Consider the following 144179-nt stretch of genomic DNA (forward strand, 5'->3'; position numbering starts at 1 on the left):
ATAGATTTTAACCGACGGTACCTCAACCTTTGCAGTAATAATTACCCCTGTGTAACAACAACAACAACAACAACAACAACAACGAACAGTCAAGATCTGCGCTTTGTTAATGTTGATATGAACACTTATTCAGTTATCTTTTCTTTACTATAGCTTTCCATCGTTCATTTTTTTTGGAAGGGCACGCCATCCATTATTTTCGACATTGTTGGGGTTATTTTCCTCTCATTCGTTTTTTTTATCGCCGTGTAACCCCATAGCGATGTGATCGTGACTCGAGCTGGCTCACAGGGTTGCTGCACTATTTCGACTGCGAACAAACAACTTCATAAAACGCGTAATAGTTTGACAAATAGGTGATATCGATAATTCCAAATTTACAATTCCATTCTGTGTGCTTTTTTTTTTTTTATATTATATCCATCCCCAAAGGAATTTTTATGTTTCGTGACTTTCTTATAAATGTGACCGTGCGTTTTTTGTCCTCCTGCTTTTGCGATGGAAGGAAAACAGTTTGAACTCAGGGTTTGCACTCTGGTGCATCAGTAAAATTTTATTGGAAAGAGTTTTTTTCTGTAATTATTTATTTTAAAAAAGATTTACTGGTTCACCCAGTCAAACGCGGATTATTGTTGTTAGTCGAGATAGTATTATGTTTTCAAATTAAATTGGTTCTGTCGACATGTATGCAACTTGAATAACTGGAAATGAGTTACTCAAATAATCCTTTTACACTGCTTAGGAGGGATTAATTCGGTAAAATAACAATTATAGACAACACAATAATAAACATAGGTGATTAAAGTGCCCAACGCAATGTGATTTAATGCAATACATGAAACTGTACCTTTGTGTTACATTTAACATCACTTTCAATTATCGCTTTGCCATTTGCAAGTGTATTTTGGTGCCTTTTTGGTTTTTGCACTAATGCCAATTTCCATATTCATGAGTAAACGTGTGATGTCTTTCATGCAGAAACTTCAATGTTACAGTTATTTCAGCACCAAAAGTTGTCGTGAAATGTTCTTATCTCTGGTATTCGTTGTTGTATTATAGTACATGGCATGCGGTAGGCGTGATTTTTAGACGAAGTTTTCAAGTTTGCGAAAGTTTAACCAGAAAGACAGAAATAAACGATCAAATTTACTGTTGTTGATCTTCGGCAAAGTGTACATGTGTTGTGAACGGCACTCAACTATTACACGGCAGAGCATGTCACAATAGTATTTGGATTCGTGGATACCTCATTCCCCCCTCTGGTTGATTCACTTAGGCCTAACCGTTATTCCCAACACTGAGAGACGTATAGCATAATACTTTATGTGTTCAGTTATTAACTTGGTGCGTAATTCCACATCTCCTGATGAATATTGTGCTACTTCTGTTAATGAACCATATCAAAAACCATAAACCATTATACCACCGCACTTTCATAATGGACCAAATTAAAAGCCATAAACCATACAGCACCTGCGCGGCACTGAACTTTTAATAAATAAAAAACACACCACCGCCGATGAGACAAAAGCTTGAATATCCTATCACACTAGGCCTACGGCGGTTTTTACCCCATATCTGCTAAAATCCATTTTCAATAACTGTCGGCACAGTTTACGGCCCGTCGTTAATTCCACGGGCGTAAATGGGCCGATATTTTATGCGCTCAATTTGCCTGCATTTTGTCGCGGCCGTAATGCGAACCGCACGGTAAATTCAACAGGCGAGATGAGTAATGGCTGAACCACGTGTGGGCGAAAACACACCTCAAGTTTACCAAAACGCTTCTAAAGTTGTTCTCTGGTCCTTGTTTTTGCCGGACAAAAAAGGTGTCTGATCTTTCATTTAAAAAGCAGATTGGGGAGATGCTATGTCATCAGTACGACTACTGAAGATGAGTAATAGAAGTATCACACATCTTACCTATATACCTTGCATGGCAACATAATAACTATAGGTAACATGAGCAGCAATTGACTTACAGCAAAGGTATAACATTCTCACAAGAGATCCATTGAATCCACGCTGCAGGGCACTAAGGCAATGTTCCCCTAGATCACCTCGACAACTAATATACCACTCCTTAGCTCTTAGTGTATCACATGACTTGTCCTGATGTATATTTCCTTTAGAGATGCCATCATTTTGTGTATAATTTCTGTACTTCAACATTGAGAGTTCACATAGAACGAGATAGAGATAACATATGTTTGGAAAAAATATGTTAAAGCTATGAACATGACAGATTGAAGCATAGTTCTATAGATAGTTTCAAGTGTACAAAAACATGATCATGTATTATAAATTTGTGCCAGCACCACTTTGATTGAAAGTTCTGGCCGGCAATTATAGAGAATTGATTTCGACTTTTGACGCAAATCCTTTCTCTGAAATCCATCGGCTATAGCATAAATCGTCGGTGTAACGACTTGCATTCAGGCCGTTTATCGCCGTGCAACCCTCCGTGTGCCCCTGCCGCCCGCGGAAGCGCTCTTACAAATAAGGCATTATTATTTATGACTTCGATAAAAGGGGTATTAATCGCTCCAGCCCCGAGAGACTGTACTTAATTTTCTCCCTCCATTTTTTTGATTGCGGTAGGGCCCAATTGTCCCGAACTTAATTGGTTTTTAATTGAGTGTCATTTGCATTTTATTTGGCCGGTCTCCCCTTTGAATTCATCCGTGTAGCGCTGATGTCATGATACGGAGCCGGGGCGTTTAATTTGTCTCGAAACAGATAAACTACCTTCTAATTATGTTTTGATTCCACTTCTTTTCGTCGAGCGGCAGACGGCTGATTCGGTTAAGTTTTTGTCAGTGTTTTATAGGTGGAAAGAATTTCCGGCAGAAGATTACTTTGGTGGAGTTTTGCATACTATCGTCAGGTCCCTAATGGGGAAAGTGTAATTGTTTGTGTTTCATGGCTAAGGTGTTTTTACGAAGACGGTTGATTATCATTAAACCAGCGTCGGATGATGTATTATTTAACAATCGTGTTTTTGTACGAGAACCGTAAACCACGCGTCTTATAGCAATCTTGAAGTAGAGCTAAAATTCTACATTTACGCGAACATTTCACACTTTGGATCGCGACCATATTTTTGGGAAAAATGAGTGGTTTTTCTCAAATGATTATCAGTTCTCCAAAGTTGTGGTCCACCGTCGGTTTTCAGGGAGAATTGTGTTATCCAAAAGTAATTCGAATCAAAAGTGCGTTGTCTTGTCAGTTGGCACGAATGTTTTCATACTCCAAGCTTGAAACTTTCCCAACTACAGTAATTCAAATTGGCCGAGATTTTAAGGATGGCCGAGGCAGAGTCTATTTTGCAACAACAGCAATGTGAACACATTTCCAACCGCTGTACCTTGCCGAAGTTTCACAAACGGGACCAAACTTCCAACTTCAGAATGACATGCAAAATGATGCACGCAACTACATGCAGCGACACCACGGCACCGCATCAGGCTGAAATCACTACCTCCATTAACTCACACAAATCGCTTGTTTCGGGGAGCACTTTGCTAAAAGGCAGTTGGTGCGCTTGTAAAAAGCAAAGCAAGAACGGCAGAGGAAGAGGAGAAAATCAACGCTTTCAGCGATATAGCCGACAATTGCACAGCTTCATTGTCGGTGCCTTTGCTGGGAATTAAACCTGCTGGGAATGCAATTACGTGCAGCCATTGGATAGGAACGGCGTAGTTTATTGATGCAGATTAAAGGCACAGTTTCCTCGGTTTCATAATTGATTTTATATAACAAATGACTGCATAACTACGTCGTGGCTGATCCATAATAACAATCTTACTCTTCGATTTGAGTTGTTGTATGTTACTTTTGGAGTTTATAATTATTGTGCAGTAGTTGTAGCGTAATTATCGGGCGAAACAAACCATGGACGATTTAAGCCATGCAACTTTTTCATGCATATCTATTTAACCTTGTTTGCGATGGGGTTATCTGGGTAAGATTTGGCACCGACCCTGAAACTCACTTGCCAAGTCTACGATATAGATTTCTCCTCAACCGGCAAGGCGAGACTGCCGCTTTAACGGTTTGGTCCCGCGAAATGATCATCACTTTCGCGCCTTTTTGGAACGAAATTGGCCTCCGAGCAGAAAAGTGGCGGGCTTTTGGCTCGCTGCACCGCGGCGCAGGAAGCTCATTAAAAACCAGTTTAGAGTTTATTTTCCGGAGTTTTATGACTAGCCTTTCGACATGCCGACGATATTTCGCCATTTAATCATCGGTAATTTTCGTCAGATTGCCTGATATTGAACCAGACAGCTATGTATCTTAGCAGAACGTTTACAATTCCATCAAGACGATTCTGCAGGCAAAACAGCAATCTCCCAGATCAATATTTACCGCTGAATCACAAAGAAATTATATCCAATAAATTAGACTATACCTAAGAACTCAGTGAAAAAAACTCGGTTTGCCGGGTGTATTTGGTTTTTTTTCCCAAACTAATTATGAGCCCAAACTACAAATTGCTGCCAACGTGTATCGGCTGACGAATCCAAGAAAGATTCGATTAATGACAGGTAATGGACACAAACAGACGTTCGAACGTTTTCTATTCTGTCGAAAGTTCCAATGATCAATGGCGGATTTTTAAGATTTAAAAGTAGATCATCCACTGTCGGATCAATGTGGTAGATGATGATATCCCCATTAAAATAAGCCATCTTTTTAATTACTAATCAGTCAGAGGAGTGAAGACGACTCTTTTCCCACCCATTGGTTTACTCCACGCATCCCTATTCCCTCCATAGATTCGTTCAATATCGATAGAAAGATGGCGCCCCGAACGATGGAGATGATTTTGTGATGACCACGCAAGCTTGTCTTTTTTTCGAAGAACTTTGCCGTCAATTTCACTGAGGAATGAGATGAAGAGACACTGACAGACACACATGCATGTAAGTTGGCCTACACTTGGAGAACCAATGTGAACTAGACCTGTCTGTACTCCATTTTACTTGCTATTTGAATTGTCGTTCGTCCCCATACCCGAGGGCGATGGTGACCGCTCATCCCTTTCGCCAACATTTGTGAAGGAAACGCAGACGTTGCAGTGCATTGTGGGAAGTTCACTTGCCATTCTCAATGCGCGAAATATTCATGCGCATGTGTCATGCGCAGGCGGAAGCGTTGACCCCGGGGTCACTGCACGGGCAAAGAAATCCCTCCAGTGAGAACCCAAGTAAAAAAAAGTCACTATCACTCGCACCCAGGGGAACGGGCAAACAGGAATACGTGCACAACTTACATTTTGACCACGCCGCGATCTGCTTCAATTTCAAACTCGGTATTGCTTCACCGTGCTCGTTCAGTCTCATGTTTATCAGTGGCACTTCATTCTCATCATTCTCATGCGGGGCGAGATTTCACGAGATGTCATGTATGGAAACAAGCCTTCGTACTGAAGAAGTATTGTCCTTGCGGAACATCAGGCTACAATGTCATTAAAACAACGAACGCCTGTATGATCACATGCTCAAACGCGCATAATAAAAACAGAAAGGCGGCTTCGTTCAAAATCCATTTGTTTTTCTTCTTCTTCTTCTTATTATTAACGGTGAAATGTCCCCATTCATATGAAAAATATTTAAATTGTAATAAAAGTCAGACGCCCCCAACGTTAGCTTTCTCCGAGAGGGGGTGAGTGACAGCACTCTCCAGTCTTTTGGGGGAATTATGGGATTGTTTTCGTACCGTCAATAAGTGTGACAGACCTTTTTAAGAAATTACTGGGAATAATTTGTGTATATCGCATGAAATGCACGAGCAGTAAGAGATGAATTTACAAGGATAAATACCACTCTTTGTTGTTTTAGTGGTATTGTAATTGCGAAGTTCCACCGCCAAGGATCGGCCTGGCTACCGCGCTAGTCCCAAGAGACCTTATATCCCCGTAAAGCCGCGCGCGAAATTGAGGTCTAACACCAAAATCTCGAATTTCCACGCCGCGCTAAGCCTTCTGTTATGTCCCGACACTTGCAAACACGCTGACGGGCATGACTTGCCATCCTCGCCCGCTCTTTCTCAGGGTGTTATTGTTACAATTCTAATTTGGTGTTTATCCTCGGTACGGGAGAACGGCCCGCGAGGGGGGACGGTAGTGTGATGATACCTTGATGACAGGCCGGCAAATACCAACCGTATAGAGAGGGAGACTTCAGCGGTGCTTTACCGTCTATCTCCCAACGGGGATACCTTGCGTAGCCTGGGGGCTTGTTCCGCTGAAAGCTCCCCCGTCCTAATCCCACGATTTCGCCCTATCACCGCGCGGTGCACAATCGCTATAATTACTCCGCAGTTACCAAGGTAATCATGTTTCGATTGCTTAAGACACACATTGATATTGGAGCGGTTCGGGTAAGGCAGACCATAATCCATTATTAAATGTTTTGCTGACTGGCGAGGGAACCTCATTACAAGGGAGATCAGTGGATTTTGTCCCAGTCAGTTGGAGCGTAAGCCCCCCTTCTCTCTCCCGTATCCCCTGCCTCGTCAGACGGGCTTAATAGGCAAACTGATTGGCAATGTGACCAGTCCATTAAATTTGATGCGCTTCAGAATCCTCTGTCCGTTTCATTAGTGAGTTATCAATCTCCCTTTGCCCCAGTGGACCCGTGTCAACACGATACTCGCCCGGGTGTGAGATCGTACCAGGCTTTTACGTCGCTCCTCTGGCTAGCCGAATCAAGCTGATCCCGTCCCCGGCAGTTGAGTCACTCCAACATCGGCGCAGGGTTTTTTCCCCCTCTCTTGTCAACGTTTTGACACAACAGGAGAGCCAGCTAGCTGTTGACTCAGCCAGGAGCGGATGGAGAGCTAAGACAACCCACAACAGTTTCGATAATGACTCGAGACAACCGCGTCAATCAACGCTCACTTAATTGGCCTTTTGTTCTACATAATGATGAACGTCCTTATGTAAATAATCGCCTTGCATTATTTTCCGAAACTCATCATATCCGTAGGCGTATTATCACAGCGTATATAGTGTATGAATTCGTTGTATACAAGACGGAGTGATATAGAGTATACAGCCTATTGTTTGTTGAGTTTGTTGATCTGTTGGGTTTTTAAGCATACAAACAAGCAGACAGATAGTGGTTTATCGATTTTATTATTTTTTTTCTTGACAAACAAAAGTGTCCTGTTCGTGACATAATTAAGAGTAAACGTTACGTAATCACGATGCGCGGTTCAGTGCTTGGTTTCAGCGTGGTTGCAGTGTTTAAGTTAATGAAATAGCAGTGATATTGTCAAACGATGTGACAAATATGTTTATATGAAAAGAGGCCGAGTTTTCAACCCTTTGTCTTTGGTAAAATAGATAAAGCATCTTTCCAATTGGTGGACGTAATTTCGTAAACCAAGGAAACACGGGAGGAACAACTTTTAACCTTCTGCTCATGATAGTAAATCCGAAACAGACTAACCAAAGTTTACGCCAGAATAAAATGTTATTGGCGTAATGTTGGCGCATGTGTCGTTGTGACCACTTCAATATTGCAAACCACGTATATCAAGTTGAGTTCTGTTAAAATTCTCGGCTTCATTTGAGAACCTAGGTCACGACCCCTCCGCACAAAAAGGCTCAGAAAAAGCGACGACAAATGGTGCAAAATTAAGTCACCACTCGACTATCCACAAAAGCCCCCATCAAAATTGCATACAAACAAAGCCATGGGAGCTACAACAAGTTTTCTTTTGCGGTACTATAAAGAACAACGTGTTGTGTAGTAATTATGAAGTTCACCACTTCACGCGAGATGACGGACTGAAGTGGGCGGCGGCTCGTGTTTCAACGGGGAAGAACCCGCCGCGCAGTCTGCATGAAAGCCGAAACGCTCCCGCTTCGGACAACACCACTCCTTCCCCACTGCGCCTCCCCGTAAATTGCCTCTCTTTAAAATTACAGATAGATTATTTATCCAACCAAGGGAAAACTTTGACAGAAAGACGACTTGAACTCAAGATACAATTACATGGTTTTTTTTGGAAATGTTACCAAGAAAGCAATAAAGACACATTTTTTTTAGTAAGACACGTTCACATACATTACCAGTCGGGCCTCATTGGCTTACTATTCACGGCAATTCGTTTTACACGATAGGATATACTTTGCAATGTGTTTATAGACAGAAAGTGGTATCAAAAAATCAGTCGTGTCAGTGTCAGTGTCGGGCCTATCATTTCACGCTGTCGGATTTAGGTGCGTAATCTATTAACATGTCAAAAATTGCTGAAATGTTGACTTGTAATTAACTCGAAACCTCTTCCATTTACCAACAGGTGCATAAATACTTTCTTTCTTTTTGCAGTCAACAATCCACTTTCTTTTATTTTCCCTCAAAATACCCCCAAAATTCAAACATTACAAGTATTTTCACCAAAAGAAATTGATTCGTGCGAAACAGCACAAAATGAAGGTACCTCTTATTTTACATAATTATCTGAACTCTTCAAAATGTTGTTAATTATCTGTGAGGCTTACCACCTGCCTCAAAACACGGCATATCGACGCGTATAGACCCTTTGCAGACGACAAATTGGCAGCAACAAGTGTCATGCACCTCCAAGATGTCATCAGTGTAAAGAGTCTGTAAAGAATAAGGGCGTTGATAATGGCACGGATTCAAGACATTGCCTTTAAAATAAAACTAGAATCAAAGAGTTTGCTAGTTCCAAAAAACGTGCCTATGTTGCTAAGAAAAACATTAAAAGATGAAAACCACGGAGAACTCGATTGTTTTTAACCAGCAATGAAAACACACTGAATAGTCAGGCGTGTTGTTTTCCAACAATAGATTTGAAGCCATGGTAATTTGTACATCGTCTATAATATACGGGTGGTTTATGTGGTGACAAAATGGTTGATCATTTAGCACGTGTAATCCTGCTGTCTGGGCCGCTAGACACATGCAAATTAAATCAAAGTGATAAACGACATTCATCAATTTAATCCCATCCATTCGGGCCTTTCTCTCTGATTAAACACATGCAGATTGCAATCATCACAGACGGCGTGCATGCATAATGCTTCTCCCAGTAAAAGAGATCAGACGGGAATTCTCGAGTCGGGCGTTATGCATGACATCGTCTGCGGACTCTTTAGTAATCAGGCCTGTGTGCATACATACCTTGGTAACAGTTTGATATACTTGACTGTCTGTCACTTGATAGACATGGCTTTTTGTTTGACCGTGAAATGCTTTCTTGCTTAATTCACGAAACCTCACAGCTCTTGCGAAGCGAGCGGCGCCTGAATATCAGTTGGTACATCACTTGCTTACGAGCGTTGGATTTTGGGCTGCAGGCTTAAGTATTCCTCTCCTGCCATGCCTTTTACACAGGCTAGTCACCAACAGTCAGATCATATTTCAAGCAAGCACTGTGACTAGTCAAATTCAGTCAACAGACAAAAGCAGGCACTGTGGTAGGCAGAGCTGGCTTATCAGGCGCCTACAGCAAAATCATAACTGTGTCAAGTTACATAAACGGTCACAGCCAGTCAATCCTGCTTTATGTGGGCTGGGAGCTCTTAACGGTTGAACAGAGTCACTTGGGTCAGCTTTGACTGAAATGACAACTTGGCACAGAGTGTGTGTTTGCATATTATAGGAGGGTCGCTCATAATATTTGTACCTTATCAGCTCTAACCCTTTCTTGATTCATTTGATTCATAAATCAACGAACATAATGGTGCAAAATCAGTTCTAACCCCCTATAGATCTAAACTGTGGAAGCTCTAAATTGACTAACGTACGCGAGTACTGGACAATTTGATCATGCATTGTGAATAAAAGGTAATCCAAAATACACCATGAAAAAAAAGAAGTTATAAACTTAATTACCGACAGAGTGTGTGGTTGCATCATAAATGGTGATTCGTCTTTCCCCATATACTGCTTGATTCCCTGTACCTTTTACCAATTTGGCCGTATTTCGTGGTGGGGTGAGCGATCTAAACAATGCGCCGTCACACTGGACTGTGTTGTTGAATGGCGTGCAAATTCAACATTTGTTCCACAAGACGAGCCATGTTACCATCCCGAAAACAGTTTATCTCTATATAGATACATGTATATCTCTACAGTAGATAGCATAAGTTATGACAGATATACCAATCAACATCATCGCAACCGTTGAAGTAATTGGTCAAGGTCTTGTGTTTTTTCCCCGCGTATTTCGGGTATAACGAGGAATGCAATACAAAAGGTAAACGATCAAGCAACGCTTGGTAGAAAACGTGTCACAGGGAATTCTGAACGCGTAAAAAAGCAATTGCCACAAACTGCAACAACTCGCTTCAGAGACAATTTAATGGCGCACAACAATCACTCAGTGAATCTCTGGAGCTTTTACTGCCACACGCTGAAGGCAGGAAGGAAATTGCCAAAAAAAATATAGAGAGAGAGAAGCCTACACGACTTGTGATCGTGTTTGCTTGTCGTGACACCATTCAACCAGAAGCTAACACCATCAGTGATGTTACAAACTAAACGAGTGACCTTAAAACACAATCCGTCCCGCACCGTGTTACTTCCCCCACATCCACCCATCCGCACACAAGACTTGTCTCCGCCGTGCGGAGCAAATTCCCCTGTCCAATCAATATCAGCAGCTACAGATAAATAAAAAGAGAAGACAGACCCTGCTGCTGCCCGTGAAATCAATACGCCATCGATTGTTGGCACCGTGTATATCTTGATTTAATTGCCCGTGTATAACTGCCTGCCTTTCCGGGCCTGGCTGTGGTATTAAGCCTAATTGAGTTCTGTGCGATTTACGACTTAATTCGCCGCTCGCGGCAATCATTTCCCGCCTGCGGGTTTTTTCCCCCACCTCTATCTGCCTCCTCTTTTTATATGCCCATCTTGCATCTCCCCCCCCCCCCACCGAACTGTAGCGTTTCGCTCAGCTCAGTGAACACGGTAAAAATGAAGACTGGCGCGATTCTGGCAACTTTAATAGCCGAGGATGAGTTATATATGACTCACACACAACAGAGAGCACGCCTGATTTGAGCTGACTGATTTTTGATGATAACATTACAGGCAACTCTGGCGACCCATAAAAAAAGGCGGCAATCATAGCCAGAAAGGGTCTGCTTTTCGATATATTTCACTTCTGACTTTTTTGACATCTTTGTAGAATTTGTAGTTTGGAGATTGAGACATATATCAATCAAGAGTCCACGATTAATCATTATTTTACCAACATTTTAAAACCAAATTCATGAAAAAAATGTTATAATTTGTCCACTTAGCCAAGAAACTAATTGCAGCATTTTGTTCTAGTTTAGATGTGGGTGGTTCTGTGGGTTGGTGAGTGCCATGACTTGTTTCACAGCATGGGGTTAAAGGTGAAGTTGACCATGGCCAACTTCATGTTTATTGTTAAGATATTCTGGCTTCATAAAGGCCTGCGGAAGTTTTAATATTTACATTGTCCCTTCTAAGAAAATGATAAGTGAAAAAAAGTAACTGGAACTCGGGAATTACTCGCGAAGTAGAGGAGGGACATCCCAACAGGGAATAACTGAAATGTAACAAGAAATTGGCTATCACCGCCCAATAATTATTATTTTCCTATTATATTGAAACGCCGCTATAATGAACACCGATGTGACAAACATTTGGCTATTACGAACATTTTCTATCAAGACTTTGTACTTTCATTCAAACATTCCCAAAGAACTGTCCTTAAAATGTGCTAATTTGCTAATGAATAAATATTTTGATTTCGAACAACCTTTCGATTAGCAGTAAATTACTCATTTGGTTATAAATTGGATTAAAACCTTAGAAACCTTCGTTTTCTGACTCTGTCACTGTCGGATTCTGAACAATGGGGGCGCTATCTAATCCGTCATTGAAAGGATCACCCCTAACTGTTTTTGATGACTGGCATTGGTGGAGGTTTTCATACATAATAAGTAACCCATTTCATAATAATCCAGAACTTTTAGGTGACGCATAGGGCTTCTGGTGTTCACTTCAACTCATTTTTGTATAATCATCAGAAAAAATCCCCTTCCTTCATTAATTTGGTTATAATTTGGTATCTCTGAAACTTCCAAACTCTGGATAAGAAAAATGTATAATTGTTTAGTCTCCAAAATTATCCCCGAAACAAGTTAGTTTGAGAAACTGTGAATAGCAAGTTGCCCACAATCGGCTCTGACATCACCGCGTCTGGTCTCAGCCCACCTTGCCGTCTTGAGCGAGGTTCCTCCCGTGCAACCATCGCTTTCCATTCACGCTTCAGATGTCCAGTCGTATTCTGATGTGTCTGTGTGTGTTGATGGAGTGGGGAAGGGCCCAAAGCCGTTAATAATGAAAGTATACAACTGAAAAATTCCTGTGAGCTTTTAAATAATCTCATGGTCAAGTTCGTCTTCGTGGTAAACTTGTTTCAAACAAACTGAGAGCGGTTGATTGGCGTAAATCTTAGACTGTTTTAGTCCCTTGACGGCCGGCAAAGATCACTGAAATATAACAACTGATGAGAAACACTATAGGCCCTGTGTCACGGATAGTTCACCATGCATCTCCTTTTGGCAACGGATTCCTAACGCTATAGGCCTAAATGGATAACTCGAAAAATACCCGTAATAGTGTATAAAAGTGTGCTCACAAACCGCGTTATTGACATTATTTCGACTGTTTACCATTGATGTATTATTATGTTTATTCCCGAATATGATGCCAAAAGTAATGACACCTTCTGAAACGGGCCATGCTCTCACGTGGACGGCAATCTCCCATCTCTTGTAGGTCCAGCAGCTGGCCAAGGGCTACAGGAACCACCATTTGTCTGAACATACGTGATACTTTATAACATGGCGCTTCATCTTGTTGAATTTTAGGGTGCATCCTGGCTCGGGACACAACTGGAGCTTTTTTGGATGGTTTATTATACCACATGAGTATTCAACATGCTATCGGTCCAGTCACTACAACTTGCAGGGTTGTTGTTTTGTTTTGATATTTACGTTATTATAAGCGGCAGTGCAGGCAAAGCTGGCGGACATAGGCCGGTCTATGTCCCCTGTTGACAGGTTGTTAATTTACCGAATTGATCGTCTCTTTCACGGCGTTTCAAAGCGGATATCATACAGCTCTCACCCGCAACAAAAGTAGCTTTCTTTGGCCGGTGTTAAGACCACTTTGTCCGGCCGGGGTTTTGCCCCCCTCCACAAGGCAGACTTGTCAGTAATCGAGGCGTAGGGCCTTTTGTGGGGCTTAGTCCGGGGTATAAGACTTAAAGTGAGCATCGCACCGATCGATCCAGTGTCTATTCTCTTTCCCCAAACCCATTTAATTTGTTAAATAGTTGTTTGTCCGTGGGATAGTCTCCCTACGGGGTAAAAGCTTGCGAACAAAACAAGACAGTTTAGCGCTGACCAATACCTTAATTCAAGCGGGCACTGAGGTTGAAAAATTGCCTCATAACAGGTGTATTGATAGAATTGAAAACGGTGTACAGGGAAAACTTACATTGATCAATGAAGGGAAAGGGAAGGGGTTGAGAAGGAAATTTGAAATAAACAAACATGCCGAGTTGAATTTGTCATTACCAAGAGGGCTTAATCATCTTATTTTGGAGAAATGCACTTTCTCAAAATAGAGAAACATTCTACATGCTTGAGGAGTAAGTTTTTGTTCTTGCTTTGGTACTGCGCAGGTTCTCTGCAGGGAAGTTTTAACAGGAGGCTTTAACTATTAACTTGGGTATAGGCCCTATGTGCACCCTTCTTCATCTGCGTCCTTTTCTACATCTTGATAGGTTAATCTTGGTTTCTAGGCCTTTGCAATGTTCTTCCGAATCGGTTTCTGTAGGTCTAAAGTATTCAAGGATTTTCTGTATACGTCTCATTCGTGGTGAAACTGTAACCATCCCCTTTTATTGATTCCCGACCAATCAAAATGCTCGGACACTTAATAGCTCATCAGTGATCGATACCAATAATCATCGAGAAAATTGCTGGGATGATTTCCCCTTGCGTGGCCTCCCATTAACACCATCTCACTGAAGGCTACTCTTCGATTGGATATTTTTTTATGAGCAGCGCTCCTAATGGAACTTCGGGTTACGAGAATGCGCGGGGAAAGTACAAAGGGTTATGACGCCAGTGTTGCCATCATAATAATCTAAATCTATATTTGGAAAACCTTGTTGCTAAGGCCACGCGCGCGTAATAAATGACGCGCTAATTGGTCATCGCGAATCAATCAAAACAGGGCAATTTAAAAGTTAATCCGCTTTTAATGCAACAAAAGACATTAATCAGGATGTACATTAAGTCGTGTCATGGCGGGCATTATTATGACCGATTTCAGGACCCGACCACCCCAAATCCCCTCTGATCAATCCCGGGCATCACATAATTGAAGCCGAGTCCCTTTCCGTTATGATGCCATGTCATTACTAAAGAAGACCTTGATACATGTTATATTACCAGAATGAACTTTTAAAATAACACCCGGGTGGCCAAATATAATGGCTTTACACGGGATTTCGGTGTTTTGAAAAAAAAAAAGGTTTAATGTTCTCCGTGATGGAAATGTTAAAACTGCCGGACGCTTAGAGAAACAATTTATGATCTGAAGCGATAACTTTCTCGGGGTAATAGGTTTTTGTCGGGACCTCAAAGGGCCCTCTACCCGTTCACAATCCTTGATACTTGGGGGTCTTCCCTGGCAAATCCAGGTGGGCTTTTGTGCAGAAAGACAAAAACTGTGGAAAGTTTTGTTCCTTTGGAGCGAGGCGATTGTTGTTAATTTCCCATGCCATTTCACAGCCGCGTTGCCTTCCATACAATACGGGCCTGCTTATACCGCCAGTAAGATCAAGGTATTGACAACCATGTCAACCCTGATTACCATGTTAATTGGGTCGTAGCGGCATGCTTAAGGGAACTGACACCCCCTCCACACAAAAACTTTACCAAACCTCTTTTGATGATACTCACCCGGGTTTTTATTTATCGCCCCCTTGGCTTCGCCGAATAGGGGTGACATCAAAAGAGACAATTTGTGTACTTTGCTACCAATTGTGGGGGTGAGAAGTATAGAAAGCGGCGTTTCAGAGGAGATTATCGGCGATTTGCCTCACAAAGACCCCGTGACGATTCCCCGTGATCCCTGACCCCAATAACTCCCCTACCCACCGCCGGCTGCCCCTTGCCTAATAACATGCCCCAGTACCGCTGCTGAACCCAGGTGAAGTGAAACTTTTTTGGGGGTGGGGGGGGGGGTCTGGAGCGTACTTTATTCGATTTTTATTTTAAGTGAAGTAAAAAAAAAAATCGTAGTTAGTTTCCTGGTGAAATTACACGCATCAAAACTGACAATTTACCGCTGTTCATTAGGTGCGGCCCACACCACACTACTTGCTTTGTCCTGTGAATTGATTTCGATTTTCAAGTCAAATGCCAGCCCCCGTATTAATCGAATTATTGAAATCTCGCGCAGCCTGTCGGGAATGATTAATGAGACAGGTCGTTTATTGACGTGCTACATCTCCGACACCAAAAAGGTGTTGTTACTTTTATCACTCACGTCAGGCAAATATCACAGAACAAAAATATGTTTAAAACTTTCGTTTGTATTTTTAGTCGGTTGGAACCACGCTCCTTCATTTTCCCTTTGAATGCACTGCAAAAACTACAGTGTTAAATTTACACCATTGGTATCTATATAGGACCATCTGGTGTTAAATTTTACTGGTGTTGTCCTATATAGATACCGAATGGTGTTAAATTAACACTACGGTTTTTGCAGTGTGGTATTCGTGGTATCTTATTTTAAAAATGTTTTGTTTAATTTTCGTTAGTATTGAGTGAAGCTCAGCATAACACTTACCCATGAAATGTGTTTAATGCAATCCTTGAAAAAGCACCTTCGTGTCCCAATTAACTTTTAACATCTTGGTTTTTTATGGAAATGCAAATTTCCATATTCTTGAGCAAAACTGTGGTGTCATTCCAGGCAGAAACTTCAATGTTACAGCTATTTCAGCAAAAGTTGCCAGACTTTGGCCTACATTTTCTTTTCTTTGGTGATTCATTGTTGTGTCAGTATACATGGCAGTAAGCCAACGAGCAAATTTTCTCACAAACGTTTTCAATCATTAAAAAATTGGGTTCACAAGTTGAACAGAAGACCCTTCAGTGGCCGACATCATATTGAAAAAAAAATTAGGTAACACTATATTGAAGAAATTAAACTAGAGTTGCAGATACGATTGGCAGGCTTATACCGGTACAGTGTTTCAAGGTGTATATTTCACTGCTTAGATGACTGGTTGGCGTGTACAAGACCAGTGACAACACGGACTTGGCTTTATCCGATCCAACACTCCTATATATATTTTTTCTCTTCACTCTGAGTATGGTTTTCATTTAGGCATAATCCCAGCGAGTCCGTAACATGGAAACAACAGCACCATTCAAGACACCGTCCGCTAAATTGTCTAAGAAAAAAATGAAGGTATTTTTAAACGCACGGAGCGGAAGAAAATTGAGAGAGTAGTGCAGAAAGCCGCCACGGAACTTAATGGTAGCATCAGCATGGTATAGATTACGCTCCCAAGGCATAGGCGGTATCCATTTATGATCCTAGGAGGAGTATAGACACCGTTGGAGCAGCCATCAGTTGCGGCCCCATAAGAGCTCACAATGTCATTGCCAATCTATCGCTGGGAGATGTGCCCCATTGGGGCGCGCCGAACTCCTCGCTTCACCGAACGATTACCGAATCCCTGGGTATTTCACTCCGTCAGGGATGCTTCCAATATTCATCAGCTTTCTCTCCCCCTTCTCGGTAACCAATTAAAGCGATATGTTTTAATGGGCTTGCTTTTAGAGGAGGCCAGGACGGGTGTTCTCTTGCCCGTCATCAGGCGAATTGCTCCCGGTGGCAAATCAATCAGAAAGCACGGTGCTCAGTATAACGGACCGCAAAAAAAGCGTATTGTCTCCGGATAATGATCCGTTACGTTTCGCCTTCAAAATATCAAATACCCCAATGATGTGCATGACAGATTCATCAACTTATGAGAGTGGACGCAAATTGCCATAAATGCCCGCTGTCGGATCTATAGCAAGTGGACGGCTTGAGAGACTTCGAAATCGGCTTTGAAAAACAAGTTGTTTTGAGGGCTGCAAATGGATTTTGCAGTTTCTCTTTGCGATTGACTGAATTTGATATGGCTGATCCAAAAAGCTTTCAAACTAATAGCCCATAAGTTGGTGACGATTCAGCTCGTTGAGAACATCGTGTTGAAGTATAGCTGACAAGAAGAAAACTATTTATTTTAAGTAAGTAAACCAACCGGTGCTGAAATGCAGAAACAAATGGGGCCATGTTGAAATTCAAAACCTTTCTTTCATATTTTTTTGGCATTGCGTGTACCCCAGTTTACCCTCCTTTGCTGCTTTATACCACTCACAGACTTAGGCGTTACTGCTTCACTTCGACCAATCAAAATAATTAGACACTACACCGAGGAACACATTAAGGTTGCACCACATGTGTAATTTTAGCCATTTTAAGTAAAATTGAAACCCTGGAACGTTCGGTCATGGCTGAAGTTTCCCTAAAGAGTCTATAATTAGTCTAAGATATTTTCTGCAGTTTATTAACGGAAAGGATTGGTATTTCTATCTCAAACTTTCTTGACGCCTAAGTACATTAAAACCCAAGTAGTTTAGAAAGCACGAAGTTCACTTTCTTCGATTTATGTTTACGTTTCGCCTTTATTGTTTAACTTCGACGATTTGCTCTCTGTGCTAAAGGAATCGGCACGTTACTATTACATTGTTCCAAAATCTTTGCATCTTTCTTAGAGGATGGGAGTCATAAATACCACAAATTTGTAGGAAATGTAATTTTCAAGTCTTAAGAATGATGATTTCTTTGAAAATAAATTTGGTTGATAGATTTTGCAAATTATTGGCTCATGTTTGTACTTTTTTGTTGTCACGGCAGCCTGTTTGTGTAAGAGAGAAATGTCTCCTCCAATAAACTCTAGGTCAACAACCGACCCAGCAACCCTCTCTTTGTCAAGTTAGCCAAGCTAAACTTTCCACGCACAAACAAGGACAGAAAAAAGTTTAAAAACGCCGAACCGAGACGGCTTTTCCCACTGGAATTCTTTCGATTTTTCGAGGGTCAGCGAGCCGCCGGTCTCGGTGCCCCCGAAGCGTGACGGCCGAGGGGCTCGTGAACGAGCGGTCCTTCCTCCCGGACCGGCCCGGTCCCTGGTATAAAGCCCCGCTAACACGGGGTGCTAGGGCGGTGTGAAACCAGCTACGTGGAGGGTGGTATCCCGCCGAGTTGAAACGGGGTGACACTTTACCGCTTGATCTCAATTTCCCCCTCATTTTACGATTTGGTGAGATCGAAAATTGAAATAAATACATTGTGTCAAGTTGATTTACACACCACTATCTGAGTAAAGAATTGATTTACAGCTTCTAATGCCCCATTGTATGTGAAACTTACGGTGAGCGGAATGACTGAAGATACTGTACACCAAAATGTATCACAAAGAAGGGATCCTTATTCCATCTCTGTAATTGCAGTAATGGTTAGAAGATATTAATGGAAGCATTTGGCGTTTAGAATTCCAGTAAATTTCTAATGCTCACCAACAAGCATGCATGCTTCTGACTGTGGCTATTTATAAAGAATCTTTGATAAATTTGGAAGACAATAAAAAATCTAGGATCTTCCCTGCCTGCTGGCTATTTACTAACAAAAAAAGTATCTATCTTGTGATTTGCTAAAGCCTGAGAAAGATCAATTTATTCAAAACATCAAACATATAGTTAACCAAAACCAATAGAAATATAACAAAAAACGGCTATTTCCACTGCCGATCATGTTCATCATGCAAATGCACAATCTCTTCATTTGAAGCCCCAACCATGCACCAGTGTCTGTATCACCTGCGTCAAGGAGGCCGTGAATGGAAGGCGTCAGTCTAGAGGCTAGGGGGCCATGTCAAAGCCTTAACCCTCCCGAGAGCTGCCGCTAAATTGACGCTTTCGGGCCCTTCTGAAAACCACACCGTGTACGGTGAGGGCAAAAACCTCAGTGTCAGTTGGGAATGGTGTATGTGCTACTTACCTTGAAATTATCAATCTACCAAAGTGGCTTGGACATCAACGATACAGTTAAACTATTCACGCCAAAGTTTTGACAACGCATAGTTGAAAATCTGAATACTTCTACCTTTTGTTTTGAATGTTCGTTCTGACAAGAGATACATGTCGAAAACTCATTGTCGAAAATTCCCTGCAACCGTAACTCAATTTTGCCTTACAAGGAGCCGATGTGAAAACTATCTGAAGATCAACCATGATGGAATGCATTTTGTTGTTGTTTTCTTCTTTCTTTGAATATTGGCGAAATATTAGTTTTAGTGGTTGCCGTTAAATTTCTCAAGGACAACATGTACCTGAAACAATATCATTGGACAGAATAATGTGACTCCGAGTTGTTTATTCAAAACTTAACAAGTGCCATTGTGCATTTTAAACCCCCCATAACAGCGGAACGCTTTTCATATTTTCAACCAAACCTCTTGCACTCGAAGGCCACTTTCATATCTGTCATTATCATTAATCGTCCAGTTGCGCCTTTATGGCAGGCCTCCAATACGAAAGTCAAAACAAAAGGCAACTGTCAACTTTTTATCTTTTTTGGTGACAACACCAAATAGCTAAATCAATTTTCTGCTGACAGCGGTCCGGGTTTCGGCCTTGATGACACTGATCGCATTACATCAGCCCAGGCCCCGGCCCGTAATCAGTAAAAACAACTAGAAGAGGCTAATCAGTCGCGAGTCGTAAATTCTCGCCTATAGTAAGGGGCGCCAGTAATTGGGTCCTGATTTAGCCGGAGCAAATCGGGCTGGGATATGGCCAGATTTACGCTGGTTTGATAAATGACTATTGGGAGGTGATGGGTGACGGTTTTGCGCAGAAAAAAAGAGGATGTTATTATATACGGCATTGAGGAAGAAACGAACTGTAACGGTGAATGGGAAAGTGAGGCTACAGCTAGCAATCACGCATGCTCCCTTATAGAATCGGCTGAATCCACTTCCCACAGACACGTGTGTTACTCCGAGCCGTAGCCAATTGATCGGACGCAGCCAAAGTCAGTTCGACATTTACAACTGCGCATGTGCACATCTAGGTTTGACGGTTTTTGTTTTTTTACATGAAAACAAAGCAGACATAATGTACATGTACATGTAGTATATATACGTCTACGGGAGGAATGATAACGAATCTGCAATTGAAATACTCGGCAAGACATGGCGCTATCTAAAGTTTTGCGAATTTTCATACTTTCATACTTCAGAACAAGCCATTTTCTTTATTTTCGTTGGTACACTCCGTAACTTTGCACGTCCAATTTTATAAAGATACCAGGCAAACAAATATTGCAGACAAAGTTGCGAAAAGTACAAGGGAACCATGCTCAAGCAGTATAAACCCCGTGGCATTTTAGTTGGTAACCTATTCCTTGCTCCATGTGCGAAGTCAGTGAATCCTTACTGACTGACTGCACTGAATATCTGACATCTTATGTAAAGAAACGGCGAATATCAGTCCGAAACATCTGATAGACTTTCCTTAAGTCTCAATTCCATGGCGCTGATGATCTTGGTCATGGAAGAGGATAGACGGAGACATAATGGAGAATTTTACCAGTTATCTTGATTGATAATCAGCCTTACTTCCAGTTGTGGTTGCAACTGACCAAATGTTGGTACCCAACGATTTCGTTTATGCAACTTCCTTTTCTTGGTGGGAGCTTATGCACGAGAACATGGATTTATATCTATTCACACAGTTTCCCTGTCCAAGAGATATACATGTAGTATTGTGTTGCTTGTGTGATTGCATTTGATTGAATCTCCCTTTTGACGTGGGATTCATGCCGCATTCGTGTCGGCAGATTTAACCCACTCTTCACGCTCGCCTGCCCAGTCACTGCTTGTTACCCGTGATGTAATATTCGCGCCTATGACATCTCGCCTTCGTGTTTTTTTTACTCCGTTAAGCAATCACATTTGACACGATCAACAGTCAAAGCGAGCATTTTTTTTCTTCACTCGCTCTTTTTCTCGCTGGTCCAATTTTTTCCCATTTAACAATTACGCCGCATGAGCGGATGCGCAGAGGAAAACATGCCTCTGTAATAGCCGGCGACCGGACGGAAGACTTTTACCACCGGGCTGCGCGATGGGTCGAGTGACTCGGGTCGTAGCTAGCTCGGTGTCATCTGCGATTGGCGCGGTCTGAGCTTCTGGAGGTAACTACTCAACTACCAGATGCAGGTCTGTCATGCGTGCACCGAGTCACCATAGTGGTAAAGAAACCTACCAATACCCAAATATTAATGAATGTGAAGTCACATGCGATACCCGAGGCATCTTTAGTAATTTTCTCCCGTGACGGCTGTGGTTTTCTGCCACAGACTGTGCCGCTCTGGTTTAGGTAGTAGCCCGGTGCTTACACCGAGCATGGCCTCAAGGCAAAAATATGCGGCAGTCGGCATTCTATAAGGCCTGAAAATGTTAGCCTTTATGTATAGCCATCCTACTGTTTTGTACCTTTGCCTAAGAATGGAACAAGTAGGCCTACTTTGTTTTATTTACTTGAGATTAATTTAGGGAATAAATGGTGTCTCTTACTGAAGATTTCTCAAAGAATAGCAGTCGCCCCACTCCAATATACCTGCCCGCACAGTCTACTGTAGCATAGATCAAGGACCTTATTGCTCATTGGTTGTAGTTTACAGTATTTAAAGGCCCATGCAATGTACATGTATTTTCTTTAGCTGTCCTTGAAAATACACCTTTGTATCCCATCTATAGCCTTATTTTCAATTATTGGTTTTTTTTTCATTTTAAAGGATATTTTGATGCCTTTTTGGTTGTTATGCTAATGCAAATTTCCATATTCATGAGCACAAGTGTGATGTCATTTCGGGCAGAATGATAAAGTTATTTCAGCACCAAAAGTTGCCAGAAGTTTGGATACTTTATTGTTGTAAATTTTCTGTTATTCGGTGATTCGTTGTTGTGTCAGCACAAGGCAGTAATCCAGTGAGCAAACTTTTCTCACAGATGTTTTCAGTGAGCAGATTTTTGGGTTCACAAATTGAACAGAAGCCCATTAATTGAACAGTGTCTTCCTGAAATGACATCACAGCAACAGCGCCCTCAGTTGTCCGGAAAAGCATGGACAATTTGAAACGTTTAAAGAAGTGCACTTTTCAATAAAATTTACCCAAAAAGGATGTCAAATAGTTTTCATACTTTGTACAGGAGTAGAAAGTTGCACAAAATATGTTCCTCGGAAAAAATTCATTTCATGAACCCTTTAAACTAAATCCTCAAATACTTGTGAACAAAATCATCATTTTGGAGATTGCTATGTAGCAGAAAAATCCTACGGAGTGAACTAATGCGCATTAAGCGGTAGTATTGAAAGGGTCGACCAAATAGGCCTAAACATGTACCTGTACAATGATCACCAAGCAGTTTCGATAACATGACTCCAGGCGGTTTATTGTAAAGTTACCTTCGACAATGCCACGCCGCTGCACCTCCGCGGTGGTACGAGTCAAGTAACCGTGTCAGTGTCTCTTTTCACCCCGGACAGTCCCCCATGGGCTTAGCCGCTCCACACCGGTCGGCTCGTTTGTGATACAGTATCATTTTTTTAATCAAAGAACAATAGGCTGTCTGCCCAGATTAGCCGACGTATTTAGCACCTGCAACGGCAACATATCATATCACTTCTTTTTTTTTTAGTACTGCGGGATTTTTAACTTCAAGAAAAAATATTTTTGGAATGTGACGGAATCTGGGAGATCGTCCGCGCTGTGCATGTGTAGAAGAAATGATTTGCAGGGTTCTTTTTCCAGACTTCATCATTTCGTCACAATAAATGTTAAGGAATTCTGCTGCGGTTGAATGATTTTTGGAGGAATGAACTGAGACTTTGCAGTTTGGTTTGAAATCAGGGTTGAAATCAGACTGGAGCATGAAAAACTTGGGGATTGCCCGAAAACATCCTCTATCAAAATAAAGAATACATGCAAGCTTGAGCCCACATCTTTGTGCTATTGGAACTGTAAGTTTTGTTTGAAATTAAAAGGTTCGTTTGGTTGGAAATCCACCCTAACCCCCCCCCCCCCAAAAAAAAAACCACCACAAACTAAACACACCAAAAACCCAGTAGGCCTAAACCCTCTCGTCTTTTTTGGAACAAGTATGTCTTAATTTTAGTAGATGATACGCTTTTCAAAATATAAATTCAACCTAATACATGTAGTCTACAAGAAAATAAAAATACAAACAAACAACAAACAACCAATGGAACAAATATTGCTTGCGAGGATCGAATACTTTATGCTCACTTTAATTTGTTCATCCATACAAAAGCTTACATTTGCACGTGTCAGAGGAAGTTTATATACAGTCTGTACAAATTATACAAATATTTACAGGAAATATTAACTGCTAGACGAAAATTCTGGCAATCAAAAATTGAAAATGAGGTGTGGGCGAATTGATTTTTTTGACAAAAGAGATATCCCGCAGGTATCCGCAACAAAAATCATGGGACCTATGTCATACGTTTGAGTAACTCATCTGTAAAAAGACGAAAGCAACATTTGGATCAGTTTTTCTTTGTCAAGTTCGTTAGGTTTGAGGCTTTGCATTGTGAGTACAACTAGGGAGAAAATGAGCAGATATATGCGAAGTGAATGCCTTTAAAACAAATAGCAGTTGTGAGAAGAACCGGTGTTGTTTAACAGTTGTCAATAGCAACTTAACATGACGCATCCATAGTCAGAGTGAGAACAAAAGAAAAGAATATAAAACACACCAATAAGAAAGGCATAGCACAACTAGATTGGTGAATGAATAGAAGATGGCACTTCCAAAGACGGGAGCCAAGATAATTTTTTTACAGATATTAAATACAACGGAGTCTGGGTACTAGGTTTTGAATAAAAACAATCTCATGCACCTTTAGAAAATGTTGGCATTTCTACTTTCATCTTTAAGGTTTTTTTTACGATTTTCTGCTGGAACGAGCTGATAGCTGGACTTTTCACGACCGACATTTTCTAAAAGGCATTCTCAGAGCATTAAATCCCATTGGTGTTGCATGTATTATAGAGAATAATGCAATATTGTTAACGGGAAGAGTTGGTTAGGAAATTGTGATTTATGATGATATCGTCTGATGAAATTCAATCTACTGGCGTCACTGACTATTATCTAGGCCTTCGGAATAGGACCACGTCCACAAATGGTCGACGCGCAGTGTTCACATTGTCCTCCAAAAGTGCAAGGAATTCACAAGACTATGGAAAATGCTTTCTGTATTTTTTTTTCATGAGAAAACACAACACAATGTGGATTTTTTTTGGACTTCGTTACTTTGGTTGTGCAAAACAAATAGAAAGATCGAACAGTGAAAACAGCCTGTAAATCTCCCCATTTGTTATATGCAAATCCTTAAAAAATCATTTTGTTGTTTTTCTAACAATCGTGCATTGAATTTTTGCGTAATTGGGAAGGAAAATGTATTCAAAACAAAATGAAGGTTAAAATACGTTCTCCGTCGGAATAATGGTTGGAAAGATGAGCTTGCTTAAAATATAACAAAATTCCCCTCGTACATGCACATATCACGTATCCGTTACCTTTATAAAACATAGGACATTGAGTGAAAAAATACACAAAGTTCACTTGAAGTTGAATAAACAGTAAGAAGAGTGTACGGCTGTCATTCAAATGAACCCATATGATATTTAAGTCATAATTGTTAAACTATTGCACCTAAAAGTTTCTTTAAAAGTTTGAGAGTTTCATAAAAACCTCTTAATTGACGGATAGAGGAAGACCATGCAATTTACTATAGACTAGTTGGTTCTGGATAGGTTGCTCAGTGTAGGTGATCTCTTTACTTATTTTGATAGATTGTAGCAGTAATTATTTGTAATAATGATCATTAATATTTTACACTTTAATTGTTCATACAATTTCTGTTTACATATGTACATAATCACAAGTAAATCACTTTTTATTAGAGTTTATAAAGTAGGCTACTTGATGCGTTCTGAGACATCAAACATGGCCAAGATGCGAGTAGAAGTGATGGGCGTGAAGAGTAGGATAAGCCGGTGAGCTGACCAGGTAAGGCATAGCCCCCGCGGCCCCGTGCAAGTACGGTAACTGTGAGCCGTACATCAGCCCCGAGTTGTAAGTAGTGTGAAGACCGACGTGGTGTGGCGGCGGCGACTGGGGGTTGTTCGTGGGGGCATTCGGGTCCATCCCCGGGTTCTGCTTCTTCCACTTGGTGCGTCGATTCTGGAACCAGATCTTGACCTGCGTCTCGGTTAAGCTGAGGGACAGAGCCAGGTTGAGCCGCTCACACACGGACAGGTACCGTGTGCTCTTAAACTTGTTCTCTAGGGCGACCAGTTGTTCGTAAGTGAACGCCGTGCGAGCTCGGCGCGGCTTGCCGGCCTTGCCCGGGTCTGAGTCCGATCGCTTACGCTTCTTGCCCGGTGAGCCGTCAGACTTGGCGTCGCTGTCGTCGCTGTCAACCTTGTCTCGATCATCGGATGCCATGTCGTCATCGTCTTCCAAGGATCCGTGCTCCTCCTCGCTGTCCATGCTCTCCCGGTATGAATCATCTTTTGCTGTCTCCCGTTCGCACATGAGATCTCCCGGAGATTGCTCTGATTCTGTGAAGATAAGAAATGTGAACCATATTTCGTTGAGATGATGTATGCCCAAATCGAACCAAATCGACTAACTTTTGGAAGTGCCTCCTTGTTCATGTACTGCCAAGTTTTATTATATTCTTTTTTCAAGAGGCGATCTTGGTTCAATCTAAGACAGCAGATGAATACAGTACAGAAATGCATTCTAAAATTTCCAAACCAAAAAAAAATTAGGAAAGTGACATTTTCCTCATCCGTTTATTTGTTTAACGATGAGAAATATTGACCCTTAAGAAAACTTATGTAAAAACCAGTTTAATCTACATTGCTGTCAAATTCTTTTCGTTATTTGGCCTAAGTTTTAAACCATTTATGTAAATCTGATGATTTAGGGTCAAAGTTATAATGGTTTCCAGGCAGTATGACAAAAATCCAATTGTAAACTTCTTTAAGTAAACAAAATTATGAAACCAACTCAACAATTGAATCGTTCCAAATTTTAACTGCTATACATAAAACTTGAGGGTGGTCCACAGATATTCTGACAGCATTTGTTCCTAGAATAGTAAAACCCCTGATTGCTTGAACAACATCCCGTTGGCGAAATGACTCCTCTTTCCAAGCCCACACAAGCCCGCTATACTAGTCACTAGAATTTTGAGTGTACACCGTAATTGTATGACAAGCAAACGATTGGTCGGATCTGAAGCGTGTGCCGCCGAGCCGGGGTTACCTGAACACACAGCCGCCCGGCGGTATGCCTTTGACGCTACCGCCGCGCTATTAGGTTGTTTTCTTTTAAACAACTTGGCTGAGTCACCGCGTGTTTTTTTTTTTTTTACAATATTATCATCGGGGATCAAAAAGGGACATAAGCATTCCAAAAATGTCACATTGCCATGATAAGTTTCTCCAGTAGCACAAATGGCTGCGATGAACTGCCAATTCATGCAAATCCGATGTAATCTTACTATAAGAAAGTGTTGGCTTCGCTGGAAGCCTGCGTTTATTCAGAGAAATCTTCAGCAAGTTGCACATTGAACTGAAGCTACTACACATCACGTAATTTCTTATTTGTTATCATAACATCTATGGTTAAATTAATTTTAGTTTAATAGGTTGGTTACTGACTGAAAATATAACTGACAATTGGGACGGAAAACAGATATGAATTCGACTTCTCACTGGGACGCTGTCATATTTTCAAAGTAAAACTGCCACTTGATGACAGATAGGCGCCCTTCAAGGAAGTTTCAAATTTCACAATACAGCGAGAAATCATGTCAACGTAGATTTTGGTAATTTGGGAGACTGTTGTGTGTTTGTGTTATTTTCATTCAATTAAAAAGGTGGAATCATAAAAAAATACTATATTGATGTGTTGAGCCGCAAATGTTGTTCAGGCAAGCCATCAGAATGATGCTTACAGATCTCATAAAATGAGCAAGAAATAGTTGTGGAATTAACCTTTTCCAAGGCAAGTTACTTTTGGTCAAACTGAAAAGCGAAAAAAAATCCTAAATCTTGACTTTTTTCCTTCGAGGCGGTCCGTCACCTCAAAATACCATGTCAACAACCCCCTGTACAGAAAGAGGATGTGTCTGAACCCAGCAACAGACCGCCTCTCTAAGGCCGAATTAGGTCGTCAGTCAACGCCTCCCAACGCGTGGAAACGCGCGCTGTGGGATTGTTGGAAGTTTCCATTTGGGCTGTAGCTCAGCCGTGACTTGTGAATCATTAGTTTGAAATCCTATCGGGCTTTATGGCGCTGAGCTTGGCACCGGAGGTTCCGTTCGGATGAGGGAATACGTGGGAGGGGGACCTTTCTTTTTAGCCATTTGGAAGGGGTAAAACCGGGTCCAATGTAAAATACATGTTCAAATTTGGAGACCAGCTCAACATTTAAGAGGAGAGTTTTTCCTGCAAAGTTTTCATTTCGCTCTCTGTCGATGCGTAAAGAGTATTTAGATTATGTCTTACAGACTTTTTGATACCAAATTCAAAGGCGCAAAATATTTAATCTCCACACGACTGAATTTTTTTTTACCATTTTGTCTTTCATTCATTCGGTTAAAATGGTTCGTCTCTATTTATAGCTGCGTCTGAATTTTCTGCCATTAAACACTGGATAACGGTTATATTCTTTTTAAGTCGAGTGACCACACTCGCGATTTTCAAGAGTGACTAAAGTAGTTTTGCAGAGAAAATTGTGCTTTAGTTAATAAATAAGCTCAATACAGAGTAAGCCAAAATATAATCTCAACAATCTTCAATTCACACTAGGAATTTGGTGAGGCAGTAACCGACTAATCTTTTCCTTTCCCAAATTTGCATATGAAAGTTTATTTTGAAATACCTTTTACTTTCAGTATGGACCAAAGTCAACCTAGTTTAAAATATTCTCTATATGGTTCGAATTACTTTGAACCTTTTGGGATACACGGCATTAATAATCGCGTTTGGAAAATGTTTTTTTTTACGCTCGCCCTTCCGTATAAACGACAATCAACCATGCAATCTACTCGGTGTTCAATCGAATCAGGTCGACTGGGGTTAACCGCGGGATCCTTTGATGCCATGCCGGCCATTTCCCCTGATGCCATTAAATCCCCAAGTGCGACAAAGTGCCAATTAAAAAGCCCCTTGCCCCTTGTCTTTTACATCCCACAAAACACCGGTTATCAGAGATGGTGATAATTGGATTTTGGAGGAACAGAAGCTCATCACGGAATGACAACGATCACCAGATGGATTCGCTTGACTGGCAAAATGTGATCGCCAGATGTCCAACATTAATACTATACATTATCATGATCCATCCGACCGGTTATTCTGAAAGCCATAATTAGCTAAAGACATACTAAAAGATCAATCAGAAATTAATAGCGTATGACGAAAACAATCTATTTGTAACAGTATTTTTTTTGGGGGGGGTGGGGGGGTGATTCTCATTTACTCTTTAGCCTTCTCTTTCCTGATGAGTAATCATGACATGATATGAGTTGAAAACGTAAACAGACACAATATTCTCATGAATTGCTAGCATCTGCATGTACGTGTATTCAACTCGTCTGTTTTACATGCATTTTGATGTTCACTACAATTATGAGGGGACATCATTTTGCATATCACACTGGTCCATCATACTCACCAGAATCAACGTTGTTTCTTCCGTTGCACAGTTGTTCCCCACCAATCCAGGACGAGGACCAGGTGTAGTCGTGCGCACTTGGCGGACATGATGTCGGTACAGCGGGGGATGCAGAGCCGGATCGCGGATGACAATGTTCCGAAGAGTCGGTGCGTTCCTCGCCACAATCGCACTGCCGGGGCGACTTGGGGACCGGCCCGTTGAATTTGTTCGGATTGAGAATATCAGCCACGGAAAACGCTGTGAGTTTAACGGGTCTATTGAGCGCTGGAGCCGGGCCCATATTCCTTCCCTGGTGCTGGTGATTTGGAGTCTGGAGATGTTGGTGTTGGTTCGGTGAGGCTGACGAGGACGAAAGTGGACGAACAATCTCGGCCTCAATGTCCGGTGAGTGGAAAGGATTCGCTGGCTTCATCTCCTCCGAGTCTGAGACAGAGTGCACACGCCCTTGATCGGCACCCATGGGTTGACTGGACGGTGTGTGGCTGATGAACAGAGCCATTTGGTCTACCTCTGTTTCATCCATCGTCCCTTGATGTGTCCGAGGGTCCAGGCAAGACGGGGTATCCGCTAACGGAGGAACAGCTTCACCAACCAGCGTCTGAATCATCGCCCTCAGATTGGAGACAACGTTTATAACACTCAGTCTCTTCAACCAATCTCTGATGATTCAATCAGTTGTTCAAATTTCAGTTCCCAGTCGACTTGGCATATGGTTTTATACAAGGGATGACAGACTTGGGATGTGCAGGAGTGGATTCTGTGACAGGCATTAGGTAAGCTCAGTTGTCTTGTACCAAACACGTTGCTGGAGTTCGACACAACGAGACTTACTGTACACGTGCAAAGGATGACCTAGTAGTATTTGGTGAATGTGAGTAGCGCCAACACAGTATGCACGGAGGCCAGCCAAATTAGATTGAGAGCCTAGCCCGCATGCGCAGTGACTCGAGGTGGGCGGAGACTTGCCAAACTCAATGGCTCGCCTCGCATAATTCGGTTTAGTCATTAGCGGCGATCGTTTTAATTGGTCGGCAAATTAAGTGGTGTCACAGGGGAGCTAGTGTTGGCTGTTGACCCCGCTCACCGCTGGCAATTAGCTGGCTAAACACCGCGCTGAAAGACCGCACCGGGTTTTACAATCGCGGACTTTTCCGCTCGATCAATTGCATTTACACAGTTGTTCGTTCCCAAAGCCAGACTTCCGCGCATTTTCCCTCTGTTGCGTTTAATCCTTACACCCTTTTCTCCCCCTAAAAATAATCGAGTCATAAATGTACATTTTTTTTCTTTCTTTGGGTTGGTTTGAGATCAAAAGGTGGATGCCGACAGGCTTATCAGGGAATTGGCAGGCAGCGTTATTGGCAGCATTTCCTCCGTGAAAGACAAGTTGCTTGTGTTTATTGTGCGGCCTTTGAAAAGAGATCTTAAAATGGAATTGGCCATCGGGGAAAAGTAGAAGTTGTGGAACGACGGAAAGACCGAGAGAGCACGATGGTGTTGGGACCGGCACTGGGTTTTTATGGGGAATGTAGCGGTGTTGTGATACGCTGCGGCGAAGCCATTAGATTTTACCACCGTATTACGAGTCAGTGGAGCGTGGGATGGGGCAAAAACACATCTCAGTTTACGATTTTCAGGTTATTTTTTTTTATTTCTTTGCATTAACACTCTGAATCGTGTAGGCGTTGGCTTAAATCTACTACTCTCCTAATGCGCACTATTAAAACATAAAGGCTCCATTCACCACGCATGGACTATCAGAATTCCCGGTAAATCGATATAATTGTTTTCAGAGCGTTTATCCAATTGACTTTCGCCTCGCTTTTAATTTCACGAAAAGCAATTATTCACAGGAGAAAGCATAATTCTTTTGATGGCATCTGCCGAGCCCGTGTTATTTTTTCCCCCAGTGGCGATCAGCAAATCACGCTAAAAGCTCCCCATTCCGGCGGTGAAGGAGCAGGACCGTGCATCGCTCCGGTGATCGCGGCCCGCGATGGCCGGCCGGACGCGAAGGATACATAAATTCATTAAATATTGAAAAAGAGGCAATTACTTTGGAATCAATGCATACGGGGAATTAAGTCAAGGCAGACAATGAGAGGGGAAACCGACCGGCTATCTACAAAGCCAATTGCCTCATGAATACTAATAAGGAAATGAGTGGACGGGGGGGGGGGAGGTGTGCGTGGTGTGTACAGGCTCAGTGAGTGTTATTACAAGGGAGGATTTGGGCTCCAGTAGCTCAGGCCGTGCAAACACACGTGTAATTGATAGTCGTAATCCTATTGAACCCGGCCCTTCTGTGCCACCATGGCACCCTGGTATAGCACCTTGTCTTCACGCACCCGCGCTGTTCAGCACACGCAAGCCAATTATAACAAGCTGATTTTCAAGGGGGGTGATAAAAAGGCATTATCCCCAGATCTGAAAACGCCAATTCGTGGACAAAACAAGCAATATTCCGTCTTAGCCATGATACCACCACATCAGAAGCCGACCTGCCGACGTCTTAAAGTCCGCAACAATTAGCCCTCGAAATTGGCCCCTTTCTTGGCTAAAGACCCCCTGAATCACCCCCCTTGGCCCTCACAGGGGTGCCGCTACATACAGTGTTTGCTCCACTTTCTCTCCCAAGTTTGGGTGTCACCAACAGCCGGACAATTACAAACGGCAACATCAGAGGAATACTAATGACCAGCCAACAATCGACCCTATTTTCCCACTTGCCGGACGCCACAAAACACTTTGCCCAGGAAACACAACAAAGCACGGTGGTTTGCGTCTTGGAAGCGCTGCCACAGAACCGAGGTGTCAATGGGGCTTCCCGGCCCAATTTTAGAGAAGAAAGGACTAATTAAATAGATCGGGCGTCCATTACAAAATGCGCGAAAACGCGCAACTCTCGGCTATTGTGACAGGCAAATCCAAAGGTGAAATCAGCCTAGCGCTTTCATAAAAGTGTTTGCTGGAGTTTTCCTAAACCCTTGTATTTTACCAGGGTGGCATTTTAGTTACACTTATAACAAGTACACACTGCAAAACTGTACGTTTTGATAAACTTGTACGAGTTTAAACTTGCATAAATCGTTGCATTGTGCGGAGGCACAGACATGGCCTTCACAGTTCCCATGCAAGGCTGTAGCCCACAAACTACCGGAAAGCATTTTCTTCAATCATTATCAGTTATCTCACACAACAATCTCATAAAAAATGCGTTTACTAATTAATAAGATTTGAGCGAATATGTGCAGGTTCCAAATTAACAACATCATTATTAAATTCTTGCCTTGGTTAAAAACATTCCGTATTGCAGAGTCAACTGTTTCTGAGTAGACCTCTGCGAATATGCCATTTCCCGACTTAAAAAAGTCATTAAGAACGAAACCAGATATCGCCAAAATCTCAATTTTCTATGTGGCGAGATATCATCCGGACTGTGTAGGCCATAGCTTTATTTTAGCCGCACCCCATCATCGGCATATCATGCACAATATGTCAGCACCAGGTTTTTTTTCAGGTGCTTACCCGGCCCTTTACGGAAACACACTACAGCAGCACACGTGGTAGTCGTTACCTATGTCTCGAGCTGCCGACAATTATCGTGGCGCGAAGCGTTAAGGCGGCGTTGGTCTTGGACCCTTCGCTCGACGAGACTCTCAGTCTCGAATATATAAAAACCAGACCTCTTTCAACTCCTGAAATAATCACCTTGGGGATTCCACGCTTGAGTTTTTAATTTGGATAATGATTTGCAAGTCATGAGACTTCCGACTTGGGAACATTAATGAGTGGTTAACAAGCCTAGCCATTCCAACTTTCTTCTTAAGTTTGGAAAGTTCCAACCCGTCAATAATAGGTTACATTTTTAACACTAACTTTTCATTGAGCTCCAAATGTATTGCAATACCATTAACTCTTTAGAATTGCCAAAAGGTACTCTCAAAATTGAAAGAAACTGTTCAGTCCTTTAATTTTATTTCACAATTCACATTGTTCAGAGTGAAATCAGGATGTTGTTTTTAAAACAAAACTGAGATGCATGTTTATACATTTGCCTATACAACTGCGAAAAATAGATTTCATGAACGACGCAGTTTTCTTACTAGAGGATTTTTAAGATTTGGCCAAAGGCAATTTTGAAGTCCTTAGATTTTTATAAATCAATTTGAATTATGTAAAAACTCATGATTTTAACTGTCTGTCAACTGAATGGGATGAGTGGTTGTCGCTACATGCAAGACTTTGATTTTGTGATTTTAAATTTTCAGCAGAAGCGCCCGTTTACTCTTTAGCCTGGATCTATAAAAATAGTGAAATTTTGCTTCAGTCAAACCAGACGACGGCAAGCTGATTATATGTTTCAGACGAAAAACACATTTTGTTTTGGAAATACAGACAAGAACTCAAGTTCCAAGTTTTCAAATGGAATGAATACTTATTTTTTTGGTGACAGTCATGTGATTTTCATCTTACTTCCTCGGTCTAGTTTTCTATCCACATTCTGGTCAGTGACGTTCAGTGCTCTAAAATCTGACGTTCCCGTCTTTCCATCTTTACAGGAATATGTTTTTACAGAGTCAGATTCTGCCAGATATTTATGCTTCAAGATGACAACATTTAATTGCAACACATCGTTGGCTTTGTAGACATAACATCAGGGATCAGCGTGTAATGTTATTACACTGTCCACTTCTGCGGAATGACAGCTTTTCATTTTCTCCCCTTTCCCACCAATCTTAATTTTGAGGACCGGATATTTCCCTCAGCTTCGGTCATTGACTGCAGACTGCTGACTTATTATCCATTTTTAGTTTACCGACATGCTGATAATGCACTCATGTGAAGATGCACATGCGCCTTAGGAGACTTTCTCGTTTCAAAAAATCTAAATAAACGCTTTAAAGTTTCACAGCCTCGACGGCAAATAATCTCGCCATTGCTGCTTGTATATTTCTCTATAGCATTACACCATTTTCTCAATCGTTAGAACGATAATGCTTGGAATACGTGTCTTGTCCGAGAGTAAATTCATCCCGGTGTAATATGAGCACGCTTTGACTCGCCAACAGCTAATTCGCACCAAGATTGCATTTCAATCAGTATCACTCGACGACATATCACCATTCCCAGATCATTAGCGGGTTCTTATTTGCCCAATTACCCACAGTCAACCTCGTGGTAGTCGGGCCGACAGCCGAAGGTCACTGGATGTGTAAATGAGACCAGTTGCAGACCAGTCGTGTCCAGACTACGATGACCTTAAATAAGGTTAAAGTGTACTCGTCAACAAATTCGATTTCTGAATAATTTTAATCATGTCAAGATTTTACATGCAGTGCTGAGCGTACGATCACTCTCTAAATTCCAAAGAGTGAAAATTCACTCCATTCGAGTGGAGATTCACTCCCACAGTCGGAAACTAGGGACTAGACGTTTTAGAGTGAAATTCCTTCAATCGTAAAGATCGACTTCGACTGAAGTGGTTCTTTTTCAGACTATTCCAATCGAAAATGAGAGTGATTTTCATTCTAAAACGTCTAGTCCCTAATTTCACTGATTGGAATTTAGAGAGCAATTCTTCTTTCAACATCATCTTCTAGTGCTGGCTGAAATATTATTTCGTATTCTTCGAGGCTTCCAGACCGTGTTCTAAATCAGCGATCTTAAAACCACGGTCATGCTTGGACCATCTCTCTAGCGTTTGACAAACCGAGAAATTTGATCTCTCAATCGCACTGCCCAACCAACACACGAACAAGCCAGGTGGATGGCGGAATAAACACCGCCTAGATCTCATTAGTACGAAAGCCCTGAAGTGCCATCAAGTATATATTTCGCCAAGTTCGTTTTTATGAGTTATATATTTCGCCAAGTTCGTTTTTATGAGTTATATATTTCGCCAAGTTCGTTTTTATGAGTTATATATTTCGCCAAGTTCGTTTTTATGAGATACATTTTGTCGAAGTTCGTTTTTATGAGATACATTTTGTCGAAGTTCGTTTTTATGAGTTACATTTTCTAGAAGTTCGTTTTTATGAGTTACATTTTCTCGAAGTTCGTTTTTATGAGATACATTTTGTCGAAGTTCGTTTTTATGAGATATATTTTACGGAGTTACGGAGTTTTCATGAAGTTACGGAGCCCCTAAAGGGACATCCAAAATTATTTTCTTATCTCGTGCGCACGACATAATATCTCGTGCGCACGAGATAATTATCACAGGCGCACGACATATATGACGTGCGAACGACATAATATCTCGTGCGCACGACATAATATCTCGTGCGCACGAGATAATTATCACGTCCGCACGACATATATCTCGTGCGCACGAGATAATTATAAGTATTAACGGAGCTTGCTGCACTTGCAGCGGACGAGTTTGTGTGTAACGAAAGCAGCGTGTCTGGTACGCTGCCCCTAAAGGAACATCCAAAATTATGTTTTTATCTCGTGCGCACGACATACTATCTCGTGCGCACGACATATATCTCGTGCGCACGACATGTGCAAGCTCCGTTAATGCTTATAATTATCTCGTGCGCACGAGATATATCTCGTGCGCACGAGATAATTATAAGTATTAACGGAGCTTGCTGCACTTGCAGCGGACGAGTTTGTGTGTAACGAAAGCAGCGTGTCTGGTACGCTGCCCCTAAAGGAACATCCAAAATTATGTTTTTATCTCGTGCGCACGACATACTATCTCGTGCGCATGACATATATCTCGTGCGCACGACATGTGCAAGCTCCGTTAATGCTTATAATTATCTCGTGCGCACGAGATATATGTCGTGCGCACGAGATATATGTCGTGCGCACGAGATATATGTCGTGCGCACGAGATATATGTGGCGCGCACGTGATAATTATCTCGTGCGCACGAGATATTATGTCGTGCGCACGTGATATATGTCGTGCGCCAGTGATAATTATCTCGTGCGCACGAGATATTATGTCGTGCGCACGAGATAAAAAAATAATTTTGGATGTCCCTTTAGGGGCTCCGTAACTTCATAAAACTCCGTAATTCCGTAAAATATAACTCATAAAAACGAACTTGGCGAAATATATAACTCATAAAAACGAACCTTGCGAAATATATAACTCATAAAAACGAACTTGGCGAAATATATAACTCATAAAAACGAACCTTGCGAAATATATAACTCATAAAAACGAACCTTGCGAAATATATAACTCATAAAAACGAACTTGGCGAAATATATAACTCATAAAAACGAACCTTGCGAAATATATAACTCATAAAAACGAACCTTGCGAAATATATAACTCATAAAAACGAACTTGGCGAAATATATAACTCATAAAAACGAACCTTGCGAAATATATAACTCATAAAAACGAACTTGGCGAAATATATAACTCATAAAAACGAACCTTGCGAAATATATAACTCATAAAAACGAACTTGGCGAAATATATAACTCATAAAAACGAACCTTGCGAAATATATAACTCATAAAAACGAACCTTGCGAAATATATAACTCATAAAAACGAACTTGGCGAAATATATAACTCATAAAAACGAACCTTGCGAAATATATAACTCATAAAAACGAACCTTGCGAAATATATAACTCATAAAAACGAACTTGGCGAAATATATAACTCATAAAAACGAACCTTGCGAAATATATAACTCATAAAAACGAACTTGGCGAAATATATAACTCATAAAAACGAACCTTGCGAAATATATAACTCATAAAAACGAACCTTGCGAAATATATAACTCATAAAAACGAACTTGGCGAAATATATAACTCATAAAAACGAACCTTGCGAAATATATAACTCATAAAAACGAACCTTGCGAAATATATACTTGATGGCACTACAGGGCTTTCGTACATTAGGGCACTTTCCCCGTACAGTTTTAAAACGAGATATCGTTTAGCCCTATATAGATCAAGGAGCTATGGTTTGACAGCCACGCTTTCCACGGGGAAGTAAACAAAGCAAACGCAGCTTGATAATCCAAACCTTTGCCCGTGAGATACTTGAATCCAATTCTCAGCGAAACTTGACTGTGCATCTGGAGTGATGTACAAATTTGCAGCATATAGGGACTTGATTGCACGTCTAAACATTCAAGCTACCGTCTTTACAACGAATGATTTAATAAATTATACACGTCTTAAAACATATAAGGACTTCTATGTCATTCAATTATTTCGAAGGAATAAAACCGGTTATAAACCTTAGCGCATTGATTCAGTCTTTTGAAGGCGTGAACAAATCAAGAAAATTTGGTTTCTAAACTTTTGTTTCTTAAATTGGTCATGTAGTAGGCCTATTATGTCTATTTTTAAAGGGAATGCAAAGACCAAACAATTATGTACTTGCAGCACAAAAGTAAAGTCGTTCTGTTTTCGGCCGCCGACAAATATCAAACTCACTCAGTGTCCAAATCTCCGTCTTTATAAAAAAAAATAATACTCTTGAATATAAAAATCAGCAGTTCGGGAGCAAACTTGTTTAAGCTTGTCTCACATTTCTTTCTCAAGCTTGTCACATTTCAGACAAAGGTAAGGTATATGCCAAGAGTGTCGAATAAAATTAATGTATAATTGATTCTTTTTTATATAGTGAAAGATCGTACCTCTACTAGCAATAATTCATTGGGCTGGTAAATATTGAGTTGTTTTTGCGTTGCAGATTTCGCAAAAATCCCCTTAAAGACAGACAGAACAAAATTACTTTTAGTATACAAATAAATGTTGACTATGCGGCCTTACTATTTGTTTTTACTTATTAATTTTGGACAGATATTGCACTTTTAAACAAAGTGCATCAAACCTACGAATATTGCCCAGAATCCGTGCCTAAATTCGGTAGAAAACCCGCTCTGCCCGCGGCTTAGACTGGTCGGGCCGGTCTGGGGCCGGCGGACCGCCACCTTGTATGCCGCAGTCATCGGGCGGCAAGGCATCCTAAGCCGTTTGATTCAAACACACCTCACCTCGGGCCCTGCAAAGTCGCTCTCTTTGAAAACGACCAACACCCCGCCATGAAGGAACACACCGTGTATACCGGGGCCGTGTGTTTCGCCTCTCTTCCCCCTGTGTAAATAATACGCGTAAAGAACTGGCCGTTTGATTCACCAGTTTCGGTTCATGCCGCCCTGAAGCTTTTCTTCCAGAAGACAAAACTAGGTATCGAGCTGTTGAGAGGCAAATCGTATTACACCGGTACATTTCCACGGGAGCAATCGAGGGTAAAATGCTGAAAATGACTCGGCTATTAGTGCTGATTAAAGGTTCAAAGGCCTACACGGTATACACCGTGTATGTTGAAGTCGAAGTTATAGCCCACAGCTGCCTGTTATGGCATGGTTAGCGATACGGTAAAAACGTATCCAGCCAAGAAGTCCTGAACAAAAAGGGTAAGATTATTTCATTGAGCTCCTTTCACAGAAAGTTGCTATGAGCGCAAACAATTATGTAAAGCAAAATGAGTTTCCAACTAAAATGCCACGCAGTGTATTTTACTTGTAACTGGTTCCCGGTTTATTCATGCTCAGCAAGTAAATTGCTAAGCCTTTTTTGCTTAGCGCGGACCCCAATAAATTTGGGTCCGGATGTCTTGAACTTATCATACCGGTACGAGAGCATCTCTGCAGTTTATATGTCAATTATTCCCCTATCCCAAGTTTAAGCCGAGTTTTGCTGCTTTTATCAAAATATTATTTCATCCAGTTTTCGGTTGCATGTACCCTTTGATAACAATATACAAATTATAAAAAGGTGCAGGAAATATTTTCTAACTCGAAGTTCTGGACCTGCTCAAAAAAATATTTGACGACTGGTCACTATTGAATGCAGACTACGCCTGAGGGAGTTCACAAAGGCGAAATGAGATTAAGACTTCATGGTCACGGCGATAATTATACGGGACAAGGGTCACGATTCATGTCCGTTGGGCCGTGTAATTTGACCAAAACCCAGTAATTACGCCTAGAAATATCACCATTCACGACTCCGGAGGGCTAAACACTTCCCCTGGTTTTTGTTCATCTTCGTTAAACCGTCTCTAATGACTTCCCGTGTATAGCTTGCCGACAAAATCAGACGACGGTGTTTGCATGAAAAATGATTTAGCTACGGGTCAGTGATTAGTACTGTCGCGGTGGCGGCATGGCAAACACAGACACCGCAACAGCTGATTGGGACTCTCTCTCGAATTTGGTCAAAAATAAATTGAATGTCTACCCATTGTCCTCAGAATTGTTTGTTTATTATCAGGAATTAGCAAACCACGTGATCATCGTCTATGTACACAGTCACGTGTGTCATTAGCCGTTCTATACTTCATTACATCGTTTCATCATACATTATTCTATACAGTATAGGGGGCCTACTTCTTCAAAACTGAGCGATGTATTTCGTGGTTCGACCCCAAAATGCAAACGAATTGCAAACTACCCTTTTCATTGATGAAATGTTATCCGGTTTACGGTCTATAGTTAGTAGAAAGTTAATTTGATACACAGCTTGTTTTGTAGCTAACATCCAGTGTTCTTGTATTTTGGTCAGGCCCATGGGTAATTGAACCATGGATCCTGGGCTCGGCACACAATGTCTGAAGGCACTAAGTCTAATTATTGCAATTTAATTAACACATCTTGTCCATTCAACCCCAATCAATGATACCCTAAATTAACTGAACACTGTAAAACCATTGTTCAGCCAACCTTTAATGATAAGTCTTGGCACCAGACACGTGTCCAGTAGCCAATACGTGTCACAGTGACCAGGCGACACGCGTCTCCTTCCGCCACTGGACCAATTCCTGAATCAAATGATTACTCCATCCGCATGCTTGTTGAAAAACATGAAACCAATTAGTATCCCTTACAAAAACAATCAGTTTCTTGTGGCTTGCTCTGCTGTCGACACCTGCCTATAATACGTAAGTGGATTTTGAAAATGTTCATTTGCAACCTTTTGATCTAATTATTATGTAAATAGCGGCTCGAGTTTTGTCCCGCGATACCATGAAAATACAACAATTATAAAATTTATCAGCTGGGGCTAATGTAGCTCCTATAGCTACCAACTACTACTTGTACTAAGCTACCAATCCAAATTTCACACTGTGAAGATTGCTTGTAAGTGCAGCTGAATTTTGTTCAGCAAATACTGAGTTGTTAAGCAGCTTTTGTTCTCAACATCTTCTTGGAATTGGGCCGATGGCTTTTGCTTACAGCAGAAGGGCAACCATTCTTGAGCAACTTTGGTGCCGTATATACTTGGTTGGAACATATCTGCTTTCACGTACTTTTGTTTTAAATTAAGTTTTAAAACTATAAGCAGCTTTTGTTCTGAACATCTTCTTGGAATTGGGCCGATGGTTTCTGCTTACAGCAGAAGGGCAACCATTCTTAAGCAACCTTGGTGCCGTACTTGATTGAAACAAATCTGTTTTACATACTTTTGTTTGTTTTATAACTATTCAAAAACACTTTTTACATTTTATCCTATAGTTCTAGCAAAAGTTGACATAAGATGCAATCAGATTGACTTCAAACTAGGCACAGACAAAGACCCCAAGGTTAAGTTGGCTCTAGACAAGTGATGTCATGATGACGTCATCAACGGGTGATGTCATTTTGTCTTTATAGAACTGTAAGTCCAATTAGGTTGGAACTTGGTATGTATAGACAAGGACGTAATACAGACAAAAGTGGGGTGACGTTATGATGACGTCACTGATGAGACGTCATCTTAAAGGTGCATATTTTAAAGCCATATATCCGGAGAACTAAACAAAAACAGCTTAATAAGTCATGAAACTATGTTCTTGCGTATAATTTTCCTGACTGCATATGGACGAAAACAAAATATAAACTCATAAAAAACACAATGCAGAAAAGCCCTAGGGCCCTATGTGCTGTTCATCGAACAGACATAGATCTAATTTGTTTCTCTTTAATCTTAAAATCTACCCGGGTATTTGAGTTTGTAAGCCCACATTTTCTCAAAAGTGTCTCTGACGTTAAGGAACCTAATCTCAGATAAGAGATTTGACGTACAATTCCCGCAAATGCTTGATACGCCTGTAAGCTACCTTGAGCGATTTTTTTTGCATATCGTTTTCGCGCAATGTGTTCAATGTCACTCATGTGCCAGCAATATGGGCTACCGAAACAGGATCGGGTACCAGTCTAGTAGCACTAACCGCAGAGTCGACATCCCGGGGTCAATGACCGCCAAGGGGGTCAGAGTAAATACGAAAAGAAAAGGTATCAACGAAAAAGAAAAGGAAAAAGAAAAGGTATCAATCTTCAAACCCCTTTGAATTCAAGATACAGGCCTAAGTTAACTAAAACCGATCCAAATTTGTACAATTTAGTCGGGATACAGCATCGGCTTTTAGTGAACAACCATATACGCTCTGTAGCGCACTTTTATGTTCTTCGTTTGTCATGTTAACGTCATTCGAACTCCGGTGGACTTTCAAGACTGTTGTAGTTTTCATTACAAACTTCTCTGATACTTTTACAGGTTGCTTTTCAAGATCACCCTTTTATCAGTGAAAACAAAGCTGGGCGGAAAAGAAGAGTGCCTTTCCATCGAGAAAAACGCCTTGCAGTTTTGCACGTGGAACTTGTCTTTTGCCGCGACATCCCCTCTGCATCGGAGTGAGTTCATCTCCGGTTGTTTTGGACAACTCAAGCGTCCCTTCTAGTCCTGGGTATTATAGTGGGTATGTTACAGCGTTCGACCCCACGAGACTCTCCGTCTGTCACCCTCTAAATGAGGTCGAACAACCAAACCACCTTTAGTGGTAGGATAGAAACCACAGGTGTAGTATTGGTTATCGGGGTGAAGACCAGCGAATACACTGACTCCAATGACAAACACACTCGCTTCAAAAAATCGGGAAAAAATACTGAAAACTCTCAGAGGTGGTCGAGACACACATCAAATTATTGCTCTCTTCTTGCGCTTTATCGTAACCTTTTTTTTGGGGGGGGGGGTTGTTACCCATGACTTTGGAGGACCATCTCTTAAGGTAGTCCTTAACACATCACCGTTCTGAGTAAAGATCACTCCACTCAATTGCAGAATAGACCAAGATTCGGAACCGTCTTCATCCTGACTTTTCTTAGAGACAGGCCTACATGCTCAATTCTGGTTCTGAGATGGGACCCTTATAGTTATACTTGCTAGAAACCCCCACTGGGGGTTTGTAGCAAGTGCCACAAAACTCTACCAGGGCCACAAAACTCTCCATTCAGATAGAAAAAAAAATTGTGATTTGGCTAGCTTGGGCAATTTAAGATCTATTTACTGGTGTGTTACCCACAGTTGTATGGCCAAACCGAATGGAATTGGGACTGTTTTGGGATCCCATGGCCGGCATGCGGCATGGCACGCATGTGCCTGGAGCCACCAGGCCGGCCGCATACAGCGGATCCAGCCGACCAACACGGGGCTGACCGGGACGGGCCTTGCCCGCCATTCGGGGAGTCTCGGCGCTGGGGCTTTGAACACACTTCGTGTCTCCGGGCGTGTTATTTATGCTGGGATGAAATTCCCCGTCGGATTATTGTGGGCGGCTATTTTGGAATCGATCGGAGATGTTATCTGCTCTTTGTCGGTGCCGAGGTGGAAAAATAACAGCTTTATTGGCGTATTAACCTCTTGCAAATGCCCGCTGTACCTCGGCCATAAACCAGGCGCTATAGGGTCCCTATTAACTGGCTGAAATTAATTCATGCACACACCGACCACATCTGGTTTATCGATATCCCAACTGAATTATCGAAGTGTTGTCACCCTGCTCAACGGAACTGTTAAACTTTTTGCAGTGCTGGTAGTTTGATTGTCTACTTGTTATTACATGTACCTGCCTGTCTTTTTTGTTGAATTTTGGGCAATATTTTTCTTTGGCTCATCATATCTGCGCGTTGAAGTTGTTGTGTTATACGCAAATTAAACTAACACTCAGAGTGCAGGTTTGAGTTCTGCACTAGACTAAACCCAAATCGATTGTGACATTATTCATCTTCCCCATCACTCTGTTTGGTTGTGACAACTGTGCTCAGAAGTTCGGGAAAATCCAATTTCTCAAAGCTCGAAACATGAACATGTTCCCATGATGGGTACATCATGTACTCATGATTGATACACGAACATGTAACATGACATTTCGTCCCCACTCCGTCACAGAAACCAAGAATCCAACCGAAAACTGTCCATGGACGCAGAACGTAACGCGATCCAGTGTCAAAACAAAAATCATTTAAAATGTCAACAGTCACTTTTGGTCGGCGGTCCGCGGCTCAAGATGGAATGTAACCCCGATACTGTGCCCGGCGGTATGGCCCGGACCCCCGCTACTGCCAAGTCTCGCTAAATTAAAAAATTGTTACAAGGGGATATGTGTCATATTATGATCAAAACCACTCACTCAAGATTTTATTCATCATTGTTGGAAGCTAAAGTGCAGTGCATTCGCAGAAATTTATGTCATTTAATTGTAAAGTGCATTGATACAAAGTTAATAAAAATAACATTCCAAGCAATGCAGTATCTATGTCATAATGACTTCACTTACTGGAGAAAAGAACAAACACAAGCGAAGTGAGTATCGCCATTTCAATTCTACAACTACTAGGCGTAGTCTGAATCACCCACACTCGCCAAAAAGTTCTATCAGTTAATCAATCCATTAATAAATATTTATTAATCCCTATAGCCAATTAAAAACAATTTCATTTCGCGGACTCTAAAAGTATCAAAATGATAACGCATACGACAAAAATTAAGTTAAGTTTAATTAAAGTTATTTATAATACAAGGTTCTACGAAGTTGCTATTTCTTTGGCTGGAATCAGGCCAAATAAAAAAAAATAAAAAAACAGAACTATTCCAAGGAGTCCACTTTTTCTTTCTAATTTTTTTCCCAATCGCGCGTGGACCAGCACACCGCGAGGTCCACTATCGCACCGCGTCTCTTCGTTCGCACCCCGGCAATCACCGCGTGAGACACGGCAACTGTCTCGGCATTGCGCGGACTCAAAGTACATTTAGCTGCCGATCCGTGGAACTTGCTGTACCCAAAATAAATAAAATGGTCTCGAAAACTTCAATTTATATCTGGAATGTTTCTATATCTATCGTGGGTGAGTACAAAAGAAGATCATCGCTCATGGTGGATATACACCAAGCAGTGTTAGCTGAGACAACTGTTGTATTACAAAGAGTATTATAGTACATTGTACATGTATCTTAAAATGGCGTATATAGGGACGGTATATCTTGGGATCTGAAAAGACTATATGCGTTGATCTCATAAATAAAAGACAGCAGACTTTCACTGCACCCAAGAAAATAATCTCCTCATGCACATGCTCAATCGGTACACGAGTTCTTAAATTCTGCAATCAGCCTCAATACCTAAAAGTTTGACACAATCGTACTTGTTGCTACATCAAGAAATAAAGAGAACATTGGTGTATTGCTTACATGATGTAGAAAGTCACGGTGTTCTACGTTCCGACGAAGGTGATATCCCACTTCTGCAATTTTTTCGTCTCCTAAAACGAAACAAAAATGTTACTACTTCTGATGACGTCATTCTCTTTTTTTGGTTTAACGATGTCGCACTTCACGTCCCTAAGCTTCAGAATCGCGAGCTGTTGATGAACTGCGTACAAACGAAGTTGAAATTGAAGTTAATATAAAATGTAACTATAATATGACCATGTCAATTTATAAATTACCGTTTAAGTTGTTTTCTTCAAAATAATTATGTTCACTGACGGCAGATTGTTAACATTTCATACAAATCATTAAGACTTTGTTTTCACTTTCGAATTTGTTTTAAAAGAGATAATTTTGAGATGTTCCCAAACTGAATATAGGCCTTATCAATCAAAAAAATATTTAATATTTATTTGTTATGAAAGCCCACGGTAATACCCAAATTCGACATGCATATTTACAGTAGAACCAAATGAACCAAATTATAACATCAGAGCGCCCTCAAGCGGTATCTTAAATGCCAATCTGATTATCAAGTGCCAATTTCAGCGATTTCAATCTTGGCGCGAGTCCCGTGGGATTATGACCGAGTGTTGAGGCCAGTAATTGGACGGAAGGGAAAGTGAGGAACGGGCGTCACTAACTGAAAAGTTGGCCACATTGGTTGATAAAGTGGTTCAGTGTGTAATCGTAATAAGTCGGAATCCTCAGGGATGATTTACGGGGGCCAGTTGGGGGGAATGACCGAGAGGGGGTGGTGTAGGGTGCAGACTATTTTGGGAAGTGGGTTCAGTGGTTAGGTATTGGAGTGAGATGGTTGAAACAACTCAAATGTGTCAATAAAGTCGGCCAAATGCACACGGTTTGGTTCGTGATGGTGGTCCTGATTGGACAAACAATCGGCATAAACTAATCGTTTATGGGATTGAGGAGTTTTGTTTGAGATTGTTACCCGTTTGGGTGATATTTTGAGTGCAGTGGAACCTTTTTAACTACGATGACATGATAATGTGGCTATGGATTTTATTTCAGGCAATTATAATTATGATGTCACACCTTGAGAAATCTGTCTTGTAAAAAAACCGAAGCTGTTTTGTTTTGTTCAACTGCGTGATCGGCTGTTAATCGGTTTGTCGGTTGGTCCATTGATTGGTTGAGTGTTTGTTGCCAACTCTGGTGAGCGGTATAGGCTGTGTGGGTGTGACAGTCGAGGCTGTCTGTCCGTCGCGTTGTTTGTTGGTTTGTTGTGTGAGTGGTCGATGGGTTAGCTTGTTGATGATAAATTGACTGACTATTCTTTAAACAATCCTTGCCTGCTGGTGGTCACCAGTTCTCATGGTAACTCCACTTATCTACAGCTCATTGCAAATCGTATTATATACAAATGTACCGCGTATCACACCATGGTATCCCAATTTCCCAATTGTATTGTGTTTCTGTCAACACGATCATGAGTTATTCAGAAGTCTCAAATCTGGTCCCCCCCCCCAAGAAAACCAACTACAAGCCAACTTTATCATCTTTTTCACACAGTATTTGGTGACCAGCCCGTTGTTTTACTCATACTCAGTGTACCCAAACACCCTTCGATCGCGTAGGTCCCGTTTCTCACGTGGACGGCAACGACGCGGGATTCAAGACCACTCTGTCTTCGTACAATTACCCCCTTTTTCTATTTCTTAGGACCGCCAAATGTGCTTAAATTGTCCCATGGTGGTGTTTTCCCCGATACTTTTGCCACTATAATTGCAGCGTCACGCATGCGGTATAGGTATATGTTACCTTCCAGGGTTATTTGTGTAACCTTAGAAATATTTCACTCGTCAAGCGTCAAATCGAATGAAAAAAGTGTCGTCTGTTTGTGGTGGTATAGGGGAAAAGATCATTGGAAATCTTGCAACAAATGGAACATAATGTTTCCAATTGACTGAAGAAGTAGTTTGTCTTACTCTTTCGCATGGGACATATATTTCATAATGCTCTTCCTTGAAGTCATGACTTTTCAAAAAGTATGGGCGTTTAGATGAAATATTGGGATTCGGAATGTTTTTTTTTGCTCACTCAAAGCAAAAAGGTACAAAAAAAAATGTACGGACCAAAGCAGTGAATCGAATACTTCCCGTGATCAATATAAGTCCCAAACTAAAATTGTGAATACTTGACAAAACCAACCAGGGGTCGTGTTTATCCCGATGGATTGCATCAGTTCACGTTGAGATCTCTGTTTTATTTATTTTCATATCAACCTGCGGGTTCAGTTTAGCATAGCTTGACTCTGACCTTCCAGGAATATTTAGGGCTAAGTGCGCGGCATATTTGGAAGGAAAGGCCTCCTGTCGCGCCCTGCCGAAACTGTGTCTTTTTTCTTTCTGGCTCAGTGTCTTGAACCTCGTGGGCTTCCCCGTGGCTGTTTTTCAAGAGACTGTAGAGGGCCTGCCAGGCTAGCTATTAGGCTGCTATTGTGACGCGCGTGATAACCCAGTAAGCGGTTGGCAGGGCATCCCACGGCGCTCAATTAGACGTATTGATGCGCCGATACTCCACCGGTTCGCTTTCCCGTATTGGCCCTATCACGGTAATTGAAAAGTAATATGTCTATTGCTAGCAGCAAGCCAGACAACAGACCAGCCGACAAACTTCTCCTCTGGATCCAAAGTCCGATGATTACCCGTTTGATTCCCTCTTTGCCTCGATTTCATTCGGACCACGCGATTCTTTAATTTGCGCGATATTTGATCAAGGTGGCTCGCCGTAAAACACATTAAAGCAGCCAGCGAATTGAACCTTATTTAGCAGAGGTCCGAGAGCGTTTATACCGACCGTTGACGGCCTGATAACCCAACCGATTGCCATCCAGTGATTTCATCCTGCCAGGAAGGAGCTCGGGCTTTTTTCGTCCTTACTTCTGCGGCTAAATCGGGGGTTCAATTTAGGAAAGTGGAAATGATTACTCTCGCCCCGGGAGACACTCGAAACCCGCTTCGATAATTGAGCGAAAAATTAAATTGTTTCCACACCGAGCCAGGAATGCCTTTGAAGCTTGCGCTCGCCGTGGCTTGATGGAAATAACCTGGGCGTCCGCTGCCTGCTAGACCCCCATAGCGGAGCGGTCGCGCTCCGCTAAACTTGTCCCCCGCTTAGCCGGTTGGAAAACTCGATGGCATTAGCGTTCCCTGACCCTAAACCGAACCTACTATAATTCTGCCTGGAGAAAGCTCACCGAAATGATACAATGCTCCCGCTGTGTCTAAACATGACAGAGGTTTTCTTCATTCTCTCTCCTAGCTGAGCTGAGGGAAGTTTGACAGACGGGGGACGTGATGAGGTCTCTGTGGAAGATATGATTGTCTTGTTCTGTTCGCATCGTGAAATGCAGTAGAGGATCCAAAGTAATACTGAGGGAACTTTACGAATATAAACAAGTGAATGTAAATCAGAACTATTGCGCACTCATGAAAGTGTTAACTTTAATGAAGACAAAACAACTTGGTACTACATCGGAAATGTTATGGGGGTAGGCTAAATGCCGGGGAAGATAACTTATGTGGAAAAATTGTATTTGTTTCATAGCTAAAAAACCAAACGATTCCCAACTGGACTATCTGTGAGAACTGTGCACATGCATAGTCTTTTTCAAAGTCTCTTAATTTAAAATTTCACTCAGCCTCAAAAATCCTTCATGATCGAAAAGTGAAACCCTCAACATTTAAGAATTAAACCATGAGGAATTCAGATTGAACATGGGAAGACTCTTGCCTACCCAGGCGGTGAATAAGGGGAGGGGTATGGACAAAAGAGAATAAGTGGATGGTTTTGACCATATCGCGTACGCGTACGAGCATACGGGCCAAGGTGCAAGGGCAACTACTCGTAAGACGGTGATGGGTCCACAGTAACAGCCGAAAAAGTATTACTGCATGAGCTAAGTATTAAAGTTGTTGAATTTCTGACGACAAAATGAGACAGAGAATGTTAACTCCGACTATTTTTTTGCAGACGATCAGCTTTAGTGAACCAGAAGAATGACATTATGATACAGTAAGTCATTGTTTCAGACCTGCCGGACATAATTGGCATTTTATTTAACAAATTAGTCCTTTATAACTGAGAAATAATAAATATTTTGAAACGTTACTACATTATTGCCACAAAAGTATACAAAAATTAGACCTTTTCTTGAAAACAATGCCTAATACTGAAACAATAATGCTTAAATTTTGAAAGTTTAAGATCCACTCTTTACACAAAATGACAGACACTGAGACAAAGAGTCAACAAGTCACTACTTCAGGTTCTGTGTTGTGCCTTTATAGTCCCGTCTGTCGGATTGTCAGCATTGCTAAACCATTAAGTCATTCCTGTCCTAGTTATAACGAGAAGTTATTCTCTCCCTCAGAACAATATCATAATTTCTAGTTGTGAAGTGCATCCCGACCAAAAAGAAAATAATGGATCAACAATTTCCCCTCCATCCCAGGGAGCTATTGAGAGGGAAGATAAATGATATGCAAATGGTGAGCCGGCAGCCCGACACACTAAAGACGTCGGCATTAAAATTTCATGGAGAAAAAATTGCTGGGACAAAACAAAACTATAGCATTAATCAGGTAGCGCATGGCTGGTCCTACGAGTAATCAGGCCCTTAATTTATTGGTCACGGTTTATAAGTGGTCCGCAATCAGGGCAAATTACGACCGTAATGGCACCGTTGAGATTTTGGTAACGAGACCTGATTAGGCGGTCTGATACCGAATTCGCCGGAGATGATGCATGGTGGACGACGTTAACAGTCATAATTTGCGAGACTGGGAGAATGTGAGATGCATAATTCAAAGGCAGCGACCGTGGGGTGAAAACCATGTTTTCTTAGCTTTATAGTTTCCTTCTTTTGCCCACTTCCGATGAAGGGTTTTGGAAAATCTGATTTTCCTGGCATCGCAGTTTTGCTGGTCAAGCCTACAATCACTAGTTTCCCCTTTGTACTGATTGACTGACTGACTGACTAACTCCCCGACAGACTAGACTGTCGCTTGTGAATTAGACTTGCTTTTAAGTCTCACCTTTGCCCAATAGTTTGACTCGGATGACAAGTTGGAAGGATGATGTCAGGTTTTTGAACACATATTTAATAATCTTTACAAACAACAACCTATAAGCCTCTGTACTGATGACGGCACACTTTGTTTACATGTGCACTCTCCTATGGAGCCAGTGGGGGCCCACTTAGCATCATAGGAATGCACACATGTAAACAAAGTGTGACGTCATCAGTACAGAGGCTTATTCTCTGATCCTTTCAAAAGAAAACGACCACAAATAATATCACACGCAAACACTGGTTCTTTTCTTCAGGACGGGAAAGGCCATCCGAGGGCGCTGTCCTCAATAATTGAAGATTGACGGCTATTTCATGGCGCAACCCAAGTGCAACAGAACGGATGAATCGAAAGAAACCAGGGGAAAAGCCCGATTTTAAGAGTAACTGCGGAGCTAAACGCATCAACATTTGACAATTTTTTTAGTTCGGGTGCTGTCAAATGTATGGAGGCAATATAAACCTTATCTGCAAGTTGCAGCTGTTCATGTTTTATAAAGATGAGACATTATACTAGTTCGCACATTAAGCATAAGAATATTACAAGAAATAATGCAGATTTATAAGAATACTATAAGAAATAATGCAGATATATAAGTTTTCAAAATTCAAGAAGAGTTTATCCTTTTTGATGTTGTTTGGATATAGCTAATTGTTTAATCGGGAGGGGAATCGTCACATATTGCTTCATGCGAGAGCAGTGGGCCCATTCTGCCATTAACAACTTTTTTTTGTAACCTTCAATAATAACACATTTACAGGTGATTGTAGGCAGCTTAAAATGGCCATGCAGTACTTTCGTAAATAACAAATAAATGATTCTGTCTGATAGTTCAATACATAATTATTTCATTATTGCAAACTATATATACAGAGGTATTAGGCGTCACTGCTTTAAACTGGTAATAGAAAAATAAAATTGTCGATGATATTTTCTTATTTCATTTACCTCAATAACAGACGCACGCATATAACTGGTGTCCTTTGTCATACAAACTGGTGTCCGGCCTAAAACACTGGTCACTGTTTAGTTGTAGGCGGGGCTGCCCATTTTACTCAAGCCTCGATGATACTTAAGAAGGCCAATCGTGGCACCTCGGCTAACAGGTTTATGCATGCTGAAACATGCAGGAAACTTACACATGACGAGGGGGATACTGGGCGCCCCCATGCGGTCCAACTGCGTTAGTCGACATCCAGGGATGCATGCCGAACCCAGTTGGAAGGTGATGAGGGAATACTGGGACACCGTAGACTGCCTGGGCAGGGTAACAGTTGTCCTGCAGCGAGGGCGCCACCATTCTGTGGTTATAGATAGGAGAGGGCGGTAGCATCGGGTACGTCATTGGCAACTCACTGGACTGTCTTGTGTTACTGGCGACGGCAGAGGGCGTGCTCACACTCGGTGGCGGGGTTGGAACCACAAACTGGTCTGGCTGTGATGCTGTCGGAGGGCATTGCATAGGTCTGACAACCTGGGTACGAGATCGACGTGATGTTGGAGGTTTGGCAGGTGTCAGTTGCTTCTCGGGATGTTGTCGCTTCCAGCGCATGCGTCGGTTTTGGAACCAGGTTTTAACCTGCATAAAAAAATGGAATGAAATATAGAATTGACAACGTTACAATTAGTGTACATAATGCCTCATGTTTGTTTGTTTGTTTGTTTTTAACTTTCTCCTGAAACCAAAGGGAGCTGAAGCTGAGGTTTAGAAAACGCTCTCCTACCTGTGTGTCCTCCAGTGCAAGTTGTTGGGCTAGTTCCCTGCGTTCTCGTACAGTCAGATACATGCTTGTCTGGAAATGAGCCTCCATCATGTCAACTTGCTCCTTGGTGAATGTCGTTCGGCCTTTCCTCCTCTTCAGCTGGGGCCAGTTGACGTTGGGGGCGGGCTCTTCTGATGCTGGTCCTAGAAGTTTTCAGACAAGGGAGTTAGACAGTTATGACACAAAAAAGAAGTGTCTCGGGGAATGATCTACCTGTGTGACCTCTTGGTCAAATTATTGATCGTGGTCCATTTCATAATTGCAATTTAGAATACACAAAGTAATCAGGTATAAATCTACATGGTTACATCCCAAGTCCATCCGATCAAGGTTCAAACTTTGAAAGCAGTTTCGATATCCCCTTTTCTTTTCTTTTATCGCATACCCGTAACATTAAACGCCACAGTACTTTCAGTTTAAATTATACTTTTTCTTTATGTAATAGTTGAAGAATTCTACAAATGTTCTGTACTAACTTTTAATACCGCCGATTTCTCCGTTGGTAATGGGTGCGACGGCCAGAGTTGGACAGCTACTTGGCCGATGACCAGTCATCATGGAATCTTGATAGCCAGGCCCTTGACTACTTGAATACATGGAGGTATACTGTTGGACCTCAGTGGGCGGGCGGTACGGGTGAACCTCTGTGGCAATCTTGAGGAGTCCCCCGCCTTCGGTAGTTGATGCATCTTGAGGATACAGAGGGAAATTGTCGTTTCGGAAGGAGGTGACCACATGGAGAGGGGTCATGAGACGCCTGATTGTAGCCGGGTCCATGGTCTGGCTTATCGGCCAAGACATGAGCTGTGGACTGGTCATTCTGTGGTACACCATCTGGGAACTCTCGGACATGGCTGGAACCGAACCTGGCACCGTCCCAGTCGATATTATCGGTTGCTGGACGGTGGAAGTAGCTTGTCTTTGACAGAGCGAGGAGGGGATACTACACGCAACGATGGAGTGATTGCCGAAGGTGGATCCTTGCTCGGCGAGGTAGTTGCTTCGGTTTGTCAGTGTTGAGACGGCGTCCTGGCTGTTTGTGAACATGTCATCAACCATGGTGTTTTCCATTGTGTTTTGCGTCCTGTAACCTCGTTAAAGGTTAACACCGATGTGTGATCTCTTCTCCAACTCGGCCTAAATACAGGAAGTGACCGCCATCAATGTACGTTAACAGTCCAGGAAGCAGTCTGGACCTCTAATGACATAAGCCTTCAATAGCTGCCTTCCATACCTCGAAATCCGTTGATTATGTCGCTTTTGTTCCTCAAAGAATGCGCACAATTAGGTCAGACCGTTCCACAAGGGACGTTTAGTAACGCTCTCAGTGGAATTAGATGACTGAGCGGTGCTTAGGGTGTTGTCCAGAACTTAATTGTTCTTTTTATGAGCGCGGGGCACAGTTTCTCAGTATTCCTTATGCATTGTATTTGCGTGTAAGTCTTTGATGTTTAAGGCTAATATACACGTAATGAGCTTTCGAGGAAAGGGTCGATTCGCCCGAATTGTCAACAGCAAAAGTCAGTTTCCCGCCATGCTGGGGTTCTATAGACCATCTGACTAAGCGCCAATGGTCTATTCAAGCTTTTCATCTTGATACTTTATAAAAATCCATACAAGAATAAAACTATAAAGTACAATTATTTTGAAGTCGGCATTCCTGTGCGTTTTTGGCACAGCACCGTCATCAATTTAAATTTGGTAGCTAATAACGACGCTATTAATGAGACCAGTCCGCGGAAAGATATCAAAATTATTTCAGCTTTCGCAAGCAGACCGGGTCTAGTCTTTTTGCTTGCATTTCGATTCAGTTTCTTAGTCGTTTAGTCATGTTTCAGGAATGTAAAATTGGCAACAATTAGCCCCCAGATACGAAAATATGATCATTTATTTTCGATTTGAGTTTATGAAAATAATAATAATCAATTATGCTTTTGAAAAAATCGTCCAAAATCGAATATCGTTAAGAATCGGACATAATCATGGACAATCGGACATATCAACGTACAGGCTGTTTTAATATTCTCATGTGGGCATCTCATAATATAGAACGTCTGTCATTTAAAAAAAAAAAGGGAAGGGGCGGGAGACAAAGATTTGGAAGTGGGTGTGCCGTTTTCCCAATGATGTTGCTCTGATATTTTGTGGAACATTTGCTCTTACGTTGTATACGCTCTATCGTTGCACCAGATGCAGCTATTGTTATTTTTTTCTCAAGGAGCATGGTTACACCCAAACAGTGACTACCCAAAGAATATCCCCGCAAACAATTTCAAGAGGGAATAGTTCATGGAAGGCGGGAGAACTAATCTCGGAAGGGTTTGGGTACCGAATGAAATGATGTCCTATCTGTAAACTACGTTACAAATAAAAGTACTGCAGTGTTTTTTATTGTCACATCAAGTTTGTATGGGATTACAATTAATACTGTGCTTGGCCCTTCCCCCCCCCCCCCCTCCCCCTGTATCATTACCCTGCATTGTAGGCAGCGTATTTTTCCCCTTGGAGCCATCTCTGAATGTAGGTCTGCCTCAATTGCCGCTTGAAATCACCGCTCGATAACATTTTATGGGTACTTTATCTGGGGTGTTTTTGTTTTGTTTTGAACTTTTGCCACGTGGGTATTTACACTTAATATGTGGGTTTTGTTCACATAGTGTTGGGTGCTGACGGGCTTACTGACCAACAAACAGATCTCGCGTCAAACCAACATGACCAACAAAACTATTTCGGGAGTGCGCCCTCTTTTGATCTTAGGATGGCAATAATCAAAGTCAGGTGCTCAACAAAACTTGCACAAGCAGCTTGTAATTCCGCATTAAGACGTAGGGTTTAAGACATTCCAACGTGTGAAGGAAGTTTGGCAGTCGTAAGATTATGCGGCACATACAAACTTATCGCGAAAATTCACCTATGCAAATTGGGGTCAACACGCCCCTCATTATGACGTCAACGTTGAGTTCGTGCTTGCGCTCATGCCATCAATTTCAGCCCGACTCACTTCAGTTTTATGAATGAAATCATTATGCATCGGAGAGTGAACATGCCAGAAATTTACAGTAGAAAAGCTCATGATATCTGCTTTCTTTTGCCGAAGAAAGCGTCAAAATCGATGAAATATTGCCTGAGTTTTGACAGTTCAAACATTTTTTAGCGTGTTTTTTTTTAGGAACCAAAACTTCTTATTTTTCGACGGAGTCCATCTTTTTAATCCTAAATTTCTTTCTTCTCGAATTTGGTTGGGGAAAACCTGAATTAGTTCCATATAGAACAGGTTTTCAGCTTTTTAGTGGTGTGGCACATGTGGGTGGTCGGTCTGATACGGCGATGGTCGCGAGCAATATGCATAAAAATTGCTCGCTAGAACTGCCCAAAATTGCGAATGATAGTGAAGTAATCACGTGATATAAACACGTGCAACGTGCATGAGATATATATAGCTCAGTGGAAGACGGTTACGAAGATTAAAGGGATCCCGTTTGATTAAAGGGATCCCGTTTGATGAAATGTGTGTGTGTCTCTTTTTTTCTGTCCCTTTTCCCCTGTATCCCGATGCGACGGGGTTGGGCGGTGGGTTGGGGTGGGGATGGCCCGCGGGTGGGGCGGGGGAGGCCTGCAGGTGGGGTGGGGGCGGGGGGGGAGGGGGAGGGGGAGGGGGAGGGGATGGGGTGGGGGCGGGGGAACAAAGACACAGTGGGTGGAATACGCACATTCTTTGGGTGAAGGGCCATTGCATATATCCAAACACCTTGAGGGGTGGGGTGGGGTCCCCTGGGTGGGGGGAAAGGAACGGGAGGGGGGTACTGAGAACCAGGATAATGGAATATTTCCTGTCTTTCATTTCTAACACCTGCACCATATCAGGACTCCATGGAAGGGGAGTGCACATAAGGGGTTGCCGGTGGAGGGGGGGGGGGCGTGGGGGAGGATGCCTCGTGAGTGTAGAGGGGGTCGGGGGTAGAGTACTCAAAACCAGGAAGCTTAAAATCCGGGGGGGGGGGGCTCAAAAGGAGGAGGGTGGAATTTCACATTTCCTTTTCTTTTTTTCGGTCCTTGCAACATATCCCGACCCTAGTGGCCGGTGGGTGGTGGGGGCCCCCACCAACACAGAAATCTTGATATGCAAATTAGGTAAACAGCGCCGCTCATTATAGCATCATCATGAAATTCTTGCTGACGCGCATGCCATCTACTTCGGCCAATTTTCGGCCAGACTCCTTCAGTTTTATGAATAATATCACTGTAGGCCTACATCGGAGGATGCACCTGCCAGAAATTTACATGCTGAAAGCAACAGAATGATGTCCGCTTCCTTTTGCCGAAGACAGCGTCAAAATGAAAGGGTGAGTTTTGACGATTAAAATATTGTTTTCGCGTTTTCCTTTTTGGAACTCAAACTTCGTATTGTCCAAGGGAGTCCATCTTTTCAATCCTGTTTTTCTTCCTTCCAACATTTTGTTTGAAATCAAATGAATTAATTCCGAGTAGTTGAGTTTTTTAGCTGGTGAATGGTGTGGCCTAAGTGGGTGGTCGGTTTAATAGTGCGATGGTCGCGAGCAAAATGCATGGAAGTTTATCACTGGAACTGCCAAAAATTGCGAATGATTGTCAATTATTGATCACGCCGGCTATATCCGGCCCGCCGGCACCGCGCGCGTTCTAATAAAAACCCAAGATTAATAAAATGATCGGTTACACCTCTATGTTCCGACACCCCTATGTTCCGACTGCACATATTCCTATTCCTAACCCTAACCCTAACCGGGAGTAACACAATCTAGGTTGTCGGAACATAGGGGTGTCGGAACATAGAGCAGTCACCAAATAATCAAGATGTTTTGTTTTCTGATAAATGATGTGACTTTATTATTGGGAATACCACTTTCTTTTTTTCCTTTCCCCTGCCCTGGATACCATATTCCGACCCTGGGGATGGGGCGGTGGGGGGGGGGGGGGGGGGGCGGAGCGTGGTGTTCAAACCACGCCAAGAGGGCTGAAATTGTTTTTTCCAACAAGTGAAGTTTGTCTTTTAATTTGGTGCAATGACGTTCCCGACCAGACTTTCTTTTACTGCGATATCATGGACCGGGCCGGGGTTGAGGCGGGACCGTATCATAAGTCCGACGCCTCATAGGTCCGACGCCTCATAAGTCCGAAATTTCGGACTTATGAGGCGTCGGACTTTATTTATTCCGCCTCATAGATCCGACGCCTCATAAGTCCAACGCCTCAAAAGTCCGACAACGGAAAAACGAGTGTCGGACTTACGAGGCGTCGGAGCTTTGAGGCGTCGACCTATGAGGCGTCGGATTTATTAGGCGTCGGACCTATGAGGCGTCGGACTTATGGGCCTTTATTTGGTTAGGGGATGTGATTTTGTCGGACTTATGAGGCGTCGGACTTATGAGCGGACCCCGTTGAGGCCGGGTAGGGGTTGTGGGGGGGATTTCCCAAAACAAAGAGGGTGGAATGTCCTTTATGTTCTTTTAGTTATTAATCCTAAGACGTGCTGCTCTTGGGGGGAGAGAGGTGGTGGGGCCACATGAGTCGGGGGGGGGGGGGGGGGTTAAGGTACTCCAAACCAGGAGGGTTGAATATCCCGGGGAGCATCAGAAGGGGAGGGCCTGGAATTTCCCAATCTTCTTTTGTTTTCATCATCATCATCATCATCATCATCATCATCAGACGTGGTAGGCTACTGCCCGTTGACGCAACAACCGTCCACTTCTTCTGGGTTGTGTGACTGGTGAAGGGGTGATTTCCTTCGCTGAAGGGTCGCCGCAGTTAGTTTATCCACGCTGAGACCGCTCCATCTGGTGAGGCCGTCGATCCAGCGGAGTTTGGTCATTGCATTATATCCCGACCCTTGGAGACAGAGGGTGGGGGCCCCGACAAACTATTCACAGAAACCTTCGTATGCAACTAGGCGAACAGCTCCGCTCATGATGACGTCATTGTCAAGTTCTTGCTTCATTACGCGCATGACATCGTCTTCGGCCAATCTCACTGGGAGTCCATCTCTTCAATCCTATTTTTCTTCTTTCCAACATTTGGTTCGAATTCAAATGAATTTATTCCAAATAGTTGAGGTTTTCAGCTGTCGAATGGTGTGCCACATGTGGGTGGTCGGTTTGATAGTGCGATGGTCGCGAGCAATATGCATTGGCATTTTTCGATGGAACAGCCAAAAATTGCAAATGATTTTCAATAATTGATCACGCCATCACCGCTTGCGTTCTAATAAAAAAAACAAAATTAATCTAAAAAGCAAGATTTTTTGTTTTCTGATGAATGATGCACCTTTATTACATTATTGGGAGTAGGCCTACCCCTTTCATTTCATTTCCCCTGTCCTGGATATCATATTCAGACCCCCGGGGTGTGGCGGGGGCGGGGTGTGCGGTTCAAGCCATGCCAAGAAAGCTGAAATTATTTTCTTTTCCAACAGTGATTTTTGTCTTTTTACGGTGGTGGTGCAATTACGTTCCCGACCAGACTTTCTTTTTTACTGCGAGAAGGGACTGGGTTGGGGTGGGGGGGGGGGGGGGTTGAGGCCGGGTAGGGGTTGTTGGGGGTCGGGGGATTTTCTTCCAGTGATTCTAAGTTCCAAATCTGCATGCCCAGTGGGTGGGTGTGGGAGTGGGCAGGGCTGGTGGATTTACCAAACAAAGGATTGCATATTCTTCAAGTGATTTTATTCAGACTTGCTTGCCCGTGGGTGGAGGGGGGGGGGGGACGGGTTGGATTTCCCAAAACAAAGAGGATGGAATATCATTCCTGGGAGAGAGAGGGGGAGAGAGAGGTGGAGGGGTTATAGTACTCCGAACCAGGAGGGTTGAATATCCCCGGGAGAGCCGCAGATTGGGAGGGCCTGGAATTTCTCAATCTTCTTTTGATTTGGTCCTTGCATTATAATCCCGATCCTTGGGGCAGAGGGTGGGGGCCACAACAAACTATTCACAGAAACCTTCGTATGCAAATTAGGTGAACAGCGCCGAATTTTATGACGCAATCGTCAAATTCTTGCTTTAAAATACGCGCATGACATCGTCGTCGATCAATTTCGGCCACTCTCGCTAGGAGTAGGAGTCCATCTCTTCAATCCCGTTTGTCTTCTTTCCAGTATTTGGTTCAAATTCAAATGAATTTATTTCGAATAGTTGAGGATTTTAGCTGTCGAATGGTGTGCCACATGTGGGTGGTCGGTTTGATTGTGCGATGGTCGCGAGCAATATGCATGGACATTTTTCGAAGGAAATGCCAAAAATTGCGAATGATCAGTTAGTCTGTATACAGTATACACGTACGTACGTGCAGCAGAGCAGGGGATCTACCCGATGTTCCCCAATACCGATGTTCCCCAATACCGATGTTCCCCCAAATCCATAGGATTAGGGTTAGGGTTAGGGTTAGGGTTATATTGGTAAGGATTTCGAGGAACATCGGTATTAGGGAACATCGGAATTGGGGAACATAGACATGCACCCGTGCAGGAGCTATGGAAGAAGCGTTACAAAGCAAGGATTCCGTTTGTTGATGGCCTTTTTTTTCGTCCCTTACTATCCCAAAGCGACGGGACGGGGTTGAGTGGGTGGGGTGAGGGAGGCCCGCGGGTTGGAGTGCAGGTTGGAAGGGTGGGGAGATAGGGGGCGGTGCACCGGGAACACTCCATGCACATTGTGTATTGACCCTTTTGGCCTTGCCAATTATCCCGACCCCTTGGGGCGGGGCGGGGATAAAATTTCCTTTGTTCCTAATTTTTCCTTTTTTCCGTGCACCATTATCCAGACCCCGGGGAAGGGGGCGTTAGGGACGGGGGGAGGGGCGAATGGGGGATGGGGGCAAATGGGGGATGGGGCCGCGTCCCCACTTCTACGCCTGTGCAATTAAGCGTGCGTGTGTGTGGGTGTGTGTGTGTGTGGGGGGGGGGGGGGGGGGGGAGTTTAGAGTACTCCGAATCAGGAGGTTGGAATATCATGGTTTTTTTTATTCACCCTTTGCGCTGTCCCCTGGCGCGGAATGGAATCGTCACCGACACCACGAAGTAACACCCATCTACATACCAGTAAAAACTGGCAATCGGAGAAAACGGCAACTAAAGTTGAACGCCTTCTAAAACAGCACTTTGCGTCAAAACGACAGAGTATTTTCAGTTGGGTTTCTCGTTCTGGACATTTGATGAATTGAATTTATTAAATTTGCTGTTTTTCACTCGTTTGTGTATTAAATAAACAAGAAATAAGAGAAAAAAGATGAGTGTTAGTTCGTGAAACCAAAAAAGCTGCGAAACTGTAAATTTTCGTTTTCACGAAGTAACGCTCTTCAATGTATTTAACATGAGGAAAGTGCAACTTCAGGTCAGCACGCGCGCGCTCATACAACTTGCTACAAGAAGAGTGTTACTTCGTGAAAACGTTTTTGCTCACTTATGAGCAGAGTGCGCGCCATGCATTGCAATGGAAAATGGAACTTGAGTGTTACTTCGTGAAAACGAAATTGTCACTTTTGCGCAAAAGTTGCCATGGATACTTAGCGTAATTATTAAAGTAAAGCTCTTGAAGCTTTGGAACTTCGTGCAATGGTAGGCCTTGATGAATAATGTTAAAAAATCCAGAAAACTGAAAATCGAAAAAAATATGCTTTAACACGGTAGTGTTACTTCGTGGTGTCGGTGACGGAATATGGGGTGAAAATATCTTATTTTCATGCAATGATGTTTTTGGGTTTTTTTTGGGGGGGGGGGCTTTATACGAAAACTTAAAAACAGTAATCATGAAAAATATAAAATTTAATAAAAATGCAAATTGCAGAAACGAATATCTCATATCTATTTTGTGAAAATGTTGTGGCTCTGAAAAGAGCCGTTTTGGTTTTAGTTTGTTGATTCGATGATTTCTTCGAAGGCTTGGCCGACACTTTCTTCTGCTTGCTCGATGTGTTCTTGCTGGCTGGCTTCTTGGCTGGCTTCTTGGCTGGCTTGGCTGGCATGGCTTGGTGGAGGATTTCTTGACAGATGTATATTTGACTTGGATGGCGTTTTCTTGGCAGCTTTCTTGGGTGACTTCTTCGGCGCGGGTTTCTTGACTTTATTCACCATTTTGGCTTTCTTGGCTTTTCTGCAATCTTGGCTTTCATTTCCCGTTCCTTCTTGGCCTTGATTCTCTCCTTCTCCTTAGCTGCATTAGCCTTGGCCGGCAGCCTTCTCTTTCTCCTCGGTGGTGTCAAACTTGAACGTACCAGCGGCTCCCTTACCTGCCATCCGAGTGAGCCTCCAACTTCATTGATTCATGTTTTATTATTTAAAAGTTTACTCTAGCATGGCTTATTACACAGAAATTCTTAGGGTGGATTATCTGGATCCGCACGTCCGTACCCCCGTGGGCGTACCAAACACCTCCCGCATGCAAAAAAAACCATATCTTTTTTCGCCTCTTTGGCCGACGTTCTGACTTGGTGGGTCCTTTTTCCGCAAGTTCAGAATATTTTCTCTAAAAATTGGTGCAAAATACATGTATTTGAAATGCCTTCCTTTGTCAGAAACCAACAAAATAGAAACTGCATTCTCATGTTTAGACGATACACAATGACATCAGAGGAGAATAACAATCAGTACTGACGAACTATTCGCTCACAAGATGCCTTTGATCACTAGTTCTCCATAATTATTTAGAGTATTTTGTATTCGGAGTATTCATCATTTTCCATCGTTTCTGACCTTTCAATAACATTGGACTTAAAGGGAAATCTTAAGGGCTCCGCTAAGCCTCATATCATGAATTATGTCAGACGCATATAGGCCCCAAGTCCGGCAAAATCTAATATAAGGCCCATAACTGTTATAAAATTCCGACGCCTAGGTCCGACACCTCATCAGTCCGACGCCTAATAATTTGGAAATTTCGGACTTCCGAGGCGTGGCGGGGGTCCAGGTTTATCATCGGAGGAGTCGGACTTGCGATATATAGGCCTAAGGCCCCAACCTTGATAGTATAGCCTCCCATGCAGCTACGGAACAACTCGAAATTTGGTTAATCAGGGTATATATATATTGTTTTATTTCGTAGTACTATGCAGTTTTCTTTGACCATGGAGGGATGGTTTGACTTTCAGGTTTTGAGTTATCAGTGTTGACTTTATCCAGATTTCGCTTATTCCAATTTGTCAGCGTTTTCACGAAGGGGTGAATTTGCCGCAATAGGTGTTGGGGTTTAACGGTTAGGGTTAGGTTTGGGGAACAGGTATAACATAATGCACCCGTTGAACTTGCAGTGGTTGTCAGAAAAGAGGTTTTAAGTTGGTCACGATTTGGAATAAACATTTCGCATACTACTGACTAACTTTTGAAACACAGATGAAACTTCAAAGATGTACCAATTACAGAATAATGGAACAACAATTGCGAGGTACCGGTATCGTAACTAATCCCCATAGATGTTTGTCTGGTCGTGAAAACTAAATCCCACACACTTGTTGTTTTGGCAAATTGCCGATACCCATTCCCCACCCTTTGCACGAATTTGTCTCTTCGTAAAAAATCAAAAGACATTCAGGTGAAGTTTTCTCAACATTGATTGTTATGATTTCGTTGATTTTATCTGATTTTGACCCAGACTTCTTTCCAAAAAATGTTCGTTGCGTGCAATTTCAGCCGGAACAAGAATTTTGAAAAAAGGTATGATTTTTGGATTGATAATTTAGTCCCTCCGTAAAAACGCTGAAAACCTTTTGCAATTTGATTCAAAAATTTCAAAACTATTTTTTAAAAGACTTAAATCTAAACATTAATGTGGCCTGACGTTGCGAACTTAGCAAGTTCTTCTTCAGAGGCTAATAAAACAGAAATGACAGAGGCACATGCATTAACAAGGGGGTGCACACAAACATGCAGGGGTGAAAGAAGAAACACAAAAGGAGGATTAGGTGGGAAAGGTGTGGAAAGATGCAGGGGAGGGTGGATGAGAGAACAAAGAAACAAAGGGAGATGGCAAACCACAAGGGGTCTGGTATGAACAGGGGAGGGACCAGAAAGACTTGTCATGCTTACTGCTTACTGCTTACTTACTCTGATTCGATTTTTAAAGAACGGGTTTTTGACTATGTATTAGCCTGGGGGAGATTATAATCTGGATTGTTTGTTTTGCGTCTGTTCTTTGACGACTCTTCGGAATTGCCCCCATGATCTACCCCTTTCGTGAAGTTGGCATCAAGTGTATTTCCTTTTATTTTCATGCCTTTGTTGTTATAACTTCTCGACATTATTGACAAGTGGTGAACATTCATATTCGTACTTGTATTAGTCATCTAAATTAAAAGCAAACACATTCTTGTCCTGGTGTAAATCAAAGAGTAAAAACAGTAAAAACAGCATGCAAGAACTGACAATAGTAAAACTTACATTTAAATTAACCTATGAATAAAATATGCCTGTAAAACACAATAATTTTTAAAATGATAACATAAAGACTGATAGCAAAAAGACACGATGCCTATCCGCCCTGGGCTAGCACTATGACAATGAAATATAACTTTAAAAATATGCCGGGGAAAAAAGGATAAAGAACTTTAAAAATGTTTCTTTTTTCCATCGTCGTAAAATACTAAAAACCACAGGTGCAGATTTTGAAAAGTTATTAAACGTAAATAAAGTTATTTTGTACTGTGTTTTCCAGTGGCTAATTCACAACAAATGATGTAGAGATCTAAACGGTCTTTCATATTTGCTGTATTATTATGTAACTTTGAATATACATGTAATGCCAAATTGCATTTTGGTCAAAAATAAAATGAAGCAAGCTTCGAGTCGAACTCCGATTTGAAAAAATTGACTTGAAGCTCGCCGATCCATCCAATACATGTACATACACGTATACGTATTTGTATGCAGCATGTATGCATAGTGCCTTGCCGTGGCGTGGGAACGTATCAGATTACATATCGGCCGACCGCAATATCGATCGGTTCAAAAATAGATGGTCCGCGCGGGAATTGACCTGGATTGACCCGCAAACGTTCGGGTTGTCTGTGACGTAGGCAAGTCACCGACATATTTTTCTAAAAATGACTGCAAGTGCGCAGGCGTGCAAATTCCCGCACGATGCATAGGCCAAGTTCGTATGTGTGCGGTGACGAAGTTCTCTGTAAGTCTGTTAAAATTAATCATAAAACTCACAATAAGCTGTTTGTATTTGTAATTAGCGTCAAATATTGTGGTTTAATTGGAATACATATTCAGGAGGTCTTAACAAGTGATCCCTCGGCAAGAATCCGAATTTTCCATTGGTCCATGATCGAATACGTTGCATCCGTTTCGTGAAAATGCCAAATCAGAAGAATGTCGGTCGTTTCGTACCCAAGTCGTTTCGTACCCAGGTTGTTTCGTACCCAGGTCGTTTCGTACCCAGGTCGTTTCGCACCCAGGATTCATGTTTGTCTTCTATATTGTAGCGTGATTTTCTTTGGTTGCTTTTCAGTTTTTCGAATTGTACTTTTTATAATTAGGCCCAAAAAAAGAAAGAATAGTTCTGCTTCCGGTTACCCGACCGACCCTATTTTTAGGCTGCGACCCTAAAAATTGTATCGGCGATTCCAAAAAAAAAAAATTAAAAAATGATTGAATAAATAAAAATAAAAATCTTATGTCTTGTCTGTCTTTACAAAGTACCTCTCAACAACCCTTTTGCATCAAAAAAATGCTTGTATTTATTGTTTTCTTACTTACATTCGCTGTTTTTTCAAAAGAAAACTCCGTTATTTTTACAAATTCACTGCGCGATTCAACTACATGTACTTCGCAATTCGATGTCTATAATCACGTGCATAATAAGCGCAATGCGGCGACGACTGGTTCCCGCCGCGCCGCGCAGGGGCCAATGATGAAATGCGGTAACTAGTCTGTGCACAGCTATGCGATCGATAGCGCTAGCATGGCTATGCAGGCGCAGGCACGTGCTCAGCGCTCTGTCAACTGGTCGGATTCGACATCGTAAAAATGCTGAGAAAGACATCGTAAAAATGCCAAGAAAACACCGATGGAGAAAGAACATTTTTGCAAGTTAATTCACAGATTTGATCTAGCTTGTCTGTGTATGTATTTTCCGTGTTTGCATGACTGGCTTAATCTCCTTTGTGCATCATAATTGACTGGGTACGAAACGACTTGGGTACGAAACGACTTGGGTACGAAACGACTTGGGTACGAAACGACTTGGGTACGAAACGACTTGGGTACGAAACGACCTGCTTCGAATCAGAATACTGCACTAAGTATTCTGATTTGGCATATTCAATAAATGACTACACGCACACAAAACTCAAATGAAAAGATTGTGAAGTTATAAAGTACAGGCCTTTCTTTCGTTTTACTTCTATTCCGTAGTGACTAAGGTTTTTCACTGTTTTTTTTTCAGTAAAAATAAAATGACTTCATAATTCTTCAAGTTTATCTCAAGTTCAAACTGTTCAACTTATTTTTCTAATGTAGTGGCTAGTGCTACTAGTTGCTATCGTTTAATACGACAGCCGTAACTGGTAATGCTATTTTCAACTGCTGTCGTTACAGAACCATTTGGTTCCCTGACCTAGGCCTAGTAGTAATAGAATTCAATACAATTGTATAGGATCATTGTATATACTCCATGGGCAATACTTGTTGGGTCCCAAAACGAGACAGTTTTTCTTCTAAATAAAACACAGTGTAATTGATAAAAAGAATATAACAATTAAGATAAGACTAACTTTGGAAAAAAATAAACCGCTTTGTATTGTTGTTTGTCAGATAAACATGTTGGTGTTGACTGGAGTTCCAGATGGCCTGTTACCGATTACTGACCCCCACTCGTCTTATCTTGGTCGTCTTGACTGTCTGCTTGACCAGCTTCATTCTCTTCTCCATCACTGACGACTGTACCTGCGCCAGCATCGATGTCCTGGTGCAGAAAGTACGCAATCTCCAAGAGGAAATTAGGACTAAAGATGATGCACTTACAAACTGCAAAACGGCTAAGAGAGGCGGCGAGGAGGGGGATGATGCGGTGGGAGACGCGAGCTGGGACCCTCATGTCCTCTGCATTCTTGTGCCCCACCGGGATCGCTTTGAAGAGCTGATGGAGTTTGTGCCGTACATGGACAAGTTTTTATCACAACAGATGGTGCGGCATAGATTTGTAGTTATTAACCAGATTGACGCGCATAGGTGAGTCGATTGCCTGACTGGGGAGGAAAGGAGCCGGGGGTACATGTAGGTGGGGGGGGGGGGGGAGCTCTTGTGATGTAAGATGCATTTACAGACAGAATGACAGAATTGTACAACTACTACTAAACTGGTAACTTAGTTTTAACCCTAACTCTCACAGAGTCTTCAAAATCAACAAGTGTGTTTGTAATATTTTGCATGGAGCTCAACTCTACCACAAATAATCTACATTTGACTTAGTTGCCTTGGAATATTAAATATAAAAATGTTCTATTGGGACTTTGCAAATTGTCAGGGTTTTTTTGCTGGGGGGGGGGGTGTACATTTTGGAAGGATTTTCTAGTGTGGTCATGGATACACAAGTTGGGGGTAGTCTCTGGATCAGACATTCACGCGTGCAGAGCCACGGTCGAATGTCTGATTATCCTAAAATGCAGATTTTATGCAATCCCTCGTGGCACAGGAGAGAATCAGCCAACAACTCTACTCACATATGGTCCGAGCCGGGAATCAAACCCAGGCCACAGTGGTCAGAGGCGGGCACTTTACGCACGAGCCGACCATCTTATCATGTATCTTAAGTATGTGCCATCCATGCCTTTCCCTGCCTCAGATTTAACAGAGCATCACTTCTCAACGTTGGCTTCAAGGAGTCTCGTGACAAGTGCAACTACATCGCCTTGCACGATGTGGACCTTCTTCCCAGAAACCCTGCCATCACATACCACTATTCCAATGTGAAGGATGGGCCTTATCATGTGTCTGCTCCAGAACTTCACCCTAAATATGACTACGAAGAGTTCATTGGTGGAATTATTTTGATGTCGGTAGAACAGTTTGATCAAGTAAGTATTCATGATTAATAGTAACCTTTCTGAATTCCTTAAATACACTAGAAGGTTTTGTAAGATTTTGTAGGATTAATGCCCAGCCAGTATTAGATAATACAGGGCTTGAAATTGCAGTGGAGGAAGGTTCCACTGTAATAAGCGCAGGGAGTTAGACTTGCAATGTAAAGGAGCCTATACAATGGAATTTGTGTAAAGGTAGAGTAGATCATTTGCAGCTATCTCATTGTTTATTGCTGACCAAAGAGTTTCCTCACAGCATGGCCAAGCTTTCTGTCAATACCCTTTGGCAGTTCTTGCAGTGTACTGTGGTTCACCCCAAAGTACAGTGGCAGATATTGGCGGGCTGTGCAAAAAACATGGGCGAGTCACTTTTTTTCAAATACTGAAGTGATTTGGAGGATCAGGTAGAGAAAGGGTTAAGTAAACTTTGTCAAGCAGAAAGTGGTTTTATGAATTTGAGATTTATATTATATTTATATTATATTATATTTGTATATGCCATGATGAAGACTATATTACGTTTCAAAATGAAAGAGTGCTAATATTTTTTTCTTCTGATTTTGCCCAACCTGTCATTAGTTGAACGGTTTATCCAATCGATTCTGGGGGTGGGGCAGAGAAGACGATGAGCTGTACATGAGGATACAAGAAGCACAAATGAAGGTTAGTAACTCTACCTTACCTTCATCAGTCATTCATTCATTCACTCGTTAGACAGGCATTTGCCCGTGGTCTCCTCCTCAAATTATACACAGTTTGGATCACTGGCTCCGCTCCCACCACAGCCCGTCTTTCCAGTGCTGCTGCCTATAGTTCGTTGGTGTCACACCCAGACCATTCACGGATGTTATCCAACCAGCGCATCTTTGGACGGCCCACGGAGCAACGACTGCCTTGCACCCGATCACTACCTTCATCCTAACCCCAAAATCCTTATGAATCAATCAGGGTTTTCTTGATGATGTCAAAGGATTGAGGATCTTTATAAACTTGTTGGAGTTGAGATTTTTATGTGTGGAGTATTGTGGTTCAGTGTAGCATTTTGAAAAGCGATGCAAGAGTTTTTTTTTTAATGAAATCTTTGAATTTCACCTTCGTGGCCAATAAGTTATAATTTTCGGATTTTGTACATTTCAAAAGGCACTTCCAGTTCTTTACGTTAATGTGAATATCTTTATTTGAGGGACAAAAGGTCATGTCATCTTGGCAGAAGCTTAAGTCTTATAAGCTACTTTGAATATTAAAAAAATGCCTTATTTGTTTTATGTGTGTGGGCAATTGTCGGGGCATTGTCAGGTCAGGGAACCAGACTAGCTGGATTGCACCCGTTCACGGATACATGTATGTGACCGATCGCAAACAAAATGTGGACTAACTAACTTCAGTAAATTGGAGCAATTTAAACTAACTTTATAAATTATTGAAAGTTAATATCATAAATACTTTGATGTTCATGTCAGTTTTTACTCATTTTACCCTCGACAGATTACCAGGCCCAAAGGCATTACCACTGGAAGAAAAACATTTTTCCACATCCACGACAAGAAACGAAGGAAAAGGGACATGAAGAGAATCGGCAACCAACATAGGGTAAGGAAATGTCAACTGTGCAAGTAGTGGTGGGAGAACTCGGAGATCTCAAAACCGGTTATCCTTTTTTTTTTTCAAACCGAATAATGGTTATCTGATTTCAATGAAAGTTCCCATCCAGCTCACAGTCTTGCCAACAAAAATGTGACGGGTGAGGCGCCGCATTAAATGCCCTCCAAATGACTGGGTATAGTTTGCAGGATTCAATGACCACTGGGCCTTTACAAAAACACTCCAGAGCTGTAATGTCAACAAGAATGGATGTGAACTTTCTGCTAAGTCAAATGGGTAGGCTATTCGTATACTTTAGACCAAAGGATTTGCGATGAACTTGTGATAGTCTTGAGTAGGAGTTACTATCAGTCCAGTAGGTTGGATTCCAGTGCCATATTTGTGAACCAAAGTCAGGGGCTTTAATTAGGTTTATCGCACGCAGTGAACAAAAGGATTGTTTTAACCCCCGACTTTGGTTCACAAAAATGGCGCTGAAATCAAAACTACTGAACCGAATCGGGAGTTTTTGTTATCATTTTTCTTCTAACAAAATTTCCTAGCCATACATATCAATTGTTTAGGTCTCTGGATATTGGAAGTATGAGGTTGTGTTTTTTGGGGACCACCCTGTATATTTTACACATAAAGCAGAGCTGACCAATGGCAATGAAGGAAAGATACATATTGAAGAGTGTCACACAGCCTGTAAACTATCACTTCTTGGTTATATTTTCAGGAATCCTTTCACAGAGACAGAGAAACAGGGTTACACAATGTCCAGTACAATGTGCGCAGCCGTCAACAGCTCAGCATCAACGGGGCCAAAGCGACTTTGTTACACGTGAAGTTTGACTGTGATGTGGAGGCTACCCCTTGGTGCGATGATTCGTAGACGTCCAACTTGGAGCTAAACCCTATTACCTTCTCAGATCCCTCAAAATCCATCCGGATGTTTTGTAAGATTTTGCAGGATTGAGGAAAGCAGAGCCCAGCCACTGTTATGAGTCCGAAACTGGCTTCCAGAGCTACGGCTAAGTCGGTTGTGAGGATAATCCCATGTAGTTGTAATGATTGAAGACCTAGACCATAGCTCTAGATTTGGATGCTGCCTTACTTGATGCCTGTTAAAACTTTTTAAGTGTAAAGAAAGTGTCATTGGGCTCCTGCATGTATAGTGGAGGATTTCGGAGGATCTAGGAACGGCATTAGCAAGTTTTCCTTTGTAATATTCACTATGAACTGTGGACTGTAGACTACGCCCCGTGACCACTCGTGAAAGTTTGTAGGGGAGACACGTGCGTTCGTTCACTTGTTTCCCGTGCATATGGCATGAAGTAGGGACGATGAATTTTGATGTGTCTTCGTGGGAGTGGCAGGTGTACTGTAGCAGTGCATTCAAGCCCCTCGCACTGGTCCCCCTCTCTTTGTAAGCGAGCGAGGGGGTACTTTTGCATCGAGTCCACCATGAGTCTACTGCTGTAAACTCCAGGCTTGTTACCGTAGACTAGAACACGGTGTGATGGCTGTGTTTCCAGCTCCTAAGTGTGTGTCAATGCATTGTTCCCTGTTGTCAAGCTAATTTTTTAACATAGTACAATCGAACCTCGTTAGAACAAACTCTGTTAATACAAAATTCTGGTTATAACAAACATAAAGCTTTAGTCCCGCCTGTGCATTTATGTGCACAATGAATGGGACTGATGTTCCTCTAATAATACAAAATTCTGATATAACAAACAATTTGGTTATGTCTGAACGAGTTTGTATTGACGAGACACGACTGTACATGTATTCCCTGCCAAAACATGTGGGCAGTTTGATTCGGCTAAATCCATGAGCTTTTTTGTCATAACCAAAGGAATTTTATATAACCCTATGCACCTCCATTGGGTAAACTGTATGCTGCAAATATTAACAGCTTGCTTGTTTTTTTTTCAGTTCAAACACATTATGCAAATAACCGTATTCAAACCCAATAAGTACATGTAGTGTTTTTGACGTCTCCGATAAACAGTTCATGCAGTCTGACGCTTACCAATGGTCTCACCAAGATTATCAGGGTCTGGCATGTGATCTGCTTGCTCCCCCCTACTTACAAAATTTGGAGATGACAAATTGAGCTTTTTGTTGTTAGACTTAGAACCCCCCCCCCCCTGAAAAAAATCTGGACCCTATTAATATCACTGAGAAATCCGAAGGACACTTTAGAATTTGGCGATGTACAAAAATACACAAAAAAAGGAAGGCCTGATTTCTTCAACATTGACATTCCATATCATGGGTTCTGCATGTTAACAGGGTATTATATTGTGCTTAAGTTTATAGCTGGACAGAATTGGTTGAAAGCTTCGAGAAATGTATTACAACTGACCAAATAAAGCTTATTATTACAACCCTTGGTTTCCATCCCACCAAAGCAGGTTCTGTACCGCTCTGTTCTGAATTATATGAGATATTATTAAAGTTAAATATGAGAGGCTGAATTAACTGTTTATTCATATTTTTGCTGAAGAGAAAATGAAAGTTTTAACCACAAAAATACGAATGATGTAATGAGTAGTTGTAATATGAACCATAAATAGTTAAAAATGTATTAGACTTTTTGTTCCTTTATTTCACAAGACAATTGTGACAGTATCTTACAAAATGAGTCCCATGTTTTTCTTTACTTGGGGCCTACCTTTTATCATATCTAGTCGAACAAGCATAATCTGCTCAACATGTTGGTATTATAAAGATGCAGATATGAACTTCTTTTAAAAAGCAAGGCCTAGGCTTATCACAAACAGCCCGCGATTGTGATTCATTTTGTTGGGTTGAGTAAGTATAAAATTCTGTTTCTGTTTCACAGAAAATTATACCGTATGCAATTTTGTTTATATAGCTTATTGTCAAAGATTTTGTAACATCAAATTTGAACTGATTATAAAATTACTATTGTAATAATGACTATCCTAGTTGTTGCAATAGAAATATTAATAACGGTAACACAAATGTTTAATTTGTTATTTTTGTTATTTGAAGGATATGATTGTGCAACTCGAATAAATAATCTTGTGATTTTAGCTTAGCCTTTTAAATAAGCTCCTGCAGGAGCTTGTCATTTGGTGGTCTGTCTGTCTGTCTGTCTGTCTGTTCCTGGAAAATTGATCAAATTAAGCCCTCTAAGTTTCCCATAAAATATAACTACCAAATTTAAATTTTCATCAGCAAAAAAATTAATTATATTAATTATTCAACAAAAATTGCTACAATTCGGAAAGATGTTTATGCAAATGGGGGCAAAATATGTGGATTAGTGTCATAGTCACGTGGTATTTATTACAAATCACTATAAATCTAAAGTATGGTACGTGTTCCATATGTGCCATCGAAGTCGCATTTTTTGGGCTCCGACACTGTGACAGGAATCGTTTTGATAGAATTCATGCAAGACTTTCATGCAAGACGGTCAGAGCTTACGTGCACTCGCACTTGTTTTGTTCTAATTAAGTTAAGTTGAGTTATTGGGCGGAGATAATAATGTCGGTAGAAAAAAAGGGTAAATGCCATGAGTGTCTTATAGTGTACAAAACATGTATGACGTTTCTCAAGTTTGCTTTTTATTAAATATTCTGTTACTGGAAAAAAAGAAATTGTTTGACAATATTGACAGACGGCCAAAAAGTACACTGACAGTCTTTTGCGCGCGCGCTGCCTAAACTTTTGTCTCTAAAAAAATATAGGTGGCGCTGTTTCTTTATTTATTTGGGTTTAAAGAATTGGTTCGCGGCGCCAATTTACGGATTACATGCAACTCCGTGCGCGTATGATGCGGGAACCATGCAAAATGTCAATATGGACAAGGATGCTGTCGAAGAAGCGACGGAAAATCCGACGATTTTAGACTGCGTACCGACGGATCAGTTCGGTCTGAGAACATTCACAAATGAGCAAGGCAAACAGGAGTATCAAGTGGTCAAATTTGACGCCACTGGGGACTCTGGGCTGGTCGTGACAAATGTTCCCGTGACGTTACCTGAAAATGTCTCGGTGCATGTTGATCATGCAGGAAGGTAGGCGAAACGGAAGGCTTTTCCGACAGACTACGAAGTATTTTGCCTGAAAGTGAAACTAAAAAGTGATAGGCAAATGAATATTGCACAGTGACCATGGTGACTGGGGGGGGGGGGGGACTTAAAAAATTTACCGTGACAAATCTTAGTCTGGTTCCGAGCCATTAATGTGACTTCATTATATTCATGATATGGGAATCAGACCATTTTACTAGCTGGAGTTACCCAGCCCTGAGTTTTATCATTGGGTTGTCTATAAGGGCTGGAGCGAATTTTTCTCGTAACTTGTAGTATTTGCAAAAAAATTTGGAAAATGTTCAATTTTGTCCCCGTTACACACTAATTGCAACTGCAACTCACCCCAAACTTGCCTGGAATAACCATTACACAGGTCCTTGAAGTAAAAAACGATCCACGATGAAGATTCAGCCTACAATTGCAGTGAAAACAGGAGGAATAACCGCTAACCTGACAACCTTTCAGGCATGGCCAGGACTGCTATTGGTTTGTGCACAAAAAAAATTGTGTACAATGAATGGCGGTCGATTAACAGGCACAGAGAGCGATCGCTGTCAACTACTCGTTTTTGCCGGCTGCGCTGGCGTTGGCGCGTGACGTCACGCGGAAGCGTAACACCCGATGACTGTTTCATGCACTAGTATAAGGTTTACCACTCGCATCACAGCTTTGGTACTGGAACCGCAACCAATAGTGCATGAAACAGTCATCGGGTGTTACGCTTCCGCGTGACGTCACGCGCCAACGCCAGCGCAGCCGGCAAAACGAGTAGTTGACAGCGATCGCTCTCTGTGCCTGTTAATCGACCGCCATTCATTGTACACAATTTTTTTGTGCACAAACCAATAGCAGTCCTGGCCATGCCTGAAAGGTTGTCAGGTTAGCGGTTATTCCTCCTGTTTTCACTGCAATTGTAGGCTGAATCTTCATCGTGGATCGTTTTTTACTTCAAGGACCTGTGTAATGGTTATTCCAGGCAAGTTTGGGGTGAGTTGCAGTTGCAATTAGTGTGTAACGGGGACAAAATTGAACATTTTCCAAATTTTTTTGCAAATACTACAAGTTACGAGAAAAATTCGCTCCAGCCCTTATAGACAACCCAATGATAAAACTCAGGGCTGGGTAACTCCAGCTACCATTTTACAAGTTCGGACTTTATTTGTCTTTAAATAAAAATTCAAAAGCTAGGACAAGGTGCATGAGGAGGTAATTTAAAATAATAAAAGAAGAATATTCTAAGTAGACGTTAGCCCCATAAATGTGGCCAATTTACTGGACTACCTCCATAAATAAAGGCCACACTTCCACCATGTACAAAAACATGTCGAACTTTGTCAAATTTTGATTTTCACATTTAGGCTTAGATTGTAGTTAATTTTTGCTTTAGACGCATACTCACCCTCTTTATAGGCTTATCAGAAAGTGCTGCCTTTTTCAGATGTCTATTTTTTGTGAAATTTCATGTTGAAATTTTGATATGTTGAAATTTCACGAAAAATAGACATCTAAATTTATGAATGAATTTTATTATTACTAAGTACCCGTATTTCTTTCTATGAATGATAGGCCTAAGTTTGTTATTAATTTTCCTATCCCTCCTTCAAGATTAACTCTTCAAATCAGTGGCTCCATTGACGGTCTAACTGGTGATTTGGGTGGCAGTGGAGATGCAGTCCCAATCACCACAGGACAGGTGGCTGAGACCCCAGCCAGCTTTGGCAAGAAGCTTCCCCCGATGTTGTTACAATCGCCCGAGGCACTGCCAAGCGTCCGGACTGTGGACGGCGTCTTGCAGATGGGAAGAGTCTCGAGCATCATGGGTAACGTGACGGACTGCCTGCGAATGATGCCAGAAGCTGATCCCCTGGATTGTATGGATACGGTGGTACAGACGACCGCCACACTGACGTCGACCCCTACCAGTAGCAGCTTCACCGATGTCATTGCGACAATGCAGGACTCCATTCCCAATCCGAACGGAGCATGTGCCATGCCTGTAAATGTTCAGGATACGGGGGATGTGGACACGACATCAGAAGCGACAGGAAGGGTTGAGGACTCCATCGTCACATCCAACTCTCTGATTGATTCCTCAGAAACAATGCGGCCGGTGTCCATCACCGAAGTTATGGGTAGTATAACGAGAACCTCAGAGTCGCAAGTCACAGGTACCCTCACCGGCTCAGTTCCTGTTGATAATCTGTCCTCATGTTCCTTGCCTTCCCTGGTCAGCATTGGTGTGCCAAATGTGGAACTCACCACAACAGGTAAGACATGTTGTGTTTAAAATTTGTTTAAAGGATGGGTTTGTTAAAAACATAAACAGGAGCTTTGATACCAGTTGGAGTACAGTTCCAGTCAATATGTGTATGATACATGTAGCAAATATACTTTTGAAATGTTTGAACATTTTGTTAAAATTGTGGTCATCTCTCCATTGCTAGGTCAATTAGTAATCAGTCCAGGTCCGATGGTCTACGCTGATCAATCCAACAGTCTTCTGACAATGCCAGCCTCCGTTCCTGAGATGACTAGCCCTCTCAAGGAGAACACCATTACGCCAAATGTGCTTGTGGAGAACCCACCTGTTGTCAAGCCCAAGGTATTGTTCAAGGACGAAGAAGTGATGGTGTAAATTTTTAGCCAAACCCTTTCAGAGGCAACACGGCTTTGAAAGTCTTTGGGACCTTGCTGTATTGCGCCAACACCATCAGTGCATAAAAAGCCAATTCCGAGACAGTTTGAGGTCATACCTTTGAACAGTGCCACAGTTTTATACTGTTGTACTTGGCACCCAAAGACCCTGAAGCATTTCAGCCTCAAGATTTTTGATCTGATGGATCTTGTTTACACTGAGCAGACTTGTCATTTCAACAAATGTTCCATGTTGTTGCGCTGAGGTAAAATACTGTAATCAGAAACGGAGCTTAGAATTGATAAAAATGGATTATCTGGTTCAGGTCTGGAATTATATTATGGCGACAGAGGCTTTGGTTTCGCTAACCTTTGGCTGAACTTACGCACTTACGCACTGCAGCGCACGCGCGTCTGTTCTTTATCGACATCATTCACGGAGCGTGCCTACTCCCATCCTAACGCGTGTGTAGAGAAATGCAGTATTCCTCTTGCCCTAACGAGGTAAGTTTTTGTCACTTCGTGAAAACAGAAAAACACGGATTTCAGGATTTTGTCAACACAAGCGATAATTACAAAAGAAAACAATATTTCGCTTTGAAACTCGACCAAATTCGCCTTTTTGTCAAGTGCAATAAATTGGTCAGCAAAACTCAAAATCGAAAAATTATCGATTTTGCAGGTTGAACACTGTTGAATAATGCAGAAGTTCTATTCAGCAGGTGATTTCAAGGTACAAAGAATCAAGACCTACAAATGTTATCAGTTTAATTTTTTTTTTACTCAGGTCAAAAGGAAAGGTGGCTGGCCCAAGGGGAAGAAGCGTAAAAAACAACTGGTACCCAATGTCCCTAAAGCACCAACCACAGCGTGAGTACTATTGGCTGTCTCAATCCTCCAAAGTCTTCCGCGCGGTTTTGGAGGTTAGAGACTGAATTCAACATGCATTTTTGGAGGATTGTGTAGGATTGAGGACACATGGATATTCAGTATGGGTTGAGTTTGGAGGATTGAGGATGAATGGTGTTTGAAGAAGAGGAGGATTTTGGAGGATTGAGGCTGAATGCATTTTTAGAGGCAGGGCTGTTGGAGGATTTTGAAGGCTTAAGGCAGTGGGTATGGGATCTCTATTTTTTGGAGGATTTTGGAGGATTGAGTATGGCTCCTTGCAAAAAGGGCCTAGGTATTATGGTTATTGGATTAGTCTGTTTCTATCACAACTAAAGAAGAACTTAATATTTTCTTTTCTCCTGTCCTCCCCGATTGCCCACAGCTATTCTGTTTTCCTCAATGAGCAGCTGAAACTGATGAAGGAGAAGCACTCTAAGAAGCAATTTCCTGAGATCATCAAGATTCTGGGCCATACCTGGACTAAATTACCTGAAGAAAAGAAGAAGGTAACATGTACAGCTAAGTCTGGACTTCTTGATTTGGACTGTGACAATCAAACTTGATAAAATCAAAGATTGAAACATTCACAGCCTGTCAATTGTACCAATATCAGGCCAGGTAACAGAACTGTTAAAAGTTGTCACCTGATAGATTTTGACTGATAGGGTGCTTCTCTCCAGATTGTCACTAACAGAGGGAGGGTTAAGGTTGTGTAAACAAGAATGCGTCCAGCGTTTTTAGATGCTCACCAAGTCTAACATGTTATCTTTCAAGTCGGGAACAATTGCAAAGTTTACGTTATGTCTGCACATGGGGCTGTGTGTTGTATGCTAGTCCTCAAGCTGAATATCATCACAAAATTCAGCAACGTCTTGAAGGAGTTTTAAATTAATTTTCTCAGACTTGCCTCGCTTATATGATGTACATGTATTTCTTTAACCAATGCAGAAATACATGAATGCAGCAGCGCTAGACAAGAAACGCTACATTGATGAACTTCGTGACTTCCAACACAGCGAGACCTACCAGATGCTACTCAGACGACAGGTGGCCAAAAAGATCAAAGACTTGACGGGTGTGTATTTTGCTAAGAGTTTAAAAGAACATCAGTTAAAGATGCCGTCCCTGTGTTCCCCCCAAAAACAGGGGGAGTTAAACTCCAAAATATAAGGGACAGTGTACCTTTACCAATTCGCTAACTTGCAATGTTGTACACCCATTAATTTGACCGTCTTGATGCGAGTAGTACTTTTCGGTGAGGTTTTCCTGATTTCTGCATGATTTCCTCTTTTGTTACAGGTGTTGAGGGTGCAACCATTGATCCTGACGTCAGCGCTTCGGTTCTCAATGAATTACAATTAGAGGTGAGGTAGTTTCAATCAATTCAGAGTACAGTCGAAGGAATGACTTACTTGACGATCCAAATTTCATTCCTTAAAGTCTGCAGTTAATAGAGAATGTAAGTTGGTCTCAAAACCTACAAGATTTTACAAGAATACAACACATCCGGGCACAATGATGTAAAGGATCTAGAAAGTGTGCAACATGTTTTTGTTTTGCTTTTATTTTGTGACCTGCTTGGGCCAATTTAATCCGGGGAAATAAATGGGTATTTCAGAAAAAAAAAAGCATTACAAGTTGCAGCATATTAAAAGTATCACACAGAGTATGCATGGTTTATCTGAATGTGCCTAAATCTTTATCGACTGGGGTTTGAAGACGTTATTGTATTCTGCAGGAGGACGACCCGAATGACCTGCTGTGTAAGATATGTGACCAGTGTTTCAGCTCGGTGCATAACAAGAGAGAACACATGTATGGCAAGCAGCATCTACTGACACTGACTGGCAAGCTGTGTGAGTTAAACCGTCTTTATTTGTAAGATTACAGGTGCACAAATTGTTACACGATGGTGTAAGATTGTAAAATTTCATTGGTTGAGAACTGTCATGTGACCCACTGTAGGAGTTCGTGTATGGCAACCTGATGGTCTCCAGAGTACATAGACCTCATGGCTACCCGTTACATCACCTCTTATCATTCTTAAAGATTTTTGAATATTTTTGTCCCTGCTGCTTTGCACAACACAGCTGAAATAGACCCTGTCATCCCTGGGAACAAGATTTGGAATATACCCCTCAGTGGGCGCTTGTCAACTCGGACCTGCTTGCATTTGTAACGTGTTAGTGTGTTAAGTCACTGGATGATTTGTACGCAGATAATAAATTTAGGGTGGGAGGGGGGCGCAAAGCTAATCGTCCTTACCAGCAGCAGAAGCTGAATTGTGAAGGATGCATCTACAACACGGTCGAGTAGAAGCCATGTCAAGTCACCTTAGGCTGCCGCCATACGACCCACGTCTGACCACGGAGCACAGCCAGGTAGAAAGTGTTGATTTTGGCAGAAGCAGGAAAACCGGAAAACCCTGAGAAAAAAAAACACCCTTGTGGCACAGGAGCGAATAAACGAACAACTGTACTCGTATATGATCCGAGCCGGGAATCGAACCTGGGCCACTGCAGTGAGAGGTGAGTGCTTTATATACTGCACCGTCCATGCCAACCAATTTTTTCACCCATTCCTGTTCAGCGAAGTTATTTTCAAATCTGCCAAACTTCTTCCTTTTAATGACAGGTGAGATTGAGAAGGAAGTTCTGGAGATGCAAGACAGCAACCAGTCTATACTAGACCCCCCACCCCAACCGATGGTAACGGAGCAATCCTTACAGCAACATACAGAGGAGAGTCAACACACGGACCAGGCAGGAGGGACCAGCAGCATGCCGGATACCAGCCATCAACAACAACAACCCCCCACTGTGCCAGTCAGGATCGACATTGAGCAGTTCAAGGAAGGCTTTATGGAACTCAACCTTGGTGTGTGTGGATTTGTGATCATATCAATTCACTATTGGATCTTTGCCCTTCATCGATGTAATTTCATAAGCATTGTACACTCAGAGGGATTATGTGATAAAAATGTACAAGCAGTCTTGGATGGGACGTGAACCCGTGACCTGCTGCTAAAGATATTAATGTCAAACATTTAATTTTTTAGGCCAAGCCTTAACCATACCCCCCCCCACCAAGAATTATAGCATTGTTTTTATTTATTATTTATTTCTGGTAAGAAACCAAGGATTCCTCAAAGACGCTCTAGCCACTGTATCTCGCAAGCCTGAAGAAACCTGTAGAGAGAAGTTGATGAGAAGAAATGATAGTTTTAGAGGTGGGAGGAAAACCTCGGAAAAATATTCTGGGAAAAACCCACGGAATCAGGTAGGGACTGAAAACCCAATCCACACATTGGCTCAGGCAGGATTTGAACCCAGGTCACAGCAGAGGAAGGCAGGGGAAGGAACTTCAACAGGGAGATTTTGGATAGTGTGGAAGGCCCTTATTCCCATGAAGACTTATCATAGCATTGTTCTTGGTTTCTCCACACAGATCGAGAGATTGAACTGCGGGAGTTGCGGTGTCGTGACCAGGAACTGTTTGAACTCAACATGCAGCTCAGTGGCCAGTGCCAACAACTGCAGGTACATCAATTAGGTCACTTTACCCGTGTCCCTTGGACTTTTTCCCCCTGTTATTTTGAAGCAGTATTAACAAACTTCTTGGTTGATGAGCTTCAAATTCATCAATTGTTTTTTTTTTAATTTGGAATTAATTATACCACAATATTATTGTTGTGTAAAAGTATCTTTAAATTTAGTCTGGAGGTCTAAAAGGTGTCTGAAAACAAGCCCCAAAATTACCAAAATGTCACGTTCAATGGCTGGTGTCTAATATTTAATAAACAAATATTTTGAGCACACTTTTGTTAACCTCCTAGTCTTGTGGACTTCACAACCCTTCAAGTTTTTCAAAACCACTTTTGGTTCTGCCCATAGAGTCAGCGCCCATACTTTCTGATTCCTTTCTTAAACTTAGGATGCAGTTACCAAGGCAACACTGGAACTCAACGAGCTGAAGCGAGTGGACACAACTCTCAGGGCCAAGCTAGAAAGCCTGCGCATGGTTCCTACACTCTTCGGTGTCATCAACTTTTGACAAAGGCATTTCTGTTGGCATATTAAGTAAATCTTAGAATTTTGTGAAATAGCATTTATAAAACTGTATTAAACAGATGCTTATATTTAAAAATACACTTTATTTCACATTTCTGTCCCTTGAATTAAGTTATTGACAGATTGGGAGACTGTTATTTTTATTTGTTGGGTAGGCTGCTTGGATCACTCTTGGAGGAAGAATACATTAAGGAGTGCATAAGAATTATAAATTCATAGATGTCAGATGTAACATGGACAGGAAAAAGTGTACCCCAATTTTATTGAATGCCCCATGTCTATGCTGACAGTACATTCCCTAAATGTAACGAGTTACGTGACGTACGTGCCGGCTGGATTTTCTGACCTTTTTGCTACAATGAAACTGCTGTCGTCAGCCTGGATAATTCCACTTCGGAGAAGAGCTGCTTAGATTGCGGCGGATCAAATTTAGTGTTCTGTGAAGGATTTGTACATTACCGCCTGGATGAACTATTATGAGACATGCATCGCCACATTACTGTCTTCTGTCATGGTTTTATACTGTTAAATCTATGTAGTGCAGTGATGCATAATGTGGAGGAATCAATGAACCATGGCACTAACAAATACAAGTGAGATGTGGTGATGCTACTACTGTTTGGAGTCTTTCCCAAGATGGTTTGTAAGGACTGAATTTGTTGAAAGTTTTAACAACCACATGAACCCCCCCCCCCTTCGCACATGGCATAGTTGTGTATACACTTTCAATTATGGACATTCCACCGCCCTTTTTCGTTTATACCTTAACTTTTGGAAGGCACCCAAGGTTGACATACACACATTAAGCATTGTTTTAGCAAAATGGCCAGTTCTAGTGTGTTTATTAAAACAAACATCATTTGTGATACCATTTGAAGCTGCATGGTACTTTTTTTCGACAGTGACAACAAACCAGTAGGACTAATTCCACAGTGTGTTTTGTAGTTTCCCTTCAAGAAATGTGTTTCTCAGTTATTTGATACTACTGGTACTAACTGCAACACTTGTTCGTTGTCGCTCATAAGGATTCCTACTACATTTATCTCACCACTCCTCAATGTCACTTTGATAACTTTTAATTACCGCGCGATTTTTCACGAGGTGTGCTTTTTTTTTTTTTTTAATGAAACAAACAAGTAAGGGATTTAGGGATTGAAATCAACTTCTTTTTCTTGCCTTTGATTCTTGATTCGTTAAACGAGGGATGCAGAACAGATTTAGTGTTTAGGGTATTTATTATTTTTTTCCAATTTCAAAAATATTTCGTTTGTATCATTGTATATATTTGTGGCTAAAAGCCTGACCGTAATACCTGTACAGTGTAAATACAAATAAAATGTTATTTGTTCAAACAAAAAAGGGTAATTAAAATTGCTATCTTAAACCCAAAGCTATTAATAAATAAAAAGACAAATTAAAAAGAGTTTGTAAATGTTATTTTTGTCGTGATTTATTTGCATAAATCGGAATCAGTTAAAGACAGATTTCATCTAAAATATATATAAGAAAAATATCGTAGTTATTGCTACACATCTGAGACTGTCTTTGAACACTTCTTGGTTCTTATGATCCATCATAGATCGGATATCCACTGACTTCAGTCGCCCACTTCAAAAGATATTCTGTTGACCTTAACAGTTTTTTTTGTGTGGTGTGCTTTTGATCATATTCTTGTGGAATTTGGGCAATACATGCGTATTAATATCAATGTGTAAATTATTTTTATTTAGTTAAGAAATACACATGTAGCTGTTCCCATAAAACACCCAAATTGGAGTGGTGGATACTATAGATCCATTGCATAAGGCGCCCTCTCCTCGGTTCCTCTGTGGTACGCGCGAGTATAGCATTTGGTACTTCCATTGTCACTGAATTATATTTGGCCAACTCCGGAGAGACTCGCCCTGTAGATTGTTTCTCGTATTGCAATCTGATCCTCCCTTTGAATTTTGTCATGTTCGAAACGGGCTTCCAGAGCAACGGCTACGTCGATTGCCAGTATAGGAGAGCGGCGGGCAATTTGGTCGGCGCAGGTAGTCGGGTTGGCGTGTTGGTTCTTCCCTCACCTTCCACTTCTCCGTTTTCGAGTCCTGTCCACATGTGGATTGGGTTTTCAGTCCCTACCGGATTCCGTGGGTTTTCCTCAGAATAAATTCTTCTTGGGTTTTCCTCCCACAAAAACTGTAATTTCTTCTCATTGGCTTCTCTCTACAGGTTTCCTCAGGCTTGCGAGCTACAGTGCCTAGGGCGCTTTTGAGGAATCCATGGCTTTATTACTAGCAATAAATATACTGGACAAGGGATTTGGTCTCGGGCCCCAAAATAACCACGCCTAAACTCAGTGAGGGCGCTGTTTACAAGTGATATCGTATGGCGCAAAACACAGAAGCAAAGACTACTACTGCCATCGCCTGAAATCGACCGCCAACTCACTACATTTCCATTCCCAACCACCCCTGCCTTATTGTTTCTGGATGGATGCTTGTCAATTGATTTTTTTATGGCTTCGTGTTATTTCCCCAGTCCTGACGATGACAATGACGATAATGATGATGAGTGTAATTTTCTCCGACGTAGTGTGCCCTGTAGCGGAGCGCAGGGCCTCACCTTGGCGGGTGCAGTGTTAACACAGCGCCCCGGGGGACGGCCTGGTGTCCATCCGCTGAAACAAGCCACCGTGAATGAGGATATGCGCTATGTATATTCCAAGGAAATAGACACCGATCGTAATATGGGTGTAGCCTACGTCATATTGTTTTAAGCGGTGACGTCAGCGATGCATAAAACGCAATTGACTGACCCATGCCCATTTCCTTCTCAGTTCGAATGACGTACAATCGTGGACACTAGTAATAGGCAGATGTTTATGCTCAAAAGGCCCCACAACAAGAGTTGCAAATCTGAATCATCTGTAAGCCGTATTTAGACCTGACAAATTTTGCAGACATGTAGATTAGGGGGGGGGGTATTAACGGGGGAGGGCCGGGAGAGGGGGCTCAAGCCCCTTTGTCCTGAGACCGAAAGGAACTTGGTATCACGTGTGTCAAAATACACACTTTGGCACAGTGGCGTAACTGAGGGGGTAGAGGCACGAGGGACTTTCGCCTACCTCCTTTCATACCCCCCCCCCCCCCACGCCTCAGATCTTGGGGAAAACAAAAAAAACGAGCTGTTTTATGTGAAACTCGAGTGCCTCTCTCGAAATTGCGGTAAATTGGACCCTGAATTGCTTTTGTATCCCTGAAGAACACTGCTTGTTTCTTCACACCAATCGTTTTGTATTGCAAAATAATTGTTCTGTTAGTAAAGTTTGTATACATGGACTGCTGTTAACTGTTGCGTTTATGTTATTAGTCCTAGTCACCCTTGTATGTACATCGTCTCTCGCAATAGTAGTACATGTATTTGATTATACTGCGCCCAGTTACAATGATCAATGAATACAATGATATACGTATCAAAAACAGAAGAAGTTAGTGGTAGTGTTTTGACAGACTTCGGGGAAAAACAAATCCTATATCACCGCCAGTGCTCTCCTACGCTCGGTCGTCTCGGTCTAGAACACATTACATTTCATCTATACAGGGCCTTTCGAAGGCCTAGCAACATAAGAGGCTATCGAGTCAGCCCAACGTGCCTCGAACCTGGATACGAAATCGCTCACCTGCCTGAACTGTTTGACTGTACAGTTACGATTGCACTAATTAAGGTGAACTGTAAATTCGGACGTAGCCTACATTGTCACTGAGACACTTTAATGATGAGCTGCTGTTGGAAAATTGAATGTGATACATCACTAAAATGTGACATCTAAGGATTAGAAACAATTATACAGACGTCGGACGTACGTAAGATTTCACGGAATTGCCCTTGTATAAATTGATGTTATGTGCGCATGTGTTGTGCGAATTCGGAAGGGTCTATGTTTGGTCGCTGGTTAATGCAAAGTCATAAACTGAGAACTTAAAGAAATAAGAGGGTTAACAGCGCCCTAGCTTGGACAGGCGAGGTGGGTACAAGCTGACGGCCATGTGTGCATGCGTTGATGATTGCGACTTACAGCGGCCTATGGCGCCACTGCACTCTGCGTCCATGCCGAGCTCCGATCCGATCCGAATCAACGTACCTAGGTGGTTGATGTAGCCTACTGTCTCTTGGGTTCTTTGCTTTCGTTTTCCTAATCATGAAGGCGGATGTAAGAATGCTGTAACAAAATTACCCAAAACGTGTGCGTGTTCAATCAACAACTATATCATTCAAAGATGTATGTACTTGTATTTAAGTTGACACCCAAACCAGTATCTATTTTTGTGGCCCGTCCTTTCACCTGCTACGTTTAATTCCGGAAAACGCCAGGCCGCCCTTTTGGCTTCCTACCTCGGACAATATTCATCTATCAGTCTGATTGATGCGTTGGGGATCCGTTCAAGTCATCCCATTAAGTGCATGTGTAAACATGGACGATCGTGTAATCGTTTACGATCGGTCTGTATTGAAAACCCGGCCGGACTGTACCGCTGTGCCGTGGCGTGGTGGATCGGATCGTCACGACCCAGCGGCAGACACACGCGCGCCGGCGCGTCCCAGCTCCGCCAACCTGTCGTATACCTTTCACTCCCCTTTACTTGTACAATGTAATTTTCTCGCTGCGGCGTGTCTCTCCAGTTGAGTCGCAAAGCCGACCAGCAGGTCATGAAATCGACCAGAACCACCTGCCAGATAATCGAACTTAATTTCATGCGCGGGGATATGACGGAGGAGCCGGCCCTATAGGATCCCCGTCATTCCTGGCTTGTTGCCCACTCACCAATTTGCAAAATCAGGATGTGGTTAGTCACGCATCACACGGATATTTTTTCTTCCGACTGGAAGGTTTTAGTTTGCGCATCATTCCGTGGGTCGATACAGATTTAACGACCTGAATGTTTGGATTTTCATGCGAGCTTTTTGGTACTTAACTTTAATACAAATTCTATATATTTAGGCATGGATTATTTTGTGTGCCATACTGGCAACGCATGTGATTTCATCTCAGCGGTCGTGCCCAACTGCCTATGGTAGTGACCGCGTTCTGAACCACAATGGTCGATACGCGATTTAAACGACATTGACTCTTCTTTCTGTGTGCAAGATGTTGGAATGTTTAAATCCATCTCAGAGTAAGGAAATGATACTGATTTTTTTATCTCATAAACAGTAACCAACGGGTTGTTTTTCTGCCACAAAGTAAACCTGGCATAAAAAGAAACTAGGCAGTTTTATAATCATCCTTGTTTGCACATTTCTCGGTAAACAAAAATCCGAAATATTCGTTTTGTCACGAAAACTTTCCGGTTCAATTTGAAACGTCACTTGGGAACACTGTGTAAGAAATAACGAGAGCACAAGCGCTGAAGCTCCCGCTCCGAAATCCTAAAAGTAAAAGTTGCACTTAACGAGATTTTCAATGGGCATTGTAATTTGCAACACACGATTGAATGCAATGTGCTGTCAATGGCGGGGATGGGGCTAGCTGAGGATATTAAACATCGAACATTCTAAACGAGGGTACCCCTAAAGTCTGTGCGTTCTTGTCGCAACCTCGGTATACGCTACCACTATAACCGCTCTCGATTATACTTGGTTTCACTTAACAATAACCCAGGGGCCAAATGCAGAAATGTGCATAAAGTGCATCCCTAAAGCGTATTTCATGTGATATAATATGGTATGCTGATATATATTTGGCTCTTTAAAGCACATTCCTCATGTATGTAGATCGTTACGTCACCAATTATTGAAGCACAATTTTCAGTTGAGGTAAGCGTGCCCTCATGCTGTACTTACTGCTTACGGTATCCGTGAAATATACCGGGGCTCTGTGAGCAGAAAGTTTGTAGCTATAAGCAGCGTCATAGGTGGTGAGCGATTATTTCAGTCAAAGTAATTGATGGCTTTACTTAGCGATTGTGCTTTTTCGTTTAGCGCGGGGTCTCTGTGCTTTTGGAATACCTCTTTGATGATGTATGTTGTCATGGAATTTAAGGTGACACAATCGGAAGTCCCCATTCTTCAACCGACAACATCAACTCATTTACTTCGGCCGTGATCTCATTTTTGGTGCGCTTTGCCTTACGCATTGCGCCCGGCGGCGCTTTCCTGTGAAGTTTATCCGTCAGATCCGGTGTCTTTCGGTTGGTTCCGAAACGAACTCAACCTTGTGCAGTAATGTGGGGCTTTAGATTGGTTACAAAAATAATGCATCACTGTTGTGATGGACGGTAATTAGATATTATGGAAGGAACTGCTAATCGAGACAGATACTTGACCGTGACACTAAAACGCTACACCCAACGGCCTTGGTGGTCCATTTCTTCTTAACTTGTGGCCGACATTCTCATCATATAATTCAGGGAAACCATTATCTATACTGGAAGCTTTATACCCTGTATATAGTGCCAACACTCTGCCTTAAGTACGTTTTGATGGATGCTAGAGTAATTTGGTAGCGTTGTTTCCCCCTTGGTTTGTTCATGATCATCAGACATTTGGGCGGAAATCGACAAATGCGTCGGAGCGCGGGCAAAACCGCCGGCTGATGTTTTCCCGCCATTATCTCGGTGTCGAATGTTGCAATGCAGTATCCGAGGTCGGAGTCATATCAGATCTTGTTAGCACTGCGCACTGAAAATCTATAGCGTGGTCGGTCGGTGCACTTTTCCCCCCATTGTGTTTTGTTGTCTTTAACGAGCAAAACGTAACATCCCCCGCCAATTATGTACACCTTCACAGAATCAGCATAACATCACAACAGGAAATAATACTTTCGAAAAAGTTTGAAATACAATCGCTTCAGCTGAATAGCACGCGAAAAGTAACGGTTATTGTACGAGAAAAAAAATTATCTTCTTTTGATTACCGTAAGGCCCGTCAATTATGAAAGAAGTGAAGGCAACAATGTCGTTGTTGCATTTCATAGTGTGAAATTGTCCGACCTTTCCCTTTAAAGTTCCCCAAATGTTTTTCTTCGGAGTCTCTGCAAGCGCGCTTTCAAATATTCTATTCTCGTGAATAGGCCAATATACACTCGTTGCAATTTCAGACAAGCTCGCAGAAAATGAGTTTTATTTTGCGTTCTGAAAGGCCTAAGTGATAAAATGTTGAATAAGACCTAATGGGTCATATATTTTTTTTTGGATGAGCAATGTTTTTATATCACACAAAATGAAGGTTAATCCAAATACTATTTTCAAGAGAGCCCATTTCGTCCACATGCTTTCCGGTCCGATATTAACATGGTGTGCATCGTTTCACTCATTACTACGAGAAACTTTCCCTAGGGCAGTGCAACTTAAAACATGTCAGCCAAAAAAAATACCGCAAAAATTCAATTGACAAAAAAAAGGTTCGATAACTTCGAAGTAACCATGGTTGCCATGCCGACGCCTTGAAGAAGACACACAAGACATTATATCGATATGCGAGGGTAAAATAATGAGTGTTTTGAAGCGTGCTTGAAATTATCCTTGATACCTCAGGCTTCTTATCATGTCGTCCCGAACGGTCTTCAATACTTAAAGAGGAAAAAACCCAGTACCGTCGGATGAGTCGGGTTCCTTTGATGGCGCTATGCAGTTGGGCACGACATGGGACTATAGCACACAGGCGCTCTGGCGAGTAGATGTCTAATATTGTATGCAAGTAGGTGAGGTGGAAATTACAGACTTGAACTCGGGTTGGTTCCGTGAGTCCATTGCGCATATCAGTTGCAATTGGGAAAGATTCTTGGTACTATATTTTTTCTATGTCACCGACGACCACACTGGCAAACAAATTGGTGTTAATCTAACACTTGACTAACCCACCTGTTCATTTATGCATGGTGTTACTGCATGGTGTAGCGAAAACGCCGCAAACGATTATAGTGCAAACCCAGGCTTACAAGCTTGCACGGAATTCGATCGGACACAACACAATTGTACAGTAAAACAAAACTTCAGAGCTGATGAGATTGCATAATTTGCAATTGAATTAGGAAGAACTTTTAGAGTTTATTTGCAAGTTATCAAGCCACAGTGAGCTTCGTTAGAGATTCCCGCGTTTAATGATTAAGTTGGGACAATAAGCCAATTCGACATTTCGCTCGCGCATGTGCGAACTCTCTTCAACAATGCAACAGTTGGATAAATATAACACGTCACGCGGTCCTCGTCCAATAGATGGCAAGCTTACAGCGTCACGTGGTTTTGCTTATCCAAACAATATTGCATTGTTCATTATTGCTCAGTACACAAGATGTCGAATTGGCTAGAAATGGCGCTATACAGAATACGTATAATGCGGTTTTAAACATGCTCAAATATGCATTGAAACCTGTAGATAACCTTAGTGTGCATGTCCACGATTGGCATTGTTTTGACACGAAGATCCAGTCCCAAATGCAGGTTGTTTTTTATATCAAACTGTTGTCTTTGATACACGGACTGAGAAAGTAATTGCCTGGCGCACACCTTTCCCTGTTGAATAGTGCACTGATCAAACTCCAAATTGGAATGCATATTAAAAGCATAAAGACAAACATGCAAAACATCAGTCTGGATGTTCCGAAACGGACAGCGAAGCGCTGGCTGTAGGCTCCTGGGAAATTCCTGAAATGAACCGATGGTGATATGGCTGTTGCTCATCCGGGGAATGCTCTATTAACTATTACTCCATTCTGATACTAGTCGAATAATAGTGGATAATCGCAAGAGAATGGCGGGGAAATATGAGAACGGGAAATGGCATACGGCAATGTTGCACGGCCAGGGCTATTACCTGTTATTAAATCATTAATCGTATAGCCTACTGTGACAATTTGGAAAGAGCTTTCGCGCAACATTCTGAGATCAACCGTCCAAGGCCCATTCAACTCATTATCCACAGCACGTGCCGTGTCGCGCTGAAGCGAAATGTATGGATTTTGTGTGTGTACGAAGGGCGTCCTACTAATACTTTTTGTACAACATTCGGCCACGCGTACCTAAGTTAATTTTAAAAAGACAGAGGTTATTATCTCTTCCCTGTAAAGCTGCCCTCCAGAAAGTAAGCATGAGGAGTAATTTGATATCAGAAAACCAGAACTGCAAATAATCCATCACGAGTGGAATCTTGTCAGGACTGATGCCTATTTATGGGGAGGTTTCCCCAACGGAAAAGGAGGACCGCTTTTGACTGCTTTTGAGGACATTATTAACTTTCATTCGTAATGACTGATCCGATACGTGATGCCGAAGGAGAAGCGCGATAAACGAGATTACTTTTTAATTTGAAGCTTAGTATAAATGCCTTCGTTATTATTCAGCTCACCTTGTTATAGGCACCTGCTATAAGCTGGGATCACACGTGCAATGGGAAGTGGGTGGATTATATTCCCTCTGCATTAATTAAAGAAAATCAGTGACACGGACTTTGAGAAATTTACATCGGGACGACTATGTTGTACGTGCTCTACACTGCGTGACGCGTATTATGGCCTGTCTGCGATAAAGACTATTGGGGTTATATAGGCCAACAATATTATCAATCTTTAAACGGTTTTGTTCAGAAATAATCATATCAAGAATTAAAGCAAACTGACTAGGTTCAGTAACAAAGATCATTAAGTTGAACGAAGAAATTGACTGGAGCGGAATTTGAACTTTAGTGCCACTTTCGGAGTACCGTACGGTCAATCTTCATATCGCTTTTACTTTTGAGTTATTATTCATGCACGCATGCGCATTTTATAGTGTACATTCAAGTTGGGCGTGATGGCAGTCCATTACGCCATATCGTGTCCTTTTCTTCAGCCAATTTTGACTGTATATCGATATGATTACTTTGAAAGGTTTAACCCTCGAAACTATGAAAACATGTCGCCCTACGGGATGTTTGTTCGGTTTATGTAGCCAACTGGTCTTTACGAGGATTGAATTAACACAAAATGTTAGAGGGTACTTCTTTGTTTTAGCTCGAGATAAACTTGATTAATATATCACAGAAGGCCCCCCAAAAAATCTTTCGGAAAAAAAACCCAGAAAGGCGAAAGCACAATCGTCGTTTTCCTCCGCAAAAACTTGTTTTGACCTGATACAGAATGAACTCTACGTTCGTTTGAGGCGTTGCGATTGAATCATTTGTCTGGTTGGCATTTTCCTTCGGGAGGCAGACAGACTCCTTACTTGATTTGATGTGATTTAATAACCAGGTGAGGTAACTTAATCAAGAGACGCCTGCTTGTTTCCTGGCCCTATTTTCCTCGTTTGTGCTATCTAGATAATGCTGACGTGCAGTGGGGTCAGTGCCTTTGCTGTTGTCTTTTTAACACGTACAAGCCCCTACTGTTTTTCTTTCTAACATGGGTAAGAGTCAATATCCTGCATTCGGCTTGAAGGGCTGTTCAAAGATTGCAGTTTGATGTCTTACATCTAGAAAACGGGCAAAGATGATTGTCGCCCCTCGACGCGTATCTTTCTACCCTCATGTTTTGCCGTACCTAGTCAAAGCATGGACTCCTGATAGGCTGGTGATGCTTATCGATTTTGATAAACAACACTGCCTCTTGCCCTGCCTTCAGGGGACCAGACCAAACCAAACATGACTGTTTTGTGCCCTTTATTCCGCTGTAAGGTAATGCATAACTTGTTGACTACAGAAAACTCGGAGAGGGAAAACTTGAAAACCACGCGGTAGGTTGCATTGAGTAGGTTTTCAGCTCAATGTCGTGTTACAAACGAATGCTTGTTATAAGCAGAGTAATGTTGTAATGACTCGAGTCAGTGACTCGACTGGAGTCCGACTCGAGACGCAATGTTTGGCGACTCGACTCGACTCGAGGTCTCACGGGTAACTGACTAGACTCGACTCGAGTCACTGCGAGTAAATGACTGGACTCGACTCGAGTCCCTCATCAGAAGACTTGACTCGACTTGAGTCGAAAGGTAATAAATCACTCGAGTCCCAAAACTATGCGGTGATATACAAAGTGAAGCATGTTGGCGTATACTTATAGTTATCATCAAGTTGTGGCCGGTCATCAAATATAAATAATACGCTTCTAGACCTAATGACTCGAGTCACTTCCTTAAATTGACTCGTCTTGACTCGAGTCACACAATTCAGTGACGCGTTGAAACTCTGTTGTTAATAACCAATCTCGTGTTCGCATCTCTAACAGATAGAACGCTTTCCCTGAATCGAAACACTGAGTTTAAAATGCTTGGTAAATGTCATAAGAAACATAATGTTGACCACTGGCGTTTGCGCGTTATGATACGTGATTATACCTGGTTGCCAAAAAAAAATACGCACTCTGGACAAGACCGTGGCTTTTATAAAAGAGCTCTTGTACTGAGGTACTGTGATCTTTCTGTTCACATATCGTGTTTATCTAACCTTCCTTCCTAAGCCTGGTAAGTTCAGACAGATGTCTGTACTTTCAAACGGTAACTAATGGTTTTCGGCTGGATAAATTTGCAAGTGTTTTCAACTGAACTTCACAAAATAGACATTATGCATCGACGCAACGAAAGCTACATCATGATGAACCCTAGTCTTGGGGGAGCACCGTATTTCCCCAATGAAAGAGAAATTTGTCGTGAAGTACATCTACCTCAAGTTTTTTTGTGGTCAAATTACAATTTTGCAATATTGTTTTTATTTGAGTTATTAATTTGTATCTATTTTTTTTTTTAGATCGCAAAACCATTTTCAAATATTCATCAAACGTTTGGTCTATGTAATTGACATTATTTATCGGCGAAGAAAATGTATTGACTTGGATGAAAACATTTTTGTTTCGTCTTGCAACTTTCATGCAGCTTGTATTTACTGCCACCGTTCGATTCAGTATGCGTTTTATACTCAAATGAAGCGGTCATCTCTCGCTCAATTCTGTCACTTATTTGATTAATGTATCATCTTTAGCCTACACTATAGTTATATGGTGGCATTATACCCGATTGCTTTGGTTTGAAATTTAAGTAATTTTGTAAGTCACTGACAAGATTGGCTTATAATGACAATCTCTTAAACGTGTTTTTTCCCCCTCATTTCGTGGAGTAATCCTCCCGTGCAATGCTTCTATCTTAATGTTGGTTCTAGAAATTGAAATAGAAATGAAATGAATTGAATTGGATCGACGTCTTCAACATTTTGAAGGAGCCCCACCTGGCCATGATGCTAGCCCAAGTTTGTGAATTCGATCGTTGAGTTCGTCCCTTGCACGGTCTCATCTTATGACAGCAAAACGTGTATTAAAAACACTATAACCCGTCTGTACAAGCAGTGTCAATCAAATCTTGCCCGTGTTTTCTCGTGTGTTTGGCGACGTAAGCTAATGACATCGCCTGTGGTCTATGCTTGAAGTATATACGACGCGAAGGGAGAAATAAGCTGGCAATGGAAGTGGTATCCATCATTTAGCTCATCCAGATACTTTCATAAAAACCGAATGTCAGAGCAGTTTAAACTTCCCTCTTTTTGTGAGGGGGGGGGGGGGGGCTCTGAGGTAAGACTTTTCATTAAAGCCACTATTTCTGCGGTTTTGTTTTTGGTTCAAAATGCAGGCCAACAAAATACAAGGCCTGGCGAATGTTGTGCGAAGCGCGCGCCGTTTATGGAGATCTGCGGAAATTAATAAAGACACCGTAACCCCAAGGGGGCAACTCCGCTAGGTTCCCGGTCAGAGAATCCGGCAACATCAATAGCGAGACGGAACCGGCAAGAAAAGGGAGATTGCGGTGATGAACTCCCAACCACCTTAAGAAAGATATGGAGGCTTTTTCGATCTCAAGAAGGAGTAAAGAAAGGTGGGAGATTTAAGTGACTGAATGTGGGCTAAATCAATATTGGCAGTGTGCTCCAAGTTGCCTTGCTGAATAGAATTGTTATCGAGTGGCCGGTGACAGGCCGGCTATTTCACCCACACCTGTGTAGGTGCCTGCGAAGAAATCTTCACTCCACACGATCTTTACTCACGGAAATGTACTCGTCTTGAGTTTCAAACCAATGAGAGATTTTCAGTGAGGCTATTAGAGGTTTAATTAAAGGCTGGATGACCTAGAAGGGTACTTGTGTTGCTGATTATCACGTGAAATCGCATTAGAGTGACCTTTGATATGGGTATGATTATAGTATAGCGCTGTAACTCGCACAAAGGAGGTGGAATTGGCCATGCTCACACATAAAGTCCCGGCGCAGACTGAGTCGATGCAGGGTTTGGATACCAGAGGAATGGCCTGACAAATCGAAAATTTCATTAAGATAATTTTGGACAATGTTGTCGACTTTAACTTGAGCCACGATCCCCAAGTCCGTAAGCGACGATAAGCAACACAATGAAGGTCTTTATTAATAATGAAGTAACTATATAAATTATGCACAAATGCCTATCTAAGCAATACAACACCATTGCCCCCTGACCCCGCCTCAACGCATAAGGCCTATAGCACCACAATTTAATGGTACACAGTATATCATTTGCAGCTATCCAAAAAGTAAGTGACGAAGTTATTGTTGAAAAAGCTTGCTTGGTTTAAAAATGGGATAGCAATAAACTCCATGTGAAATTATTCTTTCTGATATGCTGTCAGTTTGAAGAAAACAATTAAAGAAGGCCATTTCCAAAGATGCATCAAGTGACACATTTTTGGAAATATCCGTTTTGTAGTTGGTTTGTATTTCGGCGAATCGGTGAATGGGTGCGCGCAAGCGTTGACACGACGCACACGCGCGCGCGATTTCTACTATTCGTCGGTTCAGTGCGTGACATCGCATTGTTGCAATCGGTTGAATGAGAATGTGTCGCGGATGCTGATTTTGGTCATAATACAAAACAGGACTCGGCAGCTTTTCAATTGAAATCGAGACCCTAGAATATTGTGTTCACGGTTGTTAAGCACCCGTCTTTAGATTTTGAGCACTTTTGTTGCTTCAAACGAAACAATGCACAAATGACAAATGATTTACCCTACCTTTAAACATGGTTTAATTTAATGCATACATGTACACATTGGTAGCTGTTCTGCTAATGAAAAAAACGACATTGAAACCATTTTCTACTCAGGTGTTTTGTACAAGAATGGACCCTTTTAGTTGCATCGACACAACGGTTTTATCAAAAGAGCCTTTTTCCCCTTTCATAAATACTCGCATAAGCGTTCACATACGGGCAGCACAGCAGCGTTAACCGTTCACCTTAAAATTCTTGTAGACATAAGAATAAACAACCCCCACTCCGTAATTAGCTTGGCATGTGATTGTGTTTTATTGAACGACCTTAACAATACTACAAGGAAAGAAAGCATCGAGAGATTTTCATAAATACCCCCATAAACGTTCACATACGGGCAGCACAGCAGCGTTAACCGTTGCGTTCACCTCAAAATTCTTGTACATAAGAATAAACAACCCCACTCCGTAATTAGCTTGGCATGTGATTGTGTTTTATTGAACGATCTTAACAATAATACAAGAAAAGAAATCATCGAGAGAAAAAAATACTCACTTCTAGAATTGCAGAGTTTTTACAATTTGCACAATATTTGATTAGAGTCGGATGTCTGCATCAGTTATTTGAACAAGTACTGAAACGTTACTAGATATCTTCCATATGTAATGTCAATTGTTGTGACGTCATCGTTAGTGAAAGGTACCTTACACCTTGATAGAATTACGTCTATGGATGCGTCTACACTGCATAACGAATAGTATTGCCTTTGCGGACTTGTTTTGCGCTTCGTAGTGTAAAGAGCTTTCCTTTGACAATATTTAATTCAATTACGATGATGCGTTTTTTTCCCAGAAGAGTGTTTCTTTGTGTCAGATTACAAAACGCTATTCAATTGAACAGAATATTAAATACAAGCCTTGCTAAGGATTGACTGGTAAGGCGGGGAGTGGTCACTGTTCACTGGCATAGTATACGACAGTTCCTTCATTTCTGCAATGGTTCCAGTATGGATCAACCTACCAGATGCCATTGTTGGTCTTCCTATACGACAACAGGAACCACGGCCTTCCGCTCAAGAATACATAACTTTCTTAATCATTTGTATTTTTTTCTTCGAATCAAAAGACTTTGCACACAATGTGTACGGTTATCATTACTGCACTCTGTTATCTTTCTTTTGCTTCCTTTCGGTACAAGTGGGCACTGCTTTTCCAGTTCTTATCCGTTAAAAAACAGTGTCGTTATCTCCAAGAACTTTCTCCTAAAACATAAAACATTCACCAGTAATGGACAAGCTTTCAAATGAAACATGGTGCGACGTTGCGCATTTTACTTTTTTTATGTGGAATTTGTAGAACGGATGAATCTAATTCGTAGCAGTAATAGGTGAGTTAGTAGTCTCATAAGGGCATCAAGTTGGCCATATCATTCCATCTATTTAAACCTTTTGGTATAAACGAGGTCGTTAAGGCTAGTTATTACTCATGATATCCTGAAAATGTAGGCCCATACAGACATAATACCTGATTCCGAATGCCTAAAATAATGGGTAATGTTTGAGCTGTGTATGAGTCGTGTTAGATTCCCGTTAAATAAGTGCACAGTGCATTATACATTGCATTAGATCTAAGATGTCATACCTATTATTGCAAGTATTTCGTATTTCCATGAATCTATTCTATAAAGTCTTTGTGTTTTTTTGTAAGCTAGGACTATTCCAACGTGAATACGTGAACAGTTATTTACAAAGTTTTCATACGAGATTCTGTCCGTCATAGCAGCTACTTGTCACCACTTAAAGGGTCTTTCCAACACGAGCTTCACACTCGAAACGTCACTGGATAAATTAAATATAATTTTAAGACCCTTTGGCTTAAATATAAGGTAGGAATCTATAGCGTTGTTTATTGTAACAGGTAATTTCTACCACTTTTGGAGTTCTACATGTTGAAAAATAAGGCAGTACACACTATCATCCCATTGCGCCTATTCATAAAAGCTTTAAGACTATATAGATGTGCTGTGCTCTATCATATATCAACTAAACGCTACTGGCCATATGGAAACTAAAGCGCAGAACTGATTTTTTATTTTCTAAAATCGAGAAAAACTGTTACAATTGCGTATTTCAGTCAGACAAACGTCGTATCCCTTTCGGGTCGTATTTTCATTGATCGGTACCGTCATTAATTACTTCAGTCATTTGAAAATAATTTGCGAAATATTCTACGATATTTGACAACTACGTGCAACATTTTTTTTTAAAGTTAAAACTATAACAGAAATAAGAATAAAATGTGCTTCAGTGTCGTGATTTACGATTTCAATTAACCAAACTTTGTTTAAATTGAAAATATGGAACAATGTAAAGTCACAGTTCCTTATGACAGGTATGCACGGGATTTACATGGAGTACATCCAGTGTCAAACATGAGTCTTTCAAAACCCATGATATTTAGTCAGGATATTTCTGTTTTAAAATTGTGAAATTATAATTTTGTCTTTTAGCTGCTGACTTGTTAGATTTCTTCGCAACAAAAGGAACTGACACTATATCTTAAACTTAGGATTCCAATTCAATTGCAGTGATTTTTTTTGTCTAGAAAGTAATAATGTCAACCTTTTTTTGCAGTGTTGAGTTCCACACAATGCAAAGCGATACAAGTTCAATTGGAAACGTCCTGTTGGGAATCACCAAAAATATGTTCTTTGGGAGTTGAAGAGGAAAGTTCTTTCAAAATTCTATCGAAAACTGGATTAATGTGTTTTCTTGATACCGCATTGCATTGTGGGCCTCATGGAACCAAGTTGGGATGGTAGGGGCGATAAGATTAAGGCTGACGCAAGAGGGCGTCTATCAGCCTCTCTTTCAGTCTGTCCTTAAGGTTCCGCTGTCCTGTCTCGGCTGTTCTGCAAGCTGTGTCTAATGAACAGCTCCCTAGACAAAACACGAAAAGGTGGAGAAAGAAATTGAATTATTGAAGGAGCAATTATTCATGTGAAAATGAAGACAGATCCCCCTAGGCGTCGTACAGAGCATTTTGCATGTAAGCGTCGGGCGTGCCTGGCATGTTTCCGTGTTAGCTTAAACAGTTAAACGACCGTGCAATTCTGTTTTAATGGCATATAGGTTCATTTGCATTTGCCCCAAAAGTGACCTACCGAATTATTTAAAAAAAAAACTTACATGGATAATAAATCGTACTGGTAAGAAACACCCTTGAAATTATTCTGTCTGGCTTGCTGTCATTTAGACGAAACCAAGAGTGCTATAAAATAACGAAATCTTGTCTCGTGATCAAAACGTTACGCATGGTTTTTCACTGTTTTCTCGAAAAGTGTATAGTATCTACTGTGTTGAAACTTCAAATGATTGGTTTTGAACATTCTTCTTTGGATTTTGAGTGGTGTTATTGCTGGAAACGAACAAAGTGCATGATCAGCAAGTGATTCTATATGCCTTTACACAATTAGGAGTGGAGGCGTCGAATTTCTCCCCAACATTTTTACTTCCTTTGGCGACGACACCAACATGGTTTACTACAATTATGTTTCTCATCGATTTTGGCCACCGGTTTCTATCGATGCTCAAGAATACGCACGGACAGATACGGCAGACATAAGAAAACTTCCTTTTTTAGGACTAGGGAATGTTTTAACGGATGTGCAGCCTTGCAAATGCTATATGCGTCATTGAGAAAATATCAAATCGATTAGTTTTTGTCTGGGAGACACGTGTTATGATAAAGATTTCTTCTAATGCAATAAATACAGTGACGTACATTTTAATGTGCGACAGATTACGCTCACGAAAGTTGCAGTTTAAGGTACCGTAAAGCGTTTTAAAGCCCTTCAGACACCTTCAGTTTTGATACGACCATCTTTGACCCGAGTACCCACGTTTTAATTCAATAGGGTACCGGTACCTGGTTCCCGAACTACCCGTAAGTGCACACCACCAGTACTATTGAATTCCCACTCTAATGTTTGAGTTATCTTGACATTTTACTCAAGAATTTTCCCCTCGCGTTTTCCCCTCACGTCCAAAAGTCGACATTTATAGGCTTTTCTCTGGGTTTCTTTGGGTTTCTAAGCTCTAATGTGTGTGCACTTTTGAGAAACTCTTAAATTCATTACAAGTCATAATCGATTAAACTTAAAACAAGTGAAAATATTTTATGACCTGATCCAGTGGAATGAAAGTCAACCTGTCACTTAATTGTTTTTTTTTAAACATGCAGTAGGAAGTGCATACGATTTGCCTATCATTTTGATTTTCACCGACTTATATAAATGTTTAATAATAGATTAGTTGGGTGAAAAGGTTGAGTTTTTTCCCATTTATTTCAATTGTTAAACATTATGTAAAGAACAATCACTCAAATGTTGGTCTGGGGACTTGTGCCTCATTTTCATGGGTTGATCACATTGGTACTTTTTTTTGCAGTGCTGCATATCAAAGGTACAGACCTAGCACTGAAATATCATTTTTTATTTATGATCAAACGAAAGGCCAATGCCCAACAGGTATTGCCCGTCTCCTATAATGCTCATGCAAACGAGTTTAGCCACTTGTCAATTCAACACCCTCTATCATCGATGAGAATGTTGCTGGAACATGATTGCAGTATCATGTTTCAATCCTTCAGTGTCATTTGGAGCGGAGATAAGTGTTTTGTCTCTCCACAACTCAACATCGCAAAAATGAGTTGTAGAAAATGTCATTCCGAATCCGGATAGGATTTGTCTGCCTATAATAGTGTTTTCCGGAGTAGTGTGGGGAACCTCTAAAAGGGCATAATCAAATAATCAAACATTTAAAAAGTTGCTGTCCTGCGTTAAAAGAGCATAGGATCATTTGCTTTTTGGGTGTTTTTTTTTTGAAGCGACAAAATTGTTCAAAATCTGACGAAGAGTGCAAAGCAACTAAGTTGTTGAAATTTCAGCTCAGTGGAGATTTTGCGCAAACAGAGAATACGTATGCACAGTGCTTGGATTCCGTTGCTAAAGCACAGTTTCAATTGTGTTTTATTCTCGAATAATACCGTTTCAGGCGGATGATAATTTTGTTTTAGTCCTATCTTCACCTTTTGAGCAAGGAATTCAGTTGGTTTCGGGTAATTGCAAATGTATACGTGCCTTTAAAATGTGCTGCAGTTTGTTAATCGCGTTGTACATTTTGCTAATCCCAGAGGTCCAGACGATCGTCTTTGACCTAGATTCCACTGTCACTATGACTGCAACAAAAACCTACACTCCTTAGGCCAAATTTGTAGGGGAAACTGGGAACAGCTTTCAATATGGCTTGCCTAATTTAGAAAGTAAAATGACGTGTGGTTTTTTTAATTCAGTGAATTTCTGTACCATGTAAAACTAGATATCTTTTACGCAGATGTACTTTAACGAAAGGACCAAAATAAAAGATGGGAACGTATCCTAAAGTTTAACAATAACGACTTGCTACGATGCAGGCGAAGGACAAGAGTATCACTAGAACCTACGCTTATTCAAAAACAGGGAGACTGGATTTGCATAATCTTTTCTTGTTTTTGTGAAGTATTCTCATAAAAAAGTTGCCGATAATACTTACTGCTGCTACAGCAGAATCCATTTGAAACACACTTGCCATCAGCGACGGCTTCACACGTCTCGCCCACGACTTCACATGGTGTAGGCAGCTCGATTTCTTCTTGACAAACGTAGGCCTCTTTTGTACCCATCAAACACCCGAAGGAATCACCGCAGCAAATGGCTGAGCCTACGCACTGGCCTGTTCCCCCAGGCCCGCATGATAGGCACTAGATTAGAGAGAGATACGAAAAGGTATTTTTGAGGGTAACCCAAATTGTTATCTTAGGAGAAATTATACTACACACGATTCGGGCAAGCACTAGCGGGCAGGGGGGGGGGGGAGTATGCCCCTCCCAAAAAAGCGAGCACAGGTGACTTTGTTTAAAAATCGATGTTGTATTTTACCACAGGGAATACCCATTCTCGTTCCCTTCACGGATACGTAAAAAAATATGAATACAAAGTAAAGAAAGGGGGGCTAACAGCGCCCTCTAACGTCAAAATAAGATCCAGGCCCACTGCTTTTCGAATTCGCCTCTGCCAGCTGGCCCAGCTCCCTCCAACTCAATATTCTAGATTAGCCCCTCTCTTCCTATCTTAAGCTCCCCCAACCCCACCCGCGTACTTGCGTACTTATAATGGAGTCGATACGCCGGTCACGTCGCAGAAGCGTTATGGCAAATTAACAAGAAAATCCACAGATTTGAATACCAAGTGGTATAACTATTAATATAAAGTACAAAATAAATACCCAGTGAGAAAATTAATGAAGATTTGTCATCTTAAGTAGAGATTTGGTAAATACTTGCCAACCACGTTTGAAATATATGCGTCTATTGCCGTCACTTCAAAACAAATTTCAATGTTTATATTAAAAAAAGTCTAATGCATTCAAATTAAGGTCGGACCACCTGTTATTATCGGTCGTGCCACATAAATTATCGAATTATCGAATTATGCCGCGAGGAATCATTTCAAAACTCGCAAAGCTGTTGAAAAAAATCAATCCGAAAAGCAATAAAAGTACCCCCACAACTCAAGGAGCTTAGCGGGTCAATATGAGGTAAGAATTTAAATACTCCAGTGTCTTAGGTTACTCGTGCAGGGGTGTCGGCTTCCATGAAAACCCAACATCACGATTGTGGAGCAGAAAAAAAAAATTCGACGGTTGGTGTAGATGACACGTACTGCATGCAACGGACGTGGCGTGGTCAGTGCAAGATATTAGACCTCTCAATTAATAAGCTCGGTGTCAGTTTCAGATTGGGTTGTCCCCACTGATGGTGTCTGCGGAGGACACTGCGCCACTGAGTGACGCCAAAATTGGCAATATTACACCCAGAATGCGTATCCCTGCTGACAAGCCTCACTATTACAAGTGCCATTCAGCGCGACATTGAAATGAAGTCCTCCAGCGAGATCTTCATTTTTATTTCAAGATTTTCATTTTCAAGATTTTCTACACTTGGGCTGACGACGTACTTTCTACTTAATGAGGTTGTAGGTGGTTTACAGTGCATAAGCAATAGCACAATATGTAATACAGTTACCCAATTAGAAAGATGTTTTCTTTGTTGAAAAGCTAATGAACTATACTCTCCAAATATGTATCGATATTTGTGATGTATTTTTTAAAAAGCTGTGAAAAAGAGGGCGCTTTGAGGGTTCGTTTGTTTTTCTGACACCCTGTATATACTAAATCCTCTTCCCCCTTTTGACAAAAAATAATTATCAAGCCCTCTTGCCCCCCCCCCCCCAAAATGATTCTGGATCTGCCCTTACTTTGGAGACTCCTTGATCCACCACTGTGAAAGTTTTACTAGTTTCCAACATGTTTTTTCAACCGATAAACAAAATGGTTGTTTTGAGATATTTATTTTACTGTAAGGCAAAGATGTGAGAAAACACTAAAAATGTTCCTCGCCGCGACGTTGTCAAAAATGTTGCCAGTGGTCCAAGTTTAAAGAGGCATTTGTCACCACATGCTCCTCCGTGGGCGTCAGGACTGACTGACCGCATCATGCCCTTGGTCCTGACGGAAAGGATTCTTCACGGCAGTGTTCCCTAAAGCATGTTGAAGCAATCTCGAAAAATCGGAGCTGGCAACCGGTCAGAGAAACTGGGTCATTTATAAGTGTCTGCTTGTCAGAAGTCAGGTTCACTTTGTTTTCTATGACTTCTTGTTTGTTCCACATATGTTGTACATGTTCACCCCCATCAGAATTCTCTTTTATAACCAACAGTTAATTTTAACTCTCGAGTTGGGGGCGATAGTTTCTGAATAAGTACTGAGAAAGAATGACAGAACTACACTTCCTATTGTTTTTCGTGACTTGTCAATGATGTTTGAAAACTCAAATAGTTACGCTTCATCTATTTTTTTTCACTAAAACTTTAACACGGTATTAGGCTTATCTCGATCTCCAGTCTACTGTTATTGTTCATAATTATTTAGTATGGAGAAACAGTGACAGCTCCTTGGAACGGTTTAAGACTAAATGTAATTTCTTTCATTCTCTTAAGTTTTCGTGGCTAGTGATTTGATCTTATTTTTCATCACCAAAACGTCCTCGCGGTTTTCTGTATATTCCCTCACCACAACAGTACCCAGCCGCAAGAAAACAAACCCTCGATTTCTTCGAGGGTACTGTCACAGTTGAAAAGTGGACTTGATTAAACGAGGCCCATAAATCGCAATGACATCAAAGTGCGAGGTAGTATGTACAATGGTTGCCGATAGCAGCGATGTTCAGTGATCGTTAAATGCTTGTAAAACCTACGCGAACTATCAAAAACAAATATCCCGAGAGTGCATATACATCTGCGTCGAGGTTTCAACTCGACGTCGGTTACAAAAAAAAATATCAAAAAGTCTTTATCATGTTGAATTCGGTCAATTCCGTTGAAACTCTATAACACGAATCGGATTTGTGTTTAAGCCTATAACATCTCAGATTAGTTCTTTATATCAGATCGTTTCTCTGATAAATTCTGTACCAGACACCTGGTCTAATAATGCGAAACGTAATCGTTGGATATTTGTCAAATGAGTCTAAGTGTGAGTTTGGAATATTGTTTAAACCATAGGAATATTGATTAAAAACAATTACATCAGGGGTGAGATTGGTAATAAGTGCAAAGCGCTTTGATATTGTGATACGATGGAAAGCTCTACGTAATAAAAATTACATTGATTGCGATTATTATTGACAGTAACCGAAAAGTGACAAATCCACTCAATAATCGGCAGAGGTTTTTGGGCCGCTGAGGGCCTCAGATGCAATGTAGAAAATAAAAAAAAGAAGATGATTTGTTTTGGTTTTGGAGGCCGTTCGGGATGCTTTCTAAGGAGGCGTCGCATGTAAACGAATTATCGGGCAATGCACCCATCGCAAAGCGCGCCCGAAGTGGCAATTCTAATCAATGCTTCGACCCCAATTTGCGAGGTGGCGCGAACCGACACACCGGAGAATCGATTCAAATTTAATATTCCCCGCTGGCCTCCGCGCGCTAATCACACGGAGTGAATGCCTATACGAGTCCAACCGATTGGATTTAGGAATAAAAAAGGGGTGGGCTTACAAGGTGTTTAGCTGAATGTCAGAGTGCCAGGGGAGGAACAGGTAACCAGGGTACACTTTCATATTTTTTCTCTGGAAATATTCGATGGAACGACGTGAACCTTTTATATTGTGTCGACAAGTCAACAGTAAACGGTTTTCCGTTTTTGTTACTTCTGTCGGTCCCGCGAGATCAACTTTCATCAGCAGTTCAGTCTGAACGGCCCGGAGACATTGCACATTCGTAGTTTACATTTCTGGTTGTGATTTCCTTTTTTAACTTCACATTGGTGAAAGTGTTGAGGATGTTTTTATTCGTGGGTTTTAGGAACTGGCCAAAATAATGCCACATACCAAACCCATGCAGATAATGTCTCAAAGTTCGCGTGACAACTATTTCAGAGGTGTACAACAATCATTATTAAAATCCATAATCAGGAAAAAAGGATAACATGGTTTGGAATACGAAAAAGAGGCCGAAACTATCCAAGCTTTACTCTCTATGGCTGGCAAACTTTGAAATAGATACATTTTTTTCAATCGGATTTTTCCATTAGCAATGAAAACATGATGCAAAATTAGATTTTGATATAAAATGGTGACGTTTCCGAAACTACTACTTCTGTCTGTTCATGTGAGCATGTTTTCTTTCTCTTCGCGTCTCCTTTTCAAAAATTACGATCACCATTACCAACAGAAACAAATCCGTTCAGTTTGCATGACGTCCCATAAAATGAATCGTAACTCATGTAAGCTTGCATGGCTCCCCAAAGCCGTCTCTAGTTCAGCCATAAATATTCTTCCCAGATTTGGTTTTGACAAGCAAATTACTGACACAGAGACACTGAGAGAAGATGTCCGGATTGATGTCAGGAGTCCGTGGATATGATACTTTCTTGCTAGCTGCTAGGCCTCAGGTGGATTTCCCTCGTCCCACTTCGCAGGAACATATTTCATGTTATCATGAAAATTAGGGTCACACCAAAACCAACACAATATAGACCTCAATTACAGGTGCATTTAGAGTTTGAAGCCAGTTCATTACAAGGAGATTCTTTAAATCGATTTCATGAACTAAAACATTGTAAAATATTTCACAATCACAAACATACAAACATTTTGCGACCTTATATAAATCACTGCGGGTCCAGACGTGGGTTTGAAATCCAAATACCAATTGTGGACACGGCATTCCGGTCAACGGCTTAATTGGATATTGCAGATTGCCAGTTAAAACCAACAAAGGATCAATCATTTGGCGTCACTGAGTTGAAAACATTTTAACTGATACAATTCTCTCGTGTATTGGTGCGTCACTGATGACGTAGGTAAATTGAATCGAGACATAACTATAATTGGTAAACCATATGTTTTGTACACGATCGCCAAATCGGGGACCTTCGGGGATCGGGGACCTCATCAGTTGGACATAATTGAAATGTTATTCCAGCCCCAATTCAAAGGTTCTCAAAGTTGTTTTGACCTGATCCTCCGCCTCAATGAGCACTTATCGTTGGTGAGATTTAATTAAAAGACACTTGCTCCCCACCAACGCGCACTGGCATTAACTATCTACCAGAAAATACATATTGTCATGGTATGATCCATGCATTCGCCTTTCATAGGGATACCTTCAGTGCGAAATGTCTGAACGGGATGATACGAGCGGTTTGTGTCGGATCTGATGCAATGACTTAAGATAAGACAATTGTCTCAAGATTTGAAAACAGTGCTGCGTGCACGCGTGTCAGATAATGGTCACATTTCCCAATATTAACGTAATCGCGTTATTGTAAAGTTGCCTCTGCTCACTTTTTTTCAAGGAGCCCAAACGAAGTCTAATATATTGCCAGATTTTGCGAGTGTGAACCTTATTATTCTACCAAATGTCAACACAACCAAATTTCAACACAACCAAACACCGATTAGCTAATTTGTTTGTCTCGTGCACTCAATGAACACACAGATTCCACTGTAGGCCCCTATACTGTTCTGGATAGTGGGTTCCCGACGAAAATATTTTCTTCGTCAAAAGTTGATAAAACTTAAATGTGAAAGTTTTAAAAACATTGATTAATTTCCCGAAGAAACCTAAACGGTATATACATATTTGTGCGTGGGTGGAGTAGACGTGTTTTCCAGACGCTGTGCTGCTTTTAAATGAACTCAGCCTTCATCTCTATATTGCATCAGAACGTGTTATTGATGAAATATTTGTCCTTATATTCTTGTAGGAAGTGGGTGTTTTTGACCAGTCTCTTCTCTCCCGACAATTGTTTCATTTTTTCCCAGTCGACAGCCCCGTTTAATTAATCACAATTGCGCGCCTTTTCGGCACCAATCGATTTGCACAGTGTGTGAACTTCACTGTTCAGCAAGGCGTGAAACCGACGTTAATGATTTTTTTTTTTGAATTTTTTTTGGTTTGATATCGAGAGATGTAAGATATCGCACCGTCGCCCTTGACTTCAAGAAGTCAATTCCACCTGCTGCTTGCTAACACTTGTTCTCTAGGAATCGATAGCTGGGAACGGTCGGCCCCTCTTGCGAATGACGCCTATCACTTCCTGAAGTTAATGACTACATGTGTGGTGACATTTTACCCGCCCAGCAACTTCACCTACAGCGTCTTGATTCTTCCACACTGAAATTCTCAAAATGAAGTTGAATGAATTTGGAAACTAGCCAATCTGAGATATCAAGACAACGGGTCTGACAATGGACAATGAAGACAAATAGGCCTATTACCGATTAAATGACAAATTTGATCATGTTACTTTTTACATCGGAAGGTTTTAGATTACCAATCTTGAATCGTTAGTCCTAATATAAACCTAACCTGCATCTTGTCTACAGTAGGTATACGACAATATGATACATTAAGCATATAAATCGTCAGTCAAACAAAAACGAATCCTACCAAATCAAATGTCTAAATTCGTGGATGGCTGGATCGTAGTATATCATATATATTAAAGGAATCTCTTTGAACGATTTATTAGAACGACTTTACTCCTAATTTCGGTAGATATGAGGGTTCAAGCCTTTTTGGGTACATTGACGCTATAAATCAGTTATGCCTATACGTGATCGCGTAAATACCGAGGCAATACTCGAAGACTTTTTCATAGTCATCAGAGATGCTTGCCCCCTCCCCGCACCCCGATTCCGTTTTCAGCTGTCTGACAAGATTAAAACTATTTCAGTGGGTGTATGACTAGAGACAAGCAGGGAGTATTCTGTCACCCGGGCCAGTGTGAAAATGTCAGCTTCAATGAAGAAGGCTACCCCCGGGAGACGCTCGTGTCGGCTGCAAAAGAGGAAATGAAGCCAAACGTACGGAGTGGTTAGCGGAGCCCGGGCTGTTCTGCCCTCACGCAAGCTAAACACAAATATTCCGTCTCGCTTTTCCTGTTCTTTGATCGCATTCACGTCCATTGTCTTCACTCTCTGCAACCTCTAGAGTACAAATTGGCGCGCCAATATCTTGCCCCCGGCACTGGGAAATCAGCAGAAGCCGTGATTGGAAACTTCTCCCCACAAAAAGTGTGTATAATTATGCTCTGGAGTTGACAACGGGTCGCTTCTGATGAAATCAACTCAACACCAAAATCCAATTGTGGACCTGCGCGACTGATGTTTTGATTTAACAAACAAGCGTTTGATCGCGGGTCGTGACGTTTCGGCAATAATTATTTGACGTGACACGACTTGGTTTTTTTTTATCTGTCTCTCTCAGTGCTGTAGCTTTTGTTTACCTATCCGATGGGAGAAGCTTATCCTTACGTGCGTATTTGTATGGACCTTTAATTTGTCAACACAACGTAATCAAGCAAGCACGTGTTTTTCATCAAATCCAAATCTAACTCAATATCCCAGTCCGTGGGAATTGCAAATAGACTGCGTGGCTAGTTTTACAATTCTCGCGCGGCAAACAATTATTGAAACGTTTTTAAAGGAATAGGCGACTTATCTAAGGAAACGCGCTTTCCAAAGGTGCTTGGCTAGCCAATTAAATTGAGTGGGTTTACAAATTAAGACCGGGTCTATAGAGTGTTGCAGTAATATAGTTACTATGGCTCCGCAATCATACCTGTGCGATTATTCGGAGCTAGCGCGAGAGACCAAATATATTTCCTTGGATTCATTTCTCGACGGAGTTAATAACAATTCATTTACTTATTTCCGTCTCGAATGAAACAAGTGTGTGACTTAAATGCGCCGTGATTGAAATATAATCCAACAGTTTTAGAAAATACCATCCAAAGATTCAGACAACATTTCACCCTGTCTAGAATTCTCAGTCTTAATCAACCGCGCAAAAACTGCGTTAATTGGTTTTTTTTAAATTTAATATGAGTAAAGGCCCAGGAGTAGGAAAGACGATCTTGTCAATAATCAAAGCTTAACAAATTAAAAGTAGCAGTGGGATTTCTCAATAAACAAAGATCTGTTTAAAAGCTGACAAATCGCCACGCCCTTCTATTTCACTCCCTTGTAAATAATGATTATTCACAGATAAATTTTTGCCAATATTTTTGCACTGAAATATTTTGTTATATGAAAAATATTTTTCAGTGAATTTGCTCAGTGCGCCCGAATGAAGAGACAATATTTAAGACAAGAGGCTTACAATGCTTCTTGGACATCTAGCAAGAAAACCGCCAAAAGATCTAAAGAGCCATACATTTGTCAGGGTAAGATAAAAATGGAAAACCATAAATTGGTTAAATATGTCATTTTTATCAAGGAAACATTTATTTCCTCATGTACTGCAATTTAAATATTGAAACAAGGTAGGTAACACATAATTAAAGCTTTACGGAATGCCGTATTAACAGATATTATGTGTTTCCATACAATATCAATCAGGAAAAGGGGAAAGAGATTAGACCACCACTAAGGAAGTACATAAAACCAAGTCGTACATAAAGGTCACCGACGACGGCAAAGTTTAGAATGAAGTTTCACCTCACAATCCTTTGCAGTTCAAATTAGTGTTTCTAACACCTGACTGACCACCTGACTTACCACCTGAGTAACCACTTAGCCTGAACCAGCAGTGCAATTTAGATCGAGTCATATTAAAGATGTACTGTCAGTGCCATTTTCGAGTTCCGCCCCGAAAATATATATTGTATTCTCAACTGCTATTTTCTAGCAAAAGCAGAGTTATGCACTTTTGAATGAGACATCGAACGAAAAAAAATCGACCGACGTTTAGCTATAAAATGGACAATTTATTCAGTTTTTGCAGGGTGGACTGGTTCCCTACCTTTATCAGCATTGATGTCGTAGGGACCGGTAACAGTTTTGGATACGCAAAAGCAAACAAAATAAAAACCCTTTTTCAGCGGGTTGCTGACGCCAAAAATAGAAGGGAAATTTTTTTTTTAAAACGGATGAATTCTGCTGAAAAAAAAATACAAATCGAATTTGAAAAGCACGGAAAGTACATCTTTAAAGACGACAGATATAGACCTAATTCACCAGGAAGCCATTTCAATCGAGTTCCCTGAATCTATTTTATAAATTGTCAACTGTTGAATGGGATGGTGCCAGACTATTGGAATGCTTTTCAAGCCCCACTTTCATTGTTTTTAAAATGTGGCTGAAAAATGTTTAATCACAAATGTTAACTTATTCATCAGAGCAGACTGGTATGAATTTGTAATGAACTTTTATTTCATTGTTTTAATTTCTACTCGAAAATTCCAAAAAGGAAGAGTTTACCTCGCTTTCAATTTAAAATGGCCGACTCGAAGTCTATTAAGAAGACAGGTGACAGATTGTAAGATGTTATAACCGATGCCTCACCTGTCTGATTGAGTTGTAACCTGATCTTTTGCCCCCTTCCGGGCAGTCTTGCACCAGGCATGCCTGGCCATGTAACCAGAGCGCCACTAGTACGCCGGTCCAAAGCGCTGCTGCTGCCCTCATACCCATCGGCTGCCTGTATTGCAAGAACAACAAAAACCAGTCATAAAGTACTTGTCGTGAAAAATGAGCGGATGGATCTTGGATGAGTAGGCACTTGAACTTGTCACTTATCGGTGATTATTAGCCAGAGGGCTTGATCAAGGAGTGTTCGAAGGGGCTGGATTCATGAGAAGGGGGGGGGAGGGGAAAGGCCTTAAGCAATGAACCGGAATTGATGGATCGAATTCAACATGGTTCAATTTTTAGGTAAAATGTTCAGATACGCTAAGAGCTTTCCAATGAGAAATTACAGGAAGGTATAGCATATCTAATAATTTTTAATTTTTAATTAGTATCACACCGAATCAAATATCGCAAAATGAACATATTTTTGAAAAGATCACAAAGTTTACAGTAGGCTACGTATTTTTCTTTACAAAATGTTTTCTTCTATAATCCAGTAGCACGAAGGAATGTGGGATTTTGCAGTAGAGCACGGATATAATAACTCAAAGCACGGACAAGAAACGGCGCCATCAATTGTTGATGAAAAAGACTAGGCAAATATCAGAAGTACATGTTCGCGGGGCTGTTATAATTGATTCAATAATGAAGAAACAGGTCGGGCAAAGTGCTCCAGTGAATACGAACATTTCTCACATGGCTACTCAGAAGTTTCTGTGATTCCCAAAGATCTCAAAATACTAAATGTTCATGTTAATTACAATGAATTCATCAGTCCCCACTTGATTGAAGGTTAATTGAATTAAACATGACGTCCTTGTGATGCATATCAGTCTGTTGCGTAGCAAGGTAGTTTTTATTGCTAAAAAGGGCACTCTTTACAAATATTGGGGGGGGGGAGGGGAAAGCGCTGGTGAAAAAAGGGGCTTTGCATGGAAAAGGGCCGTCTTTACAAAATATTGAGGGGTAAATACCCCCCCCCCCGCTAGCTACGCCTATGCATAGAGATATTCGTGGGTTTGCCGGTGTCTTGTGAGGTATTTGACGTAATTTTATGAGCAAACACGGTACAGTCTGGGTTACTCGGGGGGGAACTCAAACCCACGACCTACTGCTTACTAGTGCAGACTACTAACAACTCGACCACCAAAATGAGAAGCATCTATCGTAACCATGGTTAACAAAAATCTCATCCGTGTTATTTTAAATCGCACACTTTTAACTCCCAACCGTGCAGGTAGGATTTTGATTTACTCAGCAACGATATCTGCGTGACCGTCTATTTCGAAAATGCTTCCCACTGAAATAATACCAATTTGAGCAGAAGCAAATCTCTTCGTCGTTTAATGTATCAGCCTTTTTTCAGGTTTTACAAGCGGAATTACCCTTACGAACCTCTCTTTTCTTACACAATCAGTTTTTAGAATCGCATCTCTGGTCGCGATTTTTAATCTCCCAATTTCATCTTCTAGTTTCCGGTTTCCTGTTATGTCTTGTGGCATTTTGATATTTTCCCCCTATGATTTTGATCAAATTGGACTTGCGAAATCATCGAAGCGGAAGGTGAATAATTCGGCCAGCCTTGATGCTTGCCACGCTGCGTTCTTTTACGTTGACCGACTCGCCGGGCGCGATGCACTTATCTCGCTCTGCCGTAACCTTCGCACCATATAAAATCCCCCTTTGGTAAAATAATATCAGGCCGTGATTGAAGCGTGAATTCAACTCGGATTTCATTAAATAATTTGACTTGATTTCTGTTCTGCCCTGTCGGATTCAACGAGAGTTCCCGCGGTCGCGCATGCGTGAATGTCGCGTTACAATTGTTGACCCAGAGTGGACAGAAGAAACAAGGAGATGTAGTTTGATGTGGTTTCAGCCAAATGCATTAACCACCGTGTTTGTTGATTGAAGGATATAGGAATGGGCGCGCCTGTGTTGTAGCAATGTCTACAAAATGTTCATAAGAGCAATAATTGATCAAAGTAACTTTTTGATATCTTCATTCAGTAATATTTAGAGCTCTGTTATGTTAATCACTTACGTTAATCTTAAACATCGCGTAGAAATTGATTAAAGCTAAGAGCTTTTTCTTTCCAACACTTACAAAATCATTGGGGTCATTCCAATGGCATTACCACAATTAAGGGATTTACACTGTACCTAGTCCTAATCCTTATGAACAATAACAAGAGTAAACATGAATTTGATTGAAATACCTTTTATTTTCCACCTTCGGAACAGGTATCCCTTTAAGTTCTATTTTAAATCTTTTCAGCATATTTATAATTCATAAATATGTCAAAACATTACAGTAATTGCACAAATGAAAGACAATCGCAAAGTGTGTTTACAGTAACATATTTCACTGTTTGAAACACTTTGGAAAAGGATGAAATCACTTTGCATAATCACTTTACACACTTTTTACATAATTGTCATTTTCTCAGCAACCCAATGTGCTGTATTCTTGATTTTTTCAGTATTTGAAATAAAAAAGCTCTCAGCTTCAATCTGATTTTCAAAACATAAAAATTCACCCATCACAATTATGAGAAAAAGGCAAATGTTTCAGGGTTGCTTTTTGGGGGGTCACCCTGAATAGGCGAGGTTGCTTACAACTAAGCGGTCAGTTTGGATCGGGCTGGACGATCGGGCAATAATCTGCAGCGCGTAGGTATACTCACGTTTGGCATTGTTCATCCATTCTCATCTTTCGTTTTATTTCATTGCTTTTTTTTCATTGCTCATCTTGTGATGGGGACTAAAGACATCCCGTTGGGAGAAGTCTTTTGTCTAAACGGGTCTTGGATTGGTTTCATATAATGCATCGGTTTTAACAATGGAAAACAAACGCAGATGCGCAAATTGCCGTACAAGTATAGGATTACATTTAATACTTTCAGCTTAAAGGTCAATTTTCTAATTAATTGTCAGCTTATTTTTTTTCGGTTTAGTCCCATTCTAACCAGTTGTTATTTTGAAACGTGTGATCAGACCTTGTCTTTATGGTCATTTATTGTTTTATATATACCTTTTTGTTAGAATTCACAGAGAACTTTGTTATCAGGAGGAACATTGATACACATCGTATAAAGTGCACAACTCTATGTTATTATCAATGACTTAAGAGGATATCGAGTAATGCTCTGGTGTCTAACGATAACTTTCACTTGCACTTGTCCAATGTACTTTTCACGCCAATTGTTCCGACCGAATATCGGCGGAGATTGGAATCATATAGGATAATGGATCCTCACGGTATCAGCTTTCCTGCCCTGGACAGCACCGGTATAACGGCCGGGCCGCGGGCTGTACGGGACACCGTATACCCATTGGGCCGGACTTTCAGAGCGGGCTACCATAATCCCGCGTGACAGGCCACGGAGTGAAATTGATTTGGGGTGTCTCTCCGGAGCGGGGACTGAACCAAATTGTACCGGGACATGATGGTGGATTTCGCCGGTTCGCACCTCCCGCTCGGAACGTGATCGATCACAATGATCACCGGAATTTCCTCCTTGAACGGTCTCGCCATATTGGTGCAAAAACAGAGGCCGCACCTGCCTGCATCTTTTGTGTTACTGTTGTTTTCCCTCTATGGCACAAAGTACAGCGTTCTCCATTTTTTCAGGTTGCACGTTAAGATGAGCTGAAAAACTTTGTGTAACACACATTCTTTTCGCGTTGGTTTTATCCTTTTATTACCACTTTCCTTATGAAACCACGATTCCTTCAAAAGCAAAATTATTATAGGAATCCCAAATGGGTCGAAGACGAAAAAGGAGGAACGGCTGTTTGAGCGTTAAATGGAAAATATATCTTAAAGAATCAGATATGAACGAGAAAACCATCAAAGAACTGCCCCACAGTTAACCTTTCGTTTGTCTGTAAACGTCCGCGCCACAATGGGTAGCCATCAAAATGCATACATTTCAACCGTGGTTGGCAAAAGATTTGCCCAAAATTCAGAGGGAGGTACCTTCATGAACTTGGTTGTGCATGTATTTTGTTATCCAGTGTACAAATAATCATGCGACAAACCATGCAATATTTATATTTCAACTCTGCGGGATAGTTTTTGATTTTGTTTCCCTTCATAAAAAGCCGCCTGTAGTTTGCCTACTGCTGCGGATATAGCCAAATGTCATTCATTGCTTTTGTAAGGCGCTGTTTTTCTAACAGTAGTATTCTAGTGTTCCAATGGTGCAATTTCGTTGGGGAAATCTTCTATTCAGTAACCGTTCAAACAAGTTAGCAAAAAGATTGGGTATTGAGCAGATGAGAGGAAAAGGTGTTAACGAAAAACCCGGAGCTAACATGGGACGGTAAGAGCGATCGAACCAATCAATGTTGCGGGTTGGAGTGAGACATTGCCCCCCGTCTATACCCCCCTTGAACTCCCGGTGAAAGTAGACTACGATCGTCAAATCCGTTCGTCTAAATCCCATCTTGTCATGCCTCGGGGGTTCAGTTATTTTCCACCGGAGATTAACTCTTCCTGATTCTTCTAAATGTCAGAAACTGTGACTTCTTTCGCCAAAACTCCCCCTCTTGAGCACTGATTGAGGACTGCATTATTCTCCCAACAATAATTGTGGTGTCTCAAAGTCCTGAACATTGATGAAACTAGGACAGAATTCCTTTACACCGACCGTTTTAACTGGGCAACAATTGTGCATTTCTTCAAAATGTCAGGTTTTTTTTTTTTAAAGATAGGCCCCAATTGATATGGGTAATGTCAACTGTTTAGGAAAAGCTTGTATACTATATGCATGATCGTTTCGCCAATGGAAATTACTAATGCCATGTAAATCCATTTCACGTTGCAGTATTTCTAGGCGGTCACAATCACATCGTTACAAATGATGGTCTGCGTTCCAGTCTGTTGAACCAGCCTACCGCATTATCACGGTCTCCATGTTTTCATAGGCGTTCTGACATTGACTGTGTAGATCGGAGCTTTAACATAATTATCTAGATCGGATCCACTTCAGGTTTGCCCAGATCAGTTGAAATAATAAACTGTTTTATACCGAAACGATCAATCTAATTCATTCTCCAACTGAGAAAACACAAAACGTCAATACGAATAGTAAAGCTAACCATGTCGGTTTTTTTTTAAATTGTATTTGGAGTACTTGTATGACAAAGTCATATTAAGTGCAGCAAAAGCATTAAGTAGAGGACAGTGTTATCATACCTCCGCCAAGGAGGTTATGTTTTTTTTCGCATTTTGTTGGTTGGTTAGTTGGTTGGTTTGTCTGTAAAGAAGATAACTCAAAAATTTATGCACGGATTTGCATGAAACATCTTTTAGGGGCGGTCCTTGGTATACAAGTACAAATCGATAAGATTTTGGAAGTGATCCGGATCTGGGTCTGGATGCAGAATTTTTTAAAGGATTCTTCACCATTTATGCGAGTATGTTTTATGGGTGTACGAACAATTATGGTGGGGAATTGTTCCGTCTTGGCGGAGGTTTGCGCTCTCTGAGTGCTTTCGAGTTCTGTGATGTGATTAAATTCTCATTTTCAAATAGTTATTTTCATATACTTTCCAATAATTTGATTTTCTTCCTGTTATCGGATGGAAATCCCACGTCTCGCCTGATCCCTTTAAACGATCTCGAAGACATAGTTCTTTCGACAAAATGTATTTTATCCCCGGAAGACTGTCTGATGGCACGATTCTGTCTTCATAAAACATAATTTCACGTAGACTACTGTTTCCCGGAAGGTAAGTCGTTTGGTCCAAAACAAAACGATAAAAAATGCAATGTGATGACAAGTGCATCTTAAAGTTAAGCATAAGTACCTCTCCTGAATAATGGGAATGAATTAAACGATCTTCGTACGTTTGTCAACGCTATTTCACTGACAGGAAACGTTCTAAGTATGGTTCGATTTTATAAAATTGTTCATTTAATTTATGCTCCCAATTGGAATACATGTACATAATTTACGACGTGATATTACGTGTATTTGTTTTTGCTGTGAACAATTTCAACGGCTATTTTTAATCTGAAAAACCAAATAACATACATTACAAGATCTAACCCTTGTTTAGAACGTTTACTGCTTTCGGTATTGCATACACGTAAAAAGTGTTGTCAATTTCCGCGAAACACTGTGTTTCATTCGTAAGAGAAAAACGCGCAGTATTTATGTTAACAAAAGGCCGCATTTTTGAGTGCACTCCGTGTGAGCGCACGGGTCAATAGACAACCACTGAATCACCGAATGATAAGAAAAAAAAATCAAATTTCCGCTGCTTTATTATTTCCATGGAAATGTTGGGAATTGATTTAGCGCTCCTAGATGTAAGCCATCACTCCAAGCGACGCATTTCGCGAGTAATGAAACACTTGAGATCTTTGAGACAGGAAATGCTGTAATGACTTGCGCCTTTCATATTGGGCCGGAATGTATTTTTTTTTGTCTGGATACAATTGAATTCGCAGTAATTGCTTGAGTGGTTAGTTCAGTCGTCTACACGAGATGTTTCTTAAAGGCTGCCTGAGGAATCTAACTGGCCTATACATTCTGTTTTTACCATAGTTGTAGGCTATCTACACGTAAGATGTGTTCATAAACATTTGTGTTCAAAGAGATCGTCGTGGATTTAGTCTCCACTTATCATTTTTCAACAATTAATGAATATTGAAATATTATTCAACAACACTTATTTACAGCATTTGTTATACAAACAATCTGATCGAAAATTACTCAAGTTGGATATTTTTTAATGTGCTATGCTCATATACAATGGAACAGAATGCATGCTTGGCTTCCTCAAAACCTTTTTTTTTTAAAATAGATCTGGCTAAAAACAAAAAGTGCACAAAATATGAATAAAGGCAAGTTTTTTTAAAACATCTTTGCGCAAATCATAGACAATGTTTCTGTACCTAAGTGGGGTCTCGGTGATCATATATCTGCACTTATAAAATTGAGAGTTTAACCTGTCCAGCTTAATTCTTCGGTTCTACCAAATTTCATGTTGGTAAAACAAGGTTAATACTGCGAATATCAGGACCCGATTTGGCAGTAAGTGGGCACGATTCGCACGCTTCGTAGCTAACATCTTGTTGACGTATCCCCTTGGTACACTTTTTTAATACAGTGCAGGAATTAGAGGAAAGCCGACTAACCTAAATGCTCATAGCTCCATGATGGAATTCGTCGAACCGTGCTAAACAACGCGAATCGGGAGTATTAAAGGTTGGTCAGCCCACTCCGTGTACTGATGTTTTCAGTTAGAAGAAGAATCACCGTCCCACAGATGCCTGGATTGTGACTATCACATTCTGTACTTATTCTAATCTTCTTACGAAGAAAACAACTTAGCAACAGATACCTTTCACCTGTAAATGTTTTAGCCTGATTTTTCTTTTATTTCCATAAGCGATATGGACGCTTTTAACATGACCGAGGCGATGAAGAGTTGAACGTGAATAACTGTAGCGTTACGCGGGGTATTTTTCCCAAAGAAATGAAACAAGACATATTATGAAAAGATATGAAAACCATCTAATATGTCACATATGCTAAAATATATCTACAAAAAATAGAGTAGTACGCATTTTGTTTGATCGTATACGCCAAATATATTATTTGATTGGTTTACGGAAAATCCCCAGAAATGTCTTCTTCTAAAATGCAATTACATGAAACATTCAGTTATGAATAGGGCCTATACCGATACAATTTATTTTGCAAAACAAGTGGTTTTCGAGGGGAAGCAAAAGACGGGCAAAGTGCTTGTAATGATCGTTTGCAGTCTGGTAAAATAAAAGCCTTTTCCGCAGGTCACAGTACAATTTATTTTTCTAACAGTGGGTTTTAAAAAACGAACGTACCTGTAGAGTTCCCCTTCGACAATTCCTCACTCCCAACAACAGGTTATTCAATAATCGACTAGCGCCCAGTCAATATTGTAGATGTCTACCTCCAACGATACACAATCACGCTTCTCGCCTTACGCCGTGCTACACCGCCGCTCACAAAATGCACGCACGTACACCAATCATCACACTTTATGCCAAAACTTCCTATCACAATGAGCATGAGCTCGGATGTCACGTGGTTACATGTCAGATGCCTTATTGGTTGCTATGTAATAGTCAGGAAGGCGAGTGGGTTGGAACACGATGTTGTTTAATATTGTTCTGTCACTGAGACAGTCTAGTCGTTTCCTGTTGTTTAGTTCGTGTGGACGTTTTTCTTCTTTTTTGATAGACCTTTCCAAGTACGCTGTACTCACAGAGGACCTCTCCAATGGTAAAAGCACTGTGCTATTCATAGAGATAATCCGTCAGGGGGCAGACTTGTTTTGTACAATAGATGGAATCCAAGGGCGGATCGGGGGGGGGGGGGGCAACCGTGGCCATGCCTCCCCCCCCCCAAAAAAAAACCAACCCATTTTATTTTAAGTGACGTCGCAATAAAGGCAGGCACTGCGTACACCACCATCTTTCCCTCAATAAATGGTAAAAGTGGTCAGAAATTGCCTCAGATCGCACCACAGAGCATCTAGAATCCAAATTTTTTTCGCGGCACTTAAGCGGGCCCTGAACCCCACGCCGTAATTTTTGGGCCCACATTTTGGGGCCCCAAATTGTGTTCTGGATCCGCCCTTGATGGAGCTATGTTCTGTCATTTAAGGGCCTCTGTGAATGTACAGTGAATGGTCCGTACGATCCCGTAATTATCTTGGTTTTTTTTAGATTGGCGATATTTTACTTATTTGATAATCGCTTCAAGATGAGACAAGTTTGATATTAGATATGGCGTATGTGTAAACGACTCTGACACATGACAGATTCAGGAGTATGAAGTAGTTTCAAAAGGTGGAATTATTGCCTTTGGCGAAGACATAGTTCAGACAAGAAGATTCTGTTATGCCGACAGGTTGGCTGAAAGAATCACTGACAAAAAGCAGTTCATTTGAAAGCATGTACACAAAGCTCACATGCAAACAAACAACTTATTTTGCATTTAGAAATTATTGAAACATAATCAGCATGAACCTACTGCCTTTTCACACTTATTTCAAGTGTTGACGAGTCACCAATTAAAAAAATACATGTTTTGGTAGTATAGTATCAAGTTAATTAGTTTCTATCTCAGTTAATTAGTTTCTATCTTAACAAAAGTATAGTGACTCTACCTTTAACCTTCTAAAAGGGTTGATATATAAGTGCAATCTTTTACCGTTTGACGACGTACTGAGCATGGGAAATCAGCTTTTGAGTCGTGTAATGTTTTGTTTCAAATATTATTTCATCTGTTCTTTTCTTCGTGTGGAAAAAAAGTCTGAGCATAGTTAATATTCACAATACGACGATAACCTTTTGACCACGATTTTGTACAGTCCGAAGTAATAGAATGTGGAATCCAAATTTACTTGTTCGGTTATTGGCCAAATGAATGAAAGGAACAAGGATTTCAACGAAAAATGTATTTTAAGGATGCATAACGTATGTGTGGTGCATGCTTCAATCATTGTACTGATGAGAAAAAATTGTAAACGGAGAATTCGCACAGTGATACTTCAGTTCTTGTTATTAAATGAAACACTTGAATATGTTATGCCCGACAGCCAGTTTCGGTAAAAAATAAGCTAGCACCAAAGAATCAAGAGGAAAAGCGAACGCAAACCAAGAGATGAAATAGTTACGGGGAATGCCCTTATTACAAAATTGAGTTAAATGACCAATAAATTATCCTGGGTTTGTCAACTGTTATGTGAAGATCGTGATTCTGAAATAAAGGTCATTACTAACTAATTGCTTCTGTACCCCGAGGCAAGATTTGCGTTAGGGATAATTATCATTCACCGAGTTTGAACACATGAATATTGAATCACGTGACTCGCATAAATCAATTAGGTGATTGACTTGCTTCTTCCTACGAGTGGTATTTTACGTATAGGCATACATTGTACATTCATTGCTTTTTCTGAAGAATCCATTTTGAAACATATCGAGGATTTTTTCCGGAAAAATCGATGAAGGTTGTCTTTATTAATATCAGAACTCACTTTTGTCCTTCACTGTTAAAATTGAGCTTCCGAAAGCTAATAGCTTCTGATATACTCGTGAAGAATTTAGGTTCATACATAGCTGATAATGTTTAATGGAAAATAAGCGAGAGTGTGTATTTTATCTTTTAAGATAGCACAAAAGGCATATTTTCACAATTGATCTTTGGTGTTTTTCTATCTCCGTGGTGCACGCAGTACGTCAGTAAGGAACACTCAAATCTGCCTTGTCAACTCGCGCTCTGCCCTATTGAGCCACTCAAGCATCAGCGATACCTTAAACAAGCATGAATATATTTATATTTGTTTTTTTTTTTCAGCCAGCTTCCATTAACTGCCGAGTTCATGTTTTAGGTTTAATTTTTACAAAAGGGCTGAATTTCGTCATACGCTTCTTCTACCTGGTTACACAATGACCATACAAAAAAAATTATCCAATGTAACCCGTATAACCAACCAACCAATGCACAAAAGGAATGTAATATCGAAAATTATCCTTGACCTTGTCCTGACCTGGGTCATCGTGATCAGGGTACATCGCCTGGGAAAAATATTGAAAGAGCAACAACACATTTATAAAGCATACCTTTTCATAACATTTAGTACATCAGGGCAAAATCAAAATGAAAAAAATCCCCGAATATTATTGTAAAATTGTTAGAATAGAAAATAATGGGATGTTTTATTTAAATGAATGTGTAATTTACACACAATGTATACATATTGAAAGAGTGCATGAAATTCATGATTTTGGGGGGATATTATATTATCCCCTTGAAACTGACACTATGTATGACATTTAGATAAATGAAAGTGATCCTCCCATATAATGTTCGTTATAGAACCTTCTGTTAATTTGATATTTTGACGGAACTTTATACTCAATAACTGAAACCGAACGAGACACCAAAAAGACATAGCATTATCAGAAAGGCACCCGTAATGCTCACACTGACTAAATACTTGAATACAATCTTACTCCCAAAATAAACCCCCAAAACATGGATTGTTACTACTTTAGAACAGAAAAGAGTTCTTAAATTTCTTACCCGAAATAACGCAGGATTTTCATAGATGCACAATGACATTTCGTTCGTAAACTAAAATACATTTAAGCCGTTGAATCCAAAGTACGTCATATTGAACAAATAGGCCTGGGAAATGCATGGGAATCTCAAAATTCAAATGGAAAGAAAATATGAAACTGTGTCCCAAGCCGATACGACTCATAGTCAGATGTATTTATTTGTCTTCGGTTTCTGTCTTGGCTACATTGCTTCAACAAAAGACGTGCACTTCGAGGTTGCCTTTTCTTTAAGTGGAACTTTTGACTTCGCTTGAATTTCATTTCCAACCAAGTATGGAAGAATCCTTGAAATAGTTTGACGATTTGAGTTTCAAAGCTAAAAGTGGGTCTTAAGGTGGCATCGTACTGGGAATGGATACGTGGCTACACCAATTTTGAAATTTCGTTTTTAAATTTATAAACATTTTTGTTTTAAAGTTGGCATGTTTAGATATATCATGTGAATAAAAAAATATTTTAACTGGGAAAAATTGCGAAACTAGAAAGCACTCAGAGGCGCAAACCTCCGCCAAGGCTAAACAAAATCTAATCGATTTGTACTTTTACCAAGGACCAACCCTGTTCATGTATATGCCTGTGTTGGTCTACCTTTCCACTCCCCCACTGTATAAAATTGTCTAGTCCATTGACCTTTGTGGTTAGATTAGGTGGGTGATAAGGCATATGGGTCAGTGTCACGCACACGAAGTTGGTCCCACAGAGCGATCTGGTGAAAGTTTTCAATATGATGGGTACAAATTTCTTTTAAAAATCCTGCATCCAGGCCAGAGGCAGATCCGGATCACTTCCGAAATATAAGGACCATCCCTAAAAAATTGTTCATAAAAATCTTTTGTGAACTTTTTGAGATATCCTGTTCACAGACAAACACACTAATCAACCAACCAATCAACACACAAACCAACGTCGGTGATAGTTAATAATTTTGAAGGACATAATCCCATCAAACAGCGAAAAGAGATACTATTTGAACGTATATAGCACGGCTTTCATGATTTTACTTTAATGCATCGTGGGATCGATACTCCTGCCTAAGGTTTCAACGAATGGAAATATTCCTTTCCCCAGGCTAAGATGCAAGTCCATAACAAATGTCTTCAGGTGTATCATTTTATTACTCAAGTTTCAATGCTACAATGTGTATCTCTTGTTGGACTTCATTTGACATTCAGAGGCGCAGCTTACTATACAAACTTGTTCATACGTAGGTGTTGGGCCCCTTCCTGCAATTGTTTGTTATTATTAACTTTCACTAAACTTCATAATGCATAATTGTCTTCGGGTCTTTTATGTCTTTTTCTGTGTCCATTTTCCTTTTTAAGGGCGGGGAGGGGGGGGGGTTACTACCCACGCCCCATCATTATGTCACTAAACTTATTATATAAAATAAATCACGTTATTGTCAAGCGTGTAGTGGTCTATGTGAATCAGGTGCTAGTGCACTATGGAAAAATACAAAAGATATTTCCTTACACTACAAATATCGGCAATGCCCTTGAGAAAAGTCATCAGGTGAAAAAAGAGTTGGGGGATTCTGGCGATCTGAGACACTCCGATTTGAAACGGTTCCCAGACGTCTAAGAAGCAAACATCCCGACCCACAAAATGGCCGCGTAATTGTGTATTATACCATGACGCTAACAAGAAACGACGTTTCATATCTGGGCACTCCCCACGTCCATAAATTAGACAACAGTTAATTGGGTCAGAGGCTCAAAATGCCATTGTGCATGATGAACTGAATAAATCTGACTAATTATGACTAAGGCTACGACATGAAAGTCTGATGAAGTCTCATATAGATTTCTCTGTGAACATATACCCCTTTTTTACCAAGGGCACTAATGCATTATGTTATGATATACACTTCCTTTGACTATCTCCAGCAAGTTTTTTTTCCCGGCGGAATGGAAGACCCGTGTCCAGGCTCCGTTCTTGGATTTCAATCTTTATGACGAAAGGCACCATGCTAATAAGCTGTTTAATTGGTTCAGTAATCATACATTATACGTGATTTAGAATGCATACGGAATATGGAATACCACAGCCTAGCCGCGGTGTACCGTTAGATTGCAGAGCAAGACAAGGCTATATCCAGAGCCCACAACAGTTTATACAATTGATTTACCGTCCATGCTGTTTAACATACATTAGATTAACAGTGAAATGATTCGCCCCTCGTCATTTTTCCTCCTGCTTCGGCAAAAGTAAGTTCCAGCCAAAAGAGCAAATGTATTTAAGTCGTACAGAAAATAGGTTGTCAATTAGAAAGGTCATGCAATAGTTACCTTTAGATCGCCACACTTTAATTGCGATTAAGAAACAAGGCTTTAGTTAGAATTCATGAGCTTCAAAAGATGAAGTTGACTTGCAAAAGTTGCAATGCAACTCACCCACAGTAGATAAGCCGACAGGCTTATGGCAACTCGAATGATCATGTAATAGGTTCGTGTGGTACTTACACGGGGCGCCACACTCACATTTACTGATCTAAACAGGGATCTCAATTGTGGCGGGGCTACGGTCTGCGGTACAGACGTCTAAAACCAACTGTGCCATGTGCTTCCAGTGTATCTAATTGCCACAGGCACAGATAGAGATAGACATGACATTGTGTATCATGTCCCTCCATTTCATTTTGAGTTTTATGCAATGATTTTCATCAGGAGCCGAAGACGTCAAAGAATTTGTATATATCTGGATAGAAGCCAACATTATTTTGTTAAATGTGCGCTCAAAGACATTTGGCAAATACCGCGATGTCTCACTTTTGCCCTTGATCGCCTAAACCGTATCGCCAATCCAGAAATAAAAGTTTCGCATATTTTGTTGCTCAAACTGAAAAAATTGTAAGCCAAGACATTGAGTTAGACTTAAGTTTCAAGACTCTTTTCATATTTTAACTTCAATTTTACCCCTGTTTTTTTTTTGTAGCAGAGTGGGATTATATGACATTCAACACATTTGTATTACAATAATTTGTGTGCACTATAAAACACAATGAAAGTTAAATCAACTGCTTCCAGTGACGATTTCATAGCAGAAAAATCGGATATCCTGAATGGATTTGATTTCGCGTCAAACCATATGAACCATGTACGTCAACAAGTGGATACCACTCAATTATTGTTTAAGCAATTTTACGGTGCATTAAGATACACTCGAGCACTTGGTATGGCACAGATATAAGCCGCATGAAATTGTGTATCCTTCTTACCTATTGCTGGGGAAAAATGTAACGGTTTAAGTAGGACTCAGTCTTAAGATATCACAATGCCAACTTGTCATTGAATAGGTAATGCATGTAGTTATCCATTCCGTATATTTTAGTCTACGTGGGCTACGCTTTGTTCCCTGCACTATATTATTTGTACACTTAAATGCCTCATGCACCTTAAAAGTTCCCCGCACTTCGAACGTGTGTACCTGTCAGGCAAGTTAGCAAGCTATCTCTGTAAGTTGACTTTTAATCACATGTGACACAGTGTCGGTGTTTATTCGGAGTATGAGACATCATTCTCATACGATGGAATGGTCGCATGTTCGTGCCGCCATCCAGCCTCGGAATCCTGGTATCGGGTTATGTACCGTGGCGTCGCTGTCTAGTTTCTGGATAGCTGCAGGAATCACAGGCCAGGTTGTTCTCTCGAGCTTTTAAAAATACTAAAAAGCATCTGCGTCCTACTCGTTGGACTAATGATTATTTGTGGTCTTGTTTGTTTTTCGTTTAAGTGCTGGAGCCGGACACGTTGCGTAGGAATGAAAGAGAAAATTGTAGATCAGTCACTCTGGAAAAACAAGTTCACATACGAGCTGTCTGATAGTTCGAACGTTTCCCGGTAATTTAATTAATGTACCACAGTAAAGAGGTTATATAATTGATTGAAAACTGTCTATATAATGTACTCTTATTTCCTAAAATTCTCTCTATTTGAGGGAAACTTCCTTCCGTCAGACTGAAACTTAAAAAAAAGTTATACTCGACAAAGAGTGGTCCATGTGGTCCAATATCGATTTGTACCAATTAACATAGTACAATATTCACGACTGAATTTGTCCAACTTCGTGCCAAAACAATCAATGTAGTTTTCAAAGAATTTTTCCAAATAATTTAATTTTTCTCTTTAAATTTCAACACTTTGTCACAGTGATTTATCACCTTTCAAATTAACGAAATACATCAATTAATTTCCAACATAGCCATGAAATATGAACTTAATAACCCAACAATGTTGTTATTTTGCCTCCTCTTCCTTTAACAATGGACGATTTCTTGATTTGAGCCATTGCCACTATATATACAGGAATCGATCATTACTTCCAAATATAGATTTCTTTTCTTTTCCGTTGGCTGGTAAGGATGGTTACACGATTTTTCTATCTGGTTTTCTTTTTCAGTTTCTTTAAAATGTATCCATTGAATGATTAACAATCTTTTCCGGCTGAGACGGCCGCGCACTAATTCAAAGGTAGGCCTATGGTTGGATGATGTATTGTCATTAACTTCTTGAACTTTGAATTCCATAATTCAGGAGTCGACAAACCGAAAACTCATCACAGTAATCCTTGGGTAAACATTGCATAGCCCTCCATGTTTGTTATATCGAACATGATCTCAGTTCTCAGAATCTAATGTATGGATCTAATTTCTGAATCGCCGACGAGTTGGAAGTTCGTGATCCTTTGGGGCAATAATGATGACACCACTGTTGTGCAAAGCCAGATCTATCGAGACAAAGTAAAGTCAGATCACTGTTTCCGTATTACTTAATGTAGCAGTTCATTAGTGCTTTTCTTTGTGCGCGTTCTCACATCGCACACATAATCATGAGTAAAAAGATCACGGACTAAGTCACAAAGTTCTCTTGACTTTGGTTTAGTGTGGATTTCTTTCCTTGGTATAGCTTATCGATAATTGATTTTGACAAAAAGAAGGTCTCGCAGTCTCTTTAAAGGCCAAAGCTGTCAATATTATATCGGATCCAGTTATCGATTTTGTCTTTTATGAAACATGCCTTTTCATTTTAAACGACTAGGCCTATCTTTTGAATGTATGTGTCTGTTCCGTCAAGAAAAAAGGAATAATATCGCCACATTTATATATGATTCATGTCCAGATCTGGCCCAATTTGTGAATACCTGATACTACGTTTTCGATTTTTTTTAACCAGTTTAATACTTTTGGGGAACAACAACAAAGTTGCATTTTATAAACAGAGATACATCATTTGTTTAATTGATTTCATTTCTTTTGGGACTTTGCCCACATGGCTCAGTGTGTAGAAAGTTGAAAAAAGGGTCCCGTATTACCGTGGTGGAGTTGTCTGGGGTCGGAAATAAAATTAAGGTTCTGACTCGATCCACATTTCACGGATTTTATGAAAACAATAGTGTTGAGCAAAAATTAGTACCAGTCGAAAAACAACAAACAAATGCACTCCATGGCTTGTTGCCGGTAAGCCGCATTTGCTTAACTTTCTAAACAAATAAAATGCTTTACTAAGCACCTTAATGAAACTAGCTCCTGGTTTTCATCTTTCATAATCGCCTTTGAAGATAGTTGTTGCATTTCTCATTTGAAAAGGAACATATGGTGGCATTGCGCTTAACTTTTTATTAAAAAAATCAAGCCTTTCTTTAAAGGAAAGAAGATGACGATTTAAACACAGGGGCTCGGCGTGCATACCTGAATGGCTACCGATGCCGCATTGTAACACTGTCTCCTCCTATCTACCCGTACCATCAATAACGTCAGGCCAACCATTATCAGAATGAGTCTCAGCCAAGCACGATTCCAATGTTGTCTGCAAACACTCCAGGCTCATTTCAGCTCGCCTAGGAACTGCGGCAATTTAGGGTCCGTTTTTTCTTCTTTAAGCTGAGAACAGAAGGAATTAGCTCAGTGCCTGCAGTACTCCATAGCATACTGCCCTATGCAGGTACTCTGCAATCTGTTCCTTGATTGGAATCACTTTGATTTATCTCGGTTTTGCATGATATAGAAGGTTTGGCGGTGGTGGTGTGTGTGTGTGGTGGGGGGGGGGGGTATTCTGAGGAAGACAATGCTCCATATTTTACATTCTCACCAGACTTTCTGAGTGCGGGATAGTGCCATCAACTGCAGCATAATTTCGAGGGAAATCTTACAAAATAAATTCTTTGTAATGGTTAACCAGACTAATTTACAAACAATGCATTGTTTGCAGTTCTATTCATACGGAAATACCTCCTCATGCAGGAGCATCATAAAACACCTGTTTCAGTTGCAAGTACATTATAATGTAATATGATTACAAGCGGCTTCCAGTACACGATAAAAAAAGTGCATCGAGGCACTTTTTATCAAATCACAATTAAAGCATGAACAGATTGGCCATTTTGTACATGAGTTACGATTGAAACAAACCAGTTTCTTTAATTCACTTGTAATTTGATTCATGATGAAGTCATCATGACGTCACACTTGTATACACATCGGTGTATCAGGATTAATGTTTCATACCAAGTTTGAAGTTCCTCCGTTGCTCCGCTTGAAAGAAAACTGCAGAAAATTATTCCCCCAACAAATCTTTAATACCAACAAAGTAAGACCGAAGACAAAACCAGAGTGATGGACACAGCCCCTTCATCCCAAAATCAAAAAGCACATTGTAGAATTTCGGACCGTAAATTTAATGACTGTAAACATTTTGTTCAAGTAATTCAGCCAAAAGAGTAATGTTGACGACTATAGTATAGTTTGCATCGCGATGCTAATTCCACTTACCCTATAGATGAATAAAATATGTACATGTATAAGGTGATCAGAAAAAGAGCGCCCCTAGCGTAAATGGGGTCCAGCCCTCCCCCCCCCCCCTCCCCCTCGAATTTGCAGCCAAACCGGCTGGTCGGTCCCCTGAAAATCTAGGCGAGTTGTTGTTGATCTGCCTTTGGTACTGCCCATATAATGATGGTGCCCCAGCCCCCCCCCAACACCACCCCAGCCCACTGAAAAAAATCATGGCTACGCCACTGATTATAGAAGTAACAGCAAGTTCTTATATTCATTCATTAATTTTGAGGCTGGCTTCCCCTATTCCTTGAATCTTTTGGCCCAGGGACTCCTATAACATTAATAAGGTCCTGACCAGAATCTTCGAATCTTAGTAATCTTAGGTCAAGCTAATTGTCGTACATTTTCATTAAGGCATATTGTTTCATATCGAAGTGTGAATATGATTTTTAATTTTGTACATGAGTTATAATTGAAACAGTGACCGATCTAAATGGCTTGTTATAATGACGAATGAAAACCTAATCGAATTTTTGCCTAGGAAAAAAAAAACATTACCAACGCAAAAAAATCGAAGACATAAGCAAAGGGTGATGTATGTGTATTTGAAATAGCGCCACCACCCAAAAAGCTACTCTACTTTGCAGATCAACGAGGATAATAATGGTTGGCATGTCTTCACTCCAAAAAGATGCAGTGTATTTCAAGAGTATTTTCTGAATGAGATCGTCATTGCCTCTGCCAAATTAGAGAGGCCATTCTTTTTTTGGGGGGGGGGGTGTACCTGTATTGGTTTAATGACTGAAATAATAGTGACAAAGGTAAAACCATTAGGATTTCGCTTAGAAAAAGCCACTGATCTCTATTATCCAGTCAGTATAAAAGAGATCAGTTGAAAAGGCCTTTTCATAATGAAGTGTTAAGATAGTTTGCCCTCGAACTCTCTTCGTCGGCACTTGTGAAGTCAGAGTTACCTTGCATAAAGATAATGGCGTCAATGATTTGGGTTTTTTTACGGATCAGATTTTTTACGGCAGGCAAAAGAGGGCGCTCTGTAAAAAGTGTAGTAAGCCTTTTGCCAAAAAGAAAATAGCTCAAGGTTTTTCAAAACCTGGGCTTCATCTCATTCGGCTTCACCTCATTTTTTTTTTAGCCCAAAGCATGGTTGGACAACTCTGAGTTGTGCCTGGTACATTTTAAATTGTGATTTTTCAGAAGCAGGACATCAACCGGCATTTAGCTGGAATCCACAAGTCAGGAGCCGCCATTAAAAAAAAAAACGAAAAGGGAAAATCCCTGGTAGCGAATAAGAATTTGGCAATGTCACAATGAAATAGTTTAATAATCGCCTGCCCAACTTCACCCTGGGTATGTAATAAAAAAATTCGTATTGTATCTAGTGTATCTCGAACACATTAAAGGTTTGTGATATACTTTTCCTGTTTATTTGAAGTGTGGGATGAGTATTTATCATCGTGGTTTGCGTCTGTGGCTGGACATTTTATTTACAAGTTGGAAATGAACGCGGCCTGTTCCAGCAAAAGCGGGCGCTATTCACGATGTAAAGTGTAAAATCTTCGATGAAAAAAATCGCCTAAGCGTAGGCTTATAACAAACTTGCGTGGCGCCCTCTAAAGAACGTAAGTTTGACCAAACCTGAGTAACATTGTCTACTATTCACGCTAACGAGTCACTGTCACTAAAGGACAAGGATCTGACACTAAGTCATTTAAAATTCTATTGATGTAATAATAAAGCAAAATTCTACACTCCAAATTTATATTTCTTACTGTCTGGTTCGTTTCCTGTGAAATTCAAACTATGAGGTTTAACCTTGCTTCAGTCAATTTCTTTGTAATGCACCTACCTTTTGTCAGTTTCATATCGTGGGTAATTTGAGATTTCAAATTCACACAGCTGTTCTCTAGTGTACAGCGTCCAAATAACAATAGTTGTCAAGTAAAAAACGGAAAACTACCCAAAAAGATAGCGCTATATAGAAACGATATATCACAATCATTATACAAGACGCGGACTCGTTGAATTTGGTATGGCATAGATCTGGTGTTGACTAATTTTTCGAGGCTATTAATTACTTTTTGAGTTGACCTTTTCCGTCTAGATCGAAGGAAAGATGAAAGTCAATCAAATGGTGCAGACGAGTAGATTGACCCATTTTGTTTATTTATTTATAGAGGGTTGAGGGACCTCTGCACTTGAGTTGGTATAAATGAAAGGTCCAAGCTCTGCACGTGTTATTGGATTTTTATATCGGACGCGATAGTCGAACAACATACAAAATGTTTTTAAATAGCTATGCGTATCATGCCTTACAGAACACGAAGACATCATCGACAGGTGGACAGAGTACTGGTCAGAACTCTACAACCATCATATACAAAGAGACCCAGTGTACGTTTGCAAGCCAGGAATCGTTAAATGACGATGACTTCCCTATTCTGCGTGAAGAAGTTGAAGCAGCTATAAGATCAGTGAAGAAGGGACATGCTGCAGGTGCAACATCCCAACATGGAGGAGAAGCAGTGACAGATGTCCTCACCTGCAGCAAGATCTGGCAGACTGGAGAGTGGCCATCAACTTGGACTCAGTCACGCATCATCACTCTCCCTAAGAAAGGCAACACTGCGAGAACTATCTGACCATACAGTCGCATCAGTCTCGCAAGCAAAGTGATGCTGCAAGTAATCCTGATGAACAAGCTGAAATCACAGGCAGAAGAGGTCATTGCTGAATAACAGGCTGGTCTCTGCAGTAAAAGAAGCACTACAGAACAAATATTCAACTTGAATTTTTGAATTTGTTTATTGGACAGGAAAGTCGCTCTATTTTTGTTGTAGAGGGACCAATTTTCACAATTGCGATTGGCTCCCGGAATGCTTTTAGGGGTGATCACCTTTGGAGGGGAGAATCGCCCAAATGTCGTTGGTTAATCCTTGAAAAATTTCAGAAACTTGAAAGAGGGTAAATAAAGCTTTAAGCTATCAGTGATAAAGAAGGGGTATTTATTTTTAAAGAAGGGGTATTTATCATTGATGGCTATGAAAATGTATTTACTGGTCTGCACCCGAAACACAGCTTCATAATTGTGTTCGGTTATACTGCAGTACGCCCTGGCTTGTGATTGGGAAATTGACCGTGACTAATACCGCAGAACATGGAGGATACTCATAATGCATTCATCGATTTATGTTGAAGGGTCACTTCACACAACATGGTACAACATTACTTGGCGAATTTCAAAGTTTTTACAAGTTCGAGGTGCGCTGAAGTGAATTTTTGAAATTTAAAACGTCAATCTCTAGGTTTAGTTGTATTTGAGTAAATATAATGTTAACTCAATATGAAATATTCTTGACAAGTCGAAATAAGAACCTATGCATTATAAAGTGTTATGCAGAGACAATATCTAACACTGATATAGAAGTTTATTAATCATCTTTTTCTTTTAGGAAATGACTGGGGAAGTAATGAGTAAAAGTCCAGATTTATTGAGAAGTAGCACCGTTCTGTCTTTGGTGTACCTATATAAAGTAGGATTGGTGTGATTAATAATAACTATTTTCTTAATCCATAATATAGTTTTTCCTGTATCAGATATAAACAAAAAACAATGCGATTGTCTAAAATTAGGACGTGCATTTTATGATTAGTTTTGCTAAAAGCTGCCAAATCTACTGAAAAACATACTTCCCCTTCCAACATGGATAAAAACGATTTTATTGTATTTTAAAAATCAGCTTGATTTTATCTCCTTTTAACATAATAAATTTGGTGACTACTAGTTTGAACGTACATTTTAGACTTGTTTCGACCGTGCTAAATGATGTGCAAGTTCGTCGGTTCCCAGACTTATCGATCTGAAGATGCGTATTGCTTTCACAACCTGTCCGAGGTAGTGTTACAATAATTGTCAAAATTCCGCGCGTAATTGACATTGAGTAGGCCAATACTCTGGATCCATTTCATTGCAGTCTCGAATTTAGTCGGAAAACACTGGTCTAATAGAAGCCGATTGTATGTTTTGATAAGAGCATTTGCACCGTACTATCCGTCATTTTCAACATGTAGCCTATCAAAAATGTTTTTATAGATGCGCGTATCCTGCATAAGTATGAAATTACAATACAATGAAACATTATCACATGAACAACTTCCAATGTGTGACAAACAAGACTGATAGGAAAAAAATATATGGCAATTAGATAACATCCTCTTTCAGATTGATGGTGTAACATTACATTTTCCGTAGAAGTTCGTCACGCGTTTTCATTCGTCTTAGAGGAAGCCCTCCGGTGTGGGGCTTGTTTTTTTCATCACTCAAATGAACATCTTCATTTATGAATAAGACGTGAGTGACAGTGTATCAGAATCACGCAGTGATAGAAAACAAAATGTGAGTAACGCAGAGAGCTTATCTGCCACCTCTTGACCCTTCCAAGAGGATTGTCTTGTTAGACCTTGAACAAGAGCCATTAAGAAAATGCATTCCACAAAAAAATCAATTCACCCTGAAAGATAGTAACCATTAGTTCGTCCGGAAGAACTATCGGTATTTGAAATGCTCGGCTTCTGTGACTAAGCTGGCCTAATGACAGTGCTTCGGGCGAATCCATATGATAATGCACTTATACAAATTTCGCAAGGTGTTGTAAAATCCACGAGATGCTTCTTTTAGAAACTTGTTTTGCATTTCTCGTTTAAATACTTCATACAGGAATATACCTTCCTAGGTTGGGCTATTGAAGACTGTTCAAAATTTTCATTATGTAACCGTACCTGAAGGAATCGGGAAAAATAATCGACATCATCTATGCTGTTACACTCGGCGGGTTTTCCTATTTTGTGTCACGAGAAGGAAGCTCCGAGCTACAATTTTGGCTTGTGAAAAAAGGGGTAAGCGCTAAGACACTATTTATTTTTCAATTCAATTCAATTCAAACTCACATTGGTTTCCATACCAAATGAATAATATATGCAGAGAATACTTGAAAAGGTATATGGACTTGTCGAAAAGGTGTAAGAAGCGAACTTAGGCATGGATGCATCTTCTATAATAGAAGCCTAGGTTTGTGGCGAGATGCCTTGGACGGACTAACCCACAGCAGAAATAGGAACAAGTACACACGGACAGTAATTGGACCAAGACAGAACCTAAGCATGAAAACTTACAGATAAACTAGAAAAGCACGAACTGAAGGAAAACAAATTTGCTGAAAAACCAAATGGAAAGCAAACTATGTCAGATATCGCGAGATGAGGGCTATTTTACAGGTATGTTTGTGTCATTCTGACACAAGGTGGCGCTGTTCGTCACCATTCTTGGAAAGGATCAATTTTGTTGTGTAATAGGCCTTACGACGCAATTTAGAGGTAAAAACGGACTGTATCCTAGGTCCTTGACTTGCGTTTACATTTTTGGACTTAAGCAAATGGCATCGTACGAGCGCCCTCTATCTCTAAAACAAAATATGGCGTATTTGTCAAAATGCATTTAGTTCATTCGTGTCACAGTGGTATTTCTAAAGTGTGGTTGTAAATTTTCTTGCAAAGCATTCTTTTCGTGAGCAGTTAGTGTGTTAAATTGTAACGCAAGTCAATACCCGAAAAATGCGTGGGTCTCTTTGCCGCTCCGCTCCAGCAATGCCCAAGTTTGATCGACGCTGATTTGGACTTCAAAAAACAACGATGCTAAAATGTATATTTAAAAAAAAAATTAAGAATGTTTTTTTAGGGACTCCGTAGATAGGCTGTGGGCAAAATAAAGAGAGAGTTCTCGTTGTGAGGTCAATTGGATACGCAGTGATTGTTTACGAACCTTGATGTACTGCATATATGCATAGAGTTGTCGGAACCAATAAATTCGACTCGGCTTGTCGATTAAACTTTGTGTTTCCGTATAGGCCTCATCCGTTAAAACTAAAATAAACTAAGTAGGATTTTACTAAAAGTACACGGTATAAATCCGTTCATTGTTATTGGGGCATCTAATCGGAATACAGGGATCGAGTTATCGTCCCAGGGTAAGACCGAGGTTGAAATGAAGCAGAATCTGGGAACGAGGTTTAATGTGCCTCCACCTAGCAATTTTATCATTGATATTAATCCATATTGATACGTAGATGTAATCAATGCGTTGCATGAACTGAATAACCATTGTACTTTGAATAAATTAAATGATTAAAGTTACATAAACCTCCAATGACGTGCTCTTCAAAATATTTTTATCCCACCAAATTTTAGGGTTTTTTTTTACAAAATAAACTACTTTATTCCGATTTTGGGGTGTCTGTAACCCACTGAAAATGGGCTTTCGTTTTGCGCACAAATGATGAACCTGCCCTTTCCAGAGCCGATATTGTCTGTCAGCCACTAATTCGAATGTTGGGGAGAAATAACTCAATAACTAAACGTCGGTGGATTTTCTTTTCGTTCGATGTCTCATTCAAAAGTGAATAACTTATATATTGATAGGAAAATAGCAAATGAAACAGTCTATTTTTTTTCGAGGTGAAAGTTAAAAAATAGCACTGGGGACAGATATATAAGGGATGCAAATTTATAGGTTTTCTTGCGAAGAAATGACAACACTCCGTAGCTAGCTAGCCTCACCAAATCGTTGAAAACAGCGGCACAGTGAGCCCTAAAGCCCGGTGTATCTGTTGTCTACTGTCGGTGTACGCTTGTTGACGTCCATAACCCTTCGGTTCCATGCAGTCTCGCGACAAATCAGTCACTTATTAACATTCGAAGGAAACATTAAGCCCCATCCAAAATTGAAAGCCAAGCATCAAAAGGTATTTGTTTGAGCTCATTTTCCAATTTCTGCGCATTATCAGATTTCCCTTCCACATCACATCAAACATCATACCCACTGCTCACTTTTCCTAACTACTTTTTTTTTCAATCAGGGTATCATTGGAATATTTCAAGCTTTTTGTGTTCTTGGTTGTTCAGTTGGCATGGGGATGGTCTAACACAGTGAAACGTCAATTGGGACAGATCAAAAGGTCATTTTTTCGATTTATATGCGGTTTTCTGAAAGTTGTACTTAATTGGTTGGAAGTGCATGTCTGTTCAAAGCGTGATCAGAATCCAACAAACTGGTCAATTTGGCAAGTCATGACGCACTTGGCCTAGTCAGTGGTCAATCGCGAATACCTTGTCCCTTTTCCTTAATGTATTTACTGAAAAATTGTGTCGCACTTTCTATAAAAAGTAATTTTTGTGTGTGCTATTAAGATCTTGTTCTTAAATAGTCATTTTCTTAGCTTAATGCAACTCGCTTACGGAAATGGACTTGATCTCGACAAGTAGGCGATTTATATCATTTTAAGTAAACATCTTTTGCCCGAGTATTTTAACGTCATTTGTTTCTACCGTTTTTTTTCTGTAAAGAAACGTTTTCTAATAGATAATGAATCCCACTGACTTCCGTCAACGTTCCATTTCTGGTCAGTCGAAGTGTCATTATAATTTTCGTTTTTCTGTGTTGTTCAACCAATCTGTCCATCCATGTTTGGTTCGTCCTTCCATATAATTTATCACTTTATTATTTTCAAACATCGTCTATATACTTGAACAACGTTCGGGAGATAATCAGCAGAAACTGCATGTACACATGATTATGTAAAAGATTTGAAAGGGATCAAGTGCAATTACTTCTCCCCACCACAATAATCGCTTGTCACTGTCCAGTAGCTTATGCCATGATTCTAAAAACAAATTCCAACTACTGGTTGTCTCTCTGTGTCGATTTGAATGACGTCACAGAGCTAACCCTCCTTATCTTTTCGCACTAAATTTCAGATATACACATTATTCAACCATTGCTGCACAGGGACGTGACGCAAAACAGATGCTCATAATTAAAGCCGACACTATCTTCAAATATAATCTTGAAAAGAAACTCTAAGTAGGCGTTTGACCTCTTATCTTCTACGTGACATTGACATGGGACTGTCTTATTACTGCGTCGGAAGTCTATGGGCCTAAACGTGGGCTTTCCATCGTCACTCCGTATCCCTAGAGTGGTCAAAGAAAACCATTATGGGTAATACACACCAATACTCACACTTACCCACGCTTTTCATCATGATGATCTGGGAAAGAAAGTCAATAATTTTCGACGTCACTTATTCACTATGATATTACATGGATAGGCCTACACAGGCTTGGTATAATTGCTGAACGATTTGTAAAAACCTAGAACTTCGTAAGCTCATCTTCTCGATTCATATTCATATAATGAGTTATGATTTATGAACTGAATTTCATGGTCTTGTCTCACACCAGCTTGTGTTTTCTAGCTTGTTGTTGTGTGTCCATATTATATGTGTGTTTTGTCCTTTATGTGTCACTGTTTTTCGGTCGTGTACGCTTGTCTGTCAATAGGTAAGGGCACAAAAGCAACTCACCAATTATACCGAAATGTTGTCAATTTGCTCATGTAGTATTTCAGATCTTTGTATATATATAATATACTTCTAACTGCACATTTGTCAATTTTGAAATAAATGTTCCAAATTAAAAGGTATCCTGAAAACAGCAAATTTAAGTTATCCGACATCATTTTTTTGGTTGATAATTTTCCCCTTTTACCGTAACTGTTTTAAGCACTGCTTCTCCATCAAATCCAAAACCTCCTCTGCGATGAGATAAAGAAAGGAATTCAGCTCTAAGTCCCAGAGAACAAAATCCCGGGGAAAAACCCCACCCGATTCCACCCAATCGAGTAAATCAAAAATAAAACATAGAGTGGTTGCTGACCCCAATTGCAACCAGAAACATTAAAAGACTTAAAGACTTCGTCAAGTTAGAAACGAAGATTACTTCCCAATTAGTAATTTCAATAAGAAAATGACAATGGGCCTAATGCGGTGTCGATGATTATTTTGATAATTAGTAGTGTTACTTTTCAATCTGTATTTTTTTACCAAAAGAAAACAATTAACATGATTAGTACTGGGACTTTTGGAATATCCCCGACTATAGGCAAGACAATTTATTGATTTTATTACCAATTGTTGAAATTACCAACTTGGCATATACGTTCGGCTCGCCTGTTAACATGAAGGTGTCACATTACAATAATCACAGTTGTTAAGCTATTTGGTAAATTTATGAGTTTTATTAAAGCGGGCCTGGACAACTGCGATTCAATTAGCCCGGGCTTGTGGAAAACCTTCCATCATAAGCTGATTGTCTTGTCAACGATAGTAATATCCGGCTGATGTTCATTCATTCCGAAGGCATATGTCACTATTTATGAAGGCTTTCTCCAATCCTCCCAATTAGAACTTAGTTTAGGGGAAGATTCTCCGGGTAGGGGTGTATTTCCTTTCGCTCAGTCCTTTTTTTACGTCTAGTAAATATTTGTTTTCCTGATGCATCAGGAACATCCCATGGGGAATCTCAGCTTTTTATACTCGCCTGAAAGCGATATCCTTCTAAAAATGTCTGGTTGGTGTTTTGAAACTTGTCCTCCAGAGAATTTCATGAGAAATTCCACATGGGTTGCGGGAGGGAACGACCGTTCGTGAGATGAACGGCGACTTGTTATTTTTTTTTAATACTTTGCATTTCTTTACTGTGTCGCCTGACACCTCGTCATATATCCACTTCTTAAAAGTACTGTCCTGGTGATTGCTTAATTGAGGCACCTGTTTTCGTTCTGTTATGATGGGGACATGCACAATATGCATTGGTCGGTTTAATAACAGGTGCATATTGGTATTGAGTGAAATCTATTTCACTAAATATAAAATGAAATACATGCAGACTAAAATCCTAAAATGGACACTGTGCCAACAAGTAAAACTCTCAACAATGACAAAGCGATACAGATATGAAGGACAGTTTTTGTGCCCTTTTGCCATTCTTCCTGGAAAATGCTCCGGTTTTCGTTCATTTGTATGAAGTCCGTGACTATAGTAGTCAGTGTTTGTTCCAAGAAGTTTACTTACAAAGTGACGTGTTTTTTGCAAATTAAGGTTGCAAGCTTCACGTGAAAAAAAAAACAGTACTTTTTTTTTACTTGCTCAAGACAACATAGTACCTCATGTCTTACAACGCCACCAAAAGGGCAATCTTATAATTTCTGATAATTCCTCTAAACATCCACGCACGATGCCAACTTGAAAGGCGTATGTTGTCATCTTCGTGAGCATTAAGAACTTCAAGTCAGAAGTTGTTTAGATACGCAACTTACGTATTGCGTCTTTCTGTACGCGTTTTTCTCGAGGGACACAGTGCAAACCCGCTTTGAAAAACAACATCGCCCTCTTACTATCCATTTCTGATTCACGTTGTATGTGTAGGACGAGAGATACAATACAAAGATCTAGTTTGATATTTGCTTAACCTCAGACCTATATAGCGCGGCGAGTTTTATTGGAACCGAAACGGAAACACTGTGGTCATCTGGGGCGTCGCCGGACAAATTGGAATGGGGGTGTGATGACATCGACAACAAATTTGATTTAGCCACAGAACCTCCGTGCGGCAGGATTTTTTTCTGATCAGCCGGCTACTAGAAAATCAAAACAGTGGAAGGGGGAGTGGGGGAAGGGTGGGGGTTCGGTTGCGGTAGGGATGGAGTCAGGGGGTTGGAGTCGAATACCATGCGGCTTTTGTTGCAGACGATTTCTTACACTTTCTGACAGTATGTTGCTCAATTCGTTGCGGTATTTTTGCTGACAAAACAACGATTTTGCAGACAAAAAATATTAATGGGTGGGGTGTTACACCCCCACTCCACCCATACACACACCAAAAGAGTGTATTTGCCTTCAATCGGGGACCCCCTATTGTCCCTCTTTTGTTTGTACTTTTTAGGAAGACCTCCCATATGTTTTGTACACGGTCGTAAATTGTAGACCTTCGGGAATTGTGTACCCTATTGTCCTCTATTGTTCAACGTCCCTTTTGAATGCAGAAACAAACTCACATGCACATATGATCCATACGATACAACTTCCCAAATTTTCAGTTACGAATGCCGGTAGCTTCAAGTCCGATAAAAGATACAAGTTCATTCAGTAATTGGCGCAATCGCTTTTTCCTGTCTGGTTTTTCAAATCTTTTATTCAAGATAATAGTGTTCAAACAATGAAATTAAGTCAAAGTAATCGAGTCTCTTTGAAGTAACAAGAGTATTATATACATCTTTCTTCACAGATATACACGCTATACCCTTTCCGGTATTAATCGAAAGTAAATGCCTGTAAATATATATTAACCTTAAGTATACTTTGTTAATATCAGAGAAAGGTCATTGCTGAAACCGTTCCTATATGCTCACAAGTGAACTACCCTTTAATTAAAATTTGTGTGAACTTACCGGAGGGCAAATTCCGCTCTGCGTAATGGCAGATCAACTTGGCATTCTTATATATCAACCGGTTTTATGCTGAAATTAGTTCACTAAAATCAAAGTAAGTCCAAGATGTTGACACGCTCTACATACTATTTGAATGTTTTTCTTTTAAACGTTTGTCAGATTTAACATCACGTCGACGTCGAGGTCGTTATTAATCACTAAACCAAACCTCGTTCTACAGAATAAAGGAAAATTCACAATATACTGAAATATCTCCAAATTCGCGGAATCGTGTTCCGTTTTTAGTAATGGTGCATTCATTATGTCATTGATTCCCTCGATACGAATCGATAGCCATCGGTGTAATTCATTAGCAGCGTCAGAAGAAAAAATTCATCAAAACATAATAGGATTTTTAGAGGTACTTCTGTACGTGTTGCCTCGGGCTTCGTGTGCTATTCTTTGATGCGAATGTGAAATGTTATTAGACATTTCAGTAGAGACATTGTATTACAGTATCTTCTGGAACATCTTGAATAGAGCCTAGCTATGCATACATGTGCTAAAAATGAGCCACGGTGCTTGCTGCGTAATTGAGTTCTTCGTGTTACATCAACTTTCTTTTGTTGGACGTCGTTCTCACAAACCTATAACAACAACATATCATGGGGACTACATCTCATTCCTTTGACGACCCAAAGCTATATATATCTAAGAGTATACTAAGCAAAAACAGCCGGATAAATATAGCATCAATGAAGTGACCGAAGTATTTATATCCAAACTAAGGGGAATCGTCGAAATATTCTGTCGCGCCTATTCATTATGTTTCCTTAATAAAGATAACCATTTTTTGTTTTTCCTCTTTTTTTCTGAGAAATATGGAAGGATCATCCCAAACGTTTCAGTGACGTGATTCGACTACTTTTGTAGGGGAAGGTGATGTTTTTAAAAGTTTTTAGATTTTTATTACGGCGAGCGTAGAGAAAGCTCGTCGGATTTTTGAATCATAAATTGGAGGTAATGTTCATTTTAGAGAATATCTTCATGATCTTTAGCTATAGATGCATTATGCTCACCGGGGGACTTAAGGGGTGTAATTACAACAGATAAAGCTAGATAGAGTTGGGTATACATTTCGAATTATAGGGGACGCTTCTTGAATACATAGGGACTTATGATTTCTTTTAAAATTAAATTTTAACTAAGAAGGAACTGACTACTCTATATTAAGTACTGATGAAACGTGTTTCCTGTTTCTCACTTTTCCGTACTGTCAAATATGAATAGAGGTTCATTTTATAAGTGAACCTCAAAAATGTCTTTCGGAAGCAGTCAACAACTATAATGTCGAAAGTTGGTTTTCTTGAGTCGTTGGACAAAAACAAAACTCAATTGAAGTTGCTGCAACATCTCTAAGCCCATTACAATAAATGCACTACGAAAGAGAAGGCCCCGGTGCGACGTTAACAAGGTTTCGTCCATCAATTTGTCGTGTCTCGTCCCTCACGGAGATTGAGCAACCCCCGAAGGAACTGGTATCGTTTCGATGCCTATGGTCGTCCAGGGTTTTGTTTACATTGCGCGATGGCGTCACAAGAGAAACAGAGTTGCGGAAACTGGCTTGCCGGGAGCGGATGCAGTGAAAGGCCGTCATATCCGTTAATGATCGCCCCCTCCATTTGTTTTTAGGATAGACAACTCATGACGTGTTAGTCTGTGGTGAAAAAGTGCCGGTGTTTTTTTTCTTTTATCTCTCTCTCTCTCGACTTTTGAAGTGTCATTTTCTCTCCGTTTGATCCAAGCGTGCGTTGTCGAGGAGTTTCAGAAGGAAGTTGCAGTAATCACGCATATCAGTCAGCATCTCCCGTAATGTTATCGTATTTTCGCCAGGCTGAAAAGACAAGCAAAGAAAAAGAAAAGGAAGTGTAAGTTTAGTGGTTTAGTTGATAAACTGCCCGATAGAATAACCGGGGATGTGCCTAAAGTTTTTAAATGCAAAGTCAAATGTATTCAACTCTTGGGCTCACAAGACACTAAGCTCATTCCAAAGTCTCATTCCAGAAGTCATGGTGGTGCATCTTTCATTCACAAATTCGCACTATGAACTGCACTCAATCAATCCATGAATTGGCATTGGTATGTGACTTTTTATTCTGTGCATGGGCCGAATGTGAAAACCACAGCGTAAGTTCACTGACATGAATTCTGGTCATATCTTTCGTAAGACGAGTATGTAGACTAGAAGCTATGTACCTGAAGTGTCTACTCTCATAAAAATGACGTTTTGTGGCCACTTTCGAGAACCCCAAAGGGAGTCACACGGCGTTCACGTACCGGTTCGAGAGCGTATGGCGCGATATACGCAAGACATACTTTATTCTGAATTAGATCCGCATTTTTTTTTAAATTGAATTTTAGGTCATTCCACAATGTATGTACCGGTTTTATTTTAAACTTGCATACACTCAATCTCTACCTTCCTTGGTTTATATCAAGTTATAATTGCTAAGCTAATGGCTTCCTCCTAATTATTCCCAATGCGCACTGACAGAGCGTCATTAGCTTGTAAGTTCTAATTAGCGGAAAATGAGAAATGTCGGCGACTAATTGGCCAACAAAAAAAGGGAAGGTTTACTCGTGATCGTCGTGGTTCATTAAACAGTTCTCCCTAATCGTTATGGCCGGCGCTGCGCCCATCTATTTTCGGTAGGCAGCGATGATTTGTGCCGTAGTGACTTTTAATGGTCATTAGATTGCGCCGTCCGAGATCGTTAGGCACCAAATCGTCCGTTATGTGCAATCGGGTGTGGTCCTTAAGCGGATCATAAAAACTTGAGGAACTTCCATCGAACAGGCAGAGATGATGGAGAGGTTGATCACAAGTTTTCTCTTTGCAAAACCTACAATTGAAGTACTCTTCGTGCACGTTGACTAGGCTGAATTTCTTATGAAATTAAGAACGTTTGCTTCCTGAGAATCATTTGTAACACTTGTATTTATCAACTTTGCTTAATAAATAAGACAATGCAGAGCAAAAAAAAAATAAAAATAGAAATTATTAAATTGATTCAGAATAGCTTTTCACTCAAATTCTTTTTGTGCATCTAGGTTCACAATTGGCGGGTTTTAACCCTTTTATTGGCGTTACGGGGTAATCTTATACGATAGCACTGCCCGATTCACAAGTGACAGTCAGTGTGTCACTCAGTCAGTGTGTCAACTATAATCAGTCAATGTGTCAGTCAGTGTGTTAGCTAAGGTTAGTCAGTGTGTCAGTCGGTCAATGTGTCAGCCAGTCAGTGTGACAGTCAGACAGTGTGTCAACTATAATCAGTCACTGTGTCAGTAGTCAGTCAGTGTGTCAGCTAGTACAAGCATTACATTCACTGTGTGGACTTCCAAACAAAAGATGTCCACACAAACCAGGTAGCAGCGGCGTTATGTGGACTTGCCCACGTCCAAACAAAGTTTCCCCCTCTCTGAAAAACAGGTTTAGAGGCATTTTTGGGTTAGGTTTATCCCTGGCAAAATGAAGAGAAACACTAAAGGGAATCATAGAGAAAAAAATTGGGTTGATAAAGAGTTTTCACAATGTGAGTATAATGATTTTTAACAGGTTTTTTTAATTACACGAAACAATGTCCACACTAGGTATGTAACGTAAACATGTCAGTGTGTCAGGTAGTCATCAGTGTGTCAGTCAGTCGGTCAGTCAGTGTGTCAGCCATGTGAGATAGGATTGCGAGCGCTTGTACTCTCAGATCAGCAAATATAATTTTGTTTTTTCTGTAGACAATAACAAAGCGATTTATTATGTTTATTTATAATTTGTATTGGTATACTTATAGAAATGGACGGTCGTTATACACGGAATACATGACCGTTAGCTGATAAATGCAAAACAGAACCCGGTGAAGCATCAGGCTTTCCACTTAGCCTGTCTGGTCACGCCGGTCAGTATGTTGAACCACTCCAAGCATTGACACATCGTATGTCACTACCCGAAATCATGCCACCGGATGTGTCTAAACTAACATGCCAAAACTGAACAAGTTGCTTGAGTAATAGAAATGGAACATTTTCCCCTTGGCACGATTCAGAGGTAGTGGTGAGATGCGCGCACAGAATACGCTTCTCAGTGCTCGTCTTACACTTTACTGAGATAAGACCATGTACCAACGAGATATACTTCTCTAAGGATAGATTATTACTTTTTTAAACCCCCACCCTACGCAAATTCCATCTGACCACAACCATCCCCCACAAACACAAACCTGTTAAGGTGTTTTATAGGTAAAGAAAACCTTAGTCAAATATGCACACAGCAATCAACTCGGTGAATAATAAAACAAGCTTACAACAACTTTTGTTCCGTGTTCAATTTCCGGACAGCCAGATAAGTATCTATTATTTATTTGGAGCAAACTTCGGCAGTGCATGCATACAGTCCCCTGTCCGTTATCTTAACCGAAACCTCCGCATATATACATAGCCTATTTTTTTATAGTGGCAACTTAATGCGATTTCTAATTATATTTTTGGTGACATGGGTATCGGGAAATCTGCGGGGAGGCTCATGAATTAGGAATCTAATATGCACTCGAGTTTCACGGCTGATTAAGTTCATCTTGCAGCCTATCACTATCTGATTAAGATGTCAGGCACAGCAACTCCAAAGATCTATCTGCGATATTATCGCCTGAGTAGTGGGGAAATAGACGTATGAGAACATTGTAAGCAATGCCTGCAAAGAAAAGACAGAGGACACAGAACGGGAGGGGCACGCTCGAGACCCTTGTGCTCCTCTCAGAATTTGGGGAAAGACAAAAACGAGCTTTGCATTGTTTAAAACCCACGACTCAAACAATAAAATGAGGCCCCTGAACTAACCCCCTCCCGCCCCTCATCTGCAAATTGAATCCCAGCTACGCCACTGAATCCATGCTACGATTGTTTCGTTCACCCGCAATTACTTTTCATAATTTTAGATCATGCCAGGTCGGGCTGGTATCGTGATTGTGCCTGTGGATTGGAAAATCATCTGAAAACAAACCGCGACAAGAAGGCAAAAGGGATGAACCTCCAGGAAATCTCCCGCCCAACAAACACCAGCGCATCCTTCATGTCCTTGGAAAAACACGCCATTGTTTGCTCTGTACTCCACCTTGGAGCGAGGGACGGCAACATTCTAACAAGTTAAATGTCTCCTCTACCCACAACATGACGGAGATTTCTTATCTCCCCATGCGTCAGTCAGTTTTTTCTTCTTCATCTTTTCTCCCCTCCTCCTTCCTCTCGTTCTTGGTCTTTCTTCGTCTTGATGTTATCTCCTCGAGTCATCATGCCGGGACCAGCGGTGGAAACTCGAGACGCTCTCTCTCCTGAGGTAGGTGGCTAGGCAGAGAATCTAGAGCGCGCCCATGAGCAGCAATTTACCATCGGAAAATCCGGCAGGTTCTTCCCGAGTCCAACAGATGATGAGATTAGGGCCCCTCTTGCCAAATACGGGCTGGGGCTGCAACTTGTTAAACACGGGCCAGAGTTGATTTGAAGAGCCCCTCGAGTGCCTCGGAAAAATTCCCTCCTTCAGTACCAAAACCGATTTTAAATAGTGGCATTAAATTCTACCTTGTACATTTTGCTGGACGGATAACGGCGCCGAGCGTAGTGTTTGATTAACGTCAACATATTTGCCCTAGATCAAACAAAGAGAACCGGCTGCATTTGTATTGTTGTTCGGTATTCATAGATGTTGAGGTATCTTTGAAAATGTAATTCCGAAGCATCCAAATTGCGTTTCAAAAGTATCCAAACCTTTCGGACCTAAAAAAAAAAGTTTCAATTACTTAAGATTACTTATAAAATACCCATGAATTTGTTACAGTATGTTACAAATATAGTTTCTGTGGTGTCATTGAATACATTTCTTCATAAATTTAAATTTGTGAATTTTTTGTATTATTATTATTATTATATTTTTTATTACTTATTACTTTTATTTTCATTTTTGTCACTGAACAAGCATGATTCACGATATCATTGTTTTCGTTCGTTCTGTTGCGCAGCTTTCTTAATGGGTGTTCCCCATACGAAAGATCCGTTTTAATATTTTTACCAAAGCACTTTTTTGTAAAGATTACTCTGGGATTGTCGATTCTGGCCTACGTATTTGCCTTAAAATAGAGGAAAATGAATGTTAATGCGGCCTGATGTTGCGAACTTTTACAAGTTTTTCATAGGTAAGAACTCTGAAGAAGAACCTGTTAAGTTCGCAACATTAGACCGCATTAATTTTTTTGACTTTAGCCTTAAAACAGTTTGAAAGAAGTGACAGAGATCGC

At 40.9% G+C, this 144179-nt stretch overlaps 5 protein-coding genes across 5 annotated transcripts; 2 read left to right on the forward strand and 3 right to left on the reverse strand.

Moving 5' to 3' along the window:
* Nucleotides 1-23442: 23442 nt before the first annotated feature.
* Nucleotides 23443-30194, reverse strand: LOC119739852 (NK1 transcription factor-related protein 2-like). The gene is made up of 2 exons (XM_038214960.1): nucleotides 28951-30194; nucleotides 23443-25820 (listed from the first exon to the last, which is right to left on the reverse strand). The coding sequence occupies exons 1-2, from the start codon at nucleotides 29558-29560 to the stop codon at nucleotides 25198-25200; spliced, it is 1233 nt and encodes a 410-aa protein (XP_038070888.1). The 5' UTR covers nucleotides 29561-30194; the 3' UTR covers nucleotides 23443-25197.
* An 18324-nt stretch (nucleotides 30195-48518) lies between these two features.
* Nucleotides 48519-52637, reverse strand: LOC119739858 (homeobox protein vent1-like). The gene is made up of 3 exons (XM_038214967.1): nucleotides 51812-52637; nucleotides 51297-51478; nucleotides 48519-51151 (listed from the first exon to the last, which is right to left on the reverse strand). The coding sequence occupies exons 1-3, from the start codon at nucleotides 52404-52406 to the stop codon at nucleotides 50708-50710; spliced, it is 1221 nt and encodes a 406-aa protein (XP_038070895.1). The 5' UTR covers nucleotides 52407-52637; the 3' UTR covers nucleotides 48519-50707.
* Nucleotides 52638-54123: 1486 nt separating this feature from the next.
* On the forward strand, nucleotides 54124-70949 carry LOC119739734 (beta-1,4-galactosyltransferase 7-like). Its single transcript, XM_038214771.1, has 7 exons — nucleotides 54124-54213; nucleotides 63454-63472; nucleotides 65110-65526; nucleotides 66140-66371; nucleotides 66957-67040; nucleotides 67863-67967; nucleotides 68698-70949. The coding sequence occupies exons 3-7, from the start codon at nucleotides 65141-65143 to the stop codon at nucleotides 68851-68853; spliced, it is 963 nt and encodes a 320-aa protein (XP_038070699.1). The 5' UTR covers nucleotides 54124-54213; nucleotides 63454-63472; nucleotides 65110-65140; the 3' UTR covers nucleotides 68854-70949.
* A 781-nt stretch (nucleotides 70950-71730) lies between these two features.
* Nucleotides 71731-81053, forward strand: LOC119739910. Its single transcript, XM_038215042.1, has 11 exons — nucleotides 71731-72016; nucleotides 73640-74301; nucleotides 74479-74636; nucleotides 75456-75538; nucleotides 75942-76065; nucleotides 76508-76634; nucleotides 76859-76923; nucleotides 77298-77415; nucleotides 78194-78436; nucleotides 79007-79098; nucleotides 79493-81053. The coding sequence occupies exons 1-11, from the start codon at nucleotides 71784-71786 to the stop codon at nucleotides 79610-79612; spliced, it is 2025 nt and encodes a 674-aa protein (XP_038070970.1). The 5' UTR covers nucleotides 71731-71783; the 3' UTR covers nucleotides 79613-81053.
* Nucleotides 81054-94051: 12998 nt separating this feature from the next.
* On the reverse strand, nucleotides 94052-116617 carry LOC119739573 (oxytocin-neurophysin 1-like). Its single transcript, XM_038214553.1, has 4 exons — nucleotides 116456-116617; nucleotides 108529-108664; nucleotides 99171-99378; nucleotides 94052-96518 (listed from the first exon to the last, which is right to left on the reverse strand). The coding sequence occupies exons 2-4, from the start codon at nucleotides 108655-108657 to the stop codon at nucleotides 96412-96414; spliced, it is 444 nt and encodes a 147-aa protein (XP_038070481.1). The 5' UTR covers nucleotides 108658-108664; nucleotides 116456-116617; the 3' UTR covers nucleotides 94052-96411.
* Between the last annotated feature and the right edge of the window lie 27562 nt (nucleotides 116618-144179).

This window comes from Patiria miniata, unplaced genomic scaffold, assembly GCF_015706575.1.
Source record: "Patiria miniata isolate m_02_andy unplaced genomic scaffold, ASM1570657v1 HiC_scaffold_4, whole genome shotgun sequence".
In the NCBI taxonomy this organism is placed as follows: Eukaryota; Metazoa; Echinodermata; class Asteroidea; order Valvatida; family Asterinidae; genus Patiria; species Patiria miniata.

What these genes read in the sequence shown, in the direction of transcription:
- LOC119739852 (XM_038214960.1), bottom strand. Translation starts at nt 29,560, where the DNA reads ATGATTCAGACGCTGGTTGGTGAAGCTGTTCCTCCGTTAGCGGATACC. An exon ending in AAGAAACAACGTTGATTCTG is followed by an intron (nt 25,821 to 28,950) that starts GTGAGTATGATG and finishes TTATCTTCACAG; the next exon opens with AATCAGAGCAATCTCCGGGA.
- LOC119739910 (XM_038215042.1), top strand. Translation starts at nt 71,784, where the DNA reads ATGCAAAATGTCAATATGGACAAGGATGCTGTCGAAGAAGCGACGGAA. An exon ending in CCTAAAGCACCAACCACAGC is followed by an intron (nt 75,539 to 75,941) that starts GTGAGTACTATT and finishes GATTGCCCACAG; the next exon opens with CTATTCTGTTTTCCTCAATG. An exon ending in GACACTGACTGGCAAGCTGT is followed by an intron (nt 77,416 to 78,193) that starts GTGAGTTAAACC and finishes TTTTAATGACAG; the next exon opens with GTGAGATTGAGAAGGAAGTT.
- LOC119739858 (XM_038214967.1), bottom strand. Translation starts at nt 52,406, where the DNA reads ATGGAAAACACCATGGTTGATGACATGTTCACAAACAGCCAGGACGCC. An exon ending in AGAAATCGGCGGTATTAAAA is followed by an intron (nt 51,479 to 51,811) that starts GTTAGTACAGAA and finishes GAAAACTTCTAG; the next exon opens with GACCAGCATCAGAAGAGCCC. An exon ending in TTGCACTGGAGGACACACAG is followed by an intron (nt 51,152 to 51,296) that starts GTAGGAGAGCGT and finishes TTTTTTATGCAG; the next exon opens with GTTAAAACCTGGTTCCAAAA.
- LOC119739734 (XM_038214771.1), top strand. Translation starts at nt 65,141, where the DNA reads ATGGCCTGTTACCGATTACTGACCCCCACTCGTCTTATCTTGGTCGTC. An exon ending in AACCAGATTGACGCGCATAG is followed by an intron (nt 65,527 to 66,139) that starts GTGAGTCGATTG and finishes TCCCTGCCTCAG; the next exon opens with ATTTAACAGAGCATCACTTC. An exon ending in GAATCGGCAACCAACATAGG is followed by an intron (nt 67,968 to 68,697) that starts GTAAGGAAATGT and finishes TTATATTTTCAG; the next exon opens with GAATCCTTTCACAGAGACAG.
- LOC119739573 (XM_038214553.1), bottom strand. Translation starts at nt 108,657, where the DNA reads ATGGGTATGAGGGCAGCAGCAGCGCTTTGGACCGGCGTACTAGTGGCG. An exon ending in GTTACAACTCAATCAGACAG is followed by an intron (nt 99,379 to 108,528) that starts GTGAGGCATCGG and finishes TCTCTAATCTAG; the next exon opens with TGCCTATCATGCGGGCCTGG. An exon ending in TGGATTCTGCTGTAGCAGCA is followed by an intron (nt 96,519 to 99,170) that starts GTAAGTATTATC and finishes TGTTTTGTCTAG; the next exon opens with GGAGCTGTTCATTAGACACA.